The sequence below is a fragment of the Telmatherina bonti genome, assembly GCF_933228915.1.
Source record: "Telmatherina bonti genome assembly, chromosome: 6".
Lineage (NCBI taxonomy): Eukaryota > Metazoa > Chordata > Actinopteri > Atheriniformes > Telmatherinidae > Telmatherina > Telmatherina bonti.
The window spans coordinates 11,145,082-11,273,824 of NC_136624.1; the positions used below are offsets into that span (position 1 = coordinate 11,145,082).

The following is a 128,743-nucleotide window of genomic DNA, read 5'->3' on the forward strand; positions in this document are numbered from 1 at the left end:
TGCTCCAAAATGTTGTTATTTAAGTGAAACAGCAGATTCTCCTCCAGTATGACTCAGAACTAATCATAATCTCTGTTCTCAGCCAGTGAAATGTAAAACGTTCTTTTTGAGAAGTTGCTGAGTTCCCTCCAGTCGTCTGTGTTAAACCGGGCCTTAACTTCTGCCTAATCTGAGCAAAAAATCCAGGTCTGGATCATAGACCGTATATGAAAGATGGACGGAGCCTCAGGAGGTTAAATGACAAACTATGCGGAAATGACAAAAACTGCAGTTCCCCCCTCATTCACTAGGGGCTCCAAAATGTTTATCTTCATGACAACTGTGGGGGGAGTGAATTTTTTTCTAACTCGCCCCATTTAAAATTCTTTTAAACGGGGGAGTTTAAAATAAACTCCTAACCTAACCCAAACATTTAAACATGCATTTTTTCCATATATCATTTATTCCTTCCATCTATATATTTGTTTTGTCAGTTTTTGCGTAGAAAGTGTGTGTTTGGAGTTTCTATTCAATTCAGACTTCTGTACTTTGCTCAGTTCATCTTTGCAGCCTGATGTGTTTATTGACATTAATCCTCATTTAACACTTCTTTTATGTTTGTGTGTTAAATTACAGCTCCTGAGGTTTTGGCTCAGAAACCTTACAGCAAAGCAGTGGACTGCTGGTCAATCGGCGTCATCACCTACATCCTGTAAGCACATTTCTTCTGAAACGTAACATCTTTTACTGTAACACTTCCCACTGGGGAGAATCAATAGGCAGGTCTGTAAGTTGAAGCAAAATTTAAAAAGCTGAATAAACATGCAGGGATCAGACACAGAGGAGACAACGGTAATATTCTGTCATCTGAAGGAAATATACTGAGACAAAATGGACCAAGAAACAAATCCAAAAACTACATTTGAACTCTGTAATGAAGACAGAATTCTGCTCTTACTTTTACATTTAGCCTTTGTTTTGTTTGCTGCTTTTCAGAATGAACATTCCCACTACTATTAGTTCAAACTGCACAGAGTAGCATTTCACATTGCAGTGATCAAACCACAGAAGCATTTGGACATTTGCTTCCATGCAATTCTGTGTTTTTTATTATGTGTGTATAGAAAACATATATGTATATATATATATATATATATATATATATATATATATATATATATATATATATATATATACCTCATGTATACCGTATGCTGAGATTTGCTTCTTTCTCTCTGCAGGCTCTGCGGCTACCCTCCATTTTTTGAGGAAAATGAAACTCGCCTGTTTTCAAAGATAATGAGGGCTGAATATGCTTTTCATTCCCCTTTCTGGGACGACATCTCTGAGTCAGGTATGAAAACACATCTCTCAGCCCTCACACCTGTTTAGAAACAGCTGGAAGTTTAAGTGGGACCAGTGGAAAGTGTTTATTCCTGCAGGTTTAATTAACATCAGAAAACCTTGTATGTTCCTCAGAGCACCTGAACTCATCCTTTAAACATCTCTGACACACTTACTGAACAACTTTATTAACATTAGATTTTAATGCAGTGCGAATGAAGCTTCATGTTGTTGTACACAGTCAACAGTCAGTTGTTTTATCTGCAAGCTGAAGTTTTGTGGTTTTCCCTAAAAAAAACTGTCTGGAGTTGAGTTTGTCCCAGTTCATGGTGCAGCAAATGTGTCAATGAGACTGATTGAGATCCCAGTTAAGCAGAGAGCAGGATTTGTTCTTCAAGATTAGCTTGATATAAACAACCCCTTGAAGACATTTATAGTTGTTTGACCTGCTGGATTAGGCCAGATATAATTCCCACAGATACTAAACCAGCTATGACAGCACTCACCTTCCTGAGGAATTAAATACGCTGCCATTCACAGCCATGTTATCTGCCGTCCTGACATGAAGAAAACTGTTTTTCATTCGGAAAAATGGTCCTAAATTCATTTCATCCCTGCCAACATGCTGAAAAATGAAAAAAGACCAAACAACACTAAAGCATCACAAAAAGGTAGAGACATTAACGTCCTCATGCTGCAAACATTGCATCCTGCAGCCACAATGAAATCTGACTTATTTCCACCTGCAAAGCTGAAGGTTGACCTTTAACACAATAAAGCTGGACATTATTTATATTTTATTCACACGGTTTCTGAGACATTTTGCACAATTTTATGGTAAAAACTTAGCTCAAAATCCAGTTGAACACAATGTGATACATGTCTTCTCTCCCTCAGAGATATCAGAAAGGAGAAGATTATTATAATAGTTTTGACATATCAAATGGTAATAAAAAGAAAATACCCCCCCCCCCCCAAAAAAAGGTTATCTCTTTTTGTTATATATTGTTAAAGGCCCAAATAAATTAAAACAACTGAACTTTTCTAACCAATTTTTCATGGGTCGGGGCTTAAAGGGTTAACAGTGTGTTAAACCGTCCACCATCCGACACAACAGCCATTCAGATGTTATTGTCATGATGTTTGTAATTCGCTGAAGTCATATTTTGGTCCCCATTCTGGTGTTTGATGAGCACAGCGACCTGAGTGTATCTGCGGGGGTTTAACACTGAACAAGTCCATCATTAAAGAAGCACACACATGTCTGAAAAAACAGCCTTAAAAACAAGAAAAAAATATACAAAAATGAGGTAAATGTTGCTTAACATAAGATAAATTATCTGCTGACAGAGCAAGAAAATTTGGTTTGTCAAGACTTCGCAAAACGAGTGAAAATACTCTTAAAACAAAAGGAATTCTCTGGCATAAAAATGAAGATTTATCTTACCTTTAAAAAAATAAGCGTATGTGTACTTAATTTAAGATTTTTAATCTTACTTAGATTTCAGTTTTTGCAGTGTATATTTGGGACTTTGATAAACGAAACTGTATTACCGGCAGATTAAGTATCAAGGTTTACATGTGTATGACAGTTAATGTGCAGCTCCTCATGCCTTCATGTCCACCTCATGTGTCCACAGCCAAAGACTTTATCAAGAATATGATGGAGAAAAACCCCACGAAACGCTTCACCACTGAACAGGCTCTCAGACACCCCTGGTGAGTCCCAGTCTCTGCAACACACACGCTCTGTGGATGTTTCCCACTTTGTTTCCACACTAACTTGCATTTGGTGATTCCAGGATTGCTGGAGACACAGCGAAAAATGTGGACATTTATCACTCTGTGTCAGAGCAGATGGAGAGAAACTTTGCCACATCCAAATGGAAGGTGAGTAGTTTTCCTGCAAACTAGCTTTTTACATTTAACTCTTTTTCTTGTCTTTTAATTCTGTCATATTCATCTTAATTAGGGTCCGAGCCATACGAAGTATGGCAGGGCCCTATTGTTTTCCAAATGTTTATTATTCTCCTCGTTCTAAGCACAACTCACTCAATTTTGTCCCGCTTAGACCCCGTGAAAAGTTGCGAAACTTGGCACACACCTCAAGCCCAGCTAAAATTTTGATAATCTGGCGTTTGTATGCACTTCAATGCAAAAATGCCTCGGCAGCGCCCCCTAGAAACACCAAAAATGGCCCTTAGAATGGGCCAAAAAAAATTTACTTTGACGTAGGACGACGAAATTCGGCACACGTGTCTACCATCATAAGACGACCAAAAAAGTCAATTGTAGACCTGTTGTCATGGCAACAGGCTATACGCCATCTTGGCATTACAACTATTGTTTTCCCCTTTTTGTCACTTTGGGCGCATTGTATTTGAACGAACTAGTCTGAGGCGATTCATGCGATTGGATCCATATGCGCCAGGAAGCTGACAAGATGGGGACCAAAAGTTATTCAAATCTTTCTGATAGCAGAAAGCGTGTTGCCGTGGCAACTCACGGAAAAATGCATTCTCGCCATGAAACACGGTTCACTCATATCTTCGAACAAACTAGTTTTGGATTCATGCCATTGACTTCAAACCCACCAGAAAACTTTGTGACAAGTTGGGGTAGAGAGGTCGGCATAAGGCGAGGACCCGATGGATGCCGCTTGCGGCTTTAATTTCTTCTTATTAGAGTCCGAGCCATACGGAGTATGGCAGGGCCCTATTGTTGTTGAAATGTTTATTTTTTTCCTCGTTAGCACAACTCACTCAATTTTGTCCCGCTTAGACCCTGTTAAAAGTTGCGAAACTTGGCACACACCTCAAGCCCGGCGAAAATAGCAATATTCTAGGGTCAGCGTACACGCCAATGCAAAAATGCCTCGACAGCGCCCCTTAGAAACGCCAAAAATGGCCCCGAGAATGGGGTAAAAAAAGTTTAGGTTGACGTAGGACGACGAAATTCGGTACACACGTCTATCACGTCAAGATGAGTAGAAAAGTCAATGAAACACATGTTGCCATGAAAACGGGGTGTCTGCCATCTTGGCGTTTGCGGCCATTTTTTAGCCCGTTTTTGTTGATTTGGGCGCGAACCAGTCTGAGGGGATTCATGCGATTGGCTTCACATTCGCCAGGGAGCTTTGTGACAAGATAGGGACCAAAAGTTATTGAAATCTTTCTGATAGTAGAAAGCGTGTTAGCGTGGCAACCCGTGGAAAAAAGCGTTCTCGCCATGAAACACGGTTCACTCATATATTTGCAGAAATACCTGCGATCTGCACCAAAATTAAAATATTTCATATTTGGTAGGTTCTTAACACATTGTAATATGTATTGTGGGGGGGGGGCACTTTTTTGGGGGGGCCCCATGGGGTCCGATCATCTACTTTGAGCTAGGGCTACGAAATTCGGCACACATGTGTATCAACTCTAGACAAGCCAAAAACCCAATTGACCACTTGTTACCATGACAACAGGGTGTCAGCCATCTTGGCGTTTATGCCATTTTTATTACTTTAAGTGCATCATATTGCAACGAACTAGTCTGAGGGTTTTCATGCAATTGACTCCATACTCAGAAGGAAGCTTCATGAGAAGATGGGGACCAAAAGTTAGTGAAATCTTTTCAATAGGAGAAAGCGTGTTACTGTGGCAACCCATGGCAAAAAGCCTTCTCGCCATGAAAGACAGTTTGCTTATATCTCTGCAGAAATGCATGCGATCTGCACCAGAAATGTAAGCATTCATATTTGGTTGGTCCTTAACACATTGTAACATGTATTGTGGGGGGGAAGTACATTTCAGGGGGGGTCCTGAGGGCCCGGAACGTCTGCTTTGAGCTAGGGCTACGAAATTCGGCACATGTGTAACATCCCATGAGAAGCAATAAAGTGTATTAAGAACCTGTTACCATGGCAACAGGGTGTCCGCCATCTTGGCGTTTATGCCCAGTTTCTTTACTTAAAGCACATTGTATATCCCCATAGAAATGCAATGGATCTGGACCCAGAATAAAGGCATATAAAAGTGTCTGATCCTCAACATAGTCCACAATGTGGGAATGGGGTTTTTTCGGCATGAGGCGAGGACCCGATGGATGCCGCTTGCGGGTTTAATTATTATTATTATTTCAGTGTTTGTTGAACCTTTAAAGCACTTTAGATATTTTATTAATCAGCACCACTGGGGGATTATGGATGAAACGATAAAAGTAAATAAAATTTTCTTAAATTTATTGTGAGAGATTTTATTTGTTGTTGCACGATGCTGTTGACATCTCTTAAGAACAAATCAGCACTAATTCCTTGTCTGGAAATCTGCACTTTTAATTCAGAGGCCTGTACAACGAAGCAATATTCACATACCTGGGATATCTCTCCGTTAGCTGGGTTGACTTAGCCAGACATTCAGGATCTGGATTAGCGGTACCATGAAGCAGGTTATCAAAACCAGGGTTTTCCTGTAACGATCGGTGTGCGTTCATATAAAAGAGGTGGAGTTTTCAGCATCTGACTAGTTGTGACCTGGAAGAAACCCTGCAGAGCAGCGATTTCACCATGAAGCAGCAGACATTCAGACATATGAAGAATTTAAACACATCAAGCAGGACAAAAGTAACACCGTTGCCACAGCAACAGCCAGGAAGAATTGCCAACAGAAGATAGTTGACACTGTTAATGGATAAATTCAGCAGATTATTATTTATCAGATAATATACCAAAGAGGTCGGCGATCTGACATTATTTGAGTTAAAATCATGCATACACCAAGTTCCTGCTGCAAAGCAACGACTTACTCGTCATCACATCCTGTAAGGAAGCTGGACTAGAAATGATCATAAGCTGGAAATAAAAAAGAAGATTTTCATGAAGTTTCTCCTCTAATTTATCTGGAATTAATGTTTCACATCAAGTTTCCAATACAACCAAATGAACTTGAATCATAATCAGATTTATCAGGTTCATTCAACGTCTGCAAACTTCCGTCTTTCCAGTCAATTAAAATCAGTTTTTTAAAGTATAAAGCCAACTTTTTTTTTTACAGTGGTTTATAATGAACTTGGTTTTCTAGGTGAGACATTGGGAGGAGTTTGACTGGTTTTCTTTATTTTTTTATCAGCAAGCCTTCCATGTAGCTTCAGTCGTCAGCCACATGAAGAAACTGCAGGTGTCCCACTCTGAGCCCACCCCCTCCCCAGTCTCGCCGCCCAGCATCGTAGTCGAGTCCTCCACCCTGAATGATGAGGAGCCGTGCCACGAGAAGGAGGACCCCCTCGACCCCAATGGGAACCCTGTTCACGCAGCCGGTCATCTCTCCAGCAGCAACTCCATGCCGGCAAGAAACCTCTGCTCACCAGTGAGAACCAGTCACAGTGAACCTGGAAGCGCTGTCGCCGCGGACGACCTGGACAAGGTCCGCAGCTTTCATTCAGAGACTGACGCTGCTTTCAGACCGTCTAAGAGGTGAGAGCTGCTCCCTGTTTCAGACTTTCCCAGCTGTTCTGAGTCGGTTCCTTGTTGTTCTTATAAGTTCTGCTGGTTTTGCAGCCTGGACGTTGTGGCGCAGAGGAATGACCCGCCTCTTCAGTCTGGAGTCTGTTCTGTCATGTGATTGGCTGATTTACCTCACCTGACTTGAATGCAGGTAAACGTCAGTGTTGAGATCTCAGGTGTCAGCACGTCCGCTCCCCAGACTGTCTGTAACTGCAGATTCGTTTCCTGATTTTCAGTTTGTGCGACGAGTCGGCGGCTTTCGGCGATGGATCCTTCTGGACATGGAGGCGATGTGGCTTCATCATGTCTGCTTTGGTTCCCTGCTGCAGGAAGATACCCATTGAAGACTGCATGTTCACTTGTATGAACACTGAATTCAGATATTTGCATGCAGTGACGGTTCAGCACGTTTCATTTACATAATTTATTATTTATGTCCCTAAAATGATGATTTATTGGCTCGTACTGGCAATATGTTACTAAATATTTTTAAACTGATTTTTTTTTTTTTTTATTAGATAAATGAACTGGAAATTTCAAGTTGATTTATTTAAGCTGGAAATGGAAGCAGCACGAGATACTACAGTACAAAAGATGTTTGCACACACGAGGAAGCAGCAGTCCTAACACTTAGCATGCCAAAATGACGGGGAAAAACTCAGCTAGAAGACTCTGGCATCCAAACGAAACACACTTCAAACCTCCAGCAGTTTAAAGGGAATGCAAGAAAGACATGATAGCAGCACACAGACCACACAAACAAGGAGTTGCATGAAATCAACTCGTCCAATGCTTCGTTGCTTTTCGGATCCTCATGGTGTGTCGGAGCTGAATTTGGGGGCTATTCCTCCATTCTCCGTCAGCATCGGCCGTTGGCTTCCTGGTATGTTTACCTGTGTACACTGCAAAAACTCAGAATTAAAAAACAAGAAAAAAATTGACAAAAATTAGCTAAATGTTGCTTAAAATAAGATAAATTATCTGCCAACAGAACAAGAAAATTTGGCTTGTCAAGACTTCCCAAAACAAGTAAAAATACAACAAGAGGAATTCTTTGGCATAAAAACTAAAACTATATCTTACCTTTTAAAAAAATAAGCACATGTGTACTCAATTTAAGATTTTAAATCTAATTTAGATTTCAGTTTTTGCAGTGTAACGCTTCTATTAAACCATCTGGAAACTAGGTTCACTTTTTATTTTTTACCTTTTACATTTGCACAGTTCTTCACCAAACATGACTTTTCTAATTCTTAGACCAACTTTTATTCATTCCCAGACCTATGGTACCGATACCCGAGACTGCTTCACCCATTCCTTAGACTACTTTACTCATTCCTGGACAAATTGGACTGCTGTCCTCTGGTTTTCACTGAAAGTATGTTTTTTTTCCTTATAGCAGGATTCACATTTGCATTTTGACTGTGTTCCAGGTGGCTTTACTCTGAAACAGGAACACATATCTCAGTTCTGACACTTTCTTTTGACTACAAGCTTCTACCTGCATCCATCATGCGCATGGGCGTGTTTCCATTCATCTATCTTTGTCACACCTGCTTTTACAGTTTTTACTGTGTAATTATCCAGATGATAAGCCGTCTGATATCTCACTGTTTCACATGATGCTGTTTGTAAATAAACTAAAAGAAGAAGAGTGACTGACGTGTTGGGGCGTTGCCTCAGCGGCAGCAGCAACCGCATTAGTCTTTATTAACGTGCTTATTTACTTTCACAGTTGGACATTTCAGTCAGTGTCTCAGTCTTGGCAGGATTTTGGTTGTATATTATGTTGCCATGCTGAATTATGGGATGGATTTTAGTCCAACTTCTGTTTGACTTTTTATTTTGGGTTATAGTCCCGAAAACGGCAGATGTTTGCTGTGACATCTGGAAGCTGCTCTCTTCTTGAATAACTGAACTCATCAAGTGCCACGAGCTGGTGTAAAGATGCTGTTAACACTAGTGATGCCATGTACGAGTCCTTATTCATAAGGATAGACTCTCTAGTGATGCGCATTTTCTTTTTTAATGTTTTATTTTCTCAATAAACACGTAGAACCTTCATGTCCTGCGTCTTTGTGTCGAGTCAGCAGCTGCAGAGCTGTGAATAAACACAAACACAAGCTTTACTGTAAACAGGATTTTATTCCAAACAGTGCAAACTACAAATCCAGAACAGAAAATAAACCTTTTCAACGTTAGAAACCGCAAAAAGCCACAGAATAAATAAAATATGTATTATTTGGTTTCTGATTTTACTAAAAGAAACATTGGTCCTGCTTTCATGTCCGCTTCCCTGCTGTTACTGAAAGATGCTTTGTGCTTGTGAGATTTTTTTCATGTCAACACCGTGCGATGCCGCTGATACGCATTCAGGTTCATCGGAAAGAACGTTAAGCACAGTTCTGGCTAATAATCCAGAACTGAGCTTAACTGGGTTAAACTGGGTTGATATGGAGCACGTTAACAGTGCTGCTTGTTGGGAATAAGAGCTGTATATCTGCTGCATTCTGCAGAATAAGTAAATCCATCTGGTTTCTAGTAGATTTGGTTTGAATCGGAGAGAAATGTCCAGACAGGGGAGACGTCTGCTTGGATGACTCATCCCTGGCAGAAGCGCAGGTCTGAGGCTTTCTTTTGAAGTTTCCCCACCAGGTCTTGCAACTTGGCCTCGAGTCCTTCGAGCTTTGAGGATTTCTGAAGAATCTCGTCCTGCAGTTTTCTGAGGGAATCTGCTTTTCCTACAGAGAGACGAGAAGACAGTCAGCACCTGACCATCCTGATGGCGCACAAACATCACTTCCAGTTTTAGCCGAATGGAGAGTTTTACTGATCCATGAACAGTCGAAAGAAAAGACATGAAAAAAGAGAGTTCTGTCAGTGTAGAAAGGAAACAAAACCACTTGGACAACCATGAAGCAGATTGTAAAAAAAAAAACCCAGTTTTTTCTATATCATTTCAGCTTTTGCATCTTCATGCTTTTATGTTTTTTAAATATGGCTCACTACCAATAAGACTACAGAAGCAAACTGTAGATTATACTGCCAATGCAACTTAACATGAAAAAACCTGTGTTGGAAAAACTAATGTTGGCCTAGAGTAGAGGTCACCAACTCCAGTCCTCATGGGCTGCCGTCCTGCAGGTTTTAGTGTTTAATTAAACCAAAACACACTTTATTCAAATAAAAATCTTCTCCAACAACTTGTTGTCATCTTCTGCACCTGCCTGTTAATGAAGCTTTGGTTTGGTGCGTTGCAGCAGGGAAACTCTAAACTGACAGGATGGTAGCCCTCTAGGATGCAGTTGGGGATCCCTGGCCTGGAGGTTATGACATGTTAAAGCAGGGGTAGGTAGTGTTGGGGAGCTAGCAAGATGTGAAAGAAGCACCCTGTCTTGGCTCCTCCCCCTCTGGTTTTGCTTCGTGCGTGATCCCAGGCTTTTTTCTTACCTCCGCCAAGGAGGTTGTGTTTCTACCAGCGTTTATCTGTTTGTGTTCAAGATGACTCAAAAGGTTATGGACGGATTTTATTGAAATTTTCAGGAGTTGTTGGAAATGTGAAAAAGAAGAACTGATTTAGTTTTGGTGGTGATCCGGATCACTGTTTGGATCCAGGAATTTTTTAAAGGCCTTGGTGGAGGTTTGCGCCCTCCTGGTACTTTTCTAGTTTGCATCTTTTTCCACCAACAATTTTCTTTTTTCTCGGCTGTTTAGCAGGAGGAGGCAAATAAACCGAGCTGGGTCGGAGAAATCCTTCCTGCATTTTCTCAGCCATGTTTGCCTTCCAAGTTTCTTCTTCACTACTTTGTATTTTCATCCTAACTCATTATTTATATGCAGGGTGTGGCTATCAGGTATGCGCTGCAGGAGGGGGAGGAGGGGAGCCGAAGCTTATGAAATATAAGAAATGAACGACTTCAGGCATCCTTCAAACCACTGCTGATTGTAGAAGGGAACACTTAACCAGGAGGAGAGGGTTATAATCCAAAATTATTGGCATTAAAATCCTGTTCCATGCTTTCAAAGAGGTCAAAATTGGAAAAGCTTTTAATTAAGTGGGCTAGAATCAGTAAAAATGTACCAGTGCATATAGACCTGAACAAAAACCCACTGAACATAAGACAAGCGGTGTGGTGGCGTCGCTTTACTGATGATGCCATTTTTTCAGCCTCAGAAACAGAATTTTTAGACTTCCATGTTTATGTTAATAGTCTAAATTAAATAATCTCAAATTTAACTTGGAATATAAACATCAAGCCATAAACTTTCTGGATTTACAGAAGTCCAAAGACAATCAAGGCCTTTCGTGCACCTACAGACCTTTACCTTCCTGCATGCCGACAGTTTCCACCTGCATGGCTACTTAAACATCTCTCTTCTGGACAAATTTAGAGATTAAGATGCACATAACTGACCAGGGTTTCTACGTTCAGTCTGTGGACAAGCAGCAGCGCTTCAGACAAACGGGATCTGTCACTTGAGAGGAAGAAATTGCTCAGCCTCGGACCAAAACAAACTCACACACTGCATTGTGTCACACATTACAGCACAGAAGCTCTGCAGATCATAAACATCATTACAGAAACTGGAGCATCACTGAGAGCAACCAGTCCTTACAGGCGGTGTTTCCTGAACCCCCAGGGATCAGTTTCAGAAGGGCCTCAACCCAAGAGCAATTTCTGCTGCTGAAATTATTGTGAAAAGATGGTGAAAACTGACACTTTCACTGACATGTTCTGGAATAAAATCTTTCCCATCAACACTTTCATGACTTGTAACATCTCCCATGTTGAATCCAGACTGGAACTTATACTTGTTTCCATGTCGGCCAGACTAAAAGAAGGCTGCAGGATAGCAGGTATATTAAACTACCCTGTGGCCAAACACGACATGGGAGCTCAACGGTGGTGTCATAAATCTAGAAGTAATACGTATTGAAGCTGTTAGCTCAAGGAAAGAGAATCCTACTGGATTAATAGTCTTCATGGCACCAGACAACCTGGTCTGAATCAGGACTTTGATCATTCTAATAGTTTCCCCTCTTCACGTTCCTGTAATCTGCTCCTGTTAACTCCGTCTTGTCCTCCTCTATGTGCATTCATATGAGTTTTACAGACAGTCAGATGACTTTGTTTTCTACATTTACTTCGATAGATTAATTTCATTCTGCCCCTGGAGGCCAGCAATTGTTACAAGAGGGTTACTTTTGTCTCTTGTACTTCCTCTTTGTATTGATGATGTGGTGCCCTTCGAAGCCAAGAATATAAAGCTACATGGCCTCACCAGTGCACACTTGTGATGATTGCATTTATAATTACTCTGGTTATTTCTGCAAGTCACGACACCCTGAAGAAGACATTAGCTGATACATGTTGGTGTATTTAATTAAAGGTGCTTGACATTTTTAACCCCTTTGAGTGCCTGAACCTGGATTCTTAATTCCAATTGTTTTGGATAAGAATCCTCTTCTCCTGCTCAAAGATTAAAATGTATCATTAGCATATCATCCTGTTCCATGATCTTCCATAAAATAGTATAAGAAAAATTATTTAACAGCAATCTTCCGTCATTTTTAGACATTTGTTTGTATTTTTGCAGGTTTTGATCATGTTTAGGTGATTTAACCCTTACTGTGCATTCTGACGTCGGTCATAGAAATATCAAAAATAAAAATAAAACAAAAAAATCTCATGTTAAAGTTAGAAACTATAATTTTATGATTAGCCTTTTTCTTCTTTTTTTCACATATTTTTCTGAAACCCAAGATGAGAGGATGTTATTTATTTTTTTTATACTTAATTTGGCAATGTATTTCTTTGACAAAGTGACATAAGATACATCTAAACAGATGCCGCAGAGTAGCAACACAGTGGTTACTTTGCATGACAGGCTTTGCTTCATTACCTTCCAGGCTCTTCATCATGTTGTCAGTGGTGTTGGTCAGGGCTCCAGCATCCTTCTGCAGTTTCACCAGTCGATCTTCCACAGGACCTGCCTCTCCAGCTGGTCCAGGGATTCCTTTGTCTTTGAGTTGATCAAGCTGTTCCTCCAAGGTCTTCAAGTCCTACAAGAACACATATTTGCATCAGTATATATTAGGGCTGTGACGATATGCTTTTGTCCCGATTTGATTCGATTCCGATTTTTTGGGTGCCGATTCAGTTTAAATTGCGATTCTCACAATTCTTCGATCTTGCTGATTTTTTTAGATTAAAAGCAAAATAAATTAATACAACTTTTTTTTTTTTTCTTTTTCTTGATTTTAATCAGGAAAAAACAACACAGTAGCCAGACCATCATATTGCTGCTATAACGCCCAAGAAGACAAGTAAAAAGATCAATAAAAACAATAAAAATGACAAAAATTTTATAATTGATTATTTTTATTTATCGAAAAAAACAAATAGATTTTTTGACAAAAAATCAATTTTAAAATTGTGAAGCAAAAAAATCCTGACTTTCTATTTTTTGATTTGATTTTCCCACCCCTAGTACATATATGAAGCGGAGCTTTAGATGCAGCCTGACCAGAGAACCTGAACCTCCAGATGGTTGTGATAGAGGTTTCTGATGAAAATGACGCGAGATGGCTGCGGTGTACTCTCAAAGATCATTTATTTACAAATGATTTGTGTTAAATACACTTTATCATCTTCACCTACCAAACTGCTTATTAACACAAATCAGCCAATCAAACGGCAGCAACTCAGTGTTTTGCTGAGGTTTAAACTGAGCATCAGGATGAGGAAGAAAGAGGGTTTAGGTGACTTTGAACGTGGCATGTTGTTGGTCGGAGTGTTTCTGGGATTTTCACACACAACCATCTCCAGTGTTTACAGAGAAGGTCTAAAGAAGAGAAAATATCCAGCGAGCAGCGGTTGTCTGGACCAGAATGTCTGGTTGTCAGAGGCAGAAAGAACGAAGCATGAAATCAAATAAGCACTGGTTCCACCTAAGATATTTACAACATCTTATCTGAACACGCCACACTATAGTCCAGCCTTGAAGCAGATGATCTACAGCAGCAGAAGACCACACAGGGGTGCCACTCCTGTCAGCTCAGAACAGGAAACTGAGGCTGCAATTCACACAGACTCACCAGAACTGGACAATAGAAGATGGAGAAACGTTGCTGGTCTGATGAGTCTCCACTTTTTCAGCTCCACATTCACATGGTAGGATCAGAATCTGCTGGAATCATGAGGTGCTGATCATGTACTGGGGTTGTGGATATTTTTGGCCCTCTCTTGACAACAGCCTCCACAGCCACATGATCTATTTCCAGAAGCCATGTCTCTTAACCCTGGTCCTCAGGACCAGTACCTCACATGTTTTAGATGTTTTCCTACTCCGACACACCTGATTCAGATTAATAGTACTCCTCACTGAGACCTCTGCAAGCCTATTATTGAACCATTCATTTCAGCCAAGTTTGCATTGAAAGCATTGAAAACGTGAAGCAAAACTGACAAAGGTCGTAACAGAGCAGCTTTGGGACGTAGTGGAACGGGAGATTCTCATCATGATGTGCATCGACTGTGTGATGCTTCATGTCAACATGGAGCAAAACCTCTGAGGAACGTTTCTACCACCTTGTTGAATCTATGACACCAAGAACTAAGTCAGGTCTGAAGGTCAATCCCAGTCAGATGTTAGAGGCTTGTCAGAGATGGAGAACTTCTCTGTGAAGTGAGTTCAGACATGTCGGCCTAGAAGATCTGTACCAAATCTCTCACCTCAGCCGCTGCAGCTGCTTCATCCTCAGCTCTGTCTGCGTCTTCCTCAGCATCCCGGGCCTGCTCAGCGCCGTTCTGGAGCAGCTCTTTTAGCTCGTCCAGTTGAGGTTTCATCGGCTTGATCAGTTTCACGATGTCCTCCAGTGCCTCCTCAGCCGGGCTCAGCTGGTTTTTGGACTGTAGGAAGAGAAAAGTTTTAGCTCTCCTTAATGTGCAACCACAGCCTCATCCATCCATCTGTGTGTGTGTGTGTGTGTGTGTGTGTGTGTGTGCTTCCTACCTGTGTCAGGTTGTTGTTGAGGCTGTCTATTAGAGCCATGCTGTCTTCCAGTTTGTCCTCCAGGTCAGAGAGGGATTCTTCAGCTGAGCCGAAGCTGTTCAGAAGTCCGTCCACGTCAGCCTTCGTTCCCAGCGCGATGTCCCTGTGAGAGACAACCGGGAAACACCTGTCACCGCTCTGAGAGAACACACTCCTGTGATCATGTTATATTTCACTAACATGTTATACAAATTAGGTTTAAACATTTATATGAAACCCTGTTGGAGCTCCAGGTGATGTTCTAACTCAGCTCATCCTAGCTTGGTCCTGTTCCAGATAACTTGTCTGGCTCCAGATGTTTCTATGAGGTGAGATTATCTGAGCAAACAATGGTGCCTTGGTGTATTCAGGTTACTGGGCATGCTGTCAGGATGAAACTGGCCATCTCTAAAATCTAACTGGACTCTGCAAGTACCACCTGTGGTGATTGACAGGTCACTGGAGTGGGACAGAAACATCTGTCCAGACGTGCACGGATCACCAGAATCACTTCTCTTGTTTTAATTCAATTTTAAACCTAATTTTGGACTTTTGTTGACCTTTCAGGTCTTTTTTTTTTTACTCAGTTTTTGGTTTATTAATTAGTCATTCTTAAATAAATATTGACATTTGACTGCACATTTCCTGAGATTTTGTCCCTGTGCAGAGGAACATCTAAGACTATTAACCTGGTAGCATGTTAGCATGAAGCTAATCTAGCTATAGGCTATATATCAGTGTCAGATGCTTATTAATACAGCACATTTATACAGCCAAGGCCAATAAAGTGCTTTATACAAAAGGAGAAGAAAAGTAGCCTATGTAGTATGTTTGTGGTCGCTAACGTGGGAAAATCCTGTCATTTTTAGCTAAAGTTAGCATATGTGGGGATTACACATCAACTCATTTACTCAAGGTTTTCACACTGGAGCTGAAAATTAAAGAGTGCTTCAGAACTAGTCTACTTAAGGGTAACTACGTTACTGCCATATGATCCAGTTTAATACAAACAGGAAGCAAGCAGGGCTTGAAAATGTGCAGAAACATATCCTGCTATACATGACTTTTTGGTAAAGAGGAAAGAGCCTCAAAATCTCTTTTGAAAACTCATCTTTTTATGTTGGCTTTTTCAGCACCAGGTCTTTTCTGTCTTATTTTGTCTTTCAACTATTATGTTGTCTTTATTTTAGTGCTTTTAATGTTGATTTATTTTTGTGTAACTGTACAGCACTTTGGTTACTTTGAGGTATGTGAAAGTGCTCTACAAATAAAGTTTGATTGACTGATTGAGCCAGATCCAGCTGAGACAGACCCCAGTATCAGCATGGTACGTCTACATGGAGGATCCATTCCAGCTCTGCCACTGGGTGTGTTAGCAGGTGTTGTCTGACAGTGGAGTGTGACGGCACACCTGGCACTCTGGGCCTCCTCCAGCAGTTTTCTGGCCGCCTCCAGCTGTGGTTCGGCCTCCTTCAGCACAGCCGTGCTGTTGGGCAGATTCCCAGCCAGATCCTTCAGCTTCTTCAGCTTCTCCTTCAGAGAAGCCAGACTGATCGGCAGCTTGGCCTTCAGGATCCAGTCGCTCACCTTCTGGATTTGAGTCAAGTTGGAAGATGGGTCTGGACACAGCAAATGGGATGAAATTAGAGCAGCGCTTCAAAGGAGAACGTCGCCTCAGAAACGCTCTGAAACTCCTCCTTACCTGACAAAAAGTCTTTCAGCTCCTTTACCAACATCTGCGTGTCCTTTAAGTTCTCCTCTATCTCGTTCCTGGGCTGCTTCACGTCGTCAGACAGCTTCTTTGCAGACTGTCTCACCTGTTTTGTTGCCTCTTTTGCTTTTTCGAGCTGCAGGAGTGAATGAAATATGTATGACTATTAAAAAACAGCTCATAGGAGCAGAGATGCCGAACATACAGCTTGGGGGCCAAAACCGGGGGCCACATTGGACCACCACAGGCTCCAATGTGGCCATAACATACAATATACTGGCTGTAATATACAAATAAAAGTAACTGTAACTCTGACTTTTTATGATGAAATGAGTTTAGGTGGTCATGATTGCTACACGTGTGTGAAAATGTACAAAGAAAATGTGTCATAATGTGAAAAACTGGATTTTTAGCTTCCAGAAACCTGGGACTAGCTGTGCTGTGCAACCTTAAATTAACCCTGAACTCCTTTGTTTCGTTTCAAACCCAAAGTGGTGACATGCAGAGCTGAAATCATGAAAGTTGAGTGACCGTCCAAATATTTGTGGGCTGTACAAGCTGTGTGTGTGTGTGTGTGCAGCAGACAGAGCGTGCGTGTGTGTACCATCTCCGTTGCCTCTGTGATCTTCCTGGTGACTCTGTCCAGTCGCTCCTTCACATCCTGAACGTCAGCATTTGCCCTTTTGCTCAACGGCAGACCACCCACACACTCTGCCCCCTTATCACAAAGCGGGGCTCCGTCTGGTGGGCACAGATCTGCGCCGCCGCACTGGAGGGGGGTGCAGGGGTCTGAACGAAGGCTGCCGCACACCTGAAAAATGAAGGCACAGATTCTGAAGGTTCATTCTGCAGCAGTCTGAGGTCCCTGAAACAGATTCGCAGTCCTGGATCAGGAGTTTAGGCTGACTGAGTGGAGTCCTGGTACCTTTTTGGCAGCAGGGGTGAGGTCTGGTTGGGAGGCCATGCTCTGGTTCAGAGTGCTCAGATCTCTGGTGTTGACTGGCTGAACTTGATTCTGAATGTCTTCAGCCTTTTTTCTGACATTAGCTGCCTCCTGCAGCACGTTTCCGCTGGCGTTTGCCTTCTTGAACGCGTCTGTAGACTCGTCGTAGGCATTCTTGATGACAGTAAACGCCTCTGAATTAATCACAAAAAGGTTATTTTATGTTATAAATGTATAAAAGATTCTGCTGTTAAAGAATACTAATGGGATGAAAGTAAAGGGAACCACTTTGTTTATCACTGACACCTAGATGATGCAGCAAAAACAATCCATCTGCCTCCTGACCTGTGTTGTTTGGGCTGATGGAGTTTCCCACAGCATCTTTCTTGGCTTTGTAAACCAAAGACAGGTTGTCCAGGAGAGCTTGCAGTTTGTCCAACTCCAAGTCCAAACCAGGGTCTTTCCACAGAGGAGAAAGATTCTTATCAACCTGGTCCACCTTGTTCCTGCAGGACGGTGCGAGAACAACAGTTTCATCAGGAACGGTGAGAGAATGACACCAAACTGATGTCAACAGTTGGATCAGGTCTCAGCAGCTGCTCACCTGAGCCTCTCCAGTTCAGACAGAGCTTTATCAACGTCTCTGACAGTACCAGGTGGAAGGGGCACAGAGTTCCTGATCTGGTTCAGGCTGGCCTCAAGAGCACGGATGCGAGGACCAAAGTTTTCAGGATCACCTCCTGGACGAGAAGGGAACCTGGGAGAAAGTCTCTCCAGAGCTACGCTCATGGCTTGTCTCTGCTGGTCCAGCTGGACGAAGCAGGATGGACAGAGCTTGCAGGCGGGAAAGGAGTCACAGTGTCCGGACATGCAGGAGTCACAGCGAGCTCCCGTCACACCCTGCCGGCACAAACAGGCGCCGGTCTGCTTGTTGCAGACTTCTGGCAGGGTTCCCTCAGCATCACATGGACACGCTGCGGAAGAGGAAACAAGAAGATGCAGCTCAGGTCCAGTAGGTGTAGGAAGTTTCTAAAATACCTCTCCAGCTTTTCCACTGGAGGACATGAAGTGCAGTCTGAAAAACTGCTGCAAATAGTTAGTTTGTTATTTTGTTTTTGTTTTTACTTTTTTGATCAAATTGCTAAATCTGGTTTAGTCCGAAAAACACCAAACACATACAACACATTTAAATAAAATGCCTCTTCACATATCAGTTTTAGGACATTATGTCGTTGTTTTTATTTAAAAAAAAAAAAAGACAAAAATGTTTTCCAGCATAATAAATATTGAGACCTTGGGGACTTTATTTGTAGAACAGAGCAAGACTGATCTTTAAATATAACCTTTTGTAGGTTAAAGTGACAAATTTTGTTGTATTTTTAAAAAAAAGAGTCACTTCATGTCATCAAACTGGCATTAAAAGGGTTAATTTTATGTGCATATTCACATTTAGTTTTTCTAAACAGGGCTAAAAAATGATTGAGTGACTAAAGTAAAAGGGAAAAAAGTAGAACAAACAAATAATCCACGTATTTTCTATACTGGTTGTTTCAATTCAGGGTCACAAGAAGCAGCATTCCCAGCAATTAGCAGGAGAGAAGCGAGGTACGCTATGAGCTGCCGTATGGAACAGAATCAATTTTTTACTCTACATACAAGAGCAACATCTCGCATAAAGACTAATGTCAGTTCACACATACATGTATGAAATGAAAATCCCACGCACTAGAGCTGCACAATATATCGTCTGAGCATCGTCATCATAATGTGTGCAACAGTCACATCGAGGCAAAAGAACATGATGTTATTGGAAAAAACTATATATATATATATATATATATATATATATATATATATATATATATATATATATATATATATATATATATCAGTTTTTTCCAATATGGTGCAAACCTAACACACAAGCAAACAATCCTGGGGCTTTTCAGTTCAGTCCTCAATAAAGTTTTCAATCTGTCCCTGCTCCAACATACTTGATTTGAATCAATGACTCACTTTGCTGAACATTAGAGGCTGTAGGATCCATTTAATTGGAGTCAGTTCTGTTGGAGCAGGTAAACAGTGAAAACCTGCAGGACTATAGCCCTCGTTGGACCAGCTTGAACAGCCCAGAACTATTCTATTATTATTGAACTATTGAATCACTGTTGGCATTATAGTATTTGAGAGGTTATATGTATTTATGTGAACTCACATTGGTATCGGTGAGAGGTTATGTACAGTACATGGGAGTACATGTTTGTCCAACACCTCATTGTGTTAAAATACTATTTAAGGACTCAAATCTGGCGTGACATTAACACAGTGTCCAGCAGGTGGCAGTATTGCTGCGGAGTTGATCCGCCAACAGCCAGTCAAGCAGTCAGTCAGATTTAATTAGTTTAAATAGCATTACTGAACGCATTTCCCACTAAATCATTGTGACAGATCTGTGTAGATTACTCTACATATTTTACTATAGAGGCTAATTTAGATTCCAGCAACGTGCTCTGAAATGATCTTTCACACAAATACAACAAATTCTCATTCAAACCAGTGTCCGTGTCATACATATATATATGTAAAACCTCCCGTTCATAGTACTATTAGCTCACGTATAGTACTATATACTATAGGATAGTAGCATAACCTTCCATTTATACGACTGGGAATTCATGAATAATACATTTATTCCATGTGAATTTTCTAATCCAATCATTCTGATGGTCAAAAATAGAAGAAAAAAATTACTTGAAAGGCCAAAAAAAAAAAAAAGATAACTACCAAGGGTGAAAATTTTTCATGAAAAAATGAAACTTTTTTTTTAACGTTTCTAATTTTACATCAATAAGAACAACAGCAGTAGTTATTATGTTATACATTTCCTTACATGCCTTACATAAGTAAGGCATGAAAACCACATTTCGACTGAGTGAAACAGTGTTAAACTCACGCTGGCAGCCTATCAGAGGGTCTCCATATGTACCATCTGGACATGTTGCACATGTTCGGCCTCCAAAGCCCGGTCTGCACTGACACTGACCTGTCAGCTGGACAGAAAACAAAATAACAATCATTAAAGTTTAGAGGAATATTAAGACAAACCTCATAAATCCTTCTGTTTGTTCCCTGCAAGTAATCCAGGGAGAGAAAATCTGCCACATGTGAGGCAGTTACCGCTATGAATCATCCCTCCACCTGAAATGCATTCACTCTGTCTCATATTTCTTCATTGTCTTCAATATTCTTATTGATTTCAGTTATTGTAGCTGCATATCAGAGCTGGATGGGTGTTGGTGGTAGTGCAGGGCTCACCTGGTCACAGCTGTCACTGATTGACCTGGTGGAATCACAGTCACAGGGTCTGCAACTTTCTGTCGGGAATTGTTTCCAGTACCCTTCTGAACAGACGTCGCAGGTCAGACCGTGGAAGTGGGCACGGCACGGGCACTGACCCGTTATCGGGTCACACTCCTGGGACAGGGAACCGTCTGGAGAACAGGAACACGCTGGAGAACAGGAAGTGCATGTTAGGAAGACAATGACTCAGAAAAACACTTCAATTCAATCAGAAAAATGTAGGCATATGGAATTCAGGAGCGCAACAAAAACAGAATAAAGCTATGAAAGAATGAGGCAGCTAAAGGACAGGAAATATAAATAGGCATAAAGATGATTGGAAAATAATACTAAATATGGGTCAGATAAAAGGAGCTGGATGAAAAATGGTTATAAAGAAAATGTAGAGGAAGATTGAAAGTTCCTGGTGTGTGTATTGTAGCTAGCTGTGTGTATCATGACTCACTGTTGCAGCCCTCAGGGTTGGACGCACTCAGGCCGTAGTATCCTCTCTTACAGCGGTCACATCGAGGATCCTCCACATTCACTTTGCACTGACAGGAGCCTGAGTTGTCCTCACATCGAGCTCCATTTGCCGTCCCCTCACTGCTGCAGGTGCAGCCTGGAGGTTACAACACACAGGAAGTGCTCAGACACCACACACACTGTGGTGTGGGAGGTATTCCCCACTTCACTTACGTATGCATGCATCAGGCCGGTCCATCTGGCTGTAGGGGTTTGGCTGGTAGCCGGGGGCACACTGGTCACACTTTGGTCCTGCAGTGTGGTGCGTACAACCCTCACAAACGCCTCCACTGATCCATCCACTGGCCTCATACACCGCCTGGTCAAAGTGACAGTGCTGGGCGTGGTTGTTACACTCGCAGCCTGAGGACAGAACAGGTGAACAACGGGGGATAAAGAATCTGCATCTGCAGCTGGTGAGCATCGAGGAGGGTGAGAACAGCCCCTTATTCATCATTAGGTACTGAAGCAGAGTCCTAATCAATGCAGATGTCGAAGCGATCCTCCGGACAGATCCACCCGCTTCATTCTTCCCTCACTTGTGTAACAAGACCACATGGTTCTTGAACTCCTCCACTCGGGGCAGGATTACATAACAACTCAGCTGCACCGAGAAATTGTATCCCTAAAAGTTGTGAGCAGACTCTGTAACAAAAGGCAGACTTGCCAAAGTCCAAACCTCATCAGAAACGGGTCCAACTGCAATTTGAAGCAAGCTCTGATGCCATCTTACAGAGACCAAACAGCCCTTACCAGAGGGTTCAGTACGCCACTCTCCTGAAGCCATACTCATAAGACTCTCTAGGGGACACGGTCAAACATCTCCAAACAACTCCAAGTCCAGAAGTACAAGAATACAGATTGGGTAAGCTCGGATGCTCCCTCTAAGACCCTGCAGAGGTGATCCACTGTTTGATAACTGGGACAAACATCATCATGCTCTTCTTCAAGCCGAGGTTCAACTATCCAGCAGACATCACCTGGGAGGCTGGTGAGTGTGATCCTCCACCCCAGTACAGGGGAACTGCAACTGGTGTCCATGTTATGGACACAGCATCCAGACCAAGAGGAACTCCAGATAGATCTCATCACCTCCAGAGCCAATGAGGAACCACTTCAGTAGCCTTAGTTATGGAGATACTAGAGCCCACCTCCCAAATTCTGCCTCCTTGATGGAAGGAATGTGGGTGTTATTGAGGATTTATTAAAAGAAATAGCATTATTACCAACCCACAAAATCCTGGATGCATGTCAGCAGCACCCCATCCTCACAGTACACAGTGTTAATGGTGCAGTGCTGCCCCTCCTAAGCTTCCCGATGGTGGACCATCTCCTGGAAGCTATCATAAAGTTGTTCTCCATAGCTTCCCCAAATTCCTACCACATCTGAGTTCTTGCCACAGCAATATCAAAGACACACCCTGCTTGGCTTATTAGATGCCTTAGGAGTCCAACAGGTGTAAAATTCCCCTGTATACCTTACGGCCACAGCGCCTCGACTTTAAAGGGGTGCTATTCTGGTATTTGGAGTGTTCTGAGCTTTCTACAGTGTTACAGTGTTGAATCCTCATCAGACATGTGAACGACACTGTTTTTTTATCACCTAAATGCATGTTTGAGTTTGAGTTTGAGTTCCAGCACTCTCTCCGTTCGGTTTCCATGGCGATGAAAAACGCGTCGTTTTAGAGAGTTTTCTACTTGGAAATCCTTGTGACGTCCCGGGGGATAAGGTTCGGTGATTGGTTACCTTCTACTGGTTAACAAGGGCATGTACAAATACATCAGGCGGGTGGAAAACGTGGGATAAAGTTATTTCCAACGATGGCTGGTGAGTTTACCAAAGAGAGACATCCTGCTGCATTCGTTGCTGTGGGTTGCTGTTTTCCACTTCGTTTTCAGGCTCTGATTCAGGTTCCAACATGTAGGGCTGTATGCTATGTGTTGACATTATATTTTGTTTTTTTATTGAGTTTATATTAGCCTAATCCTTCTGTTTATGAGATGTTACAATGACGGCGAAAGCAGGTGCGGTGCGCGCTCCCGATGTAGTGCAGTGGCGGGAGGCGGGGCTTAATGCGGAAGAGTCTCAATCCACTCGTTTTGCCCACAGGCTGATCTGACAGCCTACGGAGAGGGTCGGTCTGAAGTAAATAAAGCCATTTGGGACAATAACTCGATCAATCCCAGCCCTTCTGGTCTCAGAAATAAAAATAAATTAGCCTGAAATGCACAGAATAGTTCCACTTTAAAGGCATCAAACATGGTTCAGTTAGTCAGTGGCATGAGTCAGACATACTTTTTTGGCTTATTTGTAATGACACAGCTCCGGTCTTTCTCATGTTTTCTGTCTAATAATACTATCATATTTAATTCAGTTTAATGCAGTATGCTGATACATCACTGATTCATAACAATTCATCTGTCATCTAAAGCAAATAGAGATCAATATAAACCCAAGGAGATGCGCTCCAATCCTAATCCAGCTCACTGTAATCAAAGCAGAATCAGTCTTGTAGTTTAACTCATATTAAACCATTTCAGGTTCCTATGACTGCAATGAATGATTCTGTTTTAAATCTGCGCAGAGCAGTGAGCAACACTGGAAATACAAACATCTCCTCTTATAGGAGGACTCCTGCAGCAGAACCAGACTCTGACCCTGAGTCTCATCAACTTCTACTGTATTTCCACCACGCTCCTACTTAGATTTTTAACCTCAGTGGCTTTGGCTTCCGTTTTTTGTAGACCTGCTGACGTTTTGTATTTCTATCGTAATTATAAGTTAGATCAGAAGTGGGTGACGTCTTACGTTTGCAGGCATGAGTGTTGCCCTCCTCTGCAGGTCTCCAGGGCAGATCGTTGTAGAGATCGGCACAGCGTTCACAGTTCACTCCTGCAGTGTTGTGCTGGCAGTCACACCGAGGCTCCACCTGCAAGAGGAAAAAAAAATCTGTTTGCAAACATCATAAAGTTCCATCATGAAACATCTGACATTGTTCTGAATGGCTAAATAAAGTTCACTAAATCCCATACACACCTGCACGGTGCTGAATGAAAGGTCATTGTATTCCTCCGGCAGGCATCGGTCAGCGTGTCCGTGGCACATACAGCTGCCAATCACCCGCATCTCTTTCAGGGCATAAAACCTACTGAGGGCTCTGCCCGGTAGACGAGGAACATCTCCCAGCTCGGTCAGCCTCAGCCTCAACCCCTTCAGCCCAGACACTTCTGCAGACAAAACCGCTATCAGTCCTGACAAAGGTCTATACGCCAATCATTGATGAAATTGCAAGACATATACCTTCAATTTTTCTGCTGTTGGGAGCCGAGACAAACATATATTGACGCAATGGACTGAACTCAATCTGGGGATTAGAAATATTCCATTTGGTTTCTTCTTATTTATCCTCACAACATTGTTATCAGAGCTTCATGACCATGCAACAGGACTGTTGATCTGCTAGAAGAGCTGGTCCTTACCCTGTGGTCCTGGTATGGATTCAGCCCGACAGGGGGCAGAGTATGGCAGTATGTCTGATCCAGGGTGAGAGGAGTTGTTGTGGGGACACCAGGGAATGACTTTCCACAATCTGTGGCCAAGTAGAGAGCAGGCTGCCAAGTCCTGCCATCTTCTGTCCTCTCTATGACGAAGGCATTGGGACGAGGTCCCTGCAGAGACAAAGAAAAGTAATGTAAAGTTTAACTGTATTTCCGAGACTAATTAGTCAGAATAGTTTAATCCAAATCTGACTAATTAGTTTGTGTCAAAATACTACATTTGTTTTGTTTACAGGATATTTACATGGATTTAAAAAAGAAACAGGGACTGAATGGTGAAAGATGAAGGTAACTGTAGTGACTGCAAGCTGTACGCACCATGAAGCTGAGCATCAGGTTGTCAAGCTGGAACAGGTTTTTGAGGTCCAACTGGAGGGTGACTGGATTAACCTCTACAGGATAAACAGAAACACCATATTCTCCATCATTAATCTACACATCAGCACCTCCTTCATTGACAAACTTACATATGCAGACAGAAGACGTTATCAGGGGGGTGACGTATGAAAAAGGGACTGATTGTGTTTCCCTCTAACACACACACACTTACACCCATCACATTAGAAAGACATGAAAAATAAAACATCTTCACATTCATAAACTTGATCAAAGAAGAAATATTTAAAAATAAATAAAATATAATAAAAAGTTCAGAAAGGTCCACAGAAAGGTAAATTGGTTGTTGTGGTATGCAGCATGTGGAGCTTGATGTAGTAGTAGGGGGTTCAGTTCTTGGTAACTGTCAGTTGGTGGTAGACTGGATCTTTGTGTGGCTAGCTTCATGATGAGAGCAACTGGGCTGCTGATACTGAGACTGCAGTCTGTCTCAGCCAATCTTTCTGTTCATACTGATATATCTTTCTTTTCTAAATCATACTGGTTACAGGATTTCTCCACATTTTTATATTGTAGCTTTGTTATTGTACAGCACTATGGTATGGTATGGTATGGTATGGTATGGTATGGCATGGTATGGGATGGTATGGTATGGTATGGTATGTTATGGTATAGTATGGTATGGTATGGTATGGTATGGTAAAATAGGGTATGGTTTGGTATGGTATGGTATGGTATGGTATGGTATGGTATGGTATGGTATGGTATGTTATGGTATAGTATGGTATGGTATGGTATGGTATGGTATGGTAAAATAGGGTATGGTTTGGTATGGTATGGTATGGTATACTATGGTATGGTATGGTATGGTATGGTATGGTATGGTATGGTATGGTATGTTATGGTATGGTATGGTATGGTATGGTATGGTATGGTATGGTATACTATGGTATGGTATGGTATGGTATGGTATGGTATGGTATGGTAAAATAGGGTATGGTTTGGTATGGTATGGTATGGTATACTATGGTATGGTATGGTATGGTATGGTATGGTATGGTATGGTATGGTATGGTATGGTATGGTATGGTGTGGTATGGTATGGTATGGTATGGTATGGTAAAATAGGGTATGGTTTGGTATGGTAAAATATGGTATGGTATGGTATGGAATGGTATGGTTCATATGGCATGGTATGGTATGGTATGGTATGGTATGGTATGGTATGGTTCGTATGGTATGGTATGGTATGGTATGGTTCGTATGGTATGGTATGGTATGGTATGGTATGGTATGGTTCGTATGGTATGGTATGGTATGGTATGGTATGGTATGGTATGGTATGGTATGGTATGGTATGGTATGGTGTGGTATGGTATGGTATGGTATGGTAAAATAGGGTATGGTTTGGTATGGTAAAATATGGTATGGTATGGTATGGTATGGTACGGTATGGTATGGTATGGTATGGTATGGTTCGTATGGTATGGTATGGTATGGTATGGTATGGTATGGTATGGTTCGTATGGTATGGTTCGGTATGGTATGGTATGGTATGGTTCATATGGTATGGTATGGTATGGTATGGTATGGTGTAATATGGTATGGTATGGTATGGTATGGTTCATATGGTATGGTATGGTATGGTATGGTATAGTATGGTATGGTATGGTATGGTATGGTATGGTATGGTATGGTATGGTATGGTATAATATGGTATGGTATGGTATGGTATGGTATGGTATGGTATGGTATGGTATGGTATGGTATGGTATAATATGGTATGGTATGGTTCATATGGTATGGTATGGTATGGTATGGTATGGTATGGTATGGTATGGTATGGTATGGTATGGTATAATATGGTATGGTATGGTATGGTATGGTATGGTATGGTATGGTATGGTATGGTATGGTATGGTATGGTATGGTATGGTATGGTATAATATGGTATGGTATGGTATGGTTCATATGGTATGGTATGGTATGGTATGGTATAGTATGGTATGGTATGGTATGGTATGGTATGGTATGGTATGGTATAATATGGTATGGTATGGTATGGTTCATATGGTATGGTATGGTATGGTATGGTATGTTATGGTATGATATGGTTCGTATGGTATGGTATGGTATGATATGGTATGGTATGGCAAAATATGGTATGGTATAGTATGGTATGGTATAATCATAGGATATATTTCTCTACATTTCCATGCTGTAGCTACTTTAAAATCATCCTAGCAGTCTTGCCAGCTTCTTGTTTAACTGGATCATGTAGCATTGACTCAGTCAGACTGAGCGCTGAGTGACATGGACACTTAGATACTCTTTAAGCTTCTTCAAAGTTTACTGTCAGCTCCAGTGGGAAAATCTTAAAACTGGGTTGATATTCGTCCCATAAATAAACCAACTGAAAACTAAGTATGACGTGCTAATGCTACTATATAACTAGATTAGCCCCGCAACGTAGCATCATGCTAACATCAAGTTAATAGCCTTACATACCATTAGTAGCTGTACTTGCTTCAAAACAAATTGGCAATACTTTTTAAAGAATGACTAGTTAAGCAACAGCTTTACAATTTTAAAAACTGGTGAACTGGTACTGGTGATGGTCCAGAATTGTGTTTCAATCAGATTTAGAGGGGGCCAGTCCCACCCGGTATACCCCTCTAACTCCACCCCTGCACTGTAGATGTGAGAGACAGCTCAGAGGAGGATTTTAATTGCACTTATCTACCTGTGGTGATTAATTGTTTAAATTAATGCCTTGCTTCTCTTTCTCACCTTTCTTGGACTGCCACCATCTGTCGGGTCCAGAAGACGTCAAGACATCCCGAACCGTGTGGGCCAGTTGATCGTCTGGGTTCCTTGAGTCACACGGGCAGCACTTCATCCTCCTCTGTGACAGAAGAAAAAGTTATTGATTTTTGTTTTCTGCATAAATATGTGGATTTAGTCTGGGTATTTTTCTGCCCCAAACTGACTCAGATTGCACCTTTCTATCTCTCTGCCATACAGGGTGGATGGTCAGTGACTGACAAGTCAAACAGAGAGAGAGAGAGAGAAGATCGATATTCCTCAGATGGGAGATCTGATGATAAAGCTGGCAAACAGTTCAGCATAAACCTCGACCCACAATGAGCTGAGGAGATAACATGTGCTGCTTAATTTGGCCAGAAGTGTAGTCTCCTTGACTCTGCTTTAAATTAGACTTTGTAGATACCTTTTCAAAGTAAACAATAATTGTGATTGGTTTTCCAAAGTCAAACATAATTCTGTCTACAAAGCAAATGAATTTCAGGTGAATATCTGCTTCAATCAGATTCCATACACACTTCTGGAGGGTTTTCCATCTAATATTCTTAAACTGTGAGACTGAAGAAGCCTTTGTCTTCCACTGCTGTGGACCAATGTGGAACAATGTATACTAATCACTGCTGAATGTTTGCACTTTCCACACTCGCATCATCCACAGCTGAGTCACTCTTTTCACCAGTTGGCACCGTTCCCTGTAGGGAACATTGATATTCCATGTCATGTCAAACACCTGTGCAAAGTGTTTGACTTTGGACACGTCTAGATGTTGTCTCTGGTGGAATCGGTCCAACTAGACGACAAAAGGAATCCCTAAAAGTGTTTTCCTCTTTAGATAGAAGACTCAGCACACACTGGTCTGTAATCCAAACTATAGAGAAAATGTCCTTCAACTCACAGACAACAAGAGTGGACTAATTAGTTCAGAAGAAGTATCCTGCTGCTGATGATGTGCCGAGGTTTAACCATCATCCAGACCCTGGACTCCTGGACTGTACCGGTGGAGCAACATCTGCTACTCTTTATCTCCCCACTGCCATTCTGACCACATTATCTGAGCTTCCACAAACAAAACTCATTAATTCTCTCACTGAAGGCACGATGAAAACTTGCAACAGCCCCGACTGATTTTGTTTGATTATTTCTTAACCTTTACTAGATCACATTTCACATGTTCCCCTCTGAGGGGAAGTTCTTGTGGGACAACAGAATGAAGGTCCACACATACATTTTTTAGAAACTTTACAAAACTATTTGAGCTGAAAAAGTAATTAATTTAATTACTAGTTAATAAATAATATTAATTAATTGATTTATCACGTAATAAGAACTGCTGCAGGACTTTATTCCTGCCACACAAATAACCTCAACATCTGTGTGACAGGAGAGGAAACTGCTTTTACTTTCCTTTTTCTATATAAAACACTGCAATACTTCAATTTACATGTTTTATTTATTTAAAGAGGTTTCAATTTGAATTCAGTTCAGTCCCACAGGCAAGTTCAACAAGCTTCAGGGTGAAATTAATTTAAAAAACATCAAATAAAAAGATGCAAACATCAGGTAGGGTGTACTGAAGATAAAAATGTTGTTAAAAGCCAGACAGACGGGCTCACATCTGACTATAGCATAATTTGGTGAAAGGAGTTCGTGGTTCGCTCAATGGCCACAAGGTGTCCGGTTCTGTAGTGGCAGAAAGCCCACATCATCATGCTGACAGTTGCTATGAGGTGTTTGTGCTAATATGCGGCATTTATCTTTTGTCTATTCTCACCAACATGTCTACTTGGGTCTGGTTTGGCCTTTTTTCAGAAGTTTTGTGTTTCTTCCATTCTGCCATGTTGTTTTGTTTGAAGAGAGGAGTCTTTCTCTTGCAACCCTTCCTAACAAGCCACATTTGTTCAGTCTTTTTCTACCCGATCATTTAACATGCTAACTGAGGCCTGGAGGGTCTGAGATGTATCTCTCAGGTTTCTCCAACCTTGGGTTAAACTTGTTGCAAAGGTTGGCAGCTGTAATGAGCATTTTTTGACATGTGAATCGTTATGAATAAACTTTTATTGGGTTTAATTGATTTTCTGTTGGTCATAAATGCAACATTTCTGGTTCAGAAACACAATGTTTTATTTACCTTTTTCCATTTGCACTGAGCTCAAACTGAGGTTTGCTCTGTAACGCAGCAGAGTTATACCACAGTGTTCCACTAGATGTCGCTGTTTTACCTCCAGCTCCACAGATAAATATCTATCCTATTTAAACTCTTCTCAGATTCACACCGCAGCCCTCACAAGCCAGTATGAGAACATTTCTGAGCAATAACACACTCAGTAAGCTCACATGTTACAACAACTTTTAATTTTTCCACTCTTCATGTCCCAGCCACTCTGACCTATGTTACAAAAGCACGACTCCACTCGGTGTTCTGTCTAAAACATCACAATGTTACATTTAAGTCTTTTATTCCCCGTAAGAACACAATGAAACAATAATAAAGATAAGTCAGCTACACTGTGCTCAGTATCACATGTGCAGTTTTATTTGAAACTGTAAAAGAAGAAATCTTATCTAATCTCAGATCATAAAAGTTGACCCTATCAAAGACTCAAGGGTGTGCTCATGCCACTTTCAGCACCTCAGCTCACTCTGCAAAGGTTAGCTCTCCTAGAGGGCCCGTCATCTTGACTTTGTACTCTGTGCAGGTTAAAAGTTATTCAATGTGGAAACTTTCCCCTGGAGGTTTGTGGCTTTTGGCACTGCAGGGCATCACTTAAAACACACGTGCAAACATGCACTGTTTGTGTTATTTGGTGCCAGCATTCGCCGTGAACTATGATTTTGGATTCACAAAGAGGGTGTAAAGTCTGCAGCGGACATCAGCACTAACTTAGTCTCCTAAATTTTTGTGTCTAAAGCTCAGCTTACATTTTAACTGTAGTCCATCATAGCAAATATGCAAAGAAGACATATAAAAACAACCTTACTGGTTCTGAATATATATATATATATATGTGTATATATATATATATATATATATATATATATATATATATATATATATATATATATATATATATATATATATATATATATATATATATATGTGTGTGTGTGTATATATATATATATATATATATATATATATATATATATATATATATATATATATATATATATATATATATATATATATATATATGTGTATATATATATATATATATAAATTAAAAGCAACTAAGAAAAAGAAGCTTAGTTGCCCTGATCCAACATCTTCTGATTCTTTTAACCATTCAAGCAAGAAGGAATGTCTCAGAGACAAATTCAGGTGCTATTTGCATTGGGGCCCTTTAACACATGTTCTGGAAAGGTCAGAGGTCTTTGGACTCTCTGTATGACAGATGACCAACCTTCCTCCTCAACTAAAGCTGTCCTGACCGCTGTCCTTGTCTCATTAAACCACATGGGGGGGGGGGCGACTGATGACTCCTCTTCTGTAGGTTGATTCAATGTGTAACAAACTTAATTGTCTGATAAATCCTTTTGATGCTGCAGCTTGTTGAGACAGTTTCAGATGTTTGTACATATCCAATAACTGGCTTTCCTTACACTGGTTTCACTGTGGATGTTTTTTAATTTTACCAGCTTCACTCAGTTACGTCAAACACATAACACAGGTAAACACACATGTAGGTTTGTCAGGGGATCAATATGAATGTGTTTAGACTCTGCAGTTAAAAAGAAATATTTCTTTCTTCTCCAAAGTCAGATTGTCTGCTATTAACCATTATTACATCCTGACATGGTTGGTATTGCTGGTATTTCATAGTTTTTTTTTTTTTTTTTTTAATGCAACCATAGACCGAGTTATCATAAAAAGCTAAAGCAACATGTATAATTACAGTTCCAACATTTCCAGCACAGATAGTGCAGTTTCACAGAGAAAGACGTTGAAATGTTAACAAGAACATGGAGGAAAGACCAGCTATTTCTTACAAACATCAACACTAAAACCCACATTCACAAACCAGAATAAACAGCTTCAGGTTAAAGCAGGAAAAACAGGAACATCTGAGACCTCATCTGCCTGTACTGGACTCTGGCTTTTAAAGCTGCTCGCCAGCTTGTGAACGTTTCTGTTCTCAGCTTCTGTGTTGCATCATCACAGCTAACACGAAGCTAACATGAAGCTAACACATAGCTAGCTCAGGGCTAGCACAAAGCTACTACAAAGCTAGCACACAGCCAAAGAAATGAACATGAAATATTTTCCATGTAACTTATGATTCAAAATGTTTTCTACGTTTAATTTTATAAAAAGAAAAAGAAAACTGAATCAAGATAAGCTTCAGTATAACTTCTGATCTCAAAGAGGAAAATTTCCAACCTAAAAGTCTTTATTTCAATTGAGAAACTGAGTAGGACTGACGCTTGCAACACTGAAATCTTGACTCTTGTTCGATGTATCCCCTCTGCTTCAGACAGTTGCTCTCATTTCAAAACCAGCTCTCCCATCCAGTAACGGCCTGTTTGCGCTGAGCCAGCAGATGAACTGCTGGATCGTTTTACAGCCAGAACTACAGTTGCAACATGATTTTCTGGCACAAAAATCAGACAGTTTCATAAACGGAGGGTTGGAAATCTGACTGTCCATCCATCTTATCTGTCTGCTCACCATGACCCCTGTACCTTGCAGACAGAGGATGCCAATATCTCTAATTCAAAACGGCTGATTTTAAATATTATCCATTTCTCCAGATCAAAATGCTGTTTAGTCTGAAAGTATGACTCAGATAAATGAACTTCACTTCCATGAAATTTAAACAACGCATGTAATTTCATTTCATTATGTTTATTTTGTGGATGAGATTAAATGTCCTGCTGAATATGGTACCTGTTGGTATGGGGTGCAGAAGATCTCCGAGCCTGTGAGGCCACAGGTAGAGGAGGCCTGAAGCAGGTGAGCTCTGCCCAGAAGCAGGTCATTGACAGGTGGGTAACACGCCCCGCGAGAGCAGTCATTCTGAGCTTCAGACACCCTCAAACTTACTGTAGAGAGGAAGACAGTTCAGTCATAAATGCAGCGTTACAGCAGATGCTTCAAAGTTATTAAAATAGAAAATTTAAAAGATATTTATAAAGCACTTTTCATGCACAAAGCAGCACAAAATATTTAACTTAATGACAATTATAGGAACTAAAATAAGATGAGAAGTACAAGAGGACTTCAAACTGCACAAAGCAGATCAGATCAATAAGAAGCCGAGACCATTGAGCCAAACTTTAAGCCAATCCTGGAAGACACGGGGCGCCAGAGCAGTGATTATAAAACTGGTGTAATGTGTTCCTACGCAGAACCGAGGCGTAAAAAATGACCACCAGGGGATTCTTGCCACCACCCATACATGCCCCAAGTGTCCCTGAGATCTCAAAATATCTTGATTTTAAAAAGTAAATAAAAAAAAACAAATATATTGGATAATTTAAATTAAAAATGTAAAACACGATATTAAACTATTAATAGTTTAATAACTCCCTACTGTCCCACAGCGTTGTGCTGTTGGATGGACTTGTTCTTAAAGCACTTTTCCAGTCATGTTGACCACTCAAAGTGTGTTACACTACATGGTACCTTCAACTGTTCACACACTCATACCCCTGTATGCACATTGGGGGGAAATGCAGAGTTCACTGCCTTGCTCAAAGAAACTTCGGCATGTAGACGGGGGAAGTCTGGAATGAGCCACAAACCTTCCAGCTGGAAGACGGCTGCTCTCCCAACAGAGCTACATAAAATAAGAACTTGGGAGGAAGTTTGAAGGTATTTTAGTAAAAGTTTGCAAGTTTTGTAAACACTCTGTTCCAAATGAACAAGCCAAAGTCATTTAACTTGTTTTTTTTCTAAATGCGTCTCGTCTGTTTGCTCTTTCTCTCAAATGCAAATTCACTACAACACATCCATACATAAAATCACAATTCTAGACTATTTTCCTGAATCTGTTAGTGGTTAAAAAAAACCCACTGCCAGTGACACCAGTATGATGTAAAGCCAGATAAAAATCATGGAAAAGCATCACAATGATCTATTTCACTAGAGACACAGTCATCGGCACGTTGTGATGGGAAGAGCGACAACTGGGGGAATGTTTAAGTTTCTAAGATTTTTGAGATAATAAATTCCTGTTTCTTTTGTTTCTAATATGTACAATAAACACACACACTGAGAAGGTTTAACCTTCTGTAAGTTTGGTAAAATGTTCTCTTTGTAGTCGACAATTAAAACTTCTGTTTTGTCCTGATGGAGCACTTAGAAGTTTTATGCCATCCAGGACTTCACGTCTGAAACACACTACATTACATTCATTTCTGAAGACATCATGAATGTTGGAATTACGGATCTGAGCGGACACTTCGCCAAGCAGAAACTGTAAATAATATCCTTGTGGTCCAAGTTAAACTTTCCTTTAGTCTTTCATGTAAAATACCAAACATACTGAGTTTCGTAGAAAATGTGCAGCATCTGGTTAGAAAAGTCCAGCCTCTCATTTACCAAGACATCCAACATGGAGCTGAACCTTTTACATTAAATATCTTTACTTTAATAAGAGACATAGAAAATGGTCCATTTTCAAGCAGAGCTTTGAGAAATAAAAGCCTCCATCAGCAGCTGAAGAGAAAACTCTGTGAGCATCAGTTTCAGCTGCTGCTTCAAACTTCCCTGACTTTGGTTCGAAGGACATGAACGTCCACTGTGACATGAGTTAACCAGAAAGTCACAGAATCTGTAAATGGAAAAGAAAAAATAAACTAGAACAGTGGAAACATGAAGAAGAAAGCGAAGAAAATCTTACCAGCCAGGAGTAAAAGGAGTCTCATTCTGTTGAAACGTCTGCAAGAGATGAAAAAATGATGCTGATGGAGCCGTCGGCAAACACAGACTCAAAGGTAAAATGAAATTATAAGCTCATCTGACTTCCTCTGTCAGCTCTGTTCTTCGCTGCATTAAAGTTTGTGCTTTTACCAGGCAGCAGCTTTTTACACACCTGGACGGGTGATACAGTGTGTGTCAGAGTCACACCCTTCAGCACCACTCCCTGCACTCATGAATCAACACACACACTCAGACATGCAGACAGACAAAAAACACCAGAAGCCACGAAGCTGAACGAGATAAGACACACATGGAAAGTTTGGGTTTTTTAACCTGGATGAAGGTAAAACGGTGCATTTAAAGTTAAATCTTCATCTCCTCTTGTTTGTATCTGAGGACAGAAACGTTTCACATTCCACTATAACCTGATAAAAGCCTGACATTAATGTCTACACACAGCAGACTGCTCCCCCAAATTTAAATAAAAAGTACAAAAAGTATTTGTATTGTTTGGATGTGTAAATGACATTAACCTGAAAACAGGAATGTTTCCGTTTCTCTTCATCTCAGCTGAAAACCATAAATCCTGGTGGGTAATTATGGTTACTTTTGTCTTTTCAGGGGATTTTTCCTACAATTTCTGTCATCCGTATGGTTGCATTTCTCCGGAAAGAGTTTCTCTCATAAAAACCAAACGAAAAAAAAACAACTGATAACCCAGTTTTAGTTTTTCTTCATAGTCGATCGGATACTGGGGAGACTGGGGATACTGGGGATACTGGGACAAATTTACTACCAATTTGGCTGAATGGTGGACAAAAACTCCCAAAAACTGCTATAAAGTCATTACAGATTAGCATATTTTTTAATTTATTTTGCGCTAATTTTTAAATCAGCACTGATCTAAAAAAAACTGACTAAATTTGTCATATATTCTAATTATTTGAACCCATAAAACAACGTTGCTGTTTTTATAAGAAAATAAAACAGAGAAAATAGTTATCGTCCAAGTATTTATTTAAAGATCCGTCTTAGTTTGTTCTACAAAAACGTTCCTTAGCCCCTAACATCATCATCATCATCATCATCTTCTTCATCATCAATTAATTCACATTAACCTAAAACAATAAACAAACAAACAAAACAAAAAAACAGCAAAAAGTATCATAAAAGTAGTAAAATATTTTAAAAGGTTAAATCAAGACAATAAAAGTAAATAAATAAAACAAACAAATAAGATCATGTTTCCGGTTGTGGTTGGAGGCCAATCAATAAAAGTGCTCAGTTTTAATGATCTGTTACTTAAAAACAGCAACAATGTGACACAAAACTCTCATTCAAAGGGTTCAAATCATTAGAATGATGCATGTTTTGTAGTTTAGTTTGGCTGATTGGAGGATTGAAGTGGTTTTTGTCCTCGCCTGACCTGAAACGGTGGTGAATTAAAGTAATCCACATGGATTAACTTAACAGAGCCGGTGAAGGTGACGTATTTCTCAGGTTGGATGTTTAATTTCTTCCTGCAGACTCAAACATTGAAGCATTTTATTCAGATTCTTCTGTACAAAGAAGAATCTTCACCTGGAACTGGGAAAAAGGTGTTTCAACATGCTGCTCTGACATGAGGAATCAGCTCCACACAGCTGTTTCATCGTGTTAGAAACCATTTAAAAATCTTTCATTTGGTTTTTAATCTCTCGCTGAGCTGAAGATTTAATCAGACTTGTTCCTGTTCATAGTGTGACCTGTGCAGCGGTGGTCCTCTGTGGGTTGCTGGTTTAATCCCCTGAAGAGGTGCCACAAAGCATTAATAACGGGCAGTGTGTGAGCCAGCCTGTCCACGCTTCGGACCGCTTCGGTTCTGTCAGACCACAGCAGCTGGAGCCACACATGGAGACGAGGTCATGCAAGTTCAGTCTGGAGCTTTTTCTACTGGAATAAATGGAAATTCCTTAAATTCCAGAATTTCCAGCAGCGTGTCTCAGCAAAGAGCCACGTTGTGTTCGTGTGTAGAGACGAAACATAGGAAACCTGATTTAGAGAGTTTGTTTGTTTCTTGTTTTGTTCATTGCACTGCATCAGCTGCATGTAAACGTGACTTGTTGTGTTTTTATTCCATGTTTCCCAGAAACATGTATCCTGGAGGAGGAAGCAGGAAGGCAATCTGGGCCCTGCAGGCAGTGATTCCTCTGGTTCAGGTTGGAAACTGCAGTCATTACCTGTAGCCTGAGGACCAGCTGAACACGGCACACTGACTAAGACCAGGGTGTGTCTTCTGACTCAACACACACACACACACACACACGTCTGTCACCACGCAGCTTCAGACATGTGCGATCACGCCTCTGGCTGCAGCTTGAAGAGACTGAGTTGTTGCCAACAGCCGTGTTGTTTCCTGCTTTACCGAAATGAATGATTGCCATCATTCCTGAAGTTTTCCTGCCTTCTTATCACACCCAGTTCTTCAGATTAAACCTGTAAAACACATTTTTATTCTTTGGCATATGAACAAGACCGAGTTGTCATCTGTGTCCTTGTGTGTATTTTTAACTGGACTTTTAATGTATCTCTTTATTTGACCATTTCATTGTTATTTTTTATTTTCCTATGCTGTTTTTATTTACTTGCTGTTACTGTACAGCACTTTGGTTTTAGCTGTTTGTTGTTTTAAAAGTGTTTTAGAAATAAAAATGGTACGGTAGACATTTTCCAGTTTACACATCTGGTTGTTGTTAAACTTTAAATTCTCTGAACTGTTTCATCACAACTCTGATGGAAAACACTGCACCTCCCCTCAGGCTTCTGCCAGTAAATAATCTCAAATCAGAGTTATTCTCTATCAGGATCTGTAGGTTTTCTGTAGGTGATGTGTTTTTGAAGCATTGAGATAAATGTGCTGGAAACTAAACATCATCCTCCCCACGTTCACCAGTCTGAGTGGAGGTGGGTCATGCTGTGGCTGATCAGCTTTTTATTCAAATTCAGTCTCCTCACCTGTCAGTATGTCCTCAGGTGTTTGGGGTTTCCTCCCTTCCCCTGTCTTTCGCTGCACCTCATTAACTTATTGATCAAACATCCCTACTGCAGCCGCTTCAACAGCACAAACTCACCTGTTTTATTTACATGAAATACTATCAAAATCATGTAATGTAACATATTTAAAAGCTTAAAATAAAATAAATGAGTGCATATTCTGTGTTTTTAATTAGAACTGAAGTTGATTTAATGATTTGATTAAAGAGAAAGTGGAGGAGAATTATCTGAAATGTTTCTTCAGCAGTTTGTTTGCAAGATCAGCAGTGAAATAAATTTATGTTGATGTGTCCGGTTGACCTTTGAGGAAAAAATAAAATTGAAATTTTAAAATTCTTTGACAGAAACACTTCCTCACAAAGATTCATCCCCTGCGGCCGGAGTGGGAAACTACGGTCCATGTGGACCGCAGTCCTGCAAGTGTTTCCCTGTTACAACCAAGCGGCAACCTCCGGCAGTTAAAAATGAAGCCTATGTGGAAGTGCATAAAACTGCAGTTCTCCCTTCTTCCACTAGGGGCTGCAAAACAGAGCAAATCCCCATAGACTCCCATGTTAAAAAGACCAACTTTACAGCAGAAATAAACATGTTTACAGCCTGGTTCAAAAATCCATTTTCGGTTTATAGGTCAGGTTTACCTTCATGACAACTGTGGGGGGAGTGAATTTTTTTCTAACTCGCCCGTTTTAAAGTAATTTAATCTCGAAGTTCAGCATATTTAGGGGCGGGTCCTTTTGATTGACAGGTACCAATATCCAGCCTCAAGTAAGAAGAACATAGAACAACCGCGATTTTTAGCCGGTTAACAACGTGACTTAGCTTTAGCCCGCTTGCCTCCGTTAGCTGATTAGCTCCCGTTATTTCAGAGTTAGCTTGGTTAGCTCTTAGCTACACAAAGCTCGTAGTTCGCTCGATGTCAATCATCCACCATGACGCTCATGGCTGCCCTCTCAGCTCCACCTCTTTGCCCATATTTATATTTTCCGGGCAAGATGAAGTGCATGACGCTGCCAACATGGCGATGGTAAGAACCGAGCTTCAATTCAGCTCTTCAGAAACCTACGGGTGACGTCACAGAGGCTCCGTCCATCTCTTTTTTACAGTCTATGGTTACAACACATCCTGATAGCTATCAGACTTAAATAGCAGACTTGTGCAGAGCTTCCAGTTAAACTCTGCACAAGTTTTCTAATTACCTATTGACTTGAGTTACTGTTGCAGCAGGGAAACTCTGAACACTTGTAGGGCTGTGGCCCTTGAGAACCAGACTTACCCACCCTGGCCATACGGGGAATCACAAACAGAATGAAGGACAGAAATTGATGGAAAAATTACCTGCAAGACCAGGAAAAGTCAATAATCACCCACGAAGGTTAAAAAGCATGTGCCTATAAATTTGTAATGTATGTTCACACACCTGCCTGAGCATCTCTTCCATGTAAAAGCTAGTAAAGTGTTTATTATGACATTTCACATTTCAACCATTTCACGGTTGTTATGTTATCATTAACTTCTTCTTTTTAACGTCATTTGTAAAAAAAACATTTATTCTTTTTATTCTTGTCCAAAACAAACAGAAAAACTCAGAGAAAATTTTTTCGCTGGCCTTTTTCTTAGTGTTAAAGGTTAAAGCAGGGGTGCCCAAAGTTGCTCCTTGAGGGCCACTGTCCTGCAGGTTTTTGCTGTATCCCTGCTCCAACACACTTGGCTTACATTAAATAGATTCAACAGCCAATGAAGCTCTGCTCAGTGGCCCATTTCTCCAACCAGAGCGGACAGCCCTGATTAAAAGCGCATTAAGTCAGCAGTTAGGACATATGCTGACTGAAGGGGGGCAACATGTTTTTTAGGAGGACAATCCACCCTATTCTGGCAAAGGACCATGGTCTCAGATTTGGAGGTGCTGATTTCCATTCCAACTGCTTCACACTCTGCTGCGAATCACTCAAGTGAGAGCTGGAGATCAAGGCCAGATGTCAACAGGACCACGTCATCCACAAAAAGCAGGGACCCAATCCTGAGGCCACTAAACCGGATCCCCTCAACACCTCAACTGCGCCTAGAAATTCTGTCCATATAAGTTATAAACAGAATCAGTGATAAAGGGCAGCCTTGGCGGAGTCCAACCCTCACAAATAACAAATCCGACTTACTGCCGGCAATGCGAACCAAGCTCTGACACCTGTCGTCCAGGGACCAGACATCTCGTGCAAGGGGGTCCGGTACCCCATACCCCCAGAGTACCCCCACAGGAGCCCCCGGGGGACACGGTCGAAACCTTCTCCAGGTCCACAAAGCACATGTAGACTGGTTGGGCAAACTTCCATGCCCCCTTCAGGACCCTAAAGAGGGTATAGAGCTGGTCCACTGTTCCGCGACCAGGACGAAAACCACACTGCTCCTCCTCAATCTGAGATTCGACTATATGACCCACCTCTCCAGGACTCCTGAATAGACCTTACCAGGGAGGCTGAGGAGTGTGATTCCCCTGTAATTGAAACAAACCTTCTGGTCCCCCTTCTTAAAAATGGGGACCACCACCCCAGTCTGCCAGTCCAGAGGCGCTGTCCCCAATGTCCACGTGATGCTGCAGAGGTGTGTCAGCCAGGACAGCCCCACAGCATCCAGAGCCTTAAGGAACTCCGTGGATCTTATCCACCCCCAGGGCCTTGCCACCAAGGAGCTTTTTAACAACCACAGTGACTTCAGCCCCAGAGAGAGCAGAGTCCACCCCTGAGTCCCCCAGCTTTGCTTCCTCACCATGTTGGTAGGATTGAGGAGGTCTTCGAAGTATTCCTTCCACCGACCCACAATGTCCTGAGTTGAGGTCAGCAGCCTCATCTCCAATGTACACAGTGTTGACGGAGCACTGCTTCCCCCTCCTGAGTCGCCAGATAGTGGACCAGAGCTTTTCGGAAAATATCTGAACTAAAAGTTAAGATTAAATGTGTTTCCAGTCTGCTGTTTGGGTCCCGGGGTCTTTAATCACCAAAACCCTCCAGAATAGTTTCTGGACCAACTTAAGATATTGGTTGAAAACACTAAATAGACATCAAACCTCAAGATCTTGGGACCAGTTCTCTTCCAGATCAGAATCAGCTCAGTCAGATTAGCATGTCTGGAATGAAAAAAAAAAAAAAAAACATTCATTCCTCAGAAGCATGTGCTCCAGGTCTGAGTCCTACTCATTGAATGACCTGTGGTGGGACCCTTTGCGAGCTGACGTACTAAATATCAAAGATTTTCTCAGCTTCTGAGGCCTCATCTACAAAGCTGCTTTCAGCCAGTCCCATTAATACCAGCAGATTAAGAAATGCTTTCCGTCTCTTCTGACCTACTTCTGCAACCTAAAGAAAGAACCCGTAGCATTCCTGGGAGAATAAAGAGCTCAGAAATTGATCAGCTCGTTGTAGTATGTATTCTTACCGATGGAGTAAAAACAGCTTGTAACTTGACCATGTCACATGCAAGAGTTTTCAAATTCAGTTCACTTCAACACAACCTTATTTGCATTGTGACACATCACAACAATGTCATCTCAGGGCCCTTTACTGACACATCAAACAGACTGTGTCCAACGATGGAAATCAAAGAGGTAAACTGACCCTCTTAACTGGCATAAATTTGACAAGTTTGCAACTCGCCTCGGACCATAATGGGAGAAAAACTCCAATTTACCATTTTATAGACAGTATGACATAAATGCTCAAGGCAACACAGATGATACAGACAGATCATCTGTCATTACAACGACGTCTTATAGACAAAGACCTGAATCACTCTGAATTCTGTGATGGACTGGCAACCTGTCCAGGGTGTACCTGCCTCTTGTCCAGTGATAGACTGGGATAGACTCCAGCTTCCCTGAAACACTTAATTGGACTAAGCAGTAAAGAAAATGAATGAATGAACCTTCTTTTTCTAAGCTCAGACAGACTGAGGTTGTTGTTTGTTGACTTGAGAACCTCAGGAAGACTCTATGGAATGACTGGAACATGGACTGGATGATTTCCAGTCCTACAGTAAGGAATCTTGCCATTATTCTGGACCAGGAACTGTTCTTTGACTCACATATAAAACAGGTTAGTAGGAACCCCTCCTTTATTGAGTAGTCCCAAAATGAGGAACATACGTCACATGATATCCCCAGATGAAGGGCTGAATCAAAGAGATGGGAATATAACTGGTCTGCATCTGTAGGTTGAGAGAACTATATTGTGAATTGGTGTTATTTAAATAAAGCTGAATTGAACTGAACTGAATTGAAGTGGTGACCATCTACTGGGACAAGGCTAGCATTATTTTAGCTGCAGTCAATCCTGCAAACAGATGCAGGTAAGAATAGACGACAGGTTTGATGATAAAGTACCACTTGGAGGCAGTATTCTAGGACAACATGATGTCTTCCGACAAAAGATCTGATAAAATGGAAGATATGTTTTCCAAATGGATGCCACATCAGGATAATCCATATGTCAATATCAATTATCAATATGTCTTTAGTGACAGGATATGTACCACAATCATTTAAAACTGCTGTAATCAAGCCTTTACTTAAAAAGCAATCTCTGGATCCAGAGGTGATAGCAAATTATAGACCTATATCTAACCTCCCGTTTATGTCCAAAATTCTGGAGAAAATAGTTTCAGCTCAGTTACATGCCCACCTGAGCAGAAATAATTTATGCGAGAAGTTTCAGTCAGGATTTAGAGCTCATCATAGCACTGAGACAGCATTGGTGAAAGTTACTAATGACCTTCTTATGGCCTCAGACAAAGGACTTGTGTCCGTACTTATCTTGCTTGATCTTAGTGCTGCATTTGATACAGTCGATCATAACATTCTGTTACAAAGACTAGAACAGGTGATTGGAATTACAGCTACAGTGAGAAACCTTGGAGTAATATTTGACCCTGACCTGTCCTTTGGTCCACATATTAAGCAGGTTACTAAAACAGCCTTCTTTCATTTACGTAATATAGCCAAAATTAGGGACATTCTGTCTCGGAGTGATGCAGAAAAACTGGTTCACGTTTTTGTTACTTCGAGACTAGATTACTGTAACTCTCTATTACTGGGCTGTCCTAAATATGCCCTGAAAAGCCTTCAGCTGATCCAGAATTCTGCAGCCAGAGTCCTGACCAGAACCAGCATGAGAGATCATATTTCTCCAGTTTTAGCCTCTCTTCATTGGCTGCCTGTTGAATCTAGAATAGAATTTAAAATCCTTCTCCTTACATATAAAGCCCTCCACAGCCAGGCACCACTATATATCAAAGACCTCATTGTTCCTTATATACCAAGCAGAGTACTTCGTTCGCAGACTGCAGGCTTACTTGTGGTTCCTAGAGTCTCAAAGAGCCGAGCAGGAGGCAGAGCCTTTGGTTATCAGGCCCCTCTCTTATGGAATAAGCTCCCAGTTAGTGTTAGGGAAGCAGACACCCTCCCCACCTTTAAGACTAGGCTGAAGACTTATCTTTTTGATAAGTCCTATAGCTAGGGATGGTTAGCATCCCTTAGTTATGCTGCTATAGGTTTAGACTGCTGAGGGACATTTCCTGATACACTGAGCTTCTTTCTTTTTCTCTTTATCTCTTTCTTTTACCCCCCCCCCCCCCACCCCCATAACAGTGTTGCATCATTAACATGTATGTCTCCTGTCTCAGCAGGTCTCCCTGGCCGGGAGCAGCAGTTCCTGTTGTCTGTTGTCTTTCTGTCCTCCTCCCCCCACACAGCAGAGGCAGATGGCTGCCTGTCCTGAGCCGGGTTCTGCCGGAGGTTTCCTTCCTGTTAAAAGGGAGTTTTTTTCCTTCCCACTGTTGCCAGTGTGCTTGCTCAGGATGGGAGATTGAGTTGGACTCAACTCAATCTGTTGGTTTTCCTTATATAGGCTATTATGAATTGGCCTTCATTATGTTTTCCCCTCTGTCTGTAAAGCGTCTTGAGATGGCATTGCCGTGATTTGACGCTATATAAATAAAGTTGAATTGAATTGAATTGAATTGAATCCCAGCAGCATATGTAAGGAAGATCCCAAACTACTCAGACAGCATACATCACAAACTGGAGAGGGCATGAGCTTCAAGAGGTATCGCTTTCTTGGTGAAAAATCCATTTTATGTATGAGTTTGAAGTGTTGGCAATGAGTTTATGTTCAAAGTTCTTTGATGTTTTATCTATTTTTTTCTTCTTCTTTTTGTCTTGTCCAGCATTTAAGCAAACAGACTGATGTTCTGGATGCTGTGTTCTGCTGAGCAAATTTATTTTGACAAGGGGAACTTTTATAGATGTAATGATCCCCTTGTATTTCTTGATTCATATTTTATTTTTCTATTTGCTTTGGATAATAGTTTGTATTACAGAGTTTATGCTGCTGGACCTGACCGGAAAGGACAGGAAAGGGGCAGAAAGAGAACAGAAAAGAGAAAAACAAAAAGAGATCAATGCATACACGTATATGCACATACATGCCCACCTACATATATATGTATATACACTCGTTGATGTTTTATCTAAATAGTCCCAGACAGTCAACCAACATATTTTGTCACTGGGTAGACCAAGGTCTCTAGGCCACTCCTTATGAACCGCCAGACGTCAACAAGAGAAATCTTGAAGAACAGAATAAAGATCAGAAACCAGGCTCCTGAACATTTCTCTTATGTCTCATAATGTGTGCAACACGTAAGTGGTGAAGGAAGTATCCATAGACCAGTGATACTCAATTCAGGTCCTCGAGGGTCGGTGTCCAGCAGGCTTTCCAAGTGTCCCTGCTAAGACACACCTGACTTCATCTCAGACAAGCTCTGCACATGTCTGCTAAAAACACATTGATTTGAATCAGGTGTGTTGCAGCGGAGACACTTGGAAAACCTACCGGACCCTCGAGGACCAGGATTGAGTATCCCTGCCACAGACTGCATATAAAAATTGAACAGAGCCTCCGTAACACCACCCATAGGTTTCTGAAGAGCTGAATTGAAGCTTATTGGGCAGTTCCTACCTTGATCTGTGTCATCTCTCCTGGAAAATCCAAAAGTAGGCAAAGAGTTAGAGCTGAGAGGGGGGCTGTGAGTGTGGGGGTGGATGACATCAAGCAAACTCCAACCTGCCTGTAGCTAAGAGTTAACAAAACTAACCTGGAGTTAATGGGAGCTAATGATTTAGTAAGCGCACTAAAGCAAAGTCACGTTGTTAACCTGCTATAAACTGCGGTTGTTCTACGTTCTTCTTACTTGAAGCGGGATATCATGTACTTGTCAATCAAAACGACTTGCACCTAATTATGCTCATTTTCAAGAGGAAATTACTTCTAAATAGAGGAGTTAGAAAAAATTCAGTCCTGCCACAGTTGTCATGAAGGTAAACCTGACATATTAAATCTAAAATGGATTTTTGTAAACATGGGTTAACAGGCTGTAAACATGTTTATTTCTGCTGTGAATTTGACCTTTTTAACACGGGAGTCTATGGGGATTCGCTCTGTTTTGGATCCCCTAGTGGATGAAGGGGGAACTGTACTTCTGCAGAGGCTTCACGTTTGACCGCAGCTCTTTCTGATTAGAAATCATTTCAGTTTCAGTTTAGAGTTGTTTTCTTTTTTAGGTTTATTGATAAAGCAGCAGAACATGACAAAAATTTCATCTCAGGTTTTTCTACAAAAATAAATCCAGCAGTCGTCCATGCCAATTGATGTCTTCAACTTGTAAAATTACAGACTTTATTAAGCAAAATATTCCTGGATTAAGTTTAGCCAAAACCCAAAAAAATGCTTACTGTCAGTCCTGACTCGAACATTTTGTATAAAAAAACAGCTGCTTGTTCAGATGTCGTGATACGGCAGATAAAAGCTTGGCTTCCAGGGGCCTTTCAGACCTCTTTTATGTTCATAACAATGTCAAAATCAAACCTACGTCCTTGTATCAAGGCTTATCACAGATATTTTTATGGTGATGATTCTGTCACACCTGCACAGAGTGTTGTTTCCATCAACACAAACACACTGAACTGAAGTGTGCGTGTTGTGTCTCCACACTCACAGACCTAACAGTGTTTACTACCGACAGAAAAATACTTTTTACTTTGATTAACTTTGTTTTTTTAGATGAGACAGAGGTCTGGCTCATTTCTAACGGACTCCATCTCCCTTTTCTCTGTGACCTAAAAGTAGTTTATGTAATTCTGTCATGAGGACACTGTGTGGGAATATCCAAAAGCATAATTCACAAACAACAAACATTTTGCCACTTCCTGCTTTGTTCCCCATTAGTCAGAAGCATCGGTGTGTGTGTGTGTGTGTGTGTGTGTGTGTGTGTCTATGTGTGTGTGTGTGTGTGTGTGTAAGCAGTACGTGCTGTCTGTGCTATATGCTGTGAAGCTCCACTCTGACCAGAGTTCACCATGTCCCACCAGCAGACGACGCCAGGGTTGCAGGGTTTACACAACCTTTCCTCTGATTTGGTGTCTGTCGATGTGGAAGCCTCACCTGAACTCCATAAGGTGGGAAAAAAATGTGCTCACGCGTCGGGTTTTCAGCCAATCTGAAAACAAAACAACAACTTGAGAGCCACAGGACATTGTATTTTCCTTCTTCTGTTCATTTCGTCATATGGCTCCTCCTTACACCTCTCAGAGGTAGATACCTTATCAGATTCATTTGAAGCTTTAATGTTTACAAGAATAAAACCTTTTACACTTTTATTGGTGACATGTTTCAGTTAACCCCTGAGGCTCACTTTTACTTATTTTCAGGTCGTTAATGTACAAAAAGTCATCTCCTATTAACTGCTATAAAACATGTTTAAGTCCAGTTGTCTGCCTCAAGCATCCTAATCATCCTAAATTCAAACCAAAACTACTAAATATGTCATTATTCACATAATTTTAACCCTTTAAATTACCCAGTCTGACTGTTTTTATGGAAGAATTTTTTTTATTTTGCATATAATAGATTTGGGTGGCTGGAAGTTTATTTAAAGATCCATGAATTCCCCTGCTCCCGACATGGAAAATAACACATTTTTAGTGTTTTTTTTCTTCATAAAAAAATCACATCACAAACTGTCTTTAAAATGAGAAAATAATTTAAAAGATTAAATATTTGCTAATATTGATTAGAATTTAAGTTGATTAAGTGATCTGAACAAAGAAAAGAAAAATATTAGTATTATTATAACAGTTTTGGGGAAAACACTTTTGGTCTGCTTAAGACCTGAAGCCATAATAAATATGTTCCTGGTGTTTTGTTGACCTTTAACCCTTTAAGTACACGCTCTGCTGTTCTGGTAGAGCAAAATTTTCAATAACTAAATAATTCTATTTATAAAATTTTGAAAAAATAAATCTGCCTGAGGCATCTCTACCAAACAGCACAAGTGTGTAAAACCAAAAGTCAGTCTGTGTTATCCCACTGCTGTTTCAGATTTTTTAAATGTTACTATTAAATTTTTATCTCAATCATTAGCTAAAAACATTCCTTCTTATTATTATTTTCCAATAGAAAAGAGAAAAAAAAGACTAAAATTATTTTACTCTTGCTTTTTACTATAAACATTAAAGGGTTAAAGAAAAAAAAATCAAAATTTCAAAGATCTTCAAAGGAAAAGCTGTCTTCTAAAAATAAAGATAAAAATAAGATGAATAAAATAAAACTGCCATATAGGGAAAAACACAACTGGAAGCCGGAAATTGAGCTGAAAGGACAAATAGTCCATAATTACCCTCAAGGATTAATAACAAATCCAATTTTGGCTCTTGACCAGCAGTCTCACTCAGTTAAACCACTTTACAAAGAACATCCTGGTCAAAACATCGGCAGCATCCAACATCAGAATCAGATATAAAATCATAAAAAACCTACAGTAGATCTCATCCGGGCCATAAAATGTCTGTTTAAACACCATCAAAACATGTAATGTATCTGTTTCTGAATCACACAGACGTTAAAGTTACCGTCTATACAAGATAAATAAACTTTTACAAGAGAATCACAGCGTGAAAGAAAGTTTAACCCCTAGCTTCTATAATCAAGCTTGTCTGATGAAAGCAGACACATTACTGGCAGGCTGGTTGTGAAATAAGCCGACCAACAACTGGGTGAAAGGTTCTGGCTCTAAGCCTGATGTGATTCATGAATATTCAGCAGTGGCTGGTGCGTGGGCAGAGAGTGGGATATAAATGACCAGTGTGTCAGCTGAAGGTGTGTTCTTCCAGCAAACTGGAGCTGATGAGCAAACCCAAACTGTGACTACAGGAAAACAACTAAATATCACAAAGTAAGTTTAATTTCTTTATTTATCTACAGCAGGGGTGTCACACATACAACTAGGGGACCAAACCTTGAGGGTCCAGTCTGATCAGTGGGATGTTGGTTATAATATTATACATCCTGTTAGCTGCCAGATTTTAATTAAAGCAATTGGAATTCCTAATTTATACACAAGATTTTACTTCTTATGTTTTATATGTTTCTTATGTAAAACATGTGACTTTGGTGTATGATGAGGAGAGTCAGGATGACTATACACATGTGGAAATGTACATGGATGAACATTTGAAATAACTTCCACCGAACCTGATGTGAAATTCTGGATTTCTTTAATTTCATTTTTCCTAAATTTAAAGATGTAACATCGAAGTTAAAGGCATCTGACATCCCTGCTGTGTTTTACACAACCAGAGGCGACACATCAGTTTCTGACCTTCATGCTTTTTTTTGTTTTTTTACTTTCACCTCTTTCACAGGTTAACTGGACTTTCTGGCAGAGTCAGGGGAAATGGAAAGCATGCAGGAGCTGATCCCATTTGCCAAAGAGATGCTGAGCCAGAAACCGAGCCGAGCCCTGCTGAAGGTCTACCTGCTGGGCTCGGTGTTGGCGGTGCTGGGGATGGCCATCGGGCTGGTGGAGACCATGTGCCACCCCTTCTCCTCAGGTGAGCCGGTGGACGCAGAGATGCTCCTCATGATGGCGCGGGAACATAGGGACATGGGAGCAGAGATAAAACCCAACCTGAGAGACCAAAGAGAGGAGGAGGAGGAGGAGGAAGAGGAGGAAAAAGACGAGAAAAGGACCAAGATCCAGAATCTGACCCCATCCAAGACTCATAAACCCGGTCAGAGAAGCATGGCCAACCGGCTGCATGCTTCATAAACCCTGCAGGGTGGACTCTGAGAGACTGAAGGTATTTATTGGAGACTCCTCCTGCCACACCACCTGGGTGTGCAACCTGCACACCAGTCTGAAGCTTCGCACACGGACCAATCAGAGCATCTGAGCATCCACGAAGTCTGACGTACAGAAGATGATGCCTTCACGGACTGTCAGAAAATATTTTTAAGTATATATTTATGTATTGGTCAGACACTGAAGTATTAGCACATAGTTTTAGACATTTTGACTGGCAGGTCCTGAAAGCATGGAAGTCTTATCTTCTGTATGTTAGATGTCCGGTTTGAGGAATTTAAATATTACATCAGATGAATTCATGTAACGGCAAACAAGTGGAAAACTTTTTTCCTCAGTGTTCATGAGAGCTCAGTGTGATAAAACCACAACTTACTGTCACAGGCAGTCCTGCAGACCTGTTCTTGGTTTGTATAGAAGGACCTGAATGCAGGAGGTTGTCCAACCTGTGCTCTGTAGCGCCACCTGCTGTCTGGTGGACATATCTGCGCTGCCACGCCACACCCTGAGAAAGTGCAGGTTTGCTGCAGACATTGTGTACATACTGTAAATACTATCACCTTTTCATACTAATAAATGGGTTTTGTTTAAGTCTGGTTTTGTCAAACGTCACACACAACATTTACTGGTGTTACATGCAGATAACCAGTATAAAATAAATAGTTTCTAAGGAAATTCACACATTGTGCAAAGATTTATGCAACTGTGTGTTTCTCTGCAGCTATTAACTGGAAAAACAATGGAAGAGAAAACACGACTGCTTCCAGCATTAATAATTTTCATCCACTACATTTATATTTCAACCAATTACACTAAATATAGTCTAAAAAATGTCTTAACTATTAAGACACATAGATGACCACAGAGGCAGAGACATTTATCCACAATAAGAGTTGAAGAAGGACACTTATTGCTGAGATTCTAATGTATTTGGTATAATACACACATTGCAAAGTTTAGATACACAAATTATGCATAAATAAATAAATAAATAAATACTACATACATACATACATATATATATATATATATATATATATATATATATATATATATGTATATATATACAGAGAGAGAGAGAGAGAGAGAGAGAGAGAGAGAAGGTGCTACATAAATCTAATCTTATTCTGTCATATCTGGTCATATCTTCAGCCATATCAGCCTGATGTCTCAGCTTTTAATGGGCTGACCTCAGAAAGTGAGTAAATATGGCCTGATCTGTCTGTAAAGAAAGGTTCACACCAGGGAGAATAAAAATAACTGGATGGATGGATGGATGGATGGATGGATGGATGGTAACAAAGAAAAATGAAGCCCAACATAACCTGATGAAGAACAAGACAGAGGGACGAGAAACACACAAAAACATCCAACTAAAGACACAGAGACAAAGTCCAGTCTGTCCAAAGATAGAAGCAAACACCAAACATCCGGAGGCCTGGTCCTGGTCTGTACGTTGAGACCTGGTCCTGGTCTCCAGGTTCATGGAGTCCTTGTGCTTCCCAGTCAGACCATTTAGTACAGCAGACTGAGACCTCACAGCAGCAATGGTAGCCTTTGTCTTGTTCTTTACAAGAAGATGGAGTCTGACATATCAGAAAAGTTGTGTCCAGAGTAGGACCTAGTGCATGTGTGTGTTTGTGTGTGTATGTCCTGTCCCTGATTCTGGTCCTGCTGTCACTTTGTCACACTAAGATGCATGTCTTTGGATGGTGGTAGGAAGCCGGAGTGGAAAACATTCTGTTTATTTACATCATATACAGAGACACAGGTTTTTAGGAATTGGGATTGTAAATTGAACTGAGCTGAAACTGGAATAAATGAAGGGAATAATCCGAACGTGTGCTTTGTAACAATAGAAGGCAGCTAACAGCCGTGCGTTTGCACCAGCAGCTGATGTCAGTCCACATTTTTTCCTCTGATCTGCATTTAGACCCTCTCTTTTGTGCATCCTCTAGTGGACAGTATTTACAGCCAAGAACTGGCATTTTATAGTAAATTACAATATCTAATACAAGTTTATAATCAGACACTTAAAGATGAGTTTTACATGCTGGTGCAGATGGATGACCTGCAGTGCTGCAGCCTCTAAAAATCTCTCCGTCAGAGATTTTTCTGCTTATCCTCGATGCCCTAAAAGTTTAAAATCTTTTCTACCCTTAGAGAAGCTACAAGGTTGCAAACACCCGAACACGCCTCCCCCAAATGCTCAACTTGCCAATTTAACAAGAGGTTAGAAGGTCAATTAAAGTCAAGTTAAAATGACAAAAGGGTGGGAATGTTTTTTCTCTGGTTCAAACAGAGATTTAGCTTGAAAGGTTGCCAGTGGAAACCAGCGTTAATGCTCAGTGTGAGTCTTCTCAGAATCACCTGAGTGGGTTGAGCCAGAGCGCACGGGGCTGCCGTCAAGGATGTGGCTACATCCTGGGGTTTGCTGTGAACTCGGCTTCAAATCAAACACATGAAGTTCCTCCTTAAACATTTTCACAGCGTTATGACTGACATGCAGGTGGAGCAGCCATGGTGTCATGAGCTTTTTCTTATATCACAATGAGAACATGTTGTGTTTAATGACCTTAACTCGAGGCATCATAAGGTTAAATGTTTACTTATATTCTACATGTTTGGCCTTCCAACAAATCCAATAAGTAACACTTCAGGTCAGTGTGTGAATTGTGTTGACATCCATTGTACTTGATATGTGTGTGTTTCTTGACATGTGTGCAGAATCATTTGTATTCCAGTGAAATGTCATCAGAAAGCAGACAGAGTTCTGCATGCTTCATCGCACGGCAGCTTGGCAACGTGAGGCTCAGACACATTCGGTCTGGGTTGCGGCATATGGCCTCATGCCTTCTCAGGACATGAGTCAGAATTCCTAAAAAGTCATGAGACTTTGTGCGGTAAGGCTTTATGTTTGGGAAGAGGGAGGAAGGATTTGGAAGCTCCTCTGTACCACAGGATGCAGGAAAGTTTGCCTGGTGGGCCGATGAGTCCCTCACATAGCGCTTCATTTGGACAGACTGGACTCTTGGCTTGTTTATGAACGTGAAGTTTGGGACAATTATCTGTGTGCTTCTTATTTTCTAATGTTTCAGTATCTCTTTACAGCACGTTGAATCACCTTATTGCTGAATTGTGCTATACTGAACACAGCAGAGGGGGTCCAGCATGTGGACGAACTGCCGATGAGAGAAAAGGGACTGATTCACACCTGAGAGGAGGCTGATGCCATTGTTGAGTTGTGTTTAAATAAAGGCATGAAAAACTTTCCAAAATCTGGGATAGAAAGGAAAGAGATGACTTTACATGGTGGGCAATATCCTGAGCCACCAGCACCACACTCATGACTCATCTGGGAGAATTCAAGCAGCAGACAAAGAGTTTAGGTGGACAGACCTAACACGAGCCAAGAGAGCCAAGCCATTTACATACATTTATATGTCTGTTGTTTATAAAAAAAAAAAAAGAGCAATAAAAAATTATTTCAAGGTTCTTTTTTTGTACAGGCAGAAGGGACCATGGTCAGTTTTCTGAGTAGCGTGGCAGCGTGGACTCAAACATCATGACTTCAGTCTTGCTGTCATTTAGATTGAGAAAGGTTTGCTCCTTCGAGGACTCTACATCCTCCAATTAATCCGTTAAAGTGTTGAGGGGAGCTTCGTTGCACTTCAGAGGATTATATATCTGAGTATCATCCACGTCATAGTCATACAAGATGCTGTATTTTAAAAAGAGAGAGCCTGAAGGCAGCATGGAGACCAAAAAAAGAATTGGACCTGAAATGGAACCCTGTGGAACACCACAAGCAAGAAAGATGGGGTGGAAAGGTGGGGGCTCCCTAAATATAAAATGCAAACACACTGTGGTGATTTTCATACATGGGTATCACTTCACACATGGTGTGGTCATGTGCTCGGGTTGTGGGATTAATTGGTCTTTACAAAAGAGAGAGAGAAATATCTCATTTTCCATTAATTTTATATCCATCCATAACTGCTTATTCCAATTAGGGGTTGCAGGAAGCTGGAGCCTATTCCAGCAACCATTGAGTGAAAGGCAGGTACACCTGTCACAGGGCCAACATAGAAAGACAAACAACCATTCACACTCACTCCATGAAACAAATTAACCTAACATCCATCTCTTTGGACGGTGGGAGGAAGCTGGAGTACCGAGTATACATGGGGAGAACATGCAAACTCCACACAGCAATGTTACTGTTTGAACTCCCCCCAGCTGAGGCTCAAACCAGTGACCTTCTTGTCGTGAGGTCACAGTGCTAACCATGACGCCACCATGCAGCCCTAATTTCTATATGTTCATATGCAAATTAAAACTAGTTTGAAACAATGTTTCTCCACATATTCGTTCTCAAACTCACTTACTTGCTCCGACCATCTAGCAGTCTAGCTCGCCTCTCGTTTCAGACTTTTTAGAGGTGAACATTATTTTTGAGGTTTGTCAGTCTGGTTTTTAAGTCTCTTCATCGCACCGAGTCTGATCTTCTGAAGGTTTTTAATAACCATTTTTTAGCTACACATTCTGGTGACCATGTGATGTTGGTTTTTATTGGATCTGACAGCCAGCCATTCATAGAGCAGATCACCACATTTTAATGACACGTCTTGGGTATTGTCCTGCGATGGACTGGCGAGCTGTCCCGGGTGTACCCTGCCTGTCGCCCAAAACCAGCTGGGATAGGCTCCAGCTTCCCCGCGACCCTGAATTGGAATAAGCGGTTCAGAAAATGAATGAATGAATGAATGGGTATTGTGTTGTATTCATGGTATTGAACTAGAGTGGTTCAGATCCACTTTAGTCCTTGTTATGATGTGATGATTCCTTGTTTCAGGTCGCTCCTCCTCCACCTTCCCCAGTGCCCGACGAGGAAGGTTCTGAGCCAGGCCTGCCCCCGGCGTCCCGGCCGTCCTCCGGAACTTTGATGCCTGCCGCCTTGGCCTCCTGGACTCTTGTGTGGCCCGGTCCTTCCTCCGGGCCCCCTCCTCCCGCCCGGCTCTGGACTTTTGCTTTTGACCATGCGGTGGCTGGCCCTTGAGGGGGGGGGGGGGGGTACTGTTATGATGTAATGTTTCCTTGTTTCAGGCTCCTGTTTTATTTTGTAGTCTTTCCCTGTTTCCTGTGTAGCTTTTGTTCTTGTTAGTTTTGGTCTCGTTAGTTCATTCTTTACACCTGTGTCTTAAGTTCTGTCAGTATTTCTAGTCCTCAGTTCTGTTGTGTTTTGCGGGTTCATTGTTTTTGTGTTAGTCCCCTGAGTGCTTCTGTTAGCAATAAAGCCGATAGATTCTGCATCCCTGCCTCTCTACTCTGCATTTGGGTGCACACCTCACCATCCACCCCATGACAGTCCTACAGGACAGTTTCTGTTAAACCGGGCCTTTTCCAGTCATCCTCTGCTCCTCTGTCATAAAGGGTCCCCCAGGGGCCCATTCTTGGGCATTTCTATTTTGCATTCTTTAAAAAGCACAATTGTGCTTTCCATGTCTATGTTGATGACACTCAGGTTTATGTTCTCCTTAAAGTGTAAGCCGTATGGACTCCACAAGTTTTAAAACCTGGATGGCCTAAATTTTCTTCATTTTAATGAACAGAAGATAGAAGATATGGTTTTTAATCCTGGTGCCGGTAACAAAATATATAATAGGCAATTCCATTTGTATCAAAACTACAAAAACAATAATATTAAAAATTTTAAAAGGTGTTTTTATAACAACTCTAATAACAAAAACAACAAATAAGCAGAAAATTATGTGCCAGGCGAAGTGAAAATACAGCGCTTACCAGCATAAAATTACACTTCATAAATGGTGATTGCATTAGTTTTTGAACAATGTTTGTATTTTTGGTTGCGCTCATGTGGCCCTTGAACTAAAATGTAAATTCACACCAGTGGTTCAGGTGGTGCTTGGCTGAGAAATTATTCTGCAGGGGGTACAATGTTAAAAAATGGTTGAGAACCACTGCCTAAGTCAAATTATGATAAAGATATTAAAAACGTTTTTTTCTCCACATTTTCTTCCTTTCTTTGTTGTCGTTTCAGAGTAAAAGAAATCCCTCACCTCAAGACAGGGCAGTTTCAGCAACTTGGACATCTATTGGCTCAGAATTTTACAGGAATATGTTCCAATATCTGTGCACCATTTTTCATAGGAAATTATACAAACTACTTGTAATAGCAGCCTGAATGAAGATATTTTATGTTATTTTCAAAAGGGAGTGTTTAAGAGGGTTTTTACTGTATTCATACTTTACAACGAGTGACCAGAGAAAATAAAAAACTGACAATGGAGCTCCTCTCTGAACTACTGCCCTGCCTGAGCTGCCAAAGCTGCTGAGACGTTTTGGGGATCGCCGAGGGTTACGTGGCACGATAATCTGGCTGAAACCTTTCACATGCTGAACTGTCCCTCTGGAAGACATGTGAACATTTTTCCTGGTGTGTTCATGTTCGGTGTGTAAATGTAGAGGACATTTTCTGCATGTTTGTGTAAAAACAGCTTTGTAGACCCCAGATGAGGTAACAGCAGTGTGTGCGTGTGTGTGTGTGTGTGGACCATTTACTGTTTATTTAATGGGACACAGGTTTTCTATCAGGTTTATTGCATCAACTTCTGAGAATGCAAGAATTTTATATTACATAAAAACGTTCTCTAGCGTGAGTTGAGGAAAGCGGAGGACTTCGTCCAGACTTGGTTAAAAGGAGGAACAACAGATTTGCTGGAGGAGAGGTTAAAGTTGGAAGGAATGTCTCCAACAGAGAGCAGCTGTTGCCACCAGCTGAGACACACTGTGGATGTTTCCACAGAACGCTGCACACTGCAAACTCACTGCTTCACTAAATCATTACTTCTACAACGCTGCGTTTATAAGAAACAGGAAACACTGGTCGCACATCAACTTCACATTGTTTTACACTTCAGCTGTCTGAACGAAAAACCTTCACATTCACATCTGGAGACAATCCACAGTCAAAATGTACCCTGCTTTCACTCAAATCATCCCAACCACGGTTTAACCACACGCTGACGCTTTACTACGAGCTTTAGTCGTGTTTTCAGTCAGCATTGAACGCATCCAACTGTGTCCTGCAGGTCTGATATTTTCCGGATGGTGAGGGATGAGTAGCTCCGCCCCCCCCTCAGGTGATGTCTGTTGGATCTGGTCATTTAGTCAAAGGATCAGAAACGAGGAATTACAGATGAACTCATGATTGTAAAACTACTCTGATACAAGACAGACACTCGTCTCCGTGACAACCAGAAACAAAATTTGTTTTCACATGCGGATGGGATAAATAACAAATGAAGACTGAGAGGTAAACATGGAGGATTGAGGATTAAGGATGGGGAAGGAGGGATGAGGAATGAGATGGGGAGATTAAGGATGAAAAATAAGGAATAAAAAATTAATAATAAATGAGGAATCAGGAATTGAAAGTAAGAAACAGGGAATTAGGAACAAGTAAAAGCATAAAATAAATGAATGAAAGGTGCGGGAAAAGGGAAAAATGATCAGGATGAGGAATAAAGATAAGAACTGAGGAATGAGGATAATGAGGATGTCTTGTGGAGTGAGGAACACAGAATAAGGATTGAGGAATGAGTTGTGAAGACTGAGGATGGATGAGGAAGAATGAGAAACAACAGATAAGGAATAAGAATTTAATAATGAATGAAGAACCAGGAATAAGAAGTAAAGAAAAGGGAATGAGGAAAAAAGTATGGAATAAGAAACAAGGAATGAGAGATGATGTTAAAATGTTAAAAGACTGATGAGGACTAAGGAATGAGGAGTTAGAGACAAAAGAGAAGGAATAAGAAGATTTGAGGAAAAAGAAAGAACGAGGAATAAGGTGAGGTGAGAACTGAAAATTGGGGAATGTGGAATAATAAACAAGGGATAAAGAATGAGAAATAAGAAATGAGGAATAAGGGATGAGGATTACAGAATGATAAATGTGGAATCAGGGATGAGAGGTAGGATTGAGGAATGGTGAATGAGGAATAGGGAATGAGGGATGGTGAATGAAGAGTAAGGGGTGAAGGATGAGGAATAAGAAATTTGTGATAGGAAATGTGGAATAAGGAATGAGGAATGACAGGTGAAGACTGAGGATATGGGATTAAGAATAAGGAATCAGGAATGTGGACTGAGGAATAGAGAATAAAGAATGTGGAAGAAGGATGAAGGATTACAAATAAGACATTAGGAGTCGGAAATGTGGAATAAGTAACAAAAACAATAGTTTAAAACTGAGGATATAAAATGAAAAATAAGGAATCAGGAATGTGGACTGAGGAATAGGGACCACATGACATAAGGATGAAGGATGAGGAATAAGAAATAAAGAAGTGGAATGATGGATGAGGAATAAGAAGATGTTGTGCATGTGCACTGGGCAATGTTCCTGTAAGAAGTTCCATGTTACAGGTGAGATAACCGAACCCGTTTTCATGGAACATCTGTCCTCATACTGGACCACATCTGTCTCCATGTCTGTTCATCCGGACTGTGACGGCTCTACACAGCCACCGTGGGAACGTTCTCCTCGGTGCCGTCGGCGCCCGCTGTGCCAGTTGGCGTCCTGTTGACCGGTGTGTGAGGGTTGACTTTGGCCAGCCGGTGCTCCTTGCCGTGGGAGCAGCTGCGAGCGCAGAGCTGGCAGGAGGCGCAGGCCGAGTTGCAGCAGGGTATGAAGCGACAGACACAGATGCGCCATAGAAACCAGCCGGGTGACCAGCAGCACCAGCAGATCACCAGGCCACCTGCCGTCACTCCCAGGATGACATAGAGAACCAGCAGGGACAAGGAGACGGGCATGTCTGTGGAGAACAGCAAACACATGGCAGCCATATTTAAAGGAAATATTCATACTCAAGATATCTGATGATATTTTTAAGACATGATCTCTTTTTTTATCTGAGTGAATGAATGCTGCAGCTTTTCTTTTCCCTTCTTCTCTTTTCTGTCTTTTTCTTTATCTCACATTTAATCAGGACAATTTCTGCTTTGATAATCTGCTGTCATCATAAACCTGAACTGATGTTAAAAGCCTCATTTTCCGTTGATTGATACACTTTTATGTCATCTTTTATGTTTGAGGTAATATATTCACTTCTGGAGTATGACTAGTAATCGTTCTATTTTTCTAATGTATTAATGTATAAATATATGCCAATACTGTCGTCTCTAACTTATTTCTCCTTTTTTCCGCAGGTCTTCCTGAATAAGTGCAGTTGTACATGTTGGTTTGTCTTTCCTGTCGTCTCCACCCCAACCAGTCGAGGCAGTATAACCCTCCCTAAGCCGGGTTCTGACAGAGGTTTTCTTCTTGTTAAAGGGGAGTTTTTTCCTTCCCACTGTCGCCTCGTGCAGCTCAGGACGGGGGATTGGATCGAAGTCATGACTCGATGCAATCAGTTGGTTTCTATTATAGTATATGTATGAATTGGCTGGAAATGATGTGTATGTTGATTTGTGTATGTAAAGTGCCCTGTGACAACATTGTTGTGAAGTGGCGCTATACAAATAAAGTTGAATTGAACTGAATTAATTGAGAAATATTTGAACTTCCTGTGCACCACAGCACTGAGGCTGCTCTGAGCAAAGTGATTAATGATGTGTTTGCATGCAGACAGTAAAACATGTCTGGTTTTACTGGACCTCAGCTTTCATACAGTTGACCATTATGTATTAAACCACTGGAGAACTGGGTGGACCTCTCTGGTACTGCACTAAACTGGTTCAAATCATACCAAGAGAACAAGAAGTACTTTGTGTCAACAAAGAATTGAAGGAGCAACGATGCCATCTTGGTAGAACCCGCAATCTGTTTACAACAAGCATCTAAAGGTCTTTACACACTTACTCCGAATATTTTGTCCAAATAATCTGCACGGTAATATTTCTTATCAAGTCTACGTCAAATCAATGTGAACGTTCACATCAGTGACGAAATCCCGTCCTGCGATTTTGCAAGTTTTATTTTTTCAAACCAAGGTTGATTTTTCTTAATCTTTCCGTCCGACAAATATACGACCGACCAATCAGAGAAGGCGAGTTGACTGATAGATCACCGGTTGCATCGTGATGTGTCTTTGCTTCCCTTGTGAGATTGTTGCCGTAAGAATATTTCTGTTTTTTTAACATGTTTTTTAAAAAAACTCACCAGTCGGATGCGTAGTCCTGCACAGTCCTGATGTAGTCCTACCTGCAAAATTAAGCAATAGGCGGGTTCTACCAGCATGGCGGTTGCATGCTTGGTGACATCACGTGTGCTTTCTCTGTAGGTAACTTTACATATGAGCAGACAAGAAACACATGTAAAGTTCCCCAAGGTGCCATTCTGGAGCTTTTTTTGTTTAACATCTGCATGCTCCCACCGGCACAGGGCATGAAGAACAAAAAAATAAGTTATTATAGCTATGCAGATGACACGCAGATATATATGACTATGTAAGCAAGGCCTTGTACAAGCTATGAAGTCAATGTGCTCTGGTATATGATGAACCTAAATTCTGAAAAGCACCCAAAGAGAATGATAAAGTCAGTTACTATCATCTTAAGAATGTACCAAGGGTAAGCGATGTCATGTATCATCAGGACCAGTATAAACTAGTCTGTGCTTTCAGCTTAAGGCAGCTTGATTACTGTAACGGTGTCCCTCCAGGCTACTAAATGAGACAACTGCAGCTTGTTCAGGACTCTGCTGCTCGAGTCCAAGTGGACCACATCATATGTGGTCTTTACACTGGCTGCCTGACCATTAGCAAATAGACTTTAAAGGAGAAACAACATGGACATTTGTCAGCTCTGGATTGAAGAATTAAAAAAAATATCTTCAATTTTTTATCTTATTTCAAAACTGCTTTTATCTAATGTTCTTTCTTCTTCCTTTATCTGTTTAGTTGTAAATCATGCTTATTATTTTCTGCTCTGCAATAATGTTTTAATTTGTCCATAAAGTACTTTGAATTACGCTGTCACTGAATTGTGCGATACAAATGAACTTGCCTTTGCTAGTACCAGTACCAGCATAGAAAGTAAATAATCATGTTTAGGCTTCACAAAACCTGCAATGAAAAAAAACAACACTGGTTGTATTTCCAGTGTCTCCATTTAGACATCCAGAGACAGCAGTAATCAGATTACAGAATAAAATTAGTCATAATATGACCATTTTAGTTGTTGGTCAAATCAATGGAATATTAAACTAAGTATAACATTACAGCTATATATCCAACAGTATGAAAAATTAGACAAAAATTGTACCCAGTACAGAGATACAGTCATAGATTTAAGACCAGATGTTTCGTTTCAGCAGAGTTGAGACAGCTGCTCATGCAGACTGACTGTAACCTATAAATAAAGTTAAAAAACAGTTACGAGTCTTAAATACAGCTGACAAAACAATCTCTCCAGTCTGATAAAAAAAAATCACAAACGTTTCCAGAAGGATGTGCTTCTGTACAATTCCAGTTAAAATGCTGTAGAATCAATTTCAGGCCTGTAGGTGGCGCCGCAACACTGGGAGAAAAATGCCAGAAATAGTGAAGAAGAACACAGCACTAAATAAGCACTAAAGAAGAAGAGGAAGGAGTGGGCGACGTCATTACCAGTTGCTGTTCCAGTTGCACCAACTCGGGTAAAAAAAGCAACGCTACTTTAACAAATCTGGCACAAATGATGACAAACTTTAGCGTTGCTAAAACGTCAGCACTGTTTTAAAGATACTAAAGTTTAAAAATTATTTTAAGGTTTGATGGCGCTAGGTGGTTTTGTATCATTGGTTGGATACGAGTCAGGCAAAAAAAACTGACCAATCTGAGTTACTGAATCCTGTATAGCCGCCTCTTCAATACGTTTTTATTATCTGGTAAATAGTGAATATAATGAACAACTGGTTCCATTAGCTGGATTTCACAATGGAAATAGATCAAAACCTTTCATTAAATAATTCCTGCATGGATGATGATGACTGAGCTGCAGAAGTTATTTCATGCCAACTGATGCAGCGAGCAGCTTCTCATTTCTCATCAACCGTGTGGGGAGACACATCAAAAGGTCGTGGAATCGATGTAAATCGGTTCCAGAAGGGTCAAATGGTTGGCATCAAGCAAAAACCACTAAAACAGGGTTAAGAACTGTCCAACGCATTGTTAAAAACTGGAAGGATTGTTGGGAACCATCGTCTTTCAGAGAGAAATGTGATCAGAAACATGTCAATAATGCTTACAATTGCTGCTTACTTCAATGCAGGGAAGACCAAGTCTGCTCCTCGAGAGCTGCAGTTCTGCAAGTGTTGCGATTTCCCGTGCTGCGACACACCTGACACAAATCAACGGCTAAAATGCAGTTTAACGACAACTTCTGCACAAGTCTGCTGATGTGTGTTGCAGCAGGGAAACTCCCAACACTTTTCCGTTTCCTGGGGTGCATAAAATCTGGACTCTGCAGCACTGGAAGAAGTCCGTGTGGTGTGATGAGTCCAGGTTGACCCTGTTCCAGAGGGATCAGGGTAGAAAGAGAGGCAGATGAAGTGATGCCTCTTCATCCCGCCTAGCGTTCAGCGGTCCGACTACTGAGATCTTGTAGAATAGAAATAAATGCAGTAACGTGGCAGCAGAGAGGCCATGCAGAGATGCTTCTGTTAACCAGAGCTAAAAACAAGTCAGAGTAAACATGAGAAGCTTTGCCTTTTTCATGGACAGCCAGTGTATTCTCCGTCCCGGAGAAAGTCCACAAATCTATGAGCAATAAGATAAATCCCTGTTTTAAAAAGCAAGAACTTCCGCAGCACAACTGAGAGGCATCAATGTTTCTGGATCAGAAGGTGAGACATTCCCATAGCCTGCTGGTCGCTCACCTGTTGCCGACTTGTGACTGGGAACGCTGTCGGGAATGCTGCAGTTCCCATGAGTCAGGCTGGGCTCCGTGGGAGGACTCCAAAAAGGTGGAGGTGGGGTTGCGATGGGAGGTGGAGGCTCAGGAAGTACAAGCTGACCTGCTGATGGGGGACAGATGTGGGTCAACTATCTCATGCAGAAATTACATTTTATAGACGTACTTTAACCCAAAAAACTTTTTAGTTATTTTGTTCCACTTGTTTATTTCTTATTTTTTGTTGCTTTTCATCACGGCCGGATTATCCAATGGGCATTATAGGCACGGGGCCAGGGACCCACGGGGGCCATGTGGGGCCCACGTAGGGCATACACCAGCAGTTTGGAAATTAAACAAAATGTATATAAAAGCCAGATAGTTAGACCACAGTGTCTAGTGTATTGCTACTGGTACCACTGGCTCAGAGATGTTAGAAATGTTGTTTTACATGTTATGGTGTGGAACGGGGCCCCTGGAACACTCTGGGCCCGGGGGCCTGTGCACTTTTAATCCGGCCCTGCTTTTCATCCCAGTCGACATCCAGATGTTAGTTCTCTCAGGACAGTACCAGGTGTCAGATTATGAGGTCAAAAGGATGTAAAAGAAATGTATTTATATGGACAACAGCATAAAGACCAAAAAAAGCAGAAAACAGAACTGATTATAAACAGAAGTTTGCAGAAATAACACAAACATCAACAGTGTCCAAACCTTTTCTCATCTGCACTTCATTCACTTAAGTCTTGGCCTTCAGGGGAAAAATGCTGACATTGAAACACAGAAACAACAGAAACTATTTACATATTTACACTCATCCACCAGCTGTTGTTTTACTTACTATCCTCCCAGTAAAACACTCCAGCTCAGCTGGTTTTTGGCTCCACTGTGCATCAAAAACATTTTGTCTTCATTCCAGCCATACAGGACCATTATTTTTATTTTCAGAAACACAAAAAACTTTCCGTTGATCTTGATCCTTACTGCTCTGAATGAAGATCGCCGTCGCTTTAAGCTATCTGATTGGTGGAAAGTTTAACCAAAAAATGGTTTCATCATAATTCCTTACATCTCCTAGCAGCACAGTAGTGATAGAGCGTGAGTAAGCTGTTCATCACATTTTACCCCCCGGTTACCACCGTTCCTGAGGAACTGTAAACGGTATGAGGGTCTCCATCTGGTGCAAATTTTAATGGTTAATTTCAGTGAATCCTACATTTAGTTTTATTAAACGGCAGCATGAAGCTGTCAGGATTTTACACGTTAAGAAGAAGTTGTGGTAAAGTTCTGGAAAATGTTAAAGTGTTTCCTCCTCATGACACTTCAGTGACGATTGTTCAGTAAAGACATGAAGTGATGGAGAGTTTGGGGTGTTTAGGCTCAGGCAGGTGTCATATTTCCCCTGATCCACCATCAGGGGAAATATGGTTATGGGTTAAATGTAATGTAGCTATAACTGGTAGAGCAGCCGCTCCATGTAAAGAGACTACAGCTCGTTTATAAGAGGAATAAACGGATCCAGAGGTGAAGGAGTCAGTCTGGGTGTTCCTTTTGCTTTTTGCTCCATTTCTTCCAACAAGGATCTGGAATACGGAAAGGCCTGACCAAAGTCCAGGTACCAGTCCATCCCAGAAGCCTCGGAGTCCAGAGAAGTGGACGTCGCCTCTGAATCTCTGGTCCAGGTTAGCAAACGACTTGTTTTCTGCTCAGTGAAGTCAGAAGACTCTGAAAGTCCCAGTAACCCTTGCTCGTGTGGTTCGACTGGGCGCTGAACGATGCTGGTCTGGATGCTGGTCTGGATGCTGGTCTGGATGCTGGTCTGGCTTTGGGATCTGGGAAATGAACGCGACTAGAACGTCTCCTGCATGTTTTACAGGACAGGTTCAGCTTAGAGCTCCGGTTCTTCACACATTTCCTCCAGACTGACTGATGATATTTAGTTGTAGTTTAGTTTATTTCGGTCACATATTTACATCTTAAAGTAAAAATCTAAACTGTGGCTGAGAAGACACAGAAGCAAAGCTTCTTAACGCCCACGATTATTACGTTGCACATTTTGCCATTATAAGTCATTAAACAGAGGAGTTTAACAAGTAAAAGAAAATGCTGTAAAAACTTTCATTTAAAATTCCAGTTTCATTTGTAGCCATTTTTATCAATCAAGGACTTATGCAATACTTTTTTAAAAGCCGCTAAAGAACTGCGTGATTTAGCATTATTCTAAAATTGGACCCTACTTCTAGTTTTGACTGCAGAGGAGGAAATCTGGAAATCCGTCTTTCTTTGAGCATTATTGTTTTGGAATTATTCCATGTTTTGTTTTCTCATTTTGATGCAAACTGATCTTCTGTCATGACCTGCGGGTCAGGTAATATTGCAGTCTGTCCTAGTTTCTGGTCTTGTTCAGAGTTCTGGTTTTGTAGAGTTTTATTTTCCTTGTACTTAATGTTACTTTCTGGTCCCTGCTTCCAGTCATCACATCCACTTCTGCCTTTTGTTTTCAGCCTGCTCCAGGTTTTGCTTTGTCCTGGGTCAGCTCCCAGTGTGTGTATTAACGTATCTGTGTTGGTTTTTCTGGTGTCAGCGATCCAGTTGGCTTGTTCCCAGTTGTTCCTGCTTCTGCAATGTTTTACTGCACCATGCAGTCATCCATCTTGCTGTGTCTCCATGAGGCCTGCATTGGGTCCATCCTCCACTGGCTTCCCATCTCACGCCGCATCCTCTACAAAATCCTGTTCCTCACATTCAAAGCCATCCACAACTTCACCTCTCCATACCTGACTGACCTCTGCTCACCAGCCTCCAGCTCTCCTTCGCTCCTGCCCGACTCGTCCCTATGGGGAGCAGGGCATTCAGCCCCTCCTGACCTCCGCAACACCGATTCCCTCAGACTTCAAATCCAGACTCAAAACTCATCTGTTTAGACAAACCTTCTCACTTCACCCATGATTGTACTGTTTTATTAAAGAGGTGCTATTATGGTATTTGGAGTGTTCTGAGCTTTCTACAGTGTTACAGTGTTGAATCCTCATCAGACATGTGAACGACACGGTTTTTTTATCACCTAAACACATGTTTGAGTTTGAGTTCCAGCACTCTCTCCGTTCGGTTTCCATGGCGACGAAAAACGCGTCGTTTTCGAGAGTTTTTTCTACTTGGAAATCCTTGTGACGTCCCGGGGGATAAGGTTCGGTGACTGGTTACCTTCTACTGGTTAACAAGGGCATGTACAAATACATCAGGCGGGTGGAAAACGTGGGATAAAGTTATTTCCAACGATGGCTGGTGAGTTTACCAAAGAGAGACATCCTGCTGCATTCGTTGCTGTGGGTTGCTGTTTTCCACTTCGTTTTCAGGCTCTGATTCAGGTTCCAACATGTAGGGCTGTATGCTATGTGTTGACATTGTACTTTGTTTTTTTTATTGAGTTCATATGAGCCTAATCCTTCTGTTTATGAGATGTTACAATGACGGCGAAAGCAGGTGCGGTGCGCGCTCCCGATGTAGTGCAGTGGTGGGAGGCGGGGCTTAATGCGGAAGAGTCTCAATCCACTCGTTTTGCCCGCAGGCTGATCTGACAGCCTACGGAGAGGGTCGGTCTGAAGTAAATAAAGCCATTTGTGACAATAACTCGATCAATCCCAGCCCTTCTGGTCTCAGAAATAAAAATAAATCAGCCTGAAATGCACATAATAGTTCCACTTTAACGTCCGTTTTCATTTTTATTGTTTTCAACTTGTTTTAATGCAGTTTTATCAGGTGTGATGTGAGGCGACCTTGGGGGTCTAGAAAGGCGCCCAACAAATAAAATGTATAGTTATTATTATCCTCCTCGTCCCTGATGATCCTCTAAGAATCTTTGATCCTCAGAGACTTTCATTGATGCTCCTCCTGCACAAAATCATCTTTTTTTTCTTAACCTAATCACCAGCGCTCCCCTGCGCTAGTGTCCCCCGTTCAGCCTCTGTCGGTGTTGCAGCCTGAAATGCTGAAACTTGAGTATCTCGACTGACCTTTGCAGCCTGTGGTTAAGTTTTCCTCCAGGTCACTTCCATCCCCACAGTTGTCGATGCCTTTGTCGTCACACACCAGACTGATGGGGATGCACTTGCCATTCCTGCAGGTGAAGTAGGGCTCGCTGCTGCACTCTGATTGGTTGAAACCTGAAGAGGAAAACGTCTTTGCAAACGTTTGATGACACTGAGCTTCTCAACTAAAACCTTTTTTTTTTTTGTGGAATAAATCTTGAGAGAGAAACCAGTGACTTTATAAGATGCTGTTATCCAAGCAAGACAACAATGTCAGGATTTCCCGAGGACATTGAACACATCATGCTTCTGCTGTTATTACTACAGTTTTCAGCCTCTTTTTAAAATAAAGATGATGTCATTTTTATATGAGATGATGTTAGTGGGAAAACTGGGAACTGAAATCGGATGGCTGCATGATGCGTCTTTAAATCTGGATATTTTACCCTGTTACCTAGCAACAGTCAATGCCTCTTACTTCTGTTTTTCTTACCCAGTCTGAAGGAGGTGAAATCCCCCACAAAGTCAACCCTGGGCTGAGTCCCCCGGGTCACCAGTCTCAGGGTCAGGTAGTTTCCTGTGGACAGCACCGGTCGGGGGGGACTCTTCCCACAAAGAGGAGGCCCAAGAGGAGGTGAGCTTCGGTCCCGACCATCATAGAACTGAACATATGAGCCAGCATGACAGGGGTCTCCCAGACTGTCGTCAGAGGTGGGCTCAAGTTTAGGGTTAAAGGGGGCGGGGCCACGTGGGGACTCTGGGAAGAAAGGGGAGGGGCTTAAAGGAGCCACCCGGAGCAAGCTGTAGACCAGGAAGAAGCGGAAGTAGAACTGGACCTTGTCTTTAGGAGAGCTGGCCTGCATGGTGAGGTGGCAGTCCGTCCCCATGGTAACAAAGTAGTACTTCTTGGATTCCTGGTGCGAGTTGACGATCATGCCGTCATCACGGATCGTCTGGCCGCAGAAATCCACCACATTCACTGATGGGAGGGGAAAAACAGCACTCAGTCCTCCGTCTTCATCTTCATCACGTTAGAATAAATCAGCATCGTTTTAACACAGCAGACACACATAATGACGGTTTCTATCTCGGCCTTTGTTCTGATGCAAAAGCTGAACCTAAGTAGCTGAAAATGAAAATTGAAAAGATGTAAATCACTAGGAATCAGAATCCTGCTGCGCGCAGGTGTAGGATGTCTACGTCTTTAGTCAGGTTTAACCTGATTAGAAAAAGAAAAAATATTTCCACATGTGCTTCACTAGTGGACCAGATGTGGAGCACATGATGATATTTTATCAGTGAAGTTCCACCGTTTTCACATGTTTTTTTTTATTTTTATTTCAGTACGATTACATCAGTAAAGCGTCACTAAAGACTGGAAATAAAAAAAACAGCAAAGCTAAATAAATCCAGGATGAAAATTAAGCTTCATTTGCAACTTGTTGTGGATTATATCATGGATTAATGACTGGAACATGACCTTGGTCTTATCATGTCTACATGTGAATTATTGATAGTTTCCAACACATCTAAACGCATATTTCATACATGACTCCATCTACAAAAACAAATAGCTAATTTCTGTTGCTTTAAAATAACGTAATGATCTAGTTTGGATTTTTACAGAATATTCTGATTATTGGGAATAATTCATTTACTTTATATACTGACATAGAAAAGATGTGAAAATGGAGAGTTGTGAACAATTTGCCGTCATGGAGGGTTGGAGCGGGGGGATAAGTGCAGCAGGGGGATTTTCACTGAAAGAGGAACATTAATGTTTAAACGCCATCACCAAAACACTGAAAAGCTCCTGTCAACGCAAGAAACCATCAAGACAGTGATCATGTGAGAAGCAGCTCATTTGCAGGCAAAACCAGGACAGATGGGTGGGCAGATCCGGTTCCAGCAGCACCCCCCCCAGTCACCCACTGCCCTCTGGCTCAGGGCCACAGGCCAAATAATGAGGAAATTTATGACCACCCCTGGAGTTTATTAGCTCTGTTTCCATGGGAGACGACCAGATCCTTCTGCACTGACCCCCAGGAATGTCCCAAAGCTAGGCAGCGGCTGTTGATGGCAAATCGTTTTAATCATGTGATTAGACATAAAACCTCAAAGAAACAGAGCACGGGGTGTCGGGTCCCGACTGATCATGTTTGATAAGGTTTCTGAGACCTATTGTGTCACTTACTGGTAAAAGATGGGCTCAAAACCCTGTTGTTTACAATCTGATAATTGTCTTCTGCCCCCTTGTGGGTATATTTGGCATTACAACAATTTCACATCACATTGTAATAAAATGCACATAAATATAAATGATTTTATTTTTTATTACCATTTGATTAAGGGCCAAATCAACACTTCTGATTTAAAATGAGGGTTTTGTTTTTTTTTGGTTTTTTTTGTCCATTTTCTTTAAAGGGTGAAAAAGAGGAGAATGAGGCGCTTGTGTGACAAGCTGGTGTAAAGTCTGAGATACAGCTTTGGAAGGTGGAAAAAGGGCAGAAACCACGTGTTTTTCTGCCACTGCTTCATTTATATCGCTTTACACTTCACTCCTGCTGATCACCGCAAAGTAACGAGTTCAGGCTGGTTTTATACGCTGTCATGTTGTGCTCTATGATCAGATATTCCAAACTGGGCGTGTACTGTAACAGGAGCCACGTCCCAGTGAAAGATATAAGGAAAAACCACGCTTACTCTGTCATGATTGATGTCTTTCTCAATATTTCCTCACAATGTTCAAATTAATTTGCTAGGAGAAACATTGTGTGTGTGTATGTGTTAAATTCAGTCAAACTGTAGATTTTACACTATCATTACTGTATGTTGTCATTGCTCAACTTGAGCGATATGTAAAAACACACAGAGGTTTTTAATCAATAAAATAGCAGCAAATTGTTGCAGCTAAAACCTGCAGAAGAAACTATATCAGAGGGATGCTCACAGGAGTGTAAGAAAAGCAAACCCAGGTAGTGGTCCCACAACAAGTGGGGAGAGACTCAATTTTTTGCACTTAAAAGAAAAAAACTGAAAAAAGTTGCCCAGAAAAACTACTTAGTTTACCCCAAAAATTCATCAGTATATTTGTTCATTGTCACATCATTTCTGCTCTTTGGTTTCAGGGAGGGAGAAGTATGAAATGATTAAACCAATACTGACACACAGACTAGTGAGAGACAGGAGATATATACCTAGATCTTTTTTATGTCTCTGTTCAGGTTAAAGGTAACACAGCTGACAGCTAACTGCACCAGTGTAACCTTAGCTGAGCTGCTGGTTGACGTGGGTACATGTGTAGGGATGTTTGTCATTGGAAAAGCAGCATCACTGAGGGTTTAGAAGTGGGTTAACTCAATGCTGACTGAAAAAGAAGAGGCTATACTCCGTATACCTGTTTATACTCTGGACTACACCACAAGGCAAACCAAACTCCCCCCTGTTGATCACAAAAGATCCTCCAGGAATATTTATCAGACACTTGAATTTAGCACTTTGCTGCAGTACCTTCCATCAACCAGAAAAACTCTCCTCTGTAGGAAGTAAACATGATGTTTGTCTGTTTAAGTCCTGCAGAGGCCACAGTATCATCCAGGTTTGTATTCAGTCTACACGTTCATATGTTCATACCGACCTGTCAGCAGAATGAACACACACACTCAGAGGAAGTTTTTTTTTCTTTATTTCTTGTAGAAAAACACTGAAGATGATGAACCTGCACACGCACGGCTTCTAGGTGTGGGGATATGTAGCCTACTAAATCCATTTTATAATTTCAAGTTTATACAGATTTATTCAGACCTCCTTAAAGTTGAAAGATTGCAATAAAATAATCGAATAATATTAATGATAATAATAATAATATAATAATAATGAAATAATCTGAAGAAATGATAGAAACATGACATAAAATGTCTGGAAAGGAGCAGGAGGCCTGGCAACTTCAGCCCACCCCGGTACATCAGCGTTATTTCAGACCAACAAACCCACTGAGCTGAACGTGATGGAATCAAACACCCCAGTTGCGCTGCGCTTCTCTGCTCTGCGCAAACCTTCCTGCGACCAATCAGCGCAAACACGCTGAATCCATTCTGCGCATTTTCCTCCCAGAAACTCAACATGCTGACATGTTTCTGAAACTTCTCCCAGATATAAATCCTGCCAGCATCTCTCCAGCTTTTCTCTCCGCTTTGCGCCAAACTGAAGCGCGCGCGCGCGCACACACACACACACACACACACACACACACACACACACACACACACACACACACACACACACTTTTCTCCAACTCGCTCGCACTACGGTTTCCTCTCAGAAACTCCGCACACATACTGAAAGGCGCTAAACACGGTTTGGGTGTGTTTGCGCGTGCAGGCTGCGTGGCCGCGCGTGCTCTTACCGATCTCGATGGCGGAGCAGCGGAGCTGGTTCCCGCCGAGCAGGAGGAGCAGCAGCAGGAGCTTCTCCATCCTCATGTGATGATGAAGCTGCTCCTCATCGTCCAAACTTCGTGGCCTTTTGTCACCGAACCTCCTCTCGGTCTTCTCAGGTCATGTGTCCACGTTACCATGACAACGCCAACCAAAGCGCGAGAGAAAATCCTGCTAAATTCTCACTTTAACTTTTTCCTCAAACATCAACTGGAAACACGTCCCGATCCAACAGCCGCCACGTGCACGTGGATCCTGCTGTCTCTGTGGAGCAGAAGATGCGTGCACGTGGGTCTGCTCGGGACTGGGACACAGAGGATTCACGAGCGTGTTTACATTTCCAGCTTCTCACACGCGCGCGCACTCCACAGCTCGCGCCATAGATCCCAAACGGTTGATCAAAGGCAAGAAGCAATGGGATTCTGATCAATAAATAATCAATAAAACTACAATATTGACATGGAGACATCAGTCATGGTTGATATTTAATTATAACAGACAAAAAAAAAAAAAAAAAAAAAAATCAGCATATTTGTTAAATTAGACAAATATCTCGATAATGCTGGAAAATATAGACACAAAGATAGATTATAATTATTATCATAAAAAAATTCTTAAAGTATTTATATTTCTAACTGACAGTAAATAAACAACAGGAATATTTTTTTTTTCAGATTCAGGGTTAAATAGTTCAAACAAACATTATCTCAGCCAACTTTCCTTCAGAAACACCACCAGGTTCTTTCAGTAGTGGGGGAGGAGTTAAGATGGAGGAATGAGCAGTCGCATTTTTGCAGGCTCCGCTGAAAAAATATTTTAAAACTTGTCTTAGACATTTATTCTTTGAAAAAACGGCAATAACTAGCCAAAGAATTGTATAAACAACTCCTGAGTTCAACGAAGTTTGCTTTTTGCCATTTTTTTGTCTTCATTCATCGAGGTCTTTATCCCTCTACAAGAATGAGATGGCTAATGTTAGCATAACGGCTAAAACACAGCTACAAACAGACCACGACTATAACCTGAGGGCTCTACGAGAGGCATGTGACGAAGAAGGACTTCAAGAGATAGAGGCGATGGAAGAAGAAAACCAGAAAACACTCCATAGCCACACACCACTGCCAAGCCCAAACCCCCAAAAAAATAAAACAAAGGATTCAAGACGAGAGAAACCAGCCGGGTAAGATTACAAATGAAACTATTTTAAATGCAATTCAAACGCTGATAAAAAAAAAGGTTTGATGAACAAGATGAAAGACTGAAATCCTTTTAAACCCGAATAGAAGCTAACACACAGGCAGTGAGAGAAAACAAGGAAGAAATAAACAAAGTGAGAAGAAATGCTGCTGTTTAAGAAAGAAAGTACATTTCTGAAGCAGACCTGTCTGGAGCAAGCCAGATACAAGAGAAGATGGAACCTTAGACTGATGGGACTTCCTGAAAAAGACAAAACAAGAGAGACTGTGATCGGTATTCTTATGAGAGTAACCCCGATGTCAGTGGAGAAACTTCGCGAGTCAGACCGAGGTAAAGTTAGTTTGATGTTTGATATTCAACAGATATTCGGACACCCAGTCTCCCGACCCGAAGCCACCAGTCTCCCGACCTCGTCGTGGGGTTAAGATGCACGATGCAACGGTCTTCTTAACTTCATACCTTCCGTCTATATTTGAACACCCAGTCTCCTCGTAATGAACCGACCCTAAGCTGCTTTGTCGTGGGGTTGTGACAGCAAATTTCACCGCAGCGGTCTTCACCACCGGCGGATAGTTAGGGACCGTCAACAAATTAACCATGGCAGAATTTAAACATAACTATCTCCGCAACCACTGGGGCTATGAATGTCAAAACAATTTTAAACAGTTTACGATTTATCTGTGAGTGCTACACTGCCTTTATTTTCTCCATTTTCATCTAGTCCTATTTTATATGAATTTTTAATCAATTCAAACATCAATAGGTTTTTACTCACGTGACTTACACACCTAAAATCACTGCCTAATTACTAGTCCAGTCCTGCCACACATTGCACAGCCTTTTATTTTCCTCATTTTCATCTTGTGGGATTTTATATGAATTTTTTAAGATTTCAAAGTTCAATAGCTTTTTAGTCATGTGACCTACACACTTCAAGCAATGTCTAATGGAGCAGCTATTCCTGCTACATGTTGCACAGCTTTTATTTTTTCCATTTTCATCTTGGGTTATTTTATATGAATTTTTTAAGATTTCAAAGTTCAATAGCTTTTTAGTCATGTGACCTACACACTTCAAACACTGCCTAATGGTTCAGCTAGTCCTGCCACATGTTGCACAGCCTTTATTTTCTCCATTTTCATCTCGGGTTATTTTATATGAATTTTTTAAGATTTCAAAGTTCAATAGCTTTTTAGTCATGTGACCTACACACTTCAAACACTGCCTAATGGTTCAGCTTGTCCTGCCAAATGTTGCACAGCCTTTATTTTCTCCATTTTCATCTCGGGTTATTTTATATGAATTTTTTAAGATTTCAAAGTTCAATAGCTTTTTAGTCATGTGACCTACACACTTCAAATTACTGCCTAATTGCTCATCTAGTCCTGCCACATGTTGCACAGCCTTTATTTTCCTTGTTTTCATCCTGTGGTATTTTATATGAATTTTTTAAGTTTGCAAAGTTCAATAGCTTTTTAGTCATGTGACCTACACACTTCAAACACTGCCTAATGGTTCAGCTAGTCCTGCCACATGTTGCACAACCTTTATTTTCCTTGTTTTCATCTTGGGTTATTTTATATGAATTTTTTAAGATTTCAAAGTTCAATAGCTTTTTAGTCATGTGACCTACACACGTCAAACACTGCCTAATGGTTCAGCTAGTCCTGCCACATGTTGCACAGCCTTTATTTTCTCCATTTTCATCTCGGGTTATTTTATATTAATTTTTTAAGATTTCAAAGTTCAATAGCTTTTTAGTCATGTGACCTACACACTTCAAACGCTGCCTAATGGTTCAGCTTGTCCTGCCAAATGTTGCACAGCCTTTAATTTCTCCATTTTCATCTCGGGTTATTTTATATGAATTTTTTAAGATTTCAAAGTTCAATAGCTTTTTAGTCATGTGACCTACACACTTCAAACACTGCCTAATGGTTCAGCTAGTCCTGCCACATGTTGCACAGCCTTTATTTTCTCCATTTTCATCTAGTCCTATTTTATATGAATTTTTTAAGATTTCAAAGTTCAATAGCTTTTTAGTCATGTGACCTAAACACATCAAATTACTGCCTAATTGCTCATCTAGTCCTGCCACATGTTGCACAGCCTTTATTTTCCTTGTTTTCATCCTGTGGTATTTTATATGAATTTTTTAAGTTTGCAAAGTTCAATAGCTTTTTAGTCATGTGACCTACACACTTCAAACACTGCCTAATGGTTCAGCTAGTCCTGCCACATGTTGCACAACCTTTATTTTCCTTGTTTTCATCTTGGGTTATTTTATATGAATTTTTTAAGATTTCAAAGTTCAATAGCTTTTTAGTCATGTGACCTACACACTTCAAGCAATGTCTAATGGAGCAGCTATTCCTGCTACATGTTGCACAGCTTTTATTTTTTCCATTTTCATCTTGGGTTATTTTATATGAATTTTTTAAGATTTCAAAGTTCAATAGCTTTTTAGTCATGTGACCTACACACTTCAAACACTGCCTAATGGTTCAGCTAGTCCTGCCACATGTTGCACAGCCTTTATTTTCTCCATTTTCATCTCGGGTTATTTTATATGAATTTTTTAAGATTTCAAAGTTCAATAGCTTTTTAGTCATGTGACCTACACACTTCAAATTACTGCCTAATTGCTCATCTAGTCCTGCCACATGTTGCACAGCCTTTATTTTCCTTGTTTTCATCCTGTGGTATTTTATATGAATTTTTTAAGTTTGCAAAGTTCAATAGCTTTTTAGTCATGTGACCTACACACTTCAAACACTGCCTAATGGTTCAGCTAGTCCTGCCACATGTTGCAAAACCTTTATTTTCCTTGTTTTCATCTTGGGTTATTTTATATGAATTTTTTAAGATTTCAAAGTTCAATAGCTTTTTAGTCATGTGACCTACACACTTCAAACACTGACTAATGGTTCAGCTAGTCCTGCCACATGTTGCACAGCCTTTATTTTCTCCATTTTCATCTCGGGTTATTTTATATGAATTTTTTAAGATTTCAAAGTTCAATAGCTTTTTAGTCATGTGACCTACACACTTCAAATTACTGCCTAATTGCTCATCTAGTCCTGCCACATGTTGCACAGCCTTTATTTTCCTTGTTTTCATCCTGTGGTATTTTATATGAATTTTTTAAGTTTGCAAAGTTCAATAGCTTTTTAGTCATGTGACCTACACACTTCAAACACTGCCTAATGGTTCAGCTAGTCCTGCCACATGTTGCACAACCTTTATTTTCCTTGTTTTCATCTTGGGTTATTTTATATGAATTTTTTAAGATTTCAAAGTTCAATAGCTTTTTAGTCATGTGACCTACACACGTCAAACACTGCCTAATGGTTCAGCTAGTCCTGCCACATGTTGCACAGCCTTTATTTTCTCCATTTTCATCTCGGGTTATTTTATATTAATTTTTTAAGATTTCAAAGTTCAATAGCTTTTTAGTCATGTGACCTACACACTTCAAACACTGCCTAATGGTTCAGCTTGTCCTGCCAAATGTTGCACAGCCTTTAATTTCTCCATTTTCATCTCGGGTTATTTTATATGAATTTTTTAAGATTTCAAAGTTCAATAGCTTTTTAGTCATGTGACCTACACACTTCAAACACTGCCTAATGGTTCAGCTAGTCCTGCCACATGTTGCACAGCCTTTATTTTCTCCATTTTCATCTAGTCCTATTTTATATGAATTTTTTAAGATTTCAAAGTTCAATAGCTTTTTAGTCATGTGACCTAAACACATCAAATTACTGCCTAATTGCTCATCTAGTCCTGCCACATGTTGCACAGCCTTTATTTTCCTTGTTTTCATCCTGTGGTATTTTATATGAATTTTTTAAGTTTGCAAAGTTCAATAGCTTTTTAGTCATGTGACCTACACACTTCAAACACTGCCTAATGGTTCAGCTAGTCCTGCCACATGTTGCACAACCTTTATTTTCCTTGTTTTCATCTTGGGTTATTTTATATGAATTTTTTAAGATTTCAAAGTTCAATAGCTTTTTAGTCATGTGACCTACACACTTCAAACACTGCCTAATGGTTCAGCTTGTCCTGCCACATGTTGCACAACCTTTATTTTCCTTGTTTTCATCTTGGGTTATTTTATATGAATTTTTTAAGATTTCAAAGTTCAATAGCTTTTTAGTCATGTGACCTACACACGTCAAACACTGCCTAATGGTTCAGCTAGTCCTGCCACATGTTGCACAGCCTTTATTTTCTCCATTTTCATCTCGGGTTATTTTATATTAATTTTTTAAGATTTCAAAGTTCAATAGCTTTTTAGTCATGTGACCTACACACTTCAAACACTGCCTAATGGTTCAGCTTGTCCTGCCAAATGTTGCACAGCCTTTAATTTCTCCATTTTCATCTCGGGTTATTTTATATGAATTTTTTAAGATTTCAAAGTTCAATAGCTTTTTAGTCATGTGACCTACACACTTCAAACACTGCCTAATGGTTCAGCTAGTCCTGCCACATGTTGCACAGCCTTTATTTTCTCCATTTTCATCTAGTCCTATTTTATATGAATTTTTTAAGATTTCAAAGTTCAATAGCTTTTTAGTCATGTGACCTAAACACATCAAATTACTGCCTAATTGCTCATCTAGTCCTGCCACATGTTGCACAGCCTTTACTTTCCTTGTTTTCATCCTGTGGTATTTTATATGAATTTTTTAAGTTTGCAAAGTTCAATAGCTTTTTAGTCATGTGACCTACACACTTCAAACACTGCCTAATGGTTCAGCTAGTCCTGCCACATGTTGCACAGCCTTTATTTTCTCCATTTTCATCTTGGGTTATTTTATATGAATTTTTTAAGATTTCAAAGTTCAATAGCTTTTTAGTCATGTGACCTACACACTTCAAGCAATGTCTAATGGAGCAGCTATTCCTGCTACATGTTGCACAGCTTTTATTTTTTCCATTTTCATCTTGGGTTATTTTATATGAATTTTTTAAGATTTCAAAGTTCAATAGCTTTTTAGTCATGTGACCTACACACTTCAAACACTGCCTAATGGTTCAGCTAGTCCTGCCACATGTTGCACAGCCTTTATTTGCTCCATTTTCATCTCGGGTTATTTTATATGAATTTTTTAAGATTTCAAAGTTCAATAGCTTTTTAGTCATGTGACCTACACACTTCAAATTACTGCCTAATTGCTCATCTAGTCCTGCCACATGTTGCACAGCCTTTATTTTCCTTGTTTTCATCCTGTGGTATTTTATATGAATTTTTTAAGTTTGCAAAGTTCAATAGCTTTTTAGTCATGTGACCTACACACTTCAAACACTGCCTAATGGTTCAGCTAGTCCTGCCACATGTTGCACAACCTTTATTTTCCTTGTTTTCATCTTGGGTTATTTTATATGAATTTTTTAAGATTTCAAAGTTCAATAGCTTTTTAGTCATGTGACCTACACACGTCAAACACTGCCTAATGGTTCAGCTAGTCCTGCCACATGTTGCACAGCCTTTATTTTCTCCATTTTCATCTCGGGTTATTTTATATTAATTTTTTAAGATTTCAAAGTTCAATAGCTTTTTAGTCATGTGACCTACACACTTCAAACACTGCCTAATGGTTCAGCTTGTCCTGCCAAATGTTGCACAGCCTTTAATTTCTCCATTTTCATCTCGGGTTATTTTATATGAATTTTTTAAGATTTCAAAGTTCAATAGCTTTTTAGTCATGTGACCTACACACTTCAAACACTGCCTAATGGTTCAGCTAGTCCTGCCACATGTTGCACAGCCTTTATTTTCTCCATTTTCATCTAGTCCTATTTTATATGAATTTTTTAAGATTTCAAAGTTCAATAGCTTTTTAGTCATGTGACCTAAACACATCAAATTACTGCCTAATTGCTCATCTAGTCCTGCCACATGTTGCACAGCCTTTATTTTCCTTGTTTTCATCCTGTGGTATTTTATATGAATTTTTTAAGTTTGCAAAGTTCAATAGCTTTTTAGTCATGTGACCTACACACTTCAAACACTGCCTAATGGTTCAGCTAGTCCTGCCACATGTTGCACAACCTTTATTTTCCTTGTTTTCATCTTGGGTTATTTTATATGAATTTTTTAAGATTTCAAAGTTCAATAGCTTTTTAGTCATGTGACCTACACACTTCAAGCAATGTCTAATGGAGCAGCTATTCCTGCTACATGTTGCACAGCTTTTATTTTTTCCATTTTCATCTTGGGTTATTTTATATGAATTTTTTAAGATTTCAAAGTTCAATAGCTTTTTAGTCATGTGACCTACACACTTCAAACACTGCCTAATGGTTCAGCTAGTCCTGCCACATGTTGCACAGCCTTTATTTTCTCCATTTTCATCTCGGGTTATTTTATATGAATTTTTTAAGATTTCAAAGTTCAATAGCTTTTTAGTCATGTGACCTACACACTTCAAACACTGCCTAATGGTTCAGCTTGTCCTGCCAAATGTTGCACAGCCTTTATTTTCTCCATTTTCATCTCGGGTTATTTTATATGAATTTTTTAAGATTTCAAAGTTCAATAGCTTTTTAGTCATGTGACCTACACACTTCAAACACTGCCTAATGGTTCAGCTAGTCCTGCCACATGTTGCACAGCCTTTATTTTCTCCATTTTCATCTAGTCCTATTTTATATGAATTTTTTAAGATTTCAAAGTTCAATAGCTTTTTAGTCATGTGACCTAAACACATCAAATTACTGCCTAATTGCTCATCCAGTCCTGCCACATGTTGCACAGCCTTTATTTTCCTTGTTTTCATCCTGTGGTATTTTATATGAATTTTTTAAGTTTGCAAAGTTCAATAGCTTTTTAGTCATGTGACCTACACACTTCAAACACTGCCTAATGGTTCAGCTAGTCCTGCCACATGTTGCACAACCTTTATTTTCCTTGTTTTCATCTTGGGTTATTTTATATGAATTTTTTAAGAATTAAAAGTTCAATAGCTTTTTAGTCATGTGACCTACACACGTCAAACACTGCCTAATGGTTCAGCTAGTCCTGCCACATGTTGCACAGCCTTTATTTGCTCCATTTTCATCTCGGGTTATTTTATATGAATTTTTTAAGATTTCAAAGTTCAATAGCTTTTTAGTCATGTGACCTAAACACATCAAATTACTGCCTAATTGCTCATCTAGTCCTGCCACATGTTGCACAGCCTTTATTTTCCTTGTTTTCATCCTGTGGTATTTTATATGAATTTTTTAAGTTTGCAAAGTTCAATAGCTTTTTAGTCATGTGACCTACACACTTCAAACACTGCCTAATGGTTCAGCTAGTCCTGCCACATGTTGCACAACCTTTATTTTCCTTGTTTTCATCTTGGGTTATTTTATATGAATTTTTTAAGATTTCAAAGTTCAATAGCTTTTTAGTCATGTGACCTACACACGTCAAACACTGCCTAATGGTTCAGCTAGTCCTGCCACATGTTGCACAGCCTTTATTTTCTCCATTTTCATCTCGGGTTATTTTATATGAATTTTTTAAGATTTCAAAGTTCAATAGCTTTTTAGTCATGTGACCTACACACTTCAAACACTGCCTAATGGTTCAGCTAGTCCTGCCACATGTTGCACAGCCTTTATTTTCTCCATTTTCATCTAGTCCTATTTTATATGAATTTTTTAAGATTTCAAAGTTCAATAGCTTTTTAGTCATGTGACCTAAACACATCAAATTACTGCCTAATTGCTCATCTAGTCCTGCCACATGTTGCACAGCCTTTATTTTCCTTGTTTTCATCCTGTGGTATTTTATATGAATTTTTTAAGTTTGCAAAGTTCAATAGCTTTTTAGTCATGTGACCTACACACTTCAAACACTGCCTAATGGTTCAGCTAGTCCTGCCACATGTTGCACAACCTTTATTTTCCTTGTTTTCATCTTGGGTTATTTTATATGAATTTTTTAAGATTTCAAAGTTCAATAGCTTTTTAGTCATGTGACCTACACACTTCAAGCAATGTCTAATGGAGCAGCTATTCCTGCTACATGTTGCACAGCTTTTATTTTTTCCATTTTCATCTTGGGTTATTTTATATGAATTTTTTAAGATTTCAAAGTTCAATAGCTTTTTAGTCATGTGACCTACACACTTCAAACACTGCCTAATGGTTCAGCTAGTCCTGCCACATGTTGCACAGCCTTTATTTTGTCCATTTTCATCTCGGGTTATTTTATATGAATTTTTTAAGATTTCAAAGTTCAATAGCTTTTTAGTCATGTGACCTACACACTTCAAATTACTGCCTAATTGCTCATCTAGTCCTGCCACATGTTGCACAGCCTTTATTTTCCTTGTTTTCATCCTGTGGTATTTTATATGAATTTTTTAAGTTTGCAAAGTTCAATAGCTTTTTAGTCATGTGACCTACACACTTCAAACACTGCCTAATGGTTCAGCTAGTCCTGCCACATGTTGCACAACCTTTATTTTCCTTGTTTTCATCTTGGGTTATTTTATATGAATTTTTTAAGATTTCAAAGTTCAATAGCTTTTTAGTCATGTGACCTACACACGTCAAACACTGCCTAATGGTTCAGCTAGTCCTGCCACATGTTGCACAGCCTTTATTTTCTCCATTTTCATCTCGGGTTATTTTATATGAATTTTTTAAGATTTCAAAGTTCAATAGCTTTTTAGTCATGTGACCTACACACTTCAAACACTGCCTAATGGTTCAGCTTGTCCTGCCAAATGTTGCACAGCCTTTAATTTCTCCATTTTCATCTCGGGTTATTTTATATGAATTTTTTAAGATTTCAAAGTTCAATAGCTTTTTAGTCATGTGACCTACACACTTCAAACACTGCCTAATGGTTCAGCTAGTCCTGCCACATGTTGCACAGCCTTTATTTTCTCCATTTTCATCTAGTCCTATTTTATATGAATTTTTTAAGATTTCAAAGTTCAATAGCTTTTTAGTCATGTGACCTAAACACATCAAATTACTGCCTAATTGCTCATCTAGTCCTGCCACATGTTGCACAGCCTTTATTTTCCTTGTTTTCATCCTGTGGTATTTTATATGAATTTTTTAAGTTTGCAAAGTTCAATAGCTTTTTAGTCATGTGACCTACACACTTCAAACACTGCCTAATGGTTCAGCTAGTCCTGCCACATGTTGCACAACCTTTATTTTCCTTGTTTTCATCTTGGGTTATTTTATATGAATTTTTTAAGATTTCAAAGTTCAATAGCTTTTTAGTCATGTGACCTACACACTTCAAGCAATGTCTAATGGAGCAGCTATTCCTGCTACATGTTGCACAGCTTTTATTTTTTTCCATTTTCATCTTGGGTTATTTTATATGAATTTTTTAAGATTTCAAAGTTCAATAGCTTTTTAGTCATGTGACCTACACACTTCAAACACTGCCTAATGGTTCAGCTAGTCCTGCCACATGTTGCACAGCCTTTATTTTCTCCATTTTCATCTCGGGTTATTTTATATGAATTTTTTAAGATTTCAAAGTTCAATAGCTTTTTAGTCATGTGACCTACACACTTCAAACACTGCCTAATGGTTCAGCTTGTCCTGCCAAATGTTGCACAGCCTTTATTTTCTCCATTTTCATCTCGGGTTATTTTATATGAATTTTTTAAGATTTCAAAGTTCAATAGCTTTTTAGTCATGTGACCTACACACTTCAAACACTGCCTAATGGTTCAGCTAGTCCTGCCACATGTTGCACAGCCTTTATTTTCTCCATTTTCATCTAGTCCTATTTTATATGAATTTTTTAAGATTTCAAAGTTCAATAGCTTTTTAGTCATGTGACCTAAACACATCAAATTACTGCCTAATTGCTCATCCAGTCCTGCCACATGTTGCACAGCCTTTATTTTCCTTGTTTTCATCCTGTGGTATTTTATATGAATTTTTTAAGTTTGCAAAGTTCAATAGCTTTTTAGTCATGTGACCTACACACTTCAAACACTGCCTAATGGTTCAGCTAGTCCTGCCACATGTTGCACAACCTTTATTTTCCTTGTTTTCATCTTGGGTTATTTTATATGAATTTTTTAAGAATTAAAAGTTCAATAGCTTTTTAGTCATGTGACCTACACACGTCAAACACTGCCTAATGGTTCAGCTAGTCCTGCCACATGTTGCACAGCCTTTATTTTCTCCATTTTCATCTCGGGTTATTTTATATGAATTTTTTAAGATTTCAAAGTTCAATAGCTTTTTAGTCATGTGACCTAAACACATCAAATTACTGCCTAATTGCTCATCTAGTCCTGCCACATGTTGCACAGCCTTTATTTTCCTTGTTTTCATCCTGTGGTATTTTATATGAATTTTTTAAGTTTGCAAAGTTCAATAGCTTTTTAGTCATGTGACCTACACACTTCAAACACTGCCTAATGGTTCAGCTAGTCCTGCCACATGTTGCACAACCTTTATTTTCCTTGTTTTCATCTTGGGTTATTTTATATGAATTTTTTAAGATTTCAAAGTTCAATAGCTTTTTAGTCATGTGACCTACACACGTCAAACACTGCCTAATGGTTCAGCTAGTCCTGCCACATGTTGCACAGCCTTTATTTTCTCCATTTTCATCTCGGGTTATTTTATATGAATTTTTTAAGATTTCAAAGTTCAATAGCTTTTTAGTCATGTGACCTACACACTTCAAACACTGCCTAATGGTTCAGCTAGTCCTGCCACATGTTGCACAGCCTTTATTTTCTCCATTTTCATCTAGTCCTATTTTATATGAATTTTTTAAGATTTCAAAGTTCAATAGCTTTTTAGTCATGTGACCTAAACACATCAAATTACTGCCTAATTGCTCATCTAGTCCTGCCACATGTTGCACAGCCTTTATTTTCCTTGTTTTCATCCTGTGGTATTTTATATGAATTTTTTAAGTTTGCAAAGTTCAATAGCTTTTTAGTCATGTGACCTACACACTTCAAACACTGCCTAATGGTTCAGCTAGTCCTGCCACATGTTGCACAACCTTTATTTTCCTTGTTTTCATCTTGGGTTATTTTATATGAATTTTTTAAGATTTCAAAGTTCAATAGCTTTTTAGTCATGTGACCTACACACTTCAAGCAATGTCTAATGGAGCAGCTATTCCTGCTACATGTTGCACAGCTTTTATTTTTTCCATTTTCATCTTGGGTTATTTTATATGAATTTTTTAAGATTTCAAAGTTCAATAGCTTTTTAGTCATGTGACCTACACACTTCAAACACTGCCTAATGGTTCAGCTAGTCCTGCCACATGTTGCACAGCCTTTATTTTGTCCATTTTCATCTCGGGTTATTTTATATGAATTTTTTAAGATTTCAAAGTTCAATAGCTTTTTAGTCATGTGACCTACACACTTCAAATTACTGCCTAATTGCTCATCTAGTCCTGCCACATGTTGCACAGCCTTTATTTTCCTTGTTTTCATCCTGTGGTATTTTATATGAATTTTTTAAGTTTGCAAAGTTCAATAGCTTTTTAGTCATGTGACCTACACACTTCAAACACTGCCTAATGGTTCAGCTAGTCCTGCCACATGTTGCACAACCTTTATTTTCCTTGTTTTCATCTTGGGTTATTTTATATGAATTTTTTAAGATTTCAAAGTTCAATAGCTTTTTAGTCATGTGACCTACACACGTCAAACACTGCCTAATGGTTCAGCTAGTCCTGCCACATGTTGCACAGCCTTTATTTTCTCCATTTTCATCTCGGGTTATTTTATATTAATTTTTTAAGATTTCAAAGTTCAATAGCTTTTTAGTCATGTGACCTACACACTTCAAACACTGCCTAATGGTTCAGCTAGTCCTGCCACATGTTGCACAGCCTTTATTTTCTCCATTTTCATCTCGGGTTATTTTATATGAATTTTTTAAGATTTCAAAGTTCAATAGCTTTTTAGTCATGTGACCTACACACTTCAAACACTGCCTAATGGTTCAGCTTGTCCTGCCAAATGTTGCACAGCCTTTATTTTCTCCATTTTCATCTCGGGTTATTTTATATGAATTTTTTAAGATTTCAAAGTTCAATAGCTTTTTAGTCATGTGACCTACACACTTCAAACACTGCCTAATGGTTCAGCTAGTCCTGCCACATGTTGCACAGCCTTTATTTTCTCCATTTTCATCTAGTCCTATTTTATATGAATTTTTTAAGATTTCAAAGTTCAATAGCTTTTTAGTCATGTGACCTAAACACATCAAATTACTGCCTAATTGCTCATCCAGTCCTGCCACATGTTGCACAGCCTTTATTTTCCTTGTTTTCATCCTGTGGTATTTTATATGAATTTTTTAAGTTTGCAAAGTTCAATAGCTTTTTAGTCATGTGACCTACACACTTCAAACACTGCCTAATGGTTCAGCTAGTCCTGCCACATGTTGCACAACCTTTATTTTCCTTGTTTTCATCTTGGGTTATTTTATATGAATTTTTTAAGAATTAAAAGTTCAATAGCTTTTTAGTCATGTGACCTACACACGTCAAACACTGCCTAATGGTTCAGCTAGTCCTGCCACATGTTGCACAGCCTTTATTTTCTCCATTTTCATCTCGGGTTATTTTATATGAATTTTTTAAGATTTCAAAGTTCAATAGCTTTTTAGTCATGTGACCTAAACACATCAAATTACTGCCTAATTGCTCATCTAGTCCTGCCACATGTTGCACAGCCTTTATTTTCCTTGTTTTCATCCTGTGGTATTTTATATGAATTTTTTAAGTTTGCAAAGTTCAATAGCTTTTTAGTCATGTGACCTACACACTTCAAACACTGCCTAATGGTTCAGCTAGTCCTGCCACATGTTGCACAACCTTTATTTTCCTTGTTTTCATCTTGGGTTATTTTATATGAATTTTTTAAGATTTCAAAGTTCAATAGCTTTTTAGTCATGTGACCTACACACGTCAAACACTGCCTAATGGTTCAGCTAGTCCTGCCACATGTTGCACAGCCTTTATTTTCTCCATTTTCATCTTGGGTTATTTTATATGAATTTTTTAAGATTTCAAAGTTCAATAGCTTTTTAGTCATGTGACCTACACACTTCAAACACTGCCTAATGGTTCAGCTAGTCCTGCCACATGTTGCACAGCCTTTATTTTCTCCATTTTCATCTAGTCCTATTTTATATGAATTTTTTAAGATTTCAAAGTTCAATAGCTTTTTAGTCATGTGACCTAAACACATCAAATTACTGCCTAATTGCTCATCTAGTCCTGCCACATGTTGCACAGCCTTTATTTTCCTTGTTTTCATCCTGTGGTATTTTATATGAATTTTTTAAGTTTGCAAAGTTCAATAGCTTTTTAGTCATGTGACCTACACACTTCAAACACTGCCTAATGGTTCAGCTAGTCCTGCCACATGTTGCACAACCTTTATTTTCTCCATTTTCATCTAGTCCTATTTTATATGAATTTTTTAAGATTTCAAAGTTCAATAGCTTTTTAGTCATGTGACCTAAACACCTCAAAAAACTGCCTAATTGCTCATCTAGTCCTGCCACCTATGTGAAACGGCCAATTTCTCCTAAGGTAAAAGAAGTTCAATTCAAATTGATAAATAATATTCATCCTGCTGCTGAAATCATAAGAAGACAGTTCTATTTTGAAGTTAATCCATGTGTTTTTTGTATGACAAAAAATGAAACAATTGAACACCTTTTCTTTTCCTGCTCAATCACAACAATGTTTTGGAAAGATGTTTACAGGTGTTTAAATATTGAGATCAGTAATTTTTGGTTTAACACACAGCAAGTGATGGACTATATGGAAGGTCTGCCAAAAAGAACATCTAAAATGATGAATATTATTTTTGTTATGGGAAAGTATTATATACATAAAAATAAGTGCCATCCATCCATCCATCTTCTGCCGCTTATCCGGGGTCGGGTTGCGGGGGCAGCAGCCTAAGCAGGGAAGCCCAGACTTCCCTCTTCCCAGCCACATTTGCCAACTCTGCGGGGGGGATCCCGAGGCGTTCCCAGGCCAGCCGAGAGATATAATCCCTCCAGCGTGTCCTGGGTCTTCCCCGGGGTCTCCTCCCAGAGGGACGTGCCTGGAACACCTCACCAGGGAGGCGTCCAGGAGGCATCCTGACCAGATGCCCGAGCCACCTCAACTGGTTCCTCTCGATGCGAAGGAGCAGCGGCTCTACTCTGAGCCCCTCCCGGATGACCGAGCTCCTCACCCTATCTCTAAGGGAGAGCCCGGCCACCCTGCGGAGGAAACTCATTTCAGCCGCCTGTATACGAGATAAAAATAAGTGGAATAACAGTAAACCCAACATAAACTGCTTCAAAATTTAAATGAAAAACTACATAACATCCCTCACAGTATTAGCAAAGGAAAACCAGTCAATACTTGAATTAAACAAAACAATGTCGGAGTCTCTCGTCTTTTAAGTTTGAATCCTATGTCTTTTAACATGCTTAAACACTTTATTAAAATACCCCCTAAACAAAATGTTATTTCTTTTATTTCTATTGTTTTAAAAATTAAAAAAATGTCTTAATTTCAAACAATAGCTTTTTTTGTTTTCCTCAATTGAGTACTTTGTAAATTGTTGCAATGTCATCTACTGTGAATTGTAAAATATATTGTGAGTTTAAATAAAGCATTTTTAAAAAAGAAAAAAAAAAAAAAAGGTTCTGTCAGTAGTTCAGGAACCTTCTCCTCACTCTGCTGCCCTCTAGTGGACACTAAAGTGTCATTTCTTCTGGTTCTTAAAAACATATCTGAAACAATCAATGGATCGATGAATCGATAGATTGACAGATAAAAAGCTACAATTCACACACACTCACCAGAACTGGACAATGGAAGATGAAGAAACATTGCTGGTCTGATGAGTCTCCAGTTCAGCTCCACATTCACATAGTAGGATCAGAATCTGCTGGAATCATCATGACAACGTGGATTCGTCAGGATCATTGCTTTTAGCTGCTTCTGGTGTAATGGTGTGTGTGTGTGGGGAGGTATCTCCTGTCCTACTTTGGACCACCACAGCCTACCTGAGTATTGCTGCTGAACATCCTCTGATGGAAACTTCCAGCAGGAAGATGCACCATGTCACAAAGCTCACATCATATGCAGCTGCTTTCTCCATCAGATCGAACCACAGATGATCGTATAAAGTCTGGCTAACATCATTTTGAGCGCAGATCAGACTGATCAAACCGGTTTTATCAGTGTCATGAATAACTTCCAGAAGAATGAAGGAGTTTGTTATGGTTTGGTTTAATCTTTCATAAGTTCAGATTTTCATACATTAATAAAATCTAAGACAGAGTGAATAAAAACAGATGTGTTAAAGAAAATCCTTTCTTGGTGTATTTACAACATAGTCACATGTATTAGTGCTGGCACACGGAGGAAAAGTTGTGCCACTGACAAAAAATCAGCATCTTTGTCAGACTGTGTGCAGAGCTGCTATTCAACAGCTTTAACATGAAAAATGGGATGCATCGTTGTAAGTAAATAAAAACAAAAAAAACAAACACCAACACCGTTCAATAAAAATGAAAAAAACAAAAAACAAGTTAAAAATAGAAGGATTTATTCTGTGTGACAACAGTCAACAGAGAAACAGCAGCTGGTTACATCTGACCCGAACCCTTCTGGGTAATTATGAAGCTTTTTGTCCTTTCAGCTAATTTTCCTTTCATTCTTTGGCACCATTCTGTCTGCGTTTCCCAACATGGGCTTCATTTTTACTATTTCTCTTTAGGAATTTGGAGATATAAATTTTTTTCAGAAACAACAGGGTCAGATTTCCTGCCTTTTCAGGTTATTAGAGGGCAAAAACCTCCTCCCAAAAAACTGTCAATATCTTTTCACTCTTTTTGCTAAAATCCTCTAAATAAAATCAATCATTTCTAAGAAGAAAAAAAGTAAATATTTAATTAGTCAAATTGTTTTAACCCTTTAAATGCCGGTGGGATGCCACAACGTCCCGGTTTTTCATTGATTCGGGGAAGCTGGAGTCCATCCCAGCAGTTCGCAGCGAGAGGCGGCTTCCTCCTGAACGGGTTGCCGGCACGTCGCTGTGTTTATGAAAAGAATATACCACCATTCAGGCGGCTGGGAATTTATTTAAAGATCAGTTTTAGGTTTTCTAGAAATTAAATCTCCCAGATTTTTTAAATCTATCGCCCAGAAAAACAACTTTGTATTTTTCTTCCCGATAAAAGAGACCTGACGCTGCATCATCAGTGTGGCTTTTAAAGGGTTCAAATTATCTGAATTATTACAAATTCAGTAGCTTTGATTAGAATTGATGTTAATTGGAAGATTTGAACAAAAACCTTTTTTTTTTTTTTTTTTTTTTTTTTACAGGATTGTTTTTTTTCCCCCTTAATAATGATGTAAAAAGGTATTAAATTATAAATCTGACATTGTAAAGAAGAAATAAAATAAACTGAATGCATTTAATTCTGTGTTTTTACTAATTCGTGGTATATTTAAAGAAATCTCTTGCATAGAATGTTTTGTGAGTTTCTCTTTATAAAAACAGCAACGTCATGTGATCAAACTGGCATCTAAACGGCGTGAATCATTTGAATAATTGATCTTTTTTGTATCAGTTTTTTGGGACTTTTTTTGTCTTTTGATGAACGTGAATTTAAACGAGCTACAAGAATTAATGCAGGTTTGATTGTTTTCATTTTTGCTGATGCTCTAAGAAAATCCATATGTTCTGTTTTTATGTTGGTCTGAAACAAAAACTGGAAACGTTGTTTGTATTTGGAGACATCAGGCCGATGATCAGACACATTTTCTCCAGTACGAATATATGTCCATACAAGGATTAGAAAAATTCAACTCAGGCCAAACAAAGGGCTTGTTTAAAGGCATTCTGGGAAATTAAATAAAAAAAAAATTAAAAGTGAAATTAAAAATAAAAAACAATAGAGAAAAGGAAGACACATGAATACGGACATGAACACTTAATCTGATTATAAAACGAGCTTTGGAAACCTGAATGTCCAGATTACATCCATCTTCCTTCCATCAGGATTATAGATCCACCGATACGCTTCTCAGACGTTCCGATCCAATATCGATATCTAGAAATCTGGATATCAGCTGATACCGATATCACTTCATACTGTGATCATGGTGACTATGGCTGTGTGAGGCTTCTATAAAACCACACAAAGAGTCTTTATAGGACAGAAACTCGTCAACAAAATAATCCAATTAAAATATTTTCCAAACTTATTCATAAGAAAAAAAACTTTCCAAAGTAACATAAACATGTTCTGTAGCTGCTTCATAATCAGGATAAAAACCCAGGTAGTGATGAAAGGGAGGCAGGAAGGATGTGAATAAACTGGGAACACTGGTGGAGAGTCGGACACATTGTGGTCTGCAGGCAGCTGAAGATGCTGCAAGCGGGACGGTTTTAGCTGCAGATGTTTAAAATGCTGTGAAATTAGTCCGTCGTGCTGAAAAGCTGCAGCTGGGAGCAAAACAAGCCGAGCTGGAGAATTCCGCGTCGAGTCACGCAGGATTACAGCGTTTTAGTCTGCTGGAAGTCCACTGCTGGGAAGCTTCCGGGCCATCCACTGGGGACCATCTTCTCTTCCCCGAAAGGTTCACACTGGATCCCTGGAAGCTTTGCCTCACACACACACACACACACACACACACACACACACACACACACACACACACACACACACACACACACACGCCAAGTTTCCGTCTTGTTTTAAGTTTCCAGACTAAAATATATCCATGTTAGCGACGAGCAGCTCATTCTGCATCGGGCCTGGTGTCAGAACTGCAGACGGAAAACTAATTATTCATAAACACAAGCTCTGTTGGGAAAAACTGAATGAAGTCTTATTTTGTTTGGATTAAACCTTAAACTTGCATCACTGCGGATGTGGATCGCAGGATTCAGCCGGATATCCGACCCATGCATCACACTGGAGTCTGATAACGATACTGGATGGGATCGGTCACAAGTCTACTCAGGATGGGTCATCATTACTCCACCCAGCCGATCTCAGAACAACTTCATCAACAAGCATGTTTGACTCGTTATGCAGGAGTTTTAACATCCGACGAGTGCCGTTTAACATCCATCATCTTCCTCACACTGATCTGAGCAAACGAATCGTTTCTGGACAGAAAACACAAGAAAAGAAATGGATAACTATTCAGGTATCACTAATAAAAAGTACCTTTCATTAAATTCATTTTAAATACTTGGTTTTGGAAGAATTTAAAACGTCACCGCAAACCTTCGCAGACTGCCGTTAAACTCACATTCAGCGAGACGTGACAGCTCCAGTTCCTTCACATTAACATCAAACGGCATAAAGAGATTCTGGATTATGTGTAAAAACGTTGAAACGGTCAGTAAATGAGTGTTTGGTGGATTATTTCTTTGTCATGAAGCTTCTTGGTCATAAATTTGTACATTTTCTCTTGGAGAGGAGACACTTTTGGAAAGAAAACGTATCTGTAAAACTGTCCACATCTTCTCCATCTCCCAGTGACGATCCCATTTCTCCCCAGTTTGTCCTCCGAGATGACAACGCCGGCGCCCGCAGAGCAACATTAATCAGAGACCACCTCCAGAGGGGTGGAACCAGCACAACCACACTGGCTAAGGGGTGACAGATGCTGGTTGCAGACTGGGAAACCAAGCCGAAGACCAGTATGAGCAGGAGGTACCAGGATGTTGTGGGTGCGTGCAGATCTTCAACATGTTAAATGAAGAACCTGCTAAAATCACCAAGATGTCCCGTTTGTTTTTAACACTTCAATCATGAAATCCAATCAACTCCCAGTTCTCAAACTGTCGTACTGGTGGAACTCCAGTTTCTTTGGGTGAATGTTCAGATCACAGATTATGCAGAAAGGAATCTGTAAATGATATTTATCTATGATCAAACTGAAACCATCGCGTCTCTGGTCTCCATCACGGCAAACAGAAACTGGAGTTTTAGATCTGAACCTTCCAGTGACAGCAGGTCCAGGCGAACTGGTTTCCATGTTCCAGGTCTGCGACAACAATCCCATCACACCAGTACAACCACAGATCAAAGGAAAATGGTAACAAAGGTGCACTAACCAGCTGGTCATCTTTAGTTTGATGAGTAAATGAGCAGATATTTTATAAGAAATGAGTTTGGAGACCAGTTCTGCTGTTGGTTGTGTGGGAAGACGGATCTGATCACTTTCACAGCTCCGTGACATAAAAGCAGCTCGCCTGCAGCTGCCGCCAGCTTCACTGGAAAGTTCAGGTGTCGACTCGTTCTCCCAGACATCGTTCCATGTTGACGGGCTGTGGAAACTGGGTATGCTGGTTTGCTGCCATGCTACTGGGATGGACAGGTGCTGCGTTTCGTTTGATGTACTCATTCTTGTCCTTTTACTAAACAAGAAAAGTGGCGTTTTGGGATTTTTAGTGTAATAAATATATATATATATATTTTAATCAGTTTTGATTTTATTCTTTTTGTGTATTTTGGGCTCAGAAGGTTTTTATAAAACGGTGACAAAAAAGGATAAAATGATCATAAAGCTAAGCTGTACAACGGAACACATACATGCTGAACACTTCTTATGTGGTAAATGAAGTAAAGGCAGCACTTTTCAGACAACCAGACTGGTCTCAGACTCCTCAGGATTATCAGGACTTTTGTGTGAAACAAAGTGTAAAAGTCCGTTCTGGTGATGAACCTGCGGAGGTCTGACGCTCAGCAGGTTGGCTGAATGTCGGGCACGTGGAACATTTTAAGCTCGATTTCACCCGACGTGTAAAACTGCTGCATTAAACAGCACCAGCGGCTCTGGCTGAGGGAAAGAGGCGTCATCTGTCTGTCAGAAGATCGCTGGTTTGATCCCCACCGCCCCCCGCTGTGCTCATTAGTGTGTGAGAAACAGCTTCATAGATGCCTCCTCAGACGTTGTGTGTTGATGAATGTGATCTGCAGTGTAAAAGCGTTGGAGGGGTGTGTAAGTACAGCCCACTTCCTGACAGCGGCAGTGTTGCCACTAGCAACCCACCAAACACTCGTTTACTGGCGTCTTCTGTGTTTACATAGTCTGACTCCAGTTACGTGTCAACCTGCAGAACTCCGAGGACCCAACGATGGAGAATATCAAAAAACAAAATCATTTTTATCCTTTTAAATCTGCAGGAATAAACAGTAAAAAACGAGGTTTCGCCTCCTTACAGCTTGAACTCTTGCTGCTGGTAGCGACCAGGAGCGAACGGGTGGCGGATAAGAGCTTCTGTCGGATGTTTTCGCAGTGCATTCCTGGGAAAATGAAGTGTTTTTTTTACTTGTGAATGGGTCAGCACCATCACGGTTCCACTGGCAGCTTTTTCCACTGGCAGGCAGAGCTGCTCGGTGTCGATGAGCACATCTGGAATCGGCCGAGTCCAACAACAAACAAAAGCAGAACAAAAAAGGCAGAGAGTGACAACGAACTGCTTCCCTGTTCCCTGGATGAGCGGATTTTCCCGTCTAAACGACCCTTCAGGGAAAGCCGAACACTTGAAGTGTCTGTTCCTGCTCAGATGCAGGATATGACGATGAAACTAACTTGAAACACACACTTTCACGGTGTGTGTTTGTGCTCCAGCGTTGGCAGATCCACAGATCCAGAGAAGACAGAAGTGAAAAAGAAGGTAGCTTATTGGATCTGACCCTGAGTTTGTTTCTGTGTTCAGTCGCTGCGAGGGAAGGAGGCGGAGCTACCTGAGGACACGTCTGTTCAGGCTCCCAGGATGAAGGTGGCGCTGCCGGAGACCGCCGTCATCTCCACGTCAACACCAACAGATATGTTCCAGAAGTCCCCGCTGCGTTTCATGGTTTTAATGAGCACCGTTGATGATGTGATTGTGCAGCGCCTCCTGTTGGTGGTTGTAGGTGGCGGGCTTCAGCTCCTCCTCCTGCAGCCGGGCGTTCTTCCTGATCTCCTCCAGGGAGTAGTCCCGGACCAGGCTGCCGTTCTCAAAGACGGTCACCAGCAGGTCCTGCAGAGAGCAAAGCGGTCCTCATCGGTCATTCAGAAAATGCAACGTCACACCATGACTCAGCAAAACGAAGCTGCCTTTTAGCTTTCATTTTAAACCGTTTCCATGGTTTCAGCAGAAAAAGACTGAAGGGAATCCACGCATCTCTGAAACCATCAAACCGCTGGACAACATCCAGCCAGGTTAGTTTACCTTCCCAGGTAATTATTTACTTTTTGTTTTTATGTTTTATGGAAATATTCCCCCAATTTCTGGCCTCCACTCTGAGCCCCCTCCCAAAAACTACAGTCGATTCTCGGGGTGGGAAATCAAACAGAAAGATATTGAATAGTTGAATTTTTTGCTTCAATTTTAAAATAGATTTTTTTTGTTTAAAAAAAAAAAAAAATTAAAATAATCCCTTTAAATTTTTTTGTCATTTTTATTGATCTTTTTGTCCTCCTGGGCGTTATCGCAGCAGAATGATGGTCTGGCTTCAGCGTCATTTTCGCTCATTGAAATCCTGAAAAATAACCAGCAAAATAAGTTTTGTACATTTTTTTTTTTAGTCTACAAAAATGAACTTTATCGATGAATCCTGAGAATCGCAATTTAAATCGAATCAACACCCAAAAAAAAAAAAAAAAAAAAAAAAAAAAACTACTAGATTCCCACACAAGTGCTCCTCTTCCCGTCTGCTTCCTACTAAATGTTGCTGATGTTTCCGTGTTGTTGTGTTTCTCTGCAGACGTTTGTGGCTGTTGTGTTCTTGCATATCACTGTTCTTCTGCTGTGTGTGTCCTGTGCTGATGTGGCGGTTTGCGTTGCCTTTGGGAGTGCTGTGAACTTGGCAACCCGGAGAATTTTTCTTTTCTCCGTGGTTCTTTGAATTTCTCACCACTTTCTTCTCTTTTGCTTTTATATGTTATTTATCTATTCATTTGGGTTTTTTTTTTTCCCCTGCCAGGTGTAGCGTTGCTGTGTCGGGACTGATGGTTGTAATAAAAAGAATGATTAAAATATTCAGAGTATCAAGGGCAGCCATATATATATATATATATATGACATCTGGCGCAGAGATAGCATCCAGAGTTCTGTAGGTTATGATGCTGGACAGGAGGGCGTAAAAAGAAAAACAAAAATAGAAACTCTTCAAATGAAACATTACAGATGAATAAATACATCTACAAACACTGTTTATTTACATTTAAATGACTTTAACCCTTCAGATGCCAGTTTGATGACATGATGTCACCATTTTTTATTTCACATGCAAATTATTTTTTAGATGGAAGGAATTTCATATAAAGACCAGTCTTAGATACAGGTTAGTAAGAAAACTGATTGTGATGCATTGTTGTTGTTTTCAGGATCCGATTTATAATTTAATACACTTTCAGGTTATTTGAGGACAGATAAGTCCGCTCCCACAACCAGCTATGTATTATTTCATGGTTTTTTTTTCTTCATATCTTTTAATTAGTTTCAGGCTTAATTACAACAACTCAACATGTAATTTTTCCAACATTATCTTATCAAACTAGCATTTAAAGGGTTGAGTCACTGTAGTATTTTTTAAGAAGCAAAAAAATAAATAAATAAATAAATTAAATAATAATAAAAAGTTATCTTGCATGTAGTTATTTTCTGCTTCGAACATCTGGACCAAGCTGCCAGAAAAACCGGAGTGATCCAAACCTTAGTTCTGATAAATCAGACCTAAAAAACTCATCTTTTCTGTTTCCATTTAATTCTATTTATTCTTTCAGTTTGTTTTAAAAGGACGTTATTTTTATGCTTCTTTTGCACTTTCCTGTGAATGACTTATGTGAAGCGCTTTGAATAGTTTGGTACAAGAAATGTTAAGTACAAATGAAGCTGCTTTGCTCTTTAAAAGCTGCTTCTGAAGATCCCTGAGCTTCATATAACTGCATCATTTTAGCAGAAACCATGAAACAGAACATAACTCGCAGCTTGTCTTCCACTCACAGGGGAGGATTCATGAAAGGTGTTTCTGGGTGGTGCTCCATGTTGGACTTCAGCTTCCAGCCTGAAGAGAACAAACAGCTGCTTTCTGACCTGCAGCAACCAGAACTGATCAGAACTGAAAGATGATCTCAGTCTGGATTTCAGCTACATCTTCCTCCCAGAGGGTCGAGAAAAGAAACGAGAAAGTCTGCTGAATACGGTCTCAGTCTGACTCTGCTGGAGGAAAGGATCATCTGTTCATGGTCCACATTTCCCAGAGAGTTTAACTGCTGTGAACAATCAGACACAAATGTTTTATTTAACTACTTTCAGGTCTCACACTGAGCTTCGCCTCATTCTGCAGCTCTCAGAATACATTTCTGGGTTTCTTTCCAACATTTAAAGTCAGCAGATTTTATGTTCGAAGTCGTAAAGATGGAAATAAAATGCAGAGACTGAGATGAAATGAGAAGATATTGCCTCCGGATGGTGATGGCTGCAGGCAGGAATGATCTCCTGAATATTTCTGTGTTGCATTAAGACGCCTCAGACAGAACACACTCAGCATGTTGCATAGAGGACATGTCCATCGCATTCAGCAGATTGTGCTGCGTTCCACTCAGGATGTAGAGTATTAGTAGAGTCCCGTTCCTTCTCACGTCAACAATCATCTCTTTTGTGTTGTCAGTGTTCAAGATGAGATTGTTTCAGCTCACAAAGTGAACAGTTCTCTGTCCTCAGCTTCTTCTCCATCACTGATACTCCCCACATCTGCAGAGTAATCAGAGTATTTCTGCAGATGACAGGACACAGAGTTGGAATGGGAGTCTGACATGTACAGTGTAAAGAGACATGGTGGTTGTGTGTTTGTCAGGTGGTCGTCGTAGATCTTCTCAAAGGAGGCAGGACAGAGGAGCTGTTTGCATTTTTAACATTAGCAGAGGTCTGTTTTATCCTCTCTGATGGAGCAGCCGACAAACTGTTGGAATGTTGGTAACGTTGGAGAGAAGGAGACGCTGTTGAAGTCTCCAGAGATTGTAATTAATCCATTAGGATGCTGTGTGCGTAGCCTAGCAACAGAGCTGATGAGATCGCAGAGTGTGTCTGCAGCAGTTACCAAATGCGATATGAACTGTTGACAGCATAATGCAGGTAAAGTCTCCATGTAAATAATCTCACAGCCAACATTTAGAGGTCTTTTCTGCAGATCTCTATTACAGCGACATGTCCAGGATGGACCCAGTAGTTAAAAAGCACAGCACTGAAGGTTTGTGGGTCCTAAAACGTGTGGAAACTCAGTGCACATGCAAAAGTACAAACTGATTTACTGACAGCTTGCACTGAGAGTTGCATCTTTCAAAATAGCTCGCCTCCATCCAGTTAGCATGTCTGAAACAATGAATATTTAATATAAGGCGTTCACAGGTTATTATACGTGTTGAGAGGAGAAAATGTAAATATATGTATTTAGCACCAAACTTAAGAGCAATTTTGCTGATAGAAACTGCACCTAAAATGAAAATCTTTTAGACAAGCTGTGTGCATAGCTGCACACATGGCTGCGGTTATTGTCACAAGGAGGAGACACAGAAACAAAGCAAGAGAACACATTTTTCACTTTTGTGTGAGTATTTTTGGGATAAATAAATGAGGAAACAAGCATCAAAACATTTGGCTTATCCAGCATTTTGGAGCTGTTGGAGGAAGTCAGGATGGATTTGGAGAGAAGTCATGCATACCTGGAAATGACAGATATTGTGTGTCACAGTGGGGATTGCTTTCTCTCCAAACTCGTGTCACTCCCAAAACCTTCAGAGTCTCAAAAGCGTTTGCGCCTGCAGCACATTTACACGATCACTCTTGCACAGTCACCTGCAAACCGTGGTTCAGCCCCACACGCAAATTTCTAGATTACACACGCAAGTTACTACACACACATTGGGATCTTAGTAAATCTGGCTCTATAGTCTGTTCATGTATGTGATGTCAGGGATGCTCATAATACTACAGTCTCTGTTTTCTTTTTCAGGCCTTGTTAGTGCTTCAAGTTTGTCTGTTTGAATATATAACAAAGCAACAATGTTGAGCTCTGCAAGCCCCACCACAGAGGTGCAGGAGTACCGTCTCCATACCACAGTCCTTCTGGAGACGAGATTTCCCCTTTCAGCTCTGATCTCATTTCTTCAGAGCAAACAGAGGCAACGGTGGCTCCTGAAAGAGGTCTCTGTGGTTGGAATCCTGCAGATGGAGCTATCGGATTTGTCAATAACAACAGGAAAGTCATCACCATGGTAACTGAGACTGAACTCCAACCCTGCTCCGAGTAGTTTCAGGATGAAACTGTCTGAAATTTCCACTGATGACGCCCCAGACGGCAGACTCAGGACATTGACGGAGTCGATGACAGAAAGCGATTAAAAACGATTAATTTACATTGAATAAATGTCAGATTGTCAAACGGCTGAATGAGCTGTCATTTTAAAAGTCAGCACATTCACCGTGTTCACGCGGTAATCAGATGTTGACATTTTAAACCTCCATAGTGTTGATTCACTGACGACATCTCGGCGTTTCACCAACAAAAACCACATTAATCCCAAATAAAATTCTGCTGTTTTGTTGAATGAAGACTCTTAGATGGAGAATCACATGAAATATCCAAACCCGCCATGGTGCAACCAAACAGCATCAGAACATGTACGCCGTCCGTTGCCAGGGAAACCATGTGTTTAGGTGGTGATGCAGAATGAGTGATACACGTTTCTGGATTTTATCCCATATTTGATCTCACACAGTCCAATGTTTAATAATGTAAGTCTCAATTTCAGAGAATTTGATTTAGTAGGTGATGTGTGATTTTGCTGAGATCATGTTCGAGAGAAACACAAAGTTCTCGGTGTAAAGTAAAAACAGAATGCAGAGTGGAGCTGTTGGTAATGATGGAGACATCAGCTTTGTCTCAGGCCATGACAGAAAACACAACAGGACTCATCTCGGTTACACCAAATATCAGATATGACATTTTAAAATGTTTCGTTGGGATTTATCCAAGACTGAAAAATGAAAGTGAGATTAGTGTTTTATTGAGTTGAAAGTCAGTCTCCAGAGGGATGAAGCTGATTCAGCTGGAATCTGCTGATCACCATGGTAACTGATACCGATTCCCATTGTAACTTATGCCAATTGCTATAGTAACTAATGTTGATCACCTTGGCAACAGATGCTGATCTTCACAGTAACTGATGCTGATAACCATGGTAACTGATGCAGATCACCGTGGTAACTGATACTGGACTCAAAACCTGTTCTAAAGAAGTTTTTGTTCGGTTATGTTTCTACCAGTGGGGTCCAGCTCAGTACAAAACGGGTCAGAACACATTTTTTTCCCCATTTCCACAGACAAAAACTGAGAAAAGTTAAAAGAATATTTCCTGACCGGTCTTCCAGTTTTTTGGACCCTTCTGGTGGGGTCTCAGTTTCACTTATCCCAAGCTAAACGGTGGAGCTGGACACACTGAAATCTGTCGATCGGTTTAAAGAATGGTCACGTCCTGCACAACAATAAGAACAAAGAAGTGCAAGCTTCCATGTTTAAATATATGGTGGATTTTTTTGTTGTTTAAAACCACATGGCAAGAAGAAGGAAGACTGTTCTCCTCCTTGTTTCTGATTTGTCTGATACTTTTTTGTTATAATTCAAAGGTTTTGACCATGTTGAGACCATGGTCCTCAGACGGAAAAGGGTGGAGTGTCCTCTCCGGGTCGGGACAGAGGTCCTGCCCCAAGTGGAGGATTTTAAGTATCTCTACTATTGCACTTTTCAGTTTTTATTTGTTAAAAAAAATAAAAATAAAAAAATCGTGTAATTTCCATTGTACTTTACAATTGTGAGTCTTTGTGTTGGTCTTTCACATAAAATTCCCATAAAATACATTCATGTTTGTGGCGTGTAATGCGTCAAAATGTAGTAAAGTTCAACTGTGGCTGACATATCTATCATTATCCAGCTTGTACTCCATATATGGTGCAGGGATTACCAAACCAAACTCTCCCCTCTTGGGCAGCTGTAGCTCAGGAGGAAGAGCAGTTGTCCTTCAACTGGTAAGTTGAGGGATCGATTCCAGGCTTCCCCTGAAATGCCGAAGTGTCCTAGGGCAAGACAAACTGCCCCCCAATGTGCCTATCGGGGTATGAGTGTGTGAATGGGTGAATGTGACAAGTAGTGTAAAGCGCTTTGAGTGGTCTGTATGACTAGAAAAGCGCTATAGAAGTACAAGTCCATTTACCATTCCCCTCCCAAGTCGGACTCTTTGGTGAAGACGGGGATTTAGCTTTTGTCCAACATTATACCCACAATGTCCCAGACTGACTACAAAATAAAACATGTTAATAAAAGTCATACTAATCAAATAACTCACAGAAAAAGAAAAAAATAGTTTAGTTTTAACTTAAAACAAAAACTATTCTTTGTCATCTTTGCCACTAAGTAAAGGACTAGCGGTCAGAAGCTTCTCCAATACAAAATCTGCTTCCTTTCATTTTCAGCTTAGAAGGAAAAACAGAGTAGAACACACCAGGAAAATTGTTTTAGTGTTTTATATTAACCCGTTTTCAAGTGCATACATCTACTGACCTCCTCTGGTTTCCCGGCTCCTCTCTCCACCGTCTCCAAGAAGCCGTCAGAGTTCCTCCTCAGACACAATCGGCCCCTTTTTGACCCCTTGGACGGGTCGGTCACGGGCTGCTTGTACACGTCCATCTGGAAAATAATCATGAGACTCAATTGTTGGTTTTGTTGCAGAAAAATAAGGGAACTGTACTTTACTCTATCATAGTACCAACACCATTTACAAACAGATCGCACGGATAATAAAAAGAAGCATATGCACTAATTATTTTTATTTTCTACAACTAAAACCAGAATAGAAGAAGAATTAAGCAGATTCTGAGATGCCAGTTTCTGTGAAGCAGGACAGAATGAAGCAGAGAACCAGCGCAACATGCTGCATGGAGGAAACCTGAAAGGAGCTCAGCTGGAGATGCTTTTAACCGCTCTGTGACTAAAGCAAACAATTTGCTGCAAACAGGTGACATTAACACACAGGAACACACAAAAACAAAACAAATAGAAGGAACAATCCAAATCTTTTTGGGAATAAAAAACTATGACCAGTCAGCCCAGAACATGATGAATGGGTCCGTTATCTTTTTTATGGCCATAATTTTAAAAAGAAAGGTTTATTCCAGAAAGCAGGTTCAACAAAGTCTGAGTTTGTAGTTCCAGATCAGCTGCTCTGAGTCAGGAACCGCCTTTACCTGGAGTCACCATGACAACTGTTGACAAAAACTGTATCAGTTATTTCATCCCATTAGAGCAAGAGGTTCTTATGCCAGCGTACCAGGAGGAATTAAGGAGAGAGATGCATCGTGGGATAAAAATGCTGCCTGAGTTAATGTGGAGGAACTTACTGAATGTTATTTATTCATTTTCTTAACCGCTGAGCCTAAGTAAGGGTCACAGGGAAGCTGGAGTCTATTCCAGCAGTCCTCGGGCGAGAGGTGGGGTACACCCTGGATGGGTCGCCAGTCCATCTGACTGAATATTTAACCTGATTAAAGCAGGAGCATGTGGGTTAAAATATTGGGGGTTGGAGTAAAATCTGTGTTTTATTTAGGCTCAGTCCAACGGGAAAAAAATAGAAAGTTAAGGCAGATTGTTCTGGATCATGATTGGACATCTTTCATTTCAGTTTCATGCTGGTTGATTTACAAAGAGAATATTTAGTGGCAGTTTCTACAGGCAGTAATTTAAACACCTAACAGAGGATGTTTTACCTGCACACGTCCCCCTGAAGTCCGTATTAATATGCCTGTGTATTTATTAGTACTCAGTACTCTGATTTTACCACATAGGATAGTTTAACACATTCTGAAGGAGACTGATCTCCTTCATCACAGGGGAGGAAGAGGATGGTGAGAAGATATCATCATTCCAAAGAGCGCAGCAGATTATTTTATGATTTAAAGGATGTGAGGATTTTCCTCATGATTCAACACACTTGTCTCTCTGAAATATTACAGGTAAGGGTCTGTGCACAGAAAGAAAAGTGCACAGCACTTTCGCAGGTCCACAGTGTGTCGTGTTAGACACGTAAAGCCGGAGAATGTGAGTGACGGTAATTCAGTTTGAGCAGGAATCAATCAGGAAAATGATGGATAATCTATAAGACAGTGCTCCTCATCGCATGCGCCTCACTGACTCTTGACTTGCAGCTCGTGAAGCAGCCGTTGGCTTTCTGAAAATGCGATCTAAACAAGTCATAATGATCCTCAATGCTGCAGTTCTCTCCACAAACAAGAGCTGCAGGCTGCTTGCAGAAACTCTGCTGTCCTAACAGCCATAACTGACCCTGTCAGAGTTGCCAGTTTTGGCTGATTTCAGCTGCACCGAACTCCGTCAAAGAGCTGCTCCGTCGGTAGCCAATAAGAATGCCATTACTGCGTGCAATATTTAGGATAACAACTCCTTGCTAAAAAGCTGAATGATACTGATTTGGCAGCGTAACAGGAATCGTAGTGTGGCTTTATTTGTTAGTTTTATTTTTGCAAAAGTTGCTCTCCTCTTGTCTTAACATATTGAGTGCAGCTCTTGTTGAATTAAAAGGGAGGATCACTGCTATAAGAGGTCAGAAAATCCTCCTTACGGAAATCATTGTCTTAATTCAACTTTTAAATGTCTGGGATCACGTTGCTACGGACAACCAGTGTCTGGTAGCAGCTTCTGGTGGAGAAGATGGATAGAAACTCAGGATTTCTTATGGTAAACCTGTCAGCGAGCAGGCTTACTTCATGGAGTTAGTTACCATGGTGACAGACTTGAGGTAAGACTTCAGGTAAGACCCCTACATTTACAGTTTCTACATCACCTGCTTTCTGGAACGGACCTGAACTGAGCTGGAAATGAAAACATTTACTGGGAATGCTCCAGTACTCCAGCAGTGAACACTGTGGTGTAAGACATTTCCTATGACAGAAAGCAGCTGTTGCACGGGGGGGGGGGGGGGGGGGGGGGGGGACCTAAGCTGGGCTGTAAGATACAAACATTTCACTTCAATGCAATGTTTCATCCTGACAGATTGTAAACAGGTTGTTTCTTTGTTTTGGCCACATCAGCGTACACAGGCACATTGCTGACAAGTTACCACGGTGACGCCCTTACAACTGCCAACAAGACGCACTACAAGTGACGTCACGAGTGTGACTCATACTGGGTGTTTGCATCTTGATATGGAGGGTCAGGGTGGGGTCCTTCCACTCACCCCCCTGCCGTTGGTCTCCACATAGCTGCACTTGAAGGCGCAGCTCAGAGTGTCTCTGTTGAGTTTCTGAAGCAGAGCGCTGCCACAACCAAAGAGGACATTCTCAGCACTCCAGCCTTCATCGCTCAGCTTCTTCAGAATCTGCACAAAACAGAGAGCAAGACGTCTGATTATTATATGGAAGCAACGCCAAACTGTATGTCGATGAAGGAGACTGCAGATAGGTCGGCGTGTTACATGGCACGCTGTAAGTCTACACAAGCGGATGTGCAGACCTGTGATGTGAAGTTTGTTTGGTTTTGGTACATCATGATGCCACACCGGGCTCCTCTCTGCTCTCTTTAATCTGGTTCTTCCTCTTAAAAGAGAGGTTTTCCTCTCCACATCTCCATATTTTGTTCCCTGGTGTATAGTAACAAATAATAACAACTTCGATTAATATGGATCCTATTAAGAATTTACTTCAATTAATACATGAATTCATAAAAAACAATGCAACATTTTTAATACAGTATTTTCCCCATCTACAGACATATGCAATGACATTTTTTGCATATTAGTGATATTTAGAATTTATCATTATTTATTTTAATGTATTCTACAAAATATTTATAAAATAGCATATAATCATAATTATATTCTGTAAATCTTCCATAGAATATAGCTTTTATTATTTTCTGTCCCTATTTATCGCAAAGGCAAACTTGCATAGTTACATTGTGTTTAATAGTATCGTATATTTATTTATTCTCCAGTGAGTGGAAACGTATTGAATGGCTCACTAACATCCACTGATGTGATTTATTTATAAAAATACCATCCTCATTAATGAATATCCAAGAAAAAAGTTTGTGAATATGTGTCCACTATAAAACCGCGATGCATGAAAGGGTGAAATTGTATCAGATCATCTATAAAAGTGCCTTTAGATTACTTTGTTGTGAATTGGTGCTGTACAAATAAAACTGAAATATTAAACAGATTTAATTTCTTTGACTTAATCAGCAACCACCACGATCCATTTTCTCTTTTAGGCCTTAGTTAAAAAAAGTAAACTGCTTATCATAGATGTATGATATCAGTTAAATGTGATATATGGTTGTTTCTGTCGCCTCCTCATACCTCAGATGGGCTGGTCAGAAAGACGACGCCTCTAAAATGTGTGATTGGAAGCTCAACAATGTTTCTCTGCTAAAGCTACAACTCTGCAGGTTCAGACGTATCCATGTACCTCATGACAACATTGGCCTCATGTTGATTTCTTTCCAAACTGATGATTGTACAACATCAGCTTGATGTAATTTAACCACAACCATTATTTGGAGTTTATTTGGGGCTTTTCTAAACTCAGCGCAGGGAAGAAAGCACTTTGTTAGAACAGAGAATGAAACAAAATGCAGCAAATGTCTAAAGAAGAGCTTTGGAAAATCCTTCAGGGAGCCTGGAAGATCATTTCTGTTAGTCTAAGAGGGTTCAGACTGATGAAAAATAAAGCTTCTCGGGTTTAAAAGTCAATGGAAATTAACTTTACTAATGTAACGTAAACAAGCAAATGGAGTCTAATAATGCTGCGTTAAAAATTGACTTTTTCTCTAATAATATAAGAAGTAAAGACCTTTCTTCGAGCTCAGAAGGCTTCAACAGGAGAAGAGAACCCCGACACTGTGAAATTTAATATACAGACATGGAAAAAACTAATAAACCACCCTTGTTTTGCAGAAAAAGATTTTAACTTTGGTTGTGACAGGCATTAAATAAGAGCATGAAATTTTGAAAAACAAAAGGTTTATTTATTTATTTTTTTTTTAATTTATTTATTTTATTTTAATTTATTTAAAATTAAATTAAAATATTTTATGTTTTTTAAAAAAAACAAATAGTTTACCAAGTGAAGTCACAGGAAAAATTAAGTTGGATGTCAGCTTGCAGAGAAAAGAGGAAAAAAAAGGGTGTCAAACATATGGCTCAGAGACCAGATCTAGATCCCAATCTGGCCAAAAGGATCAATTAAGAAAACAATATTAACTAATATTCTAATTATATAAACTACAATATGAACTAATATTTTAATAAAGATAATTCACAATTTTTCAACACGAGGGTTCATATTTTATGTTTACATTTAAAACATGTCAACAGGAGGGGCCTTGCATTACTTTCTTTATCTTGTGCATCTTCCTTAGAAATTCAACTGCAGTGTGTGAGTTAGTTCATATTATAATGTGAAATACTGGATATTTTATAACTCCAAAGCGGGGATTAAAAGTTGGTCAAAAAAAGCACTTGAAAAAAAGTCCATGCATGGAGGGACACAAAATGGCTGTTATACCTGCTGCATATGAAAACCAGTCTGGCCTTTAGAGGGCAGGAAAACCATCAAGGTAACCTTGACCAGCTTCTGAAATGCAAAGCTGAAGATGGCTTTTAGTTGGTGGTTATCTGCAAAAAGGTTGGCGCACACATCTTGGGATTGCCAAAATGAGCAGATCAATTTGATGATTTCATTAATTATCAGGAAAATTGCAGATGACATCCTTACCAGTGTGGCAGTATTCCATTATTATGGATGGCACAGGGGATGTTTCTGGTGTTGTGTGAAAACAACTTCTACAACAGGTGAAAACACGGATCATTTCAGAAGTTCTCTTGAGACTGAATTTGCCAATTTCGGGTCTCAGAGGTTGGGCATGTGATGGAGCTTTGAATATGGTTGCTGGAAAGTACTTATGTGTGTTACAACAAGCTTGCTCAGCCTCGTGCACTTGACTGTATACATGACCTCTGAACATTTGTCTGGTAAGATTTGCCAATAGGTGCACATGATGAGAAGACTGCAAGCAGGGCAGAGGGCTTGACTGCAACAGGGCTGTGTTGTACTGGGACTTCTGCTCGCTTTGTGATCAGTGAACTGGAGGTTCTCAACACGTCTCTCCAGGAAAAGACTCAGACAATGGCGGGCAAGCTGTCTGCAGTGTCTGTGGTCCAAAAAAGCTTGAAATTCAAAGGAAACACTGTGAGGTAGTCTTTAAGGAGTCAGAGGATATATGTGATAATCTATCTCTATAACCAGTCGTTCTACTTTGCATACCAGGCTTCTGCTTATGCACCTGGATCAGCTGTGGATTTTACTAAAGTAGAGTTCTATCAGGTCCTAGTCACAGTAGGTACACAGATTACTGATTGGGCTTTTCGACCAAAGAAGAACCGGTGCTGGTGCTAGAGTCAGTGCTTAGGTGGTTCAGCTTTGCTGCTAGCAAAGAACTGGTTTTGGTTTCGACCGAAAGCGTCTGGTCGGTGCTTCGTCATTGCCGGTCGGTCACCAAGAACAGAAATCAGGATCTGGAAATGTGGGTTTCTTTTGGGTTGTCCGATGCTCCTTTTTCTGGTCCCCAGAAATCTTCTGTAAAATTTGTTAACCTAATTTGTTGTAATATTATTATTGTTATTATGTCTGCATTACTCCATCATTCTACTTGATAAAATGATGACATATAAAGGATAATAGTATATTTATACAGGTATCAAAAAAATACTGGTTTGTTATTGTTTCACTAATGGATTACTATTGTTGTTATTGATATTATATCGCTTCATCACTGGGGTGGGATTATATATATATATATATATATATAAGCTTATGTTTCCACCCACTCCTTTTGGACGATTTGTCATGTTTTATTTGTCTTTTCTTTTTTTCTTAGATTTGTCATTATGTTTAAATAAACTTTCTAAACCAAAAAAAAGAAAAAAAATCTTTCAACACTCATATTTTGGCCAGGTAACCCCGCAACCAGCTGCTGATGCACACAATGTGAAGCGGTGCAACAAGCAAAGAGTTGGTGCCAGGATAGAACCGGTTTTGAGAACCAGGAACCGGTGCTTAGACAGTCAAAAGCCAAAGAACCGAGGTAAGTCTGGCTCTGAACCAGCTCAGTCGAAAAGCCCCATGAGAGGTTTAAACATGGAAAGAACTGGAAACCACACTCCTGACACCCACTGCTAATAATGCAGTAGTTCACAAATATCCTGAACTGAAAGAGGTCGACTCGAAAGTCCAAGAGGCCATGTTTAAAAATAAGTACAAGGTCAAGACAACTGCAGATGCTGCGCATGCTTTGAAAGAAATGCGCCTGAAGTCCGTGGCTGAGTAGGTAGAGACACAAGTGAGACTGTAGATGGTGGTGTCCATATCATCTACTGAGGCAGTTTTAGTGGGTTACACAGACTGAAAACATGGTTGTGCCCAACCATGACTCAGAAAGGGTTAATGGCCTTGCTGTGTATATTCACCAAGAGAAGCTCGACAGACTGAAGAAGTATGTTCATGGTAATAAAAGTATTGGTGTAAATTCTGTCATTTATGTAAATATGTTGTTGTACACTTCAGATTTTATACATAAATGTTTAATTTAAACATATTTTGTACAAGGCATGAAGTTTTGGTTGGACTTTCAGACATAAAAGCTTCACCATCATGGCCAGTGTTGATCACGTAGGTCTTTACGGACATTCATTTTTCATCCATGATTTCAGATAAGAAATGACTTTTTAGTGCAATCCATTGGTCCATTGACTTTTACTAAAATGAGCGCTAGTTAAAGCCCAAATTACAGAAAAAATAACTCATTGACTTAAAATCATTAGCTGACAGCTTGGCCCCCCCCCCTTCCAGTTTTATAAGCCCATCTGCACCCCTGCTAATATTTGTTTGTAAATATTGATCAATTCTATAACTTTTATGCATAAATATGTAGAATAAAAATACAAAATAAATTAGAATAAAAGATAATCAGAAAATGTAAAAATAAGTAACTGAGGCTAAATATTGATAAAGCTGCACTTATTTTTTTCCAGAAATGTCAGGCCGTTTCTGATGTTTTCTAACAGAATACTTCATTAGGTATTTTAGCAATTAGTTAGTAAGCATTAGTTATTTTACTTATCAAAATCACTCGAGCTAAAACAGTGTTGACCATGGCCCCTGAACTAAAATGACCCTCCAGCTTCAAAACAAGCACACAGCTCCTCACCTGATCCATCGAGCTGAGGTCAATGCCGTCCCCTTGGATGATCCTCAGGTAAGATGGCAGCACTTTGTATCCCATCGAGTTCAGAGTCGAGCCAAAACACTCCTCCAGAATCTTGATAACCTACAAGTTATGTAGAAAGTCAGGTATATGTTAATTAAGAGCAGTTTAATAAAACAAAACAGATTACTTCCCTTCACCAAAGACATTTTCGACACCTGCAGAGCCATCAGCATTGCTGGTGACACCTGCACACTTCCACTTCAGCCTCCTGAGAAAGGTGTTGGAGCCTCTCTACAGACTGCTGAACAGCTTCATCACCCCGGCTGTCAGGATACTGAACTCTGTTCAATACCCCTCCTCCCTCTCTGCCTCCCACCCTGGATCATCCTCAACCACTGTACTCAGTATTTCATCTGCTGCTGATCGACTCCAACCATCACATTATCGCTGTCATTTCAACTCCTGTCACCATGACTGGAACCGCACCAATACTATGCTGCACATTGTGTATTTTGTGTACATCACATTATATTATATTATATCATATTATATATTATGTGATATTGTAATATTATATCATATTATAAGTTATATTATATTATGCCATGTCATATCACATTATATCAGATTATATATTATGTATATTATATTGTGTATATTAAAGTATTTTCATTGAATTTCATTTTGCACAGTTATATTCCCTTTGTAATGCAAAGTCAACATACATACACACAGTACATATACAGACACAAATATGTTAGAAATTAGTTATCAATCCATAATTGCATGTTTTATTTGAGCCTTTTTCTTTTTCTTTTTTTCCTGATTTTTTACAGCTTTTATTTGTTTTTTTGTTTTTTTAAAACAACAGTAAATATATTAAAACCTTAAGGGGTTAACTTTGGTATTTTAGCCTTTATTTCTGATTCACCATTAACAGCAAAAAAGTCAATAAGAGGCTTTATTAGGATTCAGTTGCATTGGAGGAAAAACTGACTGGAAAAGCAGAGACAGCAGGAGAAAAGCTGCTGGACATCAGGCAGAAAGCAAATATCTACTGATCAATAAGAATATATTCATTCTTGTTTCTTAACCGTTTGTTCCATATCAGGGTTGCAGGGAAGCTGGAGTCTCCCAGCAATCATTGGGTGAGAGGCAGGGTACACCCCTGGACAGGTCGCCAGTCCATCACAAGTCCAATAGGAACTTTTTATAATTTAATACTAAATGCTTCTAGAAAATATGTATTTTGGTCACATCACCAAGCTTAACCGTGACTGTTATGTAAAGGTTGGTTAAATCCTGAAAACTTTCCACACAGACAGACCGGATGAACATGCAGCAGCAGGATGAGGCAGGTTGTTTTTCTGCCACTGCTGAATGAAGAGGACTGCCACTGCCTTCTCTTCGCTGAACCCAGTTTAATGGACCATTGTGTCCTGCTCTGTGACATTTCTGAACTGTGACAAGTCTGGGATGCTGGGAGCTTGTTAGTGCATTACATGGACGACATGAATGCCTCTGGAGACGCTGTTGATTCAAATGACATTTATAGATTTACGTAGAAATGCAGATTGTTCAGACAGGCTTTAATAAACTCATTTAAACAATGTCACACCGATGCTACGTGTAAAACACAATTCCAAGCATTTTTTTTTTTCCTACTTTTGTTGTTTCAATCCTGCCTAACATCAAGACCTCTTTTTTCAGCACAGCCTTAGTTGAGGCTAAAATGATGTAACGTGAACGTATCGATAGATATCGCAGCATAAAGAAGAAACAGAATAAATTGCAGACAGAAGATTGCAGAAATAACACACAGATCAGCAGTGACCAAGCTTCATCTGCACATCATTCTCTCAAGTCTTAGCTTTCAGAAGAAAAAATGTTGGTTTTGAAACAAAATCACAGCAGAAAATATTTATACTTCTACACTTTTTCCCTCCAGTTGTTTTTTTTTTTTATATTTTTTTTTGCCATTTACAGTTAATTAAACCAGTTGTCGTCAAACTGGGACATCCATGGCATCACAAGGTCATTTTATAGGGTCGCCTGATAATGGTTATGAAAATGATATACCGTAGCCTACATTTATAAAATAAGTTATGGATTTTTACCAGGGTTGTCAAAATTTAACCATTAATACAGAGACAAATCTGTGAAATTGAACACACTGTCACATTAACACAAAGTTATACAAGCTTTTTAGAGATCTGAATTTGACATTATTTAAGCACATGAAGCTGATGAGCCACCAAAAACCACTTTATCCTCTTCTTTTCAGAAGGTTCTTCCAGTTTTCCAACATTAACTTTATATGACGGCTGCAAGACGATCTGATAGATCCCACAACTAACAGCTCAGTCACCCTGCGGTGGTGGGGTCACAAACCCCAACCTATGTTATTTTTGGAGTTGTAGCTCAAAAACTTTGAGAGCCATGGAATTATACTCCCATTTCCCTACTATCCTCCACATTTTTGGCTCCCTTGTGCATCAAAATCATCTTCCAGGCTTCATTCCAGCCATCCGGACCATTAATTTTCTTCCTTTCAGACACACACAGAGCCTTCTGCTCACTTGATCCTTCGCTGCTTTTGACTGGACATTAGTATGGAGTTTAAGAGTTAAAAATCAGGAAAAATGAAACAAATGAGACTCAAACTGATGGGAAGGTCAAATCCAAAATGGCCTTCTCAGGACAGTTAGGTTCCCAGTCTCATTAATTACCTCAATGAGGGTCTCAGCAGGGTCCCCAGAGTCTGGCCGGATCACCAGACAGGAGTCCTCACTGCGCTCCATCACTCGCTCCTTCAGCTTCTCCCCCCAGATGTGTTTACAGGCGTTAAAGATGTTGTAGCTGTCGCTGACCACCGACACCGGCCCCGGAAACTGCTCAAGGATTCGCTCAAACGCATCCTTCTCCCTGCTCCTGCCCCACGAGATGATGGTGCTGGATGAAAGGAAGCAGAGGGCAGCAGTCAACACGGATTTAGTTTTGTACTCTATTTATAAATCTCAGTGTGCATCTATCATAAACCTGTGCTCGGCTGCCGGGATGGAGAAGCCAGCCATTGGACAGCCATAATATCGCTGAGCCATCAGAACTCCAGCTACGGTGTCGGTGCTGCAGAAATTAACCAGGTGAGCTGCTCCACCCAGCGCTGCAGACTGGAGATTAGAACAGAAAATGATCAGACACTCTGGATCACACCTGGCCAGCATCGAAAGACGGCAAGTCTTCCTGACCTCCTGAGAGGAGACTCCTCTGTAGCCAAAGTCATGCAGTTTCAGGTCCAGGCCCTCCAGATTCCCCGAGGTAGCTTTCAGGTGTTTGGCCAGGATCTTCTTAAACTCCCTGGACATGGTGGCGACTGTGATGGGATACCACATCTGGACGAGCATGGTCTGCAGCCGACAGGGAGAGGTTTGACTCAGAAGTAAAAGTAAAGAAGGTGTCAGAAAGCATGTGCACATGCAGACTGAAATCCTGGACGCTGGAACTAATTTTCTCTTAAAACTTCTCTCAAAACTGGAAGTAGCTTCCAGTGTACATGAAATGTATCTTCTGGTGAGATTTCTGGAAAACGGATGGAAACTTGCGCAGATCACTCTGTATCCAGATCAAAAATGATTTTTTTCTTTTAGTGCAACTGTTTTTGTGATAAGTTTATATTTTGCATGTTGGTCTTCTGGCTTTTCCTGCTAGTATAGTGTCATGTCAGCTTAGTGGGCTGGGAATGCAGGTGTATGACACTTAAATAAAAGCAATAAATCAATCAACACATTAAATGTGAAAGTCATCAAACAATAGTTATTTTATTTTAGTGATAATTGTGGTTCCTCTCCATGTCTTTTAGCAGCGTTTCCCCTATGCTGATCATGGTGAACATTTGGGGTGGGAAAAACGAATTATAAAAAAAATAAATAAATAAAAAAATAAAAATCAAAAATCGGGATTGTTTTGCTTTACAATTTTAAAACTCAATTGTTTTTTGTCAAAGAATTTGAATTAATTTATTTTAAAATCATAAAAAAAACCAAAACATCCACTATAATTTTTTATGTCATTTTTATTATTTTTATTGATCTTTTAATTTTCATTCTTGGGCGTTACAGCAGCAGAATGACGGTCTGGCTATTGTGGTTTTTTTTCTAATTGAAATGGGAAAAAAATGTCAAGCAAAAAAGAAAAAAAAAAGTTTTATTCATTTCTTTGTTTTTAATCTACAAAAATCAGCAATATCAAAGAATTGTGAGAATTGCAATTTAAATCAAATTGGCACCCAAAACAAAACAAACAAACAAAAAAAAAAAAAAATTCGGTATTGAATGGAATCGGGATAAAAGCATAGCGACACAGCTCTAATGAACATCCAGTTTTAGTTGTACGTAAAATGAAAATGTGATGCAATTTAAAATAAATCTTAATAAAATATTGTATTAAAACTTCATTTTAAAGTTTAAATAACCTTTAAAAGTCTTTGAAAGAAACAAACAAAAAAAAAATACAGCTATATTCGTTTATGGTTTTTTTTCTCCTCAGCTTGTCTGTATTTTTATACGTGCTCCGGATGATTGTCAGCTTTGTTTTTCTTTGTAGATACTGTGGGCGGTTTCCAGTGTCCTTACAGGTGTTGCAACTGTTGCAACTGAACAGTTAATACTGCTGGTTTCTATATGGTGTAAACTTGTCTGCTTTTTCTTCCATTCACTCCCTTTATCCTCTTCTGATTACTGTCCTTTCGCCCACCCTCCTTTGTCAGGTCTAGTTTTAATACATAAATCCAGCTACAGACTGATATAAAAATAAAGAACAATACTTAAGTATTAGGAGAAGCCTTGAATCCATAAAGTTCCTCTTGGCCAAGTGAATTTTCAGCACAAGAAGTCAGATCCTCATTCTGTACGCTACAATGCTGGACATGACCAGTTAAAAAAGGCAATAATTTCCTGAATTACTTGCTTTTATAATTGAGATAGGGAGTGTCATTCAGCAAAGGACCCACTGACTCTGATTAGGGCCATATGTCCTGTTACTCTGGATATATTCATTTGGTTTGCACAAGATATAATCAAACATACATTTCTCTAGTAAAGCAGGTTTAACTGACCAACTCACATTAGATCAAGTCAGTACATGTGACATATGCCCCACATCTGCTGCAAAATGGCTTCATATCTGAACCAAGTGTCATTTAATAAATTTAATAAAATAAAAAAAGAAAGATAATGATTCTGGTATTTGTTCTGTGCCTAAAGGATTTAAAAAAAAAAAAACCTCAAATAGCCACATTTCCAATAGAGAAACAATTTGGCTTTTGATTTTTCCAGCTTGTCAAAGTCATTCTTTTGGCAGCCAGGAAGGCGAAGCCAACTGCCGTCCGTTCTCATCAAAACAAGCACTGATTTCATTTGTTGGTGGTTCAGTCAGTTTAGGAGAGTTACTGCTTGAGTTTCTGTCTTGGTTTCGGGTGGTTATTTGCATTGCTTGTGTCAGACTGTCGTTAGCACTTTTATCTACAATCGAACAATAGTCGAGTGCACAGGTCATGCTCACTGTTTACGGCTCAGGACAAGCAGAAAGAGGCAGTGACTTTCAGCAAAATCCTGTATAAAAAAAGACATTACTGCGGTGGTTCAGTCAGTCAAAACCATCCTATTCCTTCTGAGATCCTGAGAGCATTTTGCCTACAATCAAATCTGCAGTAACCCATATTATCAGCTCCTTTCTTATATCTAGTGTCGTTCCTTCTGCAGTAAAACAAGCTTGTTTTACCCCGCTGCTGAAGAAACCCACACTCAAACCAGCCCAGGTGGAAAACCACCAGCCGGTCTCACTGCTTTGGTTCATGTCAAAACTACTAGAATGTGGCGTCTTCAGTCACAGTTCCTCCATGACAACAACCTGTTTGATTCTTATTATTCTGGGTTTAAGCAAGGCCACTCTACTGAAACTGCTCTCCTGTCAGTTGCTGATTGGCCAATCCTCAGTCCTTATTCTGCTGGACCTGTCCACTGCCTTTGACACAGTCAACCACCAGATTCTCCTCTCCACACTCTCGGAGCTTGGTTTATCAGGATCTGTCTTATGGTTCACATCCTACCTGACGGGAAGATCCATTAGAGTATCCTGGTGAGAAAATGTGTCCAGATTGCAATGGTTGAAAACCAGGGGTGCCTCAGGGATTGGTGCTTGGTCCTTTTCTCTTTTCAATAAACACCTCCTCACCCGGTGGCTTCATTAGCTCTCATGGCTTCTCTTACCACCTCTATGCAGATGACACTTAGCTTTTCCTTCCCACTGACAACACAACCGTTTCACTGAGTATCAGCTTGCCTTGCTGATATCTCCACATGGATCACTACCTTATTCTAAATCTGTCTACGACCGAGCTTATTGTCTGTCCCATCAATACTTCCTTACCTCCACATATAAGTGTGCAGTTCAATTCCATCCCACTTATCCCTACATCTTTTACCCAGAATCTTGATGTCAGTAGTCAACCAGCTGACCTTTAAGATTCACTCAGCTGCCCAGTCTTGCCAATTTGCTTTCTACAACTTCAGGACAATCAGGCACAATCTGGCAGAACACACAACAGCTCTTGGTTCAGGCTAAACTCTGTCAAATCTGCTGAATCCTTATTTACTTTTGGGAGCAGGCTAAAAACTCAGATTTTCAAAGGAGTATTTCCACACTTAGCTTACCTCTTCTACACGTCAGAATAAGTTATAAGAGTTGTCCAGCTTTTTGACACAGCTCAGAACTGAATAAGCTGCATCATTTTTACGCTTAAGACAATATTGTGTGATAACATCATGTTCTTGTAGTTAAACAAAGGTACTGTTGTAGAGGGGAAATGAAAATCAAAGAATTGCACTTCCTCTAGTGCTACATGGCAGCACCTGTGTTCAACTAGACTCACAGCAGCCTGAAGTATCACTTAATTAAATGACAATAGCATAGCATAGCAAATTATTGAATTTCCCATTGGGGATTAATAAAGTATTTTTCATTTCATTAATTTCATTTCATAGCATAGTTCTGTGACTAACAGATACATTGACAGGCACGGGGCAATGTTTGCATGATTTCTCAAACTAACTTACAGACTTCTGTCTTTTATGCCAACTAAGATTTGAAGCATTTAGGTTTTTGTATTTTTGTCCAGAAGAAGTTCTGTACGCTCCAAGAAGAATTTTAGGAAGTATTACGCTACCATCTACTAGTTTGGAAGTTGTTTTAATGTCACATCAAATGTTTCCCCACTCTGCAGAAGTGAATTTGACCTGATTTGGGGTTTTGGCAAGAATGAAACAGCAACTGATATAAACCGGAGACAGTTTCTCTATTTGATGACAAAAGAAAATCTTTTTTTTTTGTTGGTTTTTTTTTTTTTTTTTTTTTTTTTTTTTTTTTAAAAATCAAACTATTGTTTAGAAAACTTGGAAATAATTTTAGTGGGGTGTTGTAGGAAACTGTTCATGTCTTTTTCTAAGTTCTTCAAAGAGCAGAATCTATTTTCTACAATTTAGGACATTTCTGTCGTATTGTGATTGCTCCTTACTGTATTGACCAGTGGACTCCCCGCAGCTTTAGAAAGCATTTTTATACCATATGAGGATGGATGGAGGAGGACGGAAGAACTGAACTAGAAGTTTCATTCTTTTATGAATTTCCTCACTTATGCCACATGAGGAGAACACAACTGTTAAACTGCAGGTTGAGGCGTTAGCTGCGTTTCCAACAAGCTGTCTGTGCTTTGTCACGTCATTTGGAACAAAGCAGCTGCTGTTAGTCAGTGCTTGCTTTTATTCTTTTATTGTATTCTACCTCCTTCCCGACACGGTTTGGTTATGCTTGTAAAAATAACAGGAACTTCCATCATGGAAGTAATCACAAAGGAAAAGCCTTTCTGAGTTTACCTCAATGTAGCTGGTGAGCCAGTAGAAGCTTGAGTCTGTGTTTTCCACGGTGAAGAGCACATTGCCTCTTGGAATGATCCTGCCCTCAGGCACAGCCTTAATCCGGATCGGAAGACGACCATCGTGTTTCTGGCGCGAGAAAAACAGCGTTTCCTTCAGTCTACGTACGTTTCCCTGACAAACTCTGCACAGACTGGTGAGTGAAAGCATTTCTGCATACCTCCAGGATCTTCCTCCAGCCATCCTCATCAAACACCGCCTGTTTGAAGTGCATTTGGTAGAAGAGTTTGGCTTCCTGAATCTTCTCTTCTGTGACAACTGGCCCTGCAGAAACCACAAAACCATTACAGCTAATTATAATTACATGAATTCCTCACCGTTCCTGAAGATGATGATCCAGGCAGGTGAACTTTCACACATCAAGCAGTCATGAAATGATTATGTTACATCCACACCTCTACTTGTTAATTCCTTCCCAAGATCACAGAACATACCTGTTAGGTACTCCTTGAGCAGATATTGAAGACCAAAGAACACCACCTCACTGAGAGGGGAGCCTTTCTTCTGCCTGCACTCAAAGTAGGAGTAGACTTTGCTGACATTTGGAGGATACTGTTTGTAATGTGTGATCTGTAAGACATGAAAAATTCTGTGGTTAATGCACATGCAAAGCCGGAGAACCAAAATGAAACATAACTGTGATGATAGTTTCTACATGACAGCTTGTTTTATTTTGAAGTTGGAAAACGGAACCTTATTTTGAAACAGGAAGCTGACTCTAAGATTCTCATCTGCAGCAGCAATACAGAAAACGTGCAAACTATCACTGAGGTGCCTGGATCTGGAATAGGACTGAAGAAAAGGGGAATACATAAAGTACCAGCCATCTCCAGGGAAGCTACTGGTGGGAAAACAGTTTTATGTTTGAATGTTATTAGTTCAGAGGCTTGGTGCTAAATGTAAAGAAATTATTAGGATACAGTTAACTGCTTTTTCTTTCTTGTGCTAGCTTCAAGATGCAACATCATGTGGCACGGCACGCAACGGTTTTTGATGAGGACTAGCAGGAGAAATCATATTTCATCAGTTTTAGCCTCTCTACACTGGCTCCCTGTTAAATTCGGGATAAAGTTTAAAATTCTTCTCCTCACATATAAAGCTCTCCATGACCAAGCTCCATTGTACAGAAAAGATATCTATATCTTCTATATATTCCAAATAGAGCACTTTGCTCTCAGACTGCAGGTTTACTGGTGGTTCCCAGAGTCTCAAAGAGTACTATGGGAGGAAGGGCCTTTAACTATCAGACTCCTCTCTTATGGAACCAGCTCCCACCGTGGGTTCAGGAGGCAGACTCCCTCCACACCTTTAAGATGGAGCTGAAAACCTTCCTTTTCCATGATTCTTATAGTTAGGATATGAGCATCTCCTGCGTTGGAGTCTGCATGTACGGGACCCAACTGTCCAGGTTATGCTCTTTGCTCTTATAGTTATGGGTAGTCTAGCCAACCTTTACTTATGTAGCAATGGGGATGTTACCTGATGCACTGAGAAGTACCTCACTCTATTACTCTAATGTATTAATGTATAAATATTTGCCAGTATTGCCGTCTCTAACTTATTTCTCCTTTTTTCCGCAGGTCTTCCTGAATAAGTGCAGTTTTACATGTTGATCCGTCTTTCCTGTCGTCTCCTCCCCAACCAGTCGAGACAGATGGCTGCCCTCTCTGAGCCGAGTTCTGATGGAGGTTTTCTTCCTGTTAAAGGGGAGTTTTTTCCTTCCCACTGTCGCCGCGTGCAGCTCAGGATGGGGGATTGGATCGAAGTCATGATTCGATGCAATCAGTTGGTTTCTATTATAGGATATGTATGAATTGGCTAGAAATGATGTGTATGTTGATTTGTGTATGTAAAGTGCCCTGTGACAACATTGTTGTGAAATGGCGCTATACAAATAAAGTTTAATTGAATGCAGACTTGTTAATATTGATGCTTATAACTTTATTTGAACATATTTTCTGTATGTTATATCTATAGATAACTTTAGTCATTTTTATATTTGTGTTTTCTTTTGCACTGTAAAGGTTTTCAACCTGAGGCCATAGTGGTCATAAGTAAACGGAGGAAAAGAAAATTAAGAAAGTCGTTGTCTGAGTTGACTCTCCCTAACCTGTAGTTGGCCAAGTCCTTTTCAAGTTTGGGAAGACTTTATGTTAAATCTCACGAAAACTTGACAATCACAAATCTAAATCCTGACTGGAGCCTTTAGATTAGAATGGAGCTTTGCAACACAAACCAGACATAATGCAGCTGCTCCACACAATCTGAAGAAGAACTCTTCTCTGACTGAACCCTAAACAGCTGAAGGCTTCATTTTTATTTACAGAATGTAAGATGCATTATGTCTTCTGGTTTCCTCTGCGACGTAAGAAACAGTTTCTTAGACAATCATATTTACCTCTTCTAGATGACAGTCCCATGTAAAGGCGGCAGCAAGATGCAGTACTGATGTTGGCAGATACGAGGAAGGAGCAATCCTAACATGTAGCATACCAATATGATGAGGAGAAACTCAGCTAGAAGAGTCCACCAAGCACTGGCATTCAAAACAAAACTGTCCAAACCCTAAGCAATTTATATGGGAATGTAACAAAAACATGAGAACATGACTGTCCACTTTAGAGCTTCTGCTACTGTCAAGGTGCCATATGAACCTTGACAGAGACTGTATCAACAATATGACACGCCACACAAACCTCATGGGCAGATTCAGACAGTCAGAAGCTAGTAATGACCAGTCTAACCACCATCTTTTCATTCAGCTTTATTCATTTACACTGACAGACTGGATCTTCTTCCTTTCCATTAAATCCCTGTTCGCTGCTACATGTCAGCTTCCTCCGCTGCTCCATCACTGCTTGACATCATGTCTAGCAAACTTATGCAGCAACTATTGCATGAGTTTTTATTATTTACTTCAACAAGCTGAAAGCTCCACAGCTGTCCATAGAACCACCATCAGCTGGAGACGCCACAGAGAGTCTTTATGGAAGACTGTACAGAAGTAAGACGCTGCTGATAGAAAGGTTCACTGAAACGAGGCTTTTCCAGGCATTTTCCTGTTTGTGTTGTGCAGTAAACCTGGTAACCCTGCTGGGTTTCAGATGAGCTCATCACAACGGACAAAATCAGTCTCCATTATGCAATTGTGATGACAGACACAGTGGAGGAATCCTCCTGGCTGCGCTGCTGCTTTGGACTTGTTTTCAGGGGTCGTTGGAGCTAATGAAAAGACCAGTTGGTTGACATGGAGACCTTTGCCATTTGGCTGGAGGGAAAACCTTTATCGGACATGTAACAGTGACATTTGACATTTGGTTGGAGCCCAGCACAGCTCCTGTATATGCCAGCAAAGCCTGCCCAGAAAAAACACACACACACACACGCACACGCACACACACACACGCACACACACACACACACGCACACACACACACGCCAGTACTGGAAACCAGAAGTTCTCAACCTTTTTGACCCTGGGATCCAACTTTTCCAGTACAAAATAAGGGTGGGAAATCGAATAGAAAAAAGGAAAAAAAATTAAATAATTTTAAATGTCACAATTTTAAAACAGATTTTTTTAGTTTAATAAAACAAACTTTTTTTTTTTTTTTAAAATAAATAGTCCATTATAAAATTGTTGTCATTTTATTGTTTTTTTTTTTTTTTTTTTGTTTTTCTTTTTATAAACTTGTCTTTGTTGGGCATTATAGCAGCACAATAATGGTCTGGCTACTGTGCTTTTTTTAATGAATAAAAATGACTACTAGTGTACATTTTTTTTGTTTTTAGTCACCAAAAATCAGCAATATCAAAGAATAGTCAGAATCACAATTTAAATCAAATCGCACCCAAAAAAAATCTAAAATCGAATCAAAACAAAAAAGCACATCATCACAGCCCAACTACAAAGCAATCCAGGGCCTGTTCAGATATTTACACTGCACTGCTATCAAATCAGTGACTTCATATGGAAGTAATGATTGTGGCAATCACATGGAAATAAGTGTTCAATAAGTCACTGATTACAACCACATTCAATATTTCACCTGCATTAATAAAAATGTAACTCATCAATGCCAGTAAACAGAAAATGATACATGGAAATGTGAGCCAGGCAACAGCAAGATGTTGTGATAAAGCAGCAAAGTGACATGGAGTGTAACAAAAAAAAACTATGTTATTTATGTTGAAACTGTTTCACTAACTACAGTACTTTCTGTGTAGTTTGTAACTGTGTGCAGAAGGGAATAACAGTATAGCACAGACACGGGATCAGCAGACACACCTCTTATATTTATTAGATCAGGGCTGTGCTGAAATATGAAAAAATTATTACGGTTTCTTTAACCTTCAAATATTGTTGTAATCAGATACTGCAGAGTACAGATATTTATATTCAACACTGCATACAAATCCAGCATGTATCATATTCCCTACATCTGTAGGGTCTCTTCTGAGGTAGAACTTAGGGTGAATGTGCAGCAACATGAATACAGCACAAGGCATCGTCACAGGAAGCTTTAGAAAAAGAAAAAAAGCCTCCCACGCATGAGACTCAGCATTTCCACTGAATTTCAGTCCATCAGCACCTTGGCTGTGGCACCAGATGGACAGACACTGCAAAAACAGACTATTCACAGAGTTGCCTCTAAACATCACAGTTGGACCCCCCTTTTCCTTTAGGACTACCTTAATTCTTGGTGTCATTGATAAAACAATGTGTTGGAAACATTCTGCACAGATTTTTGCTTGAAGATGAAATGATTTCATTTCATTTATTCAGATCTCCATTGGCTGTTAAAAACAGCTGGTCTTCCTTGTAGTCTATCCAGCATACTGCCATATAAAATATTCATGCTATTTTACAATGATCAGTGAATAATTTTAATTAAGTAAAGACACAAACACACAAAAACAACCACACAACTAAACCAAACAAACAACAACAAAAAAAAAAAACCCAAAACAGGACCCAGTTCATATTAACATTATTTCCATAATAACTATGCATTGTTCTGTGATCAAATGCCTTTTTTAAATAACTGTAAAAAGATTTTTTGTTTTCGTAAATAATGTTTTCAGGCAGTGTACAATATGGTTTTCCTTTGCATTATTTATTTTTACTTTAGTGTAGTATGAGCCTTCCCTTCGTAGCAGGTCTGGACTGGTTTAATATAATACTAGGGGTGGGAAAATCAAAAAATCAAAAATCGGGATTTTTTGCTTCACAATTTTGAAATCGATTTTTTTTTAACAAAAAAGAAATTGATTTATTTTTAAATAATCCAATATAAAATTTTTTGTAATTTTTATTGTTTTTATTGATCTTTTTACTTGCCTTCTTGGGCATTAAAGCAGCAGAATGATGGTCTGGCTACTGTGTTGTCCCCCCCCCCCCCCCCCCCCCCCTTCATTGAAATTAGGAAAAATAAAGAGGGGGGGAAAAAAAAAAAAAAAAAAAAAAAAGTTTTATACTTTTTTTTAATTTTGTTTTGTTTTTAATCTACAAAAATTAGCAATATCGAAAAATTGTGAGAATCACGATTTTAATAGAATCGACACCCAAAAAATCTGAATCGAATTGGGACAAAAGCATAGTGTCACAGCCCTATTAATACTCTGGGCAATTTAGTGATAGTTATATTCTGTGTTAAAATGAGCAATGATGCAGTGAATCTCTCTTTTACTTTTAACCAGAACAGACAGTTATGCATCCAGTTTACATTACTTCTGTATGAGCATCGCATAACACATCTGGCTGCTTTGCTTTTTGCATAACATGACAAAGTTGCTGCAGATTTGTCAGCTGCACATCCATGAGGAGAATCTCCAGTTCCTCCACGTCCCAGAAGTGCTCTATTACACCTTACACTGAACTCTATGTGGCATGGATTCATGGTGTGGGTCAGATTATATGTTTTTATCATTATGAATTCCTCACCTAAGAAAACACATTACAAGAGACTGAAATGATAGTTTGTAAATGACAGAACAGATACACCAATGAGAGTTTTACATGTTTAATTTGGCTTAACAACATCCCAGTAACGTTTCCCCATGGACCAGTATCCTAAATGTGATAATAGGTGGACAGGTAGGGAAACACTGGAACAATGTGAGCAGATACAGTTTATGTTTTAGTGGAGTTGTGGAGCTAAAACACGACACGTTTAGAAATGCAAATGTTTGTTGATGTTTACAGAAACACAAACGTGTGTAGCTGGAGTTGTGGAGACGGATTGAGCTCTGATTAAAGCTCTGACTTATTTTTTTTCCCCCAGATCTAAAGCAACTACAGCAAACCATTATTTCACTTTCAGTTTTTAAAAGTCATTATTTATAAGTGCGATGTAACACCGTTGTGTCCACGTCACATCTGACTGCAGCTCTGAATATCTCTGTGTGTATGTTAAACAGGAAAAGAACATGCTAAATTAGGGGGTTTCTGCAGAAAACACAAGCACTCACCTTGTAAGAATCCGTGGCGAGCAAGAAATTGAAGTCCTGCGCCGCCATTGTTGTTGTGGGTGAATGAATGAACGTAAACGTCACGTCAGTCTCCGTACGCTTCACGCAACTTGTAACCGAAAAAACACAGCGAGAAAAAGGAGTTAAAGGAGACAAGCCCAGGCCCGAAAAAACGAGAAAAATTAACCTTAAAATTGAATAAATAAAATCCTAGCTGTGCTTTTTAAGAAGAACGCTGTTCCTGTGGTTCAACACTGGTAAAGTAGCAGCGATGGGACTCATTTTGTAGGTTACGAGGGGGGCGGGTTCGTGTTCGGCCACGCGCACGTCCGCAACGGACGTGCTACGTTCACGCGCACGTGTGATTTTCATAAACTACAGCAGTGTTTTTCAACCTTTTTAGGGCCAATGCACACTTTTTTCCCCACAGAAAACTAACAAAGCACACCACAAACCATTTAAAAAAAAATCCATATTATCAATAAAAAGTCCATCTTGTCAAAGATGGATAGATTGAATAAAAATAAGATAAACCCAAGAAAAAGGAATTTATTATCTTTCACCTGGGCCCTGGATGAACACAGAGCTACTTTTTAGACCAATCAGATGAAATTGGATAATTTCTCAGGGCTCACCTGACGATCTACCACGGCACACTCGTGTGCCAGGGCACAGTGGTTGAAAAACACTAAACTGCAGCACTGGTCCGGTAAAGATGAGTGAGAGGAAACAAAAGAAAGGTTAACAAATTTCTGTTTAATGCAACAGTTTAAAATACAGTCGAGTTTGATTCTTGCTGACATGCCTGTTTTGAGTATTTAATGTGAAAATGAAATGAAAATGAATGAAATGAAAATGAAAATGAAAAATACTTTATTAATCCCCAAAGAGAAATTCAATATTGTAGTAGATAATAATAATAATTACTAGAGGAGGTCTCGTTCCGGAGGCTGATGGCTGCTGGCAGGAATAATCTTCTGTATCTTTCAGTCTTACAGCGGGCTTGAAGAAGCTGTTACCTTGTTATTTTGTTTTACCTTTTATTGTGCTGTTACCTCTTAGTTATGTCGAGGCGACCGCGTGCTGAGGGCAGAACAGCTCTAATTTTTGCAAGAATTTTACCTGATACAAGGTGTGGAACCAAAGTGAGACTCAATTTTCCCATCAGACCCAATGAAGACATGCACCACCAGTGACCATTTAGAGCAGGGGTCACCAACTCTGATCCTCGAGAGCTACCGTCCTGTAGGTTTTAGTGTTTCCCTGATACAACACACTTGATTCAAATAAAAAGGTTCTCCAACAACTTGTTGTCATCTGCACCTGCCTGTTACTGAGCCATTGACTTGGGTCAGGTGTGTTGCAGTGAAGAAACACTAAAACTGGCATCATGGTAGCCCTCGAGGACTGTAGATGGTGACCCCTGCACATGACAATTTTTGCAATTTTCCCAGCAAGCAGCTAAAAGTACATTCTGCTGAGTTCTGTGGTAAATGTAGGTTAGAAATGCATTATTTGGGGAAAGACCAGAGAGCAGGGCATTACAGTAATCTCATCTACTAGATATAAAACCACCCATAAACAAGATGAAGGTAACTTAAAATGAAGAACAAATAAATAACTGGAGAGGTCAGTTTTCTCACAGATGGAAAAGTTCATACAGAAACTTATTATTATTACTACCAGTGTCAAAGTCATTCATAAGTAGGCCTAATTATAGATTAAAATGTGATGTGGCTGTTTGGAGATTCCTTGTCTTTTACATCTGGCCATAGCTTAAAATGCAGTCATACAATCCAAATGGAGAGAGGCTGAGAGAAGCTGGGTCATCGATGCAGACATCGGTCCCATCTTGTTGAAGTGTTGTTTCTTGTTAGTTAAAGGAGCTATACCTGATTCTGCACAGTTTTTGAACCATGACAGAGAAAACAGTTTAGATTAAACTATGAGCCTTTCCCCTTACCGATGTTTTCAGTGAGTAACACTCCTATATGGAGTGTCAAACCTGTCATAATTTAAAATAAATAAATATATGAGGAAATAAATAATTAAATGTTTTGTTTTTTTCTTTAAATTTGTCATTATTTACAATTTATTTATCTCTTTTTCACCAACTTTTTTTTTATTCCTAAATGTATTATAATTTCCACTGTAATTTTTTTGTTTACACTTGTTTTGTTTTTTTTTTTAGGTTCAAAATTATTTTTCATTCCAAATTCAATTATTTTTTCCGGTTCATTTTTCTAAATTTCCACAGCCATTTCTTTTATTTCCACCTTTGTCTATTTATGCATTTTTAACCTTTCCAAGTTTCTAGTTTTTCATAATCAAGCATATATAAATAAATAAAAAAAAAAAAAAAAAAAAAAAAATATATATATATATATATATATATATATATTTATTTATATATGCTTGATTATGAAAAACTAGAAACTTGGAAAGGTTAAAAATGCATAAATAGACAAAGGTGGAAATAAAAGAAATGTATATATATATATATATATATATTTTTTTTTTTTTTTTCTTCCCCCCCACTCCTCCACATTTACTTTTCCTCACATATTAGTCCCTCAGCTGCAGCGGTGTAGTCCAAGGTATACTCGGGTAAATGAAGTCTAATTCTTTTTCAGTCAGCATTGAGTAATACCCCATTCTAAACCTCCTTTAATGCTGCTTTTCCAATTACAAATGTGCCTACGCATGTACATATGTCGCGCAGAAGCTCAGCTAAGGTTACCTGTGGTACACTGGTGCAGTTATCCATTAGCTGCGTTAACTTTAGCCTGAACATAGACATAATAAAGATATTTGTATTTATGTCTATGAACCTATCTCTCACTAGTCTGTGTGCCAGAACTGGTTTAGTCATTTCATAACTCTTCCTCTTACTCTTTCTTTTTGTGATGTTTTTATTTTGAATGAATTGGACCCTCCAATTAATTGGTTTCATAATTCATTTAAAATATATTGACAACATCAACTGAGAGAATGAACTTTATGACACACAGTCCTCCCAACATTTTGGACTTTCAGGGGGCTCCCCTCTTGGAGGTGCAAAATGGTTTAGTCCGCCCGACAGCGACCAGAGGCAAGTGTAACAATGAGACCAGATTGAGTGACCTAGGGGCCAAACGTCATGCTGGCCAAAAAACATAAATCAAAGTATGAAAAGAATAAAGAACAAAAAGAAAAAGAAAGAAGGCCAAATGAAGAGAGGCAGCTGTTGACTGCTGTCTTTCCCAAAGGTGAACTGAGGTTGCTTGTTATGCAAAGTACAATTAAAGTTAACGTAGTCTACTTCAGACAGTTACTGATGATGATTGTATGCTAATGTGAAATCTTCAGCTTAGCTAGCTGCCAACCAGGCTGCTTGCGGCTGTAAGTTTCAAGGCAGTTATGGGTCACCTAACGTTAGCTGTCAGCATTAACCAGTTTTAGAAACAAAGAGTGGCGCTGGAGCAGCAGTGGCCAGACGGACAGCTACTCTGGAGATGAGGCTGAGCTGAGAGATGAGCAAAGACTGTTGTTCAAGATCGCATATTAAGCTACAATCTGACATGATTCTAGCTTAATTTGCTTTTTTATTTTAAATAAATATCCTTCTTTTTTAAATGCTCATGTGCCTTGTTCATCTGCATTGATAGGGGTCCACTGATATTGAGATTCTACAGGGCCCAGAATTTGGTGCTACGCCCCCGTACCCACTTCTTGAGGGAACACTACACCACTGCTCAGCTGTATGATGTATGATACCTAAAGTACGATTGGTCAGCTACGAGATGCTGTGTAAACCATTCTCTGTTCTGGTCAAGAAAATAAACCTGACCTCTGAAACAATGCGACTTTTCTACGCTAGCTTGGAGTTAATGCTGAGATGTTTCAGTGGCACCGTTGTCGTGACCACTCCCAAAAATGGCTGCAGCCCGACTGTACTTGCAACCACTTTCAGAGTGGCCGTGGCCACTGTCAGAACAGCGGCATGATGGATACACATTGCTGAACCATTCAGAATGGTTTAGAAAAGTTGCTGCCATGTTCAGATGCTCACAGCTACTTCGGAGTTGGAGGATTCAGGATTGACTATTATTTTTTCGCAACCACTGTCAATGTTCCCGTTCATTGTCAGAATGGTTGCTCACCGGCTGCTACCATGGTTATACATCATGCTACCAGCAACGTTTGAGTAGGAGGATTCAGCTGGCAGCCACTGACTGACTGATCGCAGCCACTCTTTGTTTGTGCAACCACTCTGTCCCTGTCCGTGTCCACCATCAGAACGGATTTGCACTGGCTGCTATCGCTTTTAGAAAGTTTTATAAATGATGATGCTGCTTGAAGAATGGTGACTTCTGTTTAGATTTTATAAACAGGATTTCAAAACTGTCTGCAGAAGGAACAACAAATCATACGGAACCTAACTAAGATGGGTTTCTTTCATCTCAAAAACATTCCCAGAGTGCGACAGTTCCTCTCTCAGACCAGTGCGGAGATGCACTGTTCTGAGATCCATGAGATCCATGGAGATCCATGCTTTTATCACTTGGAGAATAGATTTCTGAAACGCTCTTCTTTCTGGTCATCCTAAAAAGACAATGAATCCACTGCAGTGTTTACAAAACTCCGCTGCTTCTCTGCTGACGAAGACCAGAAAGAGAGCTCATGTTACAGTTTAAAAATCTTTGCAGTGACTTCCTGTGTGCTTCCGAGTTGATTTTAAAAACTCATATCAGTTTTTAAAAATTTTAAAGAAACACTTCCAAACTTTTGCCATTTTCCCCGTCACGCGCCCCCTGTTGACAGCATCCACCTTGCATCCTACATGACCTGTTAGCTCTCTCCGGCCCGCAAAAGACAATCTTACAATGACTCTTGTTTTGTTTTTCTCTCTTTTAATCTTCTTGTGTTTCTTTGATAAATCAGCAACATTGCATGTTTAAAAAAGCCAGTGTTTTTCCCAGTGTAAAGTGACGTTTCGCAGCGTCTTGGATGTAAAAATTGTATAATTTCTCAGCTTTGGAACGTTGCTGGGTAGGAACGGCAGAAATACACATGAAAGATATCACTGTGTCATCGAACAAGTCCAGAATGCAGAGTTTTATGGTCAGAGAGTTACGTTATGTGTCTTTAAGGGTTTGCCAGAGGTAGTTATGAGACTTGCCTTTAGCTTGTGAACCTCACAGGGCTCTCAGGTTGTCGGGGTTTGGTCTATTGTGTATCTCTAAGGCAGCCAGGGCATACAGAGAAGCATCTTTTAGTGCTTATGGTCCTCGCATGTAGAGCAGTCTTCCTGATGACCTGATGGCAGCTGAGAGAGTTGATATCTTTAAGATATAACTTAAAACTTCCCGCTTTAGTAAAACCTTTGATGGAAATTTTTTTTTAGCCTATAACTGTTTTCATCCTGTTTCAAGTTTTATGTACGATGTTTTTATTTTCCTACATTTGTAATCTCATCGAAATATTAAGTCTTTTCGTGTTTCTTACTATATCTTTACTTTTATGTTCGATGTTTTTATTCTCTTACGTTTTTATGTTGTCTTAACATCTTTCATGTTTCTTTCAGTGTCTTAGCTTCCTGATACAGTTAATAGGGTTGGGGCGGCACCTCTCAAAACATGATTTTACATGTTGCTGTGTTGTGTTTAAGTAGGTCTCAAGTTTTTTTGATATGGGGCAAATTTATGGGTAAAATTGTTTTTATTTTCCTTTTCTTTTCCTTTATTGTAAAGCCATTTGTGCTACATTTTTCATTTTTTGAATGGAAAATGTAGCACTTTAGTGATTTAGTGCTTTAAATTTAGTTGATTGATTGATTGATTATCACCCTAAAGAAACGCATTGCACTGGAGTTTAACAAATTTGTTAAAGTTAGCGGAATTCTAGGATCACTTCCGGTTTAGTCAATCAAAGTGACCTGAACGGCGCAGGAGGAGTAGGTTTGCAAGGTTTGGCGGAATAATAATAATAATGGCCGAACAGGATCTCAGTAATGTGAATGCCCCGATGGGCATTTACATTAAATATGTATAAAAACATTGCACACTCAAATATAAAAACAGAAGAGTTCAACAACACACACCTGATCATGCTCTCTTTCCACCACATATCGTTACGCTCACACCTCTACAGTCACATATACCCCCCCTCCCCCCACCCCAGACTTGCACAAACATATGCAACTTCTAGTGTCTGTCTCCTTAACCGGAACACATGAAACATATATAGATGGAGATAAACATCTGAGGATAAACACCTGGCTGTCATGAGGTTATGTTTTGCTGTGTCCTTTGTTCCTGGTTTCCTGTTTTATTTTGTAGGTTGTTCCTGTTTTGCCTGTTTACCTGTTTGTGTTCAGTAGTTCACCTGGGTTCATTCAGTTAATCTGTTTCACCTGTGTCTCGTTGTGTTCTGTGTATTTATACCCCTCAGTTTTTGTCTTGAGTTTCTTGACCATTGTGTTAGTCCCCTGTGTTAGTCCTGTTCGTCCCCTGAGTTCCTGTGGTTTGAATAAATCAGTCTTGAATCTGCATCCCTGATTGCATGTCTCTGCATTTGGGTCCACACCACATCCCCACCACCGTGACACTGGCTTCATGCTGAGGTGAGGAAACAAAATCTTTTGGGATCTGTCCACACCAGGAGTGTCCTCATGAAGGACTACAGAGAGCGGCACCACAAGAACCGGCTAGATCAGGGCAGGCAGGAGTCTACACCACGGCCGGCTGCAGTGCAGGACCCCACCAATCACCTCGAACAGGACTATCTCCACGGCAACAACCCCACGGACCGTATGGGCACAGCTGCTGATGTGGAGGATCAATGTGAGGAAACATTGGAGTAAAATTAAAATATACATAAATAAGGAAATAATTAGATCATTAAATAGGTAAAAACAGATAACCATTAATAAAACTGTTATAAATAAATAACAAAAATATAGACTAAATAAAACAACCAAAATATATACAGTAAATAAATATAGTTGAGCTGTGAGCTAAGCTAAAAGGAAGGTCTTGAGTTAAAAACATCAATAGTCTCTGCAGCCCTGAGGGCCTCTGGCAGGCTGTTCCACAGACGAGGACCGAAGTGGAAGAAAGAGGCCTCACCGTCCGCGAGGTCAGATTAATGAGAAGACCTCAGACCATTAAGACCATTTGTAAACAGGAACCTTAAAATCACCCCTGAAATGCACAAAGCCTAAACTGCAACTTTAGAACTGGTTTCACTGAG

General features: G+C 40.0%; 4 protein-coding genes across 4 annotated transcripts in view; 1 reads left to right on the plus strand and 3 right to left on the minus strand.

Annotated features, from left to right (window-relative positions):
* Positions 1–6,785, plus strand: part of camk1ga (calcium/calmodulin-dependent protein kinase IGa) — a gene marked incomplete at its 3' end in the record, with an annotated part of 13,137 nt that extends 6,352 nt beyond the window's left edge. Inside the window, exons 6-10 of the mRNA XM_079242876.1 lie at positions 616–691; positions 1,221–1,333; positions 2,964–3,042; positions 3,126–3,213; positions 6,438–6,785. Of these exons, the coding sequence (XP_079099002.1) occupies positions 616–691; positions 1,221–1,333; positions 2,964–3,042; positions 3,126–3,213; positions 6,438–6,785 (704 nt within the window). The remainder of the gene's footprint in view (positions 1–615; positions 692–1,220; positions 1,334–2,963; positions 3,043–3,125; positions 3,214–6,437) is intronic.
* A 2,627-nt stretch (positions 6,786–9,412) lies between these two features.
* Positions 9,413–39,261, minus strand: lamb3 (laminin subunit beta 3; the record flags this gene model as incomplete). The annotated part of the gene is made up of 22 exons (XM_079242877.1): positions 9,413–9,552; positions 12,716–12,875; positions 14,548–14,724; positions 14,828–14,969; positions 16,257–16,464; positions 16,548–16,692; positions 17,161–17,367; positions 17,482–17,693; positions 17,845–18,005; positions 18,104–18,473; positions 20,453–20,549; positions 20,815–21,008; positions 21,305–21,460; positions 21,538–21,726; positions 24,173–24,293; positions 24,401–24,591; positions 24,665–24,728; positions 24,844–25,032; positions 25,240–25,313; positions 28,048–28,162; positions 32,966–33,120; positions 39,249–39,261. The coding sequence occupies 22 exons, from the start codon at positions 39,259–39,261 to the stop codon at positions 9,413–9,415; spliced, it is 3,480 nt and encodes a 1,159-aa protein (XP_079099003.1).
* An 18,439-nt stretch (positions 39,262–57,700) lies between these two features.
* On the minus strand, positions 57,701–72,319 carry ldlrad2 (low density lipoprotein receptor class A domain containing 2; the record flags this gene model as incomplete). The annotated part of the gene is made up of 7 exons (XM_079242878.1): positions 57,701–58,002; positions 62,046–62,186; positions 66,073–66,222; positions 66,581–67,066; positions 70,493–70,634; positions 70,710–70,827; positions 72,180–72,319. 7 exons carry the CDS (start codon positions 72,317–72,319, stop codon positions 57,701–57,703), a joined length of 1,479 nt encoding a protein of 492 aa, XP_079099004.1.
* Positions 72,320–92,401: 20,082 nt separating this feature from the next.
* Positions 92,402–121,562, minus strand: nampt2 (nicotinamide phosphoribosyltransferase 2). Its single transcript, XM_079242879.1, has 11 exons — positions 121,511–121,562; positions 115,474–115,609; positions 115,200–115,303; positions 114,980–115,108; positions 110,300–110,458; positions 110,091–110,221; positions 109,781–110,003; positions 107,052–107,171; positions 102,022–102,162; positions 99,336–99,461; positions 92,402–92,755 (listed from the first exon to the last, which is right to left on the minus strand). The coding sequence occupies exons 1-11, from the start codon at positions 121,556–121,558 to the stop codon at positions 92,594–92,596; spliced, it is 1,479 nt and encodes a 492-aa protein (XP_079099005.1). The 5' UTR covers positions 121,559–121,562; the 3' UTR covers positions 92,402–92,593.
* Positions 121,563–128,743: the final 7,181 nt, after the last annotated feature.

Excerpts from the sequence above, each read along its gene's own strand:
- nampt2 (XM_079242879.1), bottom strand. The coding sequence starts at position 121,558 with ATGGCGGCGCAGGACTTCAATTTCTTGCTCGCCACGGATTCTTACAAG. Across the intron at positions 115,109-115,199 it reads GCTGGAGGAAGATCCTGGAG|AAACACGATGGTCGTCTTCC; the intron begins GTATGCAGAAAT and ends TTCTCGCGCCAG. Across the intron at positions 110,004-110,090 it reads ATCCCGGCAGCCGAGCACAG|CACCATCATCTCGTGGGGCA; the intron begins GTTTATGATAGA and ends CCTTTCATCCAG.